This window comes from Peromyscus californicus, unplaced genomic scaffold, assembly GCF_007827085.1.
Source record: "Peromyscus californicus insignis strain IS unplaced genomic scaffold, ASM782708v3 Scaffold_3__1_contigs__length_106647218, whole genome shotgun sequence".
Classification (NCBI taxonomy): Eukaryota; Metazoa; Chordata; class Mammalia; order Rodentia; family Cricetidae; genus Peromyscus; species Peromyscus californicus.
In genome coordinates this window covers 60041460-60185638 of record NW_026294551.1, presented here as the reverse complement: position 1 = coordinate 60185638, position 144179 = coordinate 60041460, and the positions used below count along the sequence as shown (strand labels likewise).

General features: G+C 44.9%; 3 protein-coding genes across 9 annotated transcripts; all 3 read left to right on the top strand.

Annotated features, from left to right (window-relative positions):
- The first annotated feature begins 45887 nt into the window (after positions 1 to 45887).
- Positions 45888 to 67725, top strand: Trim16 (tripartite motif containing 16). The gene is made up of 6 exons (XM_052757976.1): positions 45888 to 46665; positions 54168 to 54263; positions 59849 to 60082; positions 62303 to 62468; positions 62847 to 62942; positions 66093 to 67725. The coding sequence occupies exons 1-6, from the start codon at positions 46162 to 46164 to the stop codon at positions 66674 to 66676; spliced, it is 1680 nt and encodes a 559-aa protein (XP_052613936.1). The 5' UTR covers positions 45888 to 46161; the 3' UTR covers positions 66677 to 67725.
- A 7089-nt stretch (positions 67726 to 74814) lies between these two features.
- Fbxw10b (F-box and WD repeat domain containing 10B) lies at positions 74815 to 105801 on the top strand. 4 transcript variants are annotated; one of them, XM_052757054.1, is made up of 13 exons: positions 74815 to 75503; positions 78323 to 78484; positions 80204 to 80404; positions 80498 to 80625; positions 82506 to 82628; positions 85224 to 85333; positions 87399 to 87599; positions 90007 to 90128; positions 92780 to 92928; positions 94081 to 94223; positions 100258 to 100416; positions 101494 to 101765; positions 104951 to 105801. In XM_052757054.1, exons 1-13 carry the CDS (start codon positions 74993 to 74995, stop codon positions 105748 to 105750), a joined length of 3081 nt encoding a protein of 1026 aa, XP_052613014.1. In that variant the 5' UTR covers positions 74815 to 74992; the 3' UTR covers positions 105751 to 105801. The 4 variants fall into 4 exon arrangements, with proteins under 4 accessions (XP_052613014.1, XP_052613018.1, XP_052613017.1 ...); XM_052757058.1 differs by lacking the exon at positions 104951 to 105801 and having other exon boundaries at positions 100258 to 100357; positions 101494 to 101660; XM_052757057.1 differs by lacking the exon at positions 104951 to 105801 and having other exon boundaries at positions 100258 to 100379; positions 101494 to 101660.
- A 1827-nt stretch (positions 105802 to 107628) lies between these two features.
- Tvp23c (trans-golgi network vesicle protein 23 homolog C) lies at positions 107629 to 124093 on the top strand. Of its 4 annotated transcripts, none has more exons than XM_052757059.1 (7): positions 107629 to 107749; positions 110128 to 110210; positions 111967 to 112111; positions 114280 to 114369; positions 115338 to 115469; positions 120401 to 120529; positions 122985 to 124093. In XM_052757059.1, exons 1-7 carry the CDS (start codon positions 107651 to 107653, stop codon positions 123009 to 123011), a joined length of 705 nt encoding a protein of 234 aa, XP_052613019.1. In that variant the 5' UTR covers positions 107629 to 107650; the 3' UTR covers positions 123012 to 124093. The 4 variants fall into 4 exon arrangements, with proteins under 4 accessions (XP_052613019.1, XP_052613021.1, XP_052613020.1 ...); XM_052757060.1 differs by lacking the exon at positions 107629 to 107749 and adding an exon at positions 107760 to 107886; XM_052757063.1 differs by lacking the exon at positions 107629 to 107749 and adding an exon at positions 110326 to 110404.
- The last annotated feature ends 20086 nt before the right edge of the window (positions 124094 to 144179 follow it).

The following is a 144179-nucleotide window of genomic DNA, read 5'->3' as shown; positions in this document are numbered from 1 at the left end:
GTCTCCAGAAGGAAGATGGGGCCCCAACAACAACTCTACCCAATCCAGAATGATGCCATGGTAATCATCATCATACTACACTTCTTACCAGAATTTCAGACAATCTTACCCATTACTCTAAGACTTGCTGCAGAACCTACAGTTAGTCTAACTGAGATTTAACTATCTGAGCTTTCTCACAGTACCCAACAGAGATAACATCACCCCCTAAACAGCAGGAAGCAATTCTAAGAAAACGACGCCCCTTCTCCCTTAGGTTTCATAATTCTCAGGGTTATGGATGATGGTTATAGGGTGGGGGTGGAAGGAAATATTAAACTCAGTATTCTAAAAAAAAATGAAAAGAAGAAATGGAATGGATAGGTATAAGATATTATGGTAGATTATTATGTATACTAGTAAACAAATTTAGTAAAATAGCAGCCTTAAGTAATTTGCACTGTAAATTGCACTGTTATGGATTCTTATATGTTGATACAAATGTAAACTATTTTTATATTCCTGTTTAAGATAATTTGTATATTGATACAAATACAGAACTACATTTGTTATAATGTACACATATTTCTACTCTTATTTGAAATATTTGTCTATTGATACAAATGTAAATTTATATGTCATACTTTATGTAGGTTCTACTTCTGTTTAGGATATTCGGTATATTGATATATATTTAAGATTATTGTCATATTGCATATCGCACTATATACTCCTACCTCTGTTATAACATCTTGTGTATTGTCACAATTTTGAAGTCATCGTTCTTTACCATACACTTGCTTATAGACTGTTTACCTTGTTTACGTGAAGCCTTAGTCCTTAGGTTATTTCGGTAGATAAGACTTATAGATTTATAGTCACCTATGCTTGTCATCTCTATAGTTACGTTAGTTAGGTTATCCAGATTTACAGATACATAGGTCAGATGGACAGGTAATCTTCAAACACTTCATAGACCTAGAGAATATGGCATTTAAATAACTTAGAATTCTGTTGATGTGAGACACAATTGCTCATGGCTGCACCAATTTGATCCCGAGAGAATGTTGGGCTTCTAAGACATTTCCATTTGGAAGTTTGTCTTCTTGGCACGAAATGGCCTACTGGGCAAAGAACTGCCCTTGCCTCGACGGCTGACAGTACAAATGCAATGCTATCCTTTCTGGACAAGCGGGACACAAGGAAAGTGACCACTGTACTCTGCCAAGACAGGGTGAGATGGTCTTTCAGAATTCCTGCTTCTGAAAATGGTCTGTCAGATACTTTAGGCCTGTAGCCAATTTGAATGCACCAACAATGCTGAGAAACATTAGGTGACTGTCCAGGCTGCCAGCTGTCTCGGTCTACTCTCGCAAGATTCCCAAAAGTTGCTTGCATCCATCTACCATTTCTCAGGTACCATTATATTCCTTCTCAGGTCTTTGATGGGATTGAAGACTAGCAGTTATAGTTACAACTTAGTAGATAGAACATATTAAGTATTAGATTCAGGTTCTTTAGGATAGGACACCTTTTGGAATGATCTTTGTAACATGCCATTTACCCATGCTCTATACTTCTCTGGATTATAGTATGTGTTTCTTGCTTGATATTGTTTGCATTGGTTGTAGTTCCATCTTATCTAGGTCATTATCCCTCATTATTCCTGGACAATATTTGATAACCATTCCTTTGTATATAGTCTTGTATTAGGTTAGAACTTTCTTATTTAGACAAAAAGGGGGAGATGTAGTGGGTAGCCATTCCAGCTTTGATCTGGAAGTTCCAACCCCCATTGAGACTTCGGCAACTGTCACGCCTAAAAGGCGGGGCGAAGGGAGGCGCCTGGGGACCTGAGATCTGGATCGGTGGGCGCTCTCTCTGTTGCGGGACCCTGGACTGGAGAGGTGGACCAAGCAGAGCTCCAGAGAACACCGCTGAACTGCGATACACCTTCCCCAGACCCCGCGACCTACCTATCCCTTAATTTGTAAGTTACGCCATTAAATAAATCTCCCTTTAACTACGTGGAGTGGCCTTAATAATTTCACCAATACTGTACATGTGATGTCACCGACTGTCTGTAATTGTGATGTCAACTGCTGTCTGCATTTATGACGTCACCTACTGTCTGTATTGTGACGTCACCTACTGTCTGTACTTGTGATGTCACCCCACTGTCTGTACTTGTGATGTCACCCTACTGTCTGTACTTGTGATGTCACCTACTGTCTGTATTGTGATGTCACTAACAGTCTGTACTTTTGCTGACAATTACTGACTGTAATTGTGATGTCACCTACTGTCTGTACTTGTGATGTCACCTATTTGCTGTACTTGTGACATCATCCTACTATATGTACTTGTGATGTCAACCTACTTTTGCACTTGTGATGTCACGTACAGTTTGTACTTGTGATGTCACCCTACTGTCTGTACTTGTGATGTCACCTACTGTCTGTATTTGTGACATCACATAATGTCTGCACTTGTGATGTCACCTACTCTCTGTACTTGTGTTGTCACCTCCAGTTTGTACTTGTGATGTCACCTACTGTCTATACATGTGGTGTCACCTCCTGTCTGTACTTGTTATGTCACCATACTATCTGTACTTGTGACGTCACACTACTGCCTGGAATTGTGACGTCACCAATAGACTGTACTTGTGATTTCACCTACTGTCTGTAATTGTGATGTCAAACTACTCTCTGTACTTGTGTCATCACCCTACTACCTGTACATGTGATGTCACCTTACTGATTGCACTTGTGATTTCACCTACTGTCTGTGCTTGTGATATCACACTAGTGTCTGTACTTGTGATATCATCTACTGTCTGTACTTGTGATGTCACCTACTGTCTGTACTTGTGATGTCACCCTACTCTCTGTACTTGTGATGTTACCTAATGTCTGTACTTGTGATGTCACCTACGGTCTGTACCTGTGACATGATCCTACTGTTTGTACTTGTGATGTCACCTACCGTCTGTACTTGTGACATCACCCTACTGTTTGTACTTGTGATGTCACCTACTGTCTGTACTTGTGATGTCACCTACTCACTGTATTTTTGATATTACCCTACGGTCTGTACTTGTGATGTCACGTACTGTCTGTACTTGTGACGTCACTTACTGTCTGTACTTGTGATGTCACCTACTGTCTGTACATGTGACATCACCTTACTATCTGTACTTCTTGTGATGTCACCTACTGTGTGTATTGTGATGTCACCTACTGTCTGTACTTGTGATGTCACCTCCTGTCTGTACTTGGGATGTCACGCTAGTGTCTGGAATTGTGACGTCACCCTACTGTCTGTACTTGTGACATCACCCTAATGTCTGTAATTGTGACGTCACCTACTGTGTGCATATGTGATGTCACCTTACTGATTACACTTGTGATGTCACCTACTGTCTGTACATTTGACATCACCCTACTGTCTGGAATTGTAATGTCACCCTTCTGTCAGTACTTGTGATGTCACCTACTGTCTGTACTTGTGATGTCACCTACTGTCTGTACTTGTGACATCACCTTACTGTCTGTATTGTGACGTCACCCTAATGTCTGTACTTGTGATGTCACCTACTGTCTGTATTTGTGATGTCACCTACTGTCTTTATTTGTGATGTCAAACTACTCTCTGTACTTGTGTCGTCACCCTACTATCTGTACTTGTGATGTCACCTTACTGATTGCACTTGTGATGTCACCTACTGTATGTACTTGTGACATAACCCTACTGTCTGTAATTGTGATGTCACCTACTGTCTGTACTTGTGATGTCATCCTACTGTCTGTGCTTGTGATGTCACCTACAGTCTGCACTTGTGATGTCACCTATTGTCTGTACTTGTGACATCACCCTACTGTTTGTACTTGTGACGTAACCTACTGTCTGTAATTGTTATGTCACACTACTGTATGTACTTGTGATGTCACCTACTGTCTGTACATGTGATGTCACCTCCTGTCTGTACTTGTGATGTCACCCTACTGTCTGTACTTGTGACGTCACCTACTGTCTGTACTTGTGATGTCACCTACTGTCTGTCCTTTTGACGTCAACCTAGTGTCTGGAATTGTGATATTACCTTATTGTCTGTACTTGTGGTGTCACATACTCTCTGTACTTGTGATGGCACCCTACTTTCTGTATTTGTGACTTCACCTACTCAGGGTACTTGTGATGTCACCATACTGTCTGTACTTTTGGTGTAACATCATGTCTGTACTTGTGACATCACGCTACTGTCTGTATTTGTGATGTCACATACTGTCTGTATTTGTGATGTTACCTATTGTCCACTTGTGACGTCACCCTGCTGTGTGTACTTGTGACATCACGCTATTGTATGAAATTGGGATGTCACCCTACTGTCTGTACTTGTGAAGTTAACTACTCTCTGTACTTGTGATGTCGCCCTACTGTCTGTACTTGTGATGTCATCTACTGTCTGTACTTGTGACGTCATCCTGTCTGTAATTGTAATGTCACCTACAGTCAGTGCTTGTGATGACACTTACTGACTGTAATTGTGACGTCACGCTACTGCCTATACTTGAGAGGACACCTATTCTCTGTACATGTGTCATCAACCTACTCTCTGTACTTGTGATGTCGCCTACTATCTGTATTTGTGATGTCACCTATTGTCCACTTGTGACGTCACCCTGCTGTCTGTACTTGTGACATCACCTTACTGTTTTATGTGTGATGTCACCCCATTGTCTGTACTTGTGATGTCAACTACTGTCTGTACTTGTGATGTCAAACTACTGTCTGTACTTGTGATGTCACCTACTGTCTTTACTTGTGACATGAGCTACTGTCTGTACTTGTGATGTCACCTACTGTCTGTAATTGTGATGTCACCCTACTGTCTGTCCTTGTGATGTCACCTACTGTCTGTATTTGTGACGTCACCCTGCTGTTGGTACTTGTCACATCACCCTACTGTCTTTACTTGTGATGTCACCCCATTGTCTGTACTTGTGACGTCACCTAATGTCTATACTTGGGATGTCTTCCTACTGTCTGTACTTGTGATGACACTTACTGACTGTAATTGTGATGTCACCTACTATCTGTACTTGTGATGTCACCCTATTGTCTGTATTTGTGATGTCACCTTACTGTCTGCACTCGTGATGTCAGCCTACTCTCTGTGCTTGTGATGTCACCTACTGTCTGTACTTGTGATGTCACCCTATTGTCTGTATTTGTGATGTCACCTACTGTCTTTACTTGTGATGACACCCCATTGTCTGTACTTGTGATGTCACTGAATGTAATTGTGATGTCACCTACTGTCTGTACTTGTGATGACACTGAATGTAATTGTGATGTCACCTACTGTCTGTACATGTGATGTCCTACCACTGTCTGTATGTGCAATGTCACCCTACTGTATGTACTTGTGATGTGACCTCTGTCTGTACTTTTGATGTCACCCTAGTGTCTGAAATTGTGATATCACCTTACTGTCTGTACTTGTGATGTCACCAACTGTCTGTATTTGTGATGTCACCAACTGTCTGTATTTGTGATGTCACCTACTGTCTGTACTTGTGATGTCACTGAATGTAATTGTGATGTCACCTACTGTCTGTATTTGTGATGTCACCCCATTGTCTGTACTTGTGATGTCACCTACAGTGTATTTGTGATGTCATCCTACTGTCTCCATTTGTGATGTCACCCTACCGTCTGTAATTTTGATGTCACCCTAGTGTCTGGACTTTTGATGTCACCTACTGTCTGCACTCGTGATGTCAGCCTACTCTCTGTGCTTGTGATTTCACCTACTGTCTGGAACTGTGACGTCACATACTGTCTGTATTTGTGACATCATATACAGTCTGTACTTGTGATGTCACTCTACTGTCAGTATTTGTGATGTCACCCTACTGTCTGTACTTGTGATGTCACCTACTGTCTGTACTTGTGATGTCACCTACTGTCTGTACTTTTGACGTCACCCTAGTGTCTGGAATTGTGATATCACCCTTTTGTCTGTACTTGTGAGGTCACGCTACACTCTGTACTCGTGATGGCACCCTACTTTCTGTATTTGTGACTTCACCTACTCTCTGTACTTTTGGTGTAACATACTGTCTGTACTTGTGATGTCACGCTTCTGTCTGTATATGTGATGTCACCCTATTGTCTGTAATTGTGATGTCACATACTCTCTGTTCTGGTGATGTCACCCTACTGTGTGTACTTTTGGTGTAACATACTGTCTGTGCTTGTGATGTCACCTACTGTCTGTTCTTGTGATGTCACCTACAGTCTGTGCTTGTGATGTCAAACTAATGTCTGTACTTGTATCGTCAACCTACTATCTGTACTTGTGAAGTCAACTACAGTCTGTTCTTGAGATGTCACCTACTGTCTGCACTCATGATGTCAGCCTACTCTCTGTGCTTCTGATGTCATCTACTGTCTGTACTTGTGATGTCACCCACTGTCTGTATTTGTGATGTCACCTCTTGTCCTCTTTGACGTCACCCTGCTGTCTGTACTTGTGACATCACCCTACTATCTTTACTTGTGATGTCACCCTATTGTCTGTAATTGTGACGTCACCTACTGTCTGTACATGAGAGAACACCTTCTGTCTGTACTTGTGATGTCACATACCCTCAGTACTTGTGATACCACCTACTGTCTGTTCTTGTGATGTCACCTACTGTCTGTACTAGTGACATCATCCTGTCAGTAATTGTAATGTCACTTACAGTCTGTGCTTGTGATGACACTTACTGATTGTAATTGCAACATCACGCTACTGTCTGTAATTGTGATGTCAACTACTGTCTGTTCTTGAGATGTCACCTACTGTGTGCACCCGTGATGTCAGCCTACTCTCTGTACTTGTGATGTCGCCTACTGTCTGTATTTGTGATGTCACCTATTGTCCTCTTGTGACGTCATCCTGCTGTCTGTACTTGTGACATCACCCTACTGTCTTTACTTGTGATGTCACCCTATTGTCTGTAATTGTGACGTCACCTACTGTCTGTAGTTGTGATGACACTTACTGACTTTAATTGTGATGTCACCTACTATCTGTACTTGTGATGTCACCCTACTGCCTGTATTTGTAATGTCACCCTAATGTATGTACTTGTGATGTCACCCTATTGTCTATACTTGTGACATCACCCTACTGTCCTTACTTGGGATGTCACCCCATTGTCTGTACTTGTGATGTCACCTACAGTCTGTATTTGTGATGTCACCTACTGTGTGTACTTGTGACATCACCTACTGACTGTAATTGTGACATCACCTACTGTCTGGACTTGTGATGTCACCTACTGTGTGTACTTGTGATGTCACCTACTGTCTGTGCTTGTGATGTCACCTACTGTCTGTATTGTGATGTCTCCCTACGGTCTGTACTTGTGATGTTACCTACTGTCTGGAATTGTGATGTCACCCTACTGTCTGTACTTGTGATGTCACCTACTGTCTGTATTTGTGAAGTCACCTACTTTCTGGAATTGTGACGTCACCTACTCTCTGTACTTGTGATGTCACCTACTGTCTGTACCCGTGACGTCACCCTAATGTCTGTAATAGTGACGTAACCCTACTGTCTGTACTTGTGATGTTACCTTACTGATTGCCCTTGTGATGTCACCTACTGTCTGTACTTGTGACGTCACGCTATTGTATGAAATTGTGATGTCACCCTACTGTCTGTACTTGTGATGTCATTCTACTGTCTGTATTTGTGATGTCACCTACTGTCTGTTCTTGTGATGTCACCTACAGTCTGTGCTTGTGATGTCAAACTAATGTCTGTACTTGTATCGTCAACCTACTATCTGTACTTGTGAAGTCAACTACAGTCTGTTCTTGAGATGTCACCTACTGTCTGCACTCATGATGTCAGCCTACTCTCTGTGCTTGTGATGTCATCTACTGTCTGTACTTGTGATGTCACCCACTGTCTGTATTTGTGATGTCACCTCTTGTCCTCTTTGACGTCACCCTGCTGTCTGTACTTGTGACATCACCCTACTATCTTTACTTGTGATGTCACCCTATTGTCTGTAATTGTGACGTCACCTACTGTCTGTACTTGAGAGAACACCTTCTGTCTGTACTTGTGATGTCACATACCCTCAGTACTTGTGATACCACCTACTGTCTGTTCTTGTGATGTCACCTACAGTCTGTGCTTGTGATGTCAAACTAATGTCTGTACTTGTATCGTCAACCTACTATCTGTACTTGTGAAGTCAACTACAGTCTGTTCTTGAGATGTCACCTACTGTCTGCACTCATGATGTCAGCCTACTGCCTGTATTTGTAATGTCACCCTACTGTATGTACTTGTGATGTCACCCTACTGTCTATACTTGTGACATCACCCTACTGTCCTTACTTGGGATGTCACCCCATTGTCTGTACTTGTGATGTCACCTACAGTCTGTATTTGTGATGTCACCTACTGTGTGTACTTGTGACATCACCTACTGACTGTAATTGTGACATCACCTACTGTCTGGACTTGTGATGTCACCTACTGTCTGTAATTGTGATGTAATCTACTGTCTGTGCTTGTGATAAAACCTACTGTCTGTACTTGTGACATCATCTACTGTCTGTACTTGTGATGTTACCTACTGTCTCTACTTTTGATGACACTTACTGACTGTAATTTTGATGTCACCCTACTGTCTGTACTTGTGACATCAACGACTGTCTGGACTTGTGATGTCACCTACTGTCTGTAATTGTGATGTCACCTACTGTGTGTACTTGTGATGTCACCTACTGTCTGTACTTGTGATGTCACCTACTGTCTGTATTGTGACTCACCCTAATGTCTGTACTTGTGACATCACCCTAATGTCGGTAATTTTGACGTCACCCTACTGTCTGTACTTGTCATGTCACCTACTCTCTGTACTTGTGATGTCACCCTACTGTCTGTACTTGTGACATCATCTACTGTCTGTACTTGTGACGTTACCTACTGTCTCTACTTGTGATGACACTTACTGACTGTAATTGTGATGTCACCTACTGTCTGTACTTGTGACGTCACCCTACTGTCTGTATTGTGACTCATCCTAATGTCTGTACTTGTGATATCACCCTAATGTCTGGAATTGTGATGTCACCGTACTGTCTGTACTTGTGATGTCAAACTACTCTCTGTACTTGTGATGTGTCCTTACTTAGTGCACTTGTGATGTCACCTACTGTCTGTACTTGTGACATCACCCTAATGTCGGTAATTGTGATGTCACACTACTGTCTGTAGTTGTCCTGTCACCTACTCTCTGTACTTGTGATGTCACCCCATTGTCTGTACTTGTGACATCACCTACAGTCTGTACTTGTGATGACACTTAATGACTGTAATTTTAATGTCACCTACTCACTGTACTTGTGATGTCACCCTTTTGTCTGTATTTGTGATGTCACCTACTGTCTGTACTTGTGATGTCACCTACTGTCTGTACTTGTGATGTCACCTACTCTTTTTACTTGTGATGGCACCCTACTTTCTGTATTTGTGAGTTCACATACTGTTTGTACTTGTGATGTCATCTACTGTCTGTACTTGTGATGTCACCTCATGCCTGTACTTGTGATATCACCTTACTGATGGCACATGTGATGTCACCTCCTGTCTGTACTTGTTATGTCACCCTACTGTCTGTAGTTGTGACGTCACCCTACTGTCTGGAATTGTGACATCACCCAAATGTCTGTAATTGTGACGTCACCCTACTCTCTGTACTTGTGATGTGACCTACTGTCTGTACTTGTGAAGTCACACTACTCTCTGGACGTGTGTCATCACCTACTGTCTTTACTTGTGACATGAGCTACTGTCTGTACTTGTGATGTCACCTACTGTCTGTCCTTGTGATGTCACCTACTGTCTGTATTTGTGACGTCACCCTGCTGTTGGTACTTGTCACATCACCCTACTGTCTTTACTTGTGATGTCACCCCATTGTCTGTACTTGTGACGTCACCTAATGTCTATACTTGGGATGTCTTCCTACTGTCTGTACTTGTGATGACACTTACTGACTGTAATTGCAACATCACGCTACTGTCTGTAATTGTGATGTCAACTACTGTCTGTTCTTGAGATGTCACCTACTGTGTGCACACGTGATGTCAGCCTACTCTCTGTACTTGTGATGTCGCCTACTGTCTGTATTTGTGATGTCACCTATTGTCCTCTTGTGACGTCATCCTGCTGTCTGTACTTGTGACATCACCCTACTGTCTTTACTTGTGATGTCACCCTATTGTCTGTAATTGTGACGTCACCTACTGTCTGTAGTTGTGATGACACTTACTGACTGTAATTGTGATGTCACCTACTATCTGTACTTGTGATGTCACCCTACTGCCTGTATTTGTAATGTCATCCTACTGTATGTACTTGTGATGTCACCCTACTGTCTATACTTGTGACATCACCCTACTGTCCTTACTTGGGATGTCACCCCATTGTCTGTACTTGTGATGTCACCTACAGTCTGTATTTGTGATGTCACCTACTGTGTGTACTTGTGACATCACCTACTGACTGTAATTGTGACATCACCTACTGTCTGGACTTGTGATGTCACCTACTGTCTGTAATTGTGATGTAATCTACTGTCTGTGCTTGTGATAAAACCTACTGTCTGTACTTGTGATGTCTCCCTACTGTCTGTACTTGTGATGTTACCTACTGTCTGGAATTGTGATGTCACCCTACTGTCTGTGCTTGTGACATCACCGACTGTCTGGACTTGTGATGTCACCTACTGACTGTAATTGTGACATCACCTACTGTCTGTACTTGTGACATCATCTACTGTCTATACTTGTGACGTCACCTACTGTCTCTACTTGTGATGACACTTACTGACTGTAATTGTGATGTCACCTACTGTCTGTACTTGTGACGTCACCCTACTGTCTGTATTGTGACTCACCCTAATGTCTGTACTTGTGATATCACCCTATTGTCTGAAATTGTGATGTCACCGTACTGTCTGTACTTGTGATGTCAAACTACTCCCTGTACTTGTGATGTGTCCTTACTTAGTGCACTTGTGATGTCACCTACTGTCTGTACTTGTGACATCACCCTAATGTTGGTAATTGTGACGTCACACTACTGTCTGTACTTGTCATGTCACCTACTCTCTGTACTTGTGATGTCACTCCATTGTCTGTACTTGTGACATCACCTACAGTCTGTACTTGTGATGACACTTAATGACTGTAATTGTAATGTCACCTACTCTCTGTACTTGTGATGTCACCCTTTTGTCTGTATTTGTGATGTCACCTACTGTCTGTACTTGTGATGTCACCTACTCTTTTTACTTGTGATGGCACCCTACTTTCTGTATTTGTGAGTTCACATACTGTTTGTACTTGTGATGTCATCTACTGTCTGTACTTGTGATGTCACCTCATGCCTGTACTTGTGATATCACCTTACTGATGGCACATGTGATGTCACCTCCTGTCTGTACTTGTTATGTCACCCTACTGTCTGTAGTTGTGACGTCACCCTACTGTCTGGAATTGTGACATCACCCAAATGTCTGTAATTGTGACGTCACCCTACTCTCTGTACTTGTGATGTGACCTACTGTCTGTACTTGTGAAGTCACACTACTCTCTGGACGTGTGTCATCACCTACTGTCTTTACTTGTGACATGAGCTACTGTCTGTACTTGTGATGTCACCTACTGTCTGTCCTTGTGATGTCACCTACTGTCTGTATTTGTGACGTCACCCTGCTGTTGGTACTTGTCACATCACCCTACTGTCTTTACTTGTGATGTCACCCCATTGTCTGTACTTGTGACGTCACCTAATGTCTATACTTGGGATGTCATCCTACTGTCTGTACTTGTGATGACACTTACTGACTGTAATTGTGATGTCACCTACTATCTGTACTTGTGATGTCACCCTATTGTCTGTATTTGTGATGTCACCCTACTGTCTGCACTCGTGATGTCAGCCTACTCTCTGTGCTTGTGATGTCACCTACTGTCTGTACTTGTGATGTCACCATATTGTCTGTATTTGTGATGTCACCTATTGTCTTTACTTGTGATGACACCCCATTGTCTGTACTTGTGATGTCACTGAATGTAATTGTGATGTCACCTACTGTCTGTACTTGTGATGACACTGAATGTAATTGTGATGTCACCTACTGTCTGTACATGTGACGTCCTACCACTGTCTGTATGTGCAATGTCACCCTACTGTATGTACTTGTGATGTGACCTCTGTCTGTACTTTTGATGTCACCCTAGTGTCTGAAATTGTGATATCACCTTATTGTCTGTACTTGTGATGTCACCAACTGTCTGTATTTGTGATGTCACCTACTGTCTGTACTTGTGATGTCACCTACTGTCTGTACTTGTGATGTCACCTACAGTCTGTACTTGTGATGATACTTACTGAATGTAATTGTGATGTCACCTCTGATTGTACTTGTGATGTCAACTACTGTCTGTACTTGTGAAGTCAAACTCGTCTGTACTTGTGATATCACCTTACTGATTGCAATTTTGACATCCCCCTACTGTCTGCACTTGTGAAGTCACCTACTGTCTGTATTTGTGATATTAACCAACTGTCTGTACTTGTGATGTCACCGACAGTCTGTACTTGTGATGACACTTAATGACTGTAATTGTGATGTCACCGACTCTCTGTACTTGTGATGTCACCCTATTGTCTGTATTTGTGATGTCACCTACTGTCTGTACTTGTGACATCATCCTACTATCTGGACTTGTGACGTCACCTACTGTCTGTACTTGTGATGTCACCTACTACTGTACTTGTGATGTCACCTACAGTCTGTACTTGTGATGTCACCTACTGTCTGTACTTGTGATGTCACCTACAGTCTGTACTTGTGATGACACTTACTGAATGTAATTGTGATGTCACCTCTGATTGTACTTGTGATGTCAACTACTGTCTGTACTTGTGAAGTCAAACTCGTCTGTACTTGTGATATCACCTTACTGATTGCAATTTTGACATCCCTCTACTGTCTGCACTTGTGAAGTCACCTACTGTCTGTATTTGTGATATTAACCAACTGTCTGTACTTGTGATGTCACCTACTGTCTGTACTTGTGATGACACATATACTGTAATTGTGAAGTCACCTACTGTCTGTATTTGTGATATTAACCAACTGTCTGTACTTGTGATGTCACCTACTGTCTGTACTGGTGATGTCACCCTATTGTCTGTATTTGTGATGTCACCTACTGTCTGTACTTGTGACATCATCCTACTATTTGGACTTGTGACGTCACCTACTGTCTGTACTTGTGACATCACCCTACTATCTGTATTTGTGACGTCACCTGCTGTCTGTACTTGTGATGTCACCTACTGTCTTTACATGTGTTGCTCTTACTGTCTGTACTTGTGATGTCACCGACTGTCTGTATTTGTGATGTCACCCTACCTTCTGTAATTGTGACATCACCCTACTAAATGTACTTGTGATGTCACCCTACTTTTCCACTTGAGATGTCACGTACTGTCTGAACTTGTGACAACACACTACTGTCTGTATTTGTGACATATCCTACTGTCTGTACTTGTGATGTCCCCTGACTGTCTGTACTTCTGATGTCACCTACTGTCTGTACATGTTATGACACCCTACTGTCTGTATTTGTGATGTCACCCTACTGTATGTACTTGTGATGTCACCCTACTGTCTGTATTTGTGATGTCACCCTACTGTATGTACTTGTGATGTCACCCTACTGTCTGTACTTGTGACATCACCTACTGTCTGTATTTTGACGTTACCTACTGTCTGTATTTGTGATATCAAACTACTCTCTGTATTGTGATGTCAACCCATTGTCTGTACTTGTGATGTCACCTACAGTCTGTACTGGTGATGTCACCCTACTGTCTGTACTTGTGATGTCACCTACTACTGTACTTGTGATGTCACCTACAGTCTGTACTTGTGACATCACCCTACTGTCTGTACTTCTGACGTCACCTACTGTCTTTACTTGTGATGTCACCCCATTGTCTGTACTTGTGATGTCACCTACAGTCTGTACTTGTGATGACAGTTAATGACTGTACTTGTGATGTCACCTACTATCTGTACTTGTGATGTCACACTACTGTCTGTATTTGTGATGTCACCCTACTGTCTGTACTTGTGATGTCACCCTACTGTCTATACCTGTGACATCACCCTACGGTCTGTAGTTGTGATGACACTCACTGTATGTAATTGTGATGTCACCTACTGTCTGTACTTGTTATGTTACCCTAATGTCTGTACTGGTGATGTCACACTATTGTATGAAATTGTGATGTCACCTACTCTCTGTACTTGTGATGTCACCTACTGTCTGTACTTGTGACATCATCCTATAAGTAAATGTAATGTCACCTACAGTCTGTGCTTGTGATGACACTTATTGACTGTAATTGCGACGTCACGCTACTGTCTGTACTTGTGATGTCACCTACTGTCTGCACACGTGATGTCAGCCTACTCTCTGTACTTGTGATGTTGCCTACTGTCTGTATTTGTGATGTCACCTATTGTCCTCTTGTGACGTCACCCTGTTGTCTGTACTTGTGACATCACAATACTGTCTTTACTTGTGATGTCACCCTATTGTCTGTAATTGTGACGTACCTACTGTCTGTACTTGTGATGACACTTTCTGAGTGTAATTGTAATGTCACGCTACTGTCTGTACTTGTGATGTCACCTACTGTCTGTTCTTGAGATGTCACCTACTGTGTGCACACGTGATGTCAGCCTACTCTCTGTACTTGTGATGTTGCCTACTGTCTGTATTTGTGATGTCACCTATTGTCCTCTTGTGACGTCACCCTGTTGTCTGTACTTGTGACATCACCCTACTGTCTTTACTTGTGATGTCACCCTATTGTCTGTAATTGTGACGTACCTACTGTCTGTACTTGTGATGACACTTACTGAATGTAATTGTGATGTCACCTACTATCTGTACTTGTGATGTCACCCTATTGTCTGTATTTGTGATGTCACCCTACTGTATGTACTTGTGACATCACCCTACTGTCCTTACTTGGGATGTCACCCCATTGTCTGTACTTGTGATGTCACCTACAGTCTGTATTTGTGATGTCATCCTACTGTCTCCATTTGTGATGTCACCTATTGTTCACTTGTGACGTCACCCTGCTGTCTGTACTTTCACATCACCCTTCTGTCTTTACTTGTGATGACACCCCATTGTCTGTACTTGTGATGTTACCTACAGACTGTACTTGTGATGACACTCACTGAATGTAATTGTGATGTCTCCCTACTGTCTGTAATGTGACGTCACCCTAAAGTCTGTACTTGTGATATCACCCTAATGTCTGTAATTGTGACGTCACCCTACTGACTGTACTTGAGATGTCACCTACTGTCTGTATTTGTGAAGTCACCTACTTTTTGGAATTGTGACGTCACCTACTCTCTGTACTTGTGAAGTCACCTACTGTCTGTACCCGTGATGTCACCCTAATGTCTGTTATAGTGACGTAACCCTACTGTCTGTACTTGTGATGTTACCTTACTGATTGCCCTTGTGATGTCACCTACTGTCTGTACATGTGACGTCACGGTATTGTATGAATTTGTGATGTCACCCTACTGTCTGTACTTGTGATGTCATTCTACTGTCTGTATTTGTGATGTCACCTACTGTCTGTTCTTGTGATGTCACCTACAGTCTGTGCTTGTGATGTCAAACTAATGTCTGTACTTGTATCGTCAACCTACTATCTGTACTTGTGAAGTCAACTACAGTCTGTTCTTGAGATGTCACCTACTGTCTGCACTCGTGATGTCAGCCTACTCTCTGTGCTTGTGATGTCATCTACTGTCTGTACTTGTGATGTCACCCACTGTCTGTATTTGTGATGTCACCTATTGTCCTCTTGTGACGTCACCCTGCTGTCTGTACTTGTGACATCACCCTACTATCTTGACTTGTGATGTCACCCTATTGTCTGTAATTGTGACGTCACCGACTGTCTGTACTTGAGAGAACACCTTCTGTCTGTACTTGTGATGTCACATACCCTCTGTACTTGTGATGCCACCTACTGTCTGTTCTTGTGATGTCACCTACTGTCTGTACTAGTGACATCATCCTGTCAGTAATTGTAATGTCACTTACAGTCTGTGCTTGTGATGACACTTACTGATTGTAATTGCAACATCACGCTACTGTCTGTAATTGTGATGTCAACTACTGTCTGTTCTTGAGATGTCACCTACTGTGTGCACACGTGATGTCAGCCTACTCTCTGTACTTGTGATGTCGCCTACTGTTTGTATTTGTGATGTCACCTATTGTCCTCTTGTGACGTTATCCTGCTGTCTGTACTTGTGACATCACCCTACTGTCTTTACTTGTGATATCACCCTATTGTCTGTAATTGTGACGTCATCTACTGTCTGTACTTGTGATGACATTTACTGACTGTAATTGTGATGTCACCTACTATCTGTACTTGTGATGTCACCCTACTGTCTGTATTTGTGATGTCACCCTACTGTATGTACTTGTGATGTCACCCTACTGTCTATACTTGTGACATCACCCTACTGTCCTTACTTGGGATGTCACCCCATTGTCTGTACTTGTGATGTCACCTACAGTCTGTATTTGTGATGTCACCTACTGTGTGTACTTGTGACATCACCTACTGACTGTAATTGTGACATCACCTACTGTCTGGACTTGTGATGTCACCTACTGTCTGTAATTGTGATGTAATCTACTGTCTGTGCTTGTGATAAAACCTACTGTCTGTACTTGTGATGTCTCCCTACTGTCTGCACTTGTGATGTTACCTACTGTCTGGAATTGTGATGTCACCCTACTGTCTGTACTTGTGACATCACCGACTGTCTGGACTTGTGATGTCACCTACTGACTGTAATTGTGACCTCACCTACTGTCTGTACTTGTGACATCATCTACTGTCTGTACTTGTGACGTCACCTACTGTCTCTACTTGTGATGACACTTACTGACTGTAATTGTGATGTCACCTACTGTCTGTACTTGTGACGTCACCCTACTGTCTGTATTGTGACTCACCCTAATGTCTGTACTTGTGATATCACCCTAATGTCTGGAATTGTGATGTCACCGTACTGTCTGTACTTGTGATGTCAAACTACTCTCTGTACTTGTGATGTGTCCTTACTTAGTGCACTTGTGATGTCACCTACTGTCTGTACTTGTGACATCACCCTAATGTCGGTAATTGTGACGTCACACTACTGTCTGTACTTGTCATGTCACCTACTCTCTGTACTTGTGATGTCACCCCATTGTCTGTACTTGTGACATCACCTACAGTCTGTACTTGTGATGACACTTAATGACTGTAATTTTAATGTCACCTACTCTCTGTACTTGTGATGTCACCCTTTTGTCTGTATTTGTGATGTCACCTACTGTCTGTACTTGTGATGTCACCTACTCTTTTTACTTGTGATGGCACCCTACTTTCTGTATTTGTGAGTTCACATACTGTTTGTACTTGTGATGTCATCTACTGTCTGTACTTGTGATGTCACCTCATGCCTGTACTTGTGATATCACCTTACTGATGGCACATGTGATGTCACCTCCTGTCTGTACTTGTTATGTCACCCTACTGTCTGTAGTTGTGACGTCACCCTACTGTCTGGAATTGTGACATCACCCAAATGTCTGTAATTGTGACGTCACCCTACTCTCTGTACTTGTGATGTGACCTACTGTCTGTACTTGTGAAGTCACACTACTCTCTGGACGTGTGTCATCACCTACTGTCTTTACTTGTGACATGAGCTACTGTCTGTACTTGTTATGTCACCTACTGTCTGTCCTTGTGATGTCACCTACTGTCTGTATTTGTGACGTCACCCTGCTGTTGGTACTTGTCACATCACCCTACTGTCTTTACTTGTGATGTCACCCCATTGTCTGTACTTGTGACGTCACCTAATGTCTATACTTGGGATGTCTTCCTACTGTCTGTACTTGTGATGACACTTACTGACTGTAATTGTGATGTCACCTACTATCTGTACTTGTGATGTCACCCTATTGTCTGTATTTGTGATGTCACCCTACTGTCTGCACTCGTGATGTCAGCCTACTCTCTGTGCTTGTGATGTCACCTACTGTCTGTACTTGTGATGTCACCATATTGTCTGTATTTGTGATGTCACCTATTGTCTTTATTTGTGATGACACCCCATTGTCTGTACTTGTGATGTCACTGAATGTATTTGTGATGTCACCGACTGTCTTTACTTGTGATGACACTGAATGTAATTGTGATGTCACCTACTGTCTGTACATGTGACGTCCTACCACTGTCTGTATGTGCAATGTCACCCTACTGTATGTACTTGTGATGTGACCTCTGTCTGTACTTTTGATGTCACCCTAGTGTCTGAAATTGTGATATCACCTTATTGTCTGTACTTGTGATGTCACCAACTGTCTGTATTTGTGATGTCACCTACTGTCTGTACTTGTGATGTCACCTACTGTCTGTACTTGTGATGTCACCTACAGTCTGTACTTGTGATGACACTTACTGAATGTAATTGTGATGTCACCTCTGATTGTACTTGTGATGTCAACTACTGTCTGTACTTGTGAAGTCAAACTCGTCTGTACTTGTGATATCACCTTACTGATTGCAATTTTGACATCCCCCTACTGTCTGCACTTGTGAAGTCACCTACTGTCTGTATTTGTGATATTAACCAACTGTCTGTATTTGTGATGTCACCTACTGTCTGTACTGGTGATGTCACCCTATTGTCTGTATTTTGATGTCACCTACTGTCTGTACTTGTGACATCATCCTACTATCTGGACTTGTGACGTCACCTACTGTCTGTACTTGTGACATCATCCTACTGTCTTTACATGTGTTGCTCTTACTGTCTGTACTTGTGATGTCACCGACTGTCTGTATTTGTGATGTCACCCTACCTTCTGTAATTGTGACATCACCCTACTAAATGTACTTGTGATGTCACCCTACTTTTGCACTTGTGATGTCACGTACTGTCTGAACTTGTGACAACACACTACTGTCTGTATTTGTGACATAACCTACTGTCTGTACTTGTGATGTCCCCCGACTGTCTGTACTTCTGATGTCACCTACTGTCTGTACTTGTTATGACACCCTACTGTCTGTATTTGTGATGTCACCCTACTGTATGTACTTGTGATGTCACACTACTGTCTGTATTTGTGATGTCACCCTACTGTCTGTACTTGTGATGTCATCCTACTGTCTATACTTATGACATGACCCTACGTTCTGTAGTTGTGATGACACTCACTGTATGTAATTGTGATGTCACCTACTGTCTGTACTTGTTATGTTACCCTAATGTCTGTACTGGTGACGTCACACTTTTGTATGAAATTGTGATGTCACCTACTCTCTGTACTTGTGATGTCACCTACAGTCTGTACTTGTGACATCATCCTGTAAGTAAATGTAATGTCACCTACAGTCTGTGCTTGTGATGACACTTACTGACTGTAATTGCGACGTCACGCTACTGTCTGTACTTGTGATGTCACCTACTGTCTGCACACGTGATGTCAGCCTACTCTCTGTACTTGTGATGTTGCCTACTGTCTGTATTTGTGATGTCACCTATTGTCCTCTTGTGACGTCACCCTGTTGTCTGTACTTGTGACATCACCCTACTGTCTTTACTTGTGATGTCACCCTATTGTCTGTAATTGTGACGTACCTACTGTCTGTACTTGTGATGACACTTACTGAGTGTAATTGTGATGTCACCTACTATCTGTACTTGTGATGTCACCCTACTGTCTGTATTTGTGATGTCACCCTACTGTATGTACTTGTGATGTCACCCTACTGTCTATACTTGTGACATCACCCTACTGTCCTTACTTGGGATGTCACCCCATTGTCTGTACTTGTGATGTCACCTACAGTCTGTATTTGTGATGTCATCCTACTGTCTCCATTTGTGATGTCACCCTACCGTCTGTAATTTTGATGTCACCCTAGTGTCTGGACTTTTGATGTCACCTACTGTCTGCACTCGTGATGTCAGCCTACTCTCTGTGCTTGTGATTTCACCTACTGTCTGGAACTGTGACGTCACATACTGTCTGTATTTGTGACGTCATATACAGTCTGTACTTGTGATGTCACTCTACTGTCAGTATTTGTGATGTCACCCTACTGTCTGTACTTGTGATGTCACACTACTCTCTGGACGTGTGTCATCACCTTACTATCTGTACTTGTGATGTCACCTTACTGATTGCACTTGTGATGTCACCTACTCTCTGTACTTGTAATGTCAGCTACTGTCTGTAGTTGTGAAGTCACCTAGTGTCTGTACTTGTGATTTCACCTAGTGTCTGTACTTGTGATGTCACCTACTGTCTGTACTTGTTTCGTCACCCTACTGGCTATACTTGTGACATCACCTACTGTCTGTACTTGTTATGTCACCTACTGTCTGTACTTGTGACATCACCTACTGTCTGAACTTGTGACATCTACTGTCTGTACTTGTGCCATCACTTACTGTCTGTACTTGTGACATCACTTACTGTCTGTACTTGTGATGTCACCTACTGTCTGCACTCGTGATGTCAGCCTACTGTCTGTATTTGTGATGTCCCATACTGTCAGTACTTGTGATGTCACCAATTGTCTGTATTTGTAATGTCACCTATTGTCCATTCGTGACATCACCCAGCTGTCGGTACTTGTGACATCAACCTACTGCCTTTACTTGTGATGTCACCCCATTGTCTGTACTTGTGACGTCACCTACTATCTGTACTGGTGATGTCACCGTAATGTCTGTACTTGTGATGTCACCTACTGTCTGTACTTGTGACATCACCCTACTGTCTGTAATTCTGACGTCACCTACTGTCTTTACTTGTGATGTCACCCCATTGTCTATACTTGTGATGACATTTAATGACTGTAATTGTGATGTCACCTACTATCTGTACTTGTGATGTCACTCTACTGTCTGTATTTGTGATGTCACCCTACTGTCTGTACTTGTGATGTCACCTACTCTCTGTACTTGTGAAGTCAACTACAGTCTGTTATTGATATGTCACCTACTGTCTGCACTCGTGATGTCAGCCTACTCTCTGTGCTTGTGATGTCATCTACTGTCTGTACTTGTGATGTCGCCCACTGTCTGTATTTGTGATGTCACCTATTGTCCTCTTGTGACGTTACCCTGCTGTCTGTACTTGTGACATCACCGTACTGTCTTTACTTGTGATGTCACCCCATTGTCTGTACTTGTGACGTCACCTACTGTCTGAACTTGTGATGACATTTACTGACTGTAATTGTGATGTCACCTACTATCTGTACTTGTGATGTCACCCTATTGTCTGTATTTGTGATGTCACCCTACTGTATGTATTTGTGATGTCACCCTACTCTCTGTACTTGTGACGTCACCTACTGTCTGTACTTGTGATGTCACCTACTGTCTGTAGTTGTGATGTCAAACTACTGTCTGTCCTTTTGACGTCACCCTAGTGTCTGGAATTGTGATATCACCCTATTGTCTGTACTTGTGGTGTCACATACTCTCTGTACTTGTGATGTCACCTAATGTCTGTACTTGTGATGTCACCCCACTGTCTGTACTTGTGATGTCACCTACTGTCTGTACTTGTGATGTCACATAGAGTCTGTACTTGTGATGTCACCTACTGTCTGTATATGTGATGTCACCTATTGTCCACTTGTGACATCACCCTGCTGTCTGTACTTGTGACATCACCCTACTGTATTTACTTGTGATGACACCCCATTGTCTGTACTTGTTATGTCACCTACAGTCTGTACTTGTGATGACACTTACTGAATGTAATTGTGATGTCACCTACTGTCTGTACTTGTGACGTCCTACTACTGTCTGTATGTGCAATGTCACCCTACTGTCTGTACTTTTTATGTCACACTACTGTATGTACTTGTGATGTCACCTCTGTCTGTACTTGTGATGTCATCTACTGTCTGTATTTGTGTTGTCACCCTACTGTCAGTATTTGTGATGTCACCTACTGACTGTACTTGTGATGTCACCTACCGTCTGTACTTGTGACATCACCCTACTGTCTGTACTTGTGATGTCACCTACTGTCTGTATTTGTAATGTCAAACTACTGTCTGTCCTGTTGATGGCACCCTAGTGTCTGGAATTGTGATATCACCCTATTGTCTGTACTTGTGATGTCACATACTCTCTGTACTTGTGAAGGCACACTACTTTCTGTACTTTTGGTGTAACATACTGTCTGTAATTGTGACGACACACTACTGTCTGTATTTGTGATGTCATTCTAATGTCTGTTCTTGTGTCATCAACCTACTATCTGTACTTTGATGTCACTTTCTGTCTCTTCTTGTGATGTCACCTACTGTCTGCACTCGTGATGTCACCTACTGTCTGTATTTGTGATGTCACCTATTGTCCAATTGTGACGTCACCCTGCTGTCTGTACTTTCACATCACCCTACTGTCTTTACTTGTGATGACACCCCATTGTCTGTACTTGTGATGTTACCTACAGTCTGTACTTGTGATGACATTTACTGAATGTAATTGTGATGTCAACTACTGTCTGTACTTGTGACGTCCTACTACTGTCTGTTGTGCAATGTCACCCTACTGTCTGTACTTTTTATGTCACACTACTGTATGTACTTGTGATGTCACCTCTGTCTGTACTTGTGATGTCAAACTACTGTCTGTACTTTTGATGTCACCCTAGTGTCTGAAATTGTGATATCACCCTATTGTCTGTACTTGTGATGTCACATACTCTCTGTACTTGTGATGGCACCCTACATTCTGTATTTGTTTCTTCACCTACTGTCGGTACTTTTTATGTCACCTACTGTCTGTACTTGTGACATCACCTACTGTCTGTACTTGTGATGTCACCCTAATGTCTGTACTTATGTCACCTACTATCTGGTTCTGTGACGTCATCTACTGTGTGTACTTGTGACATCATCTACTGTCTCTACTTGTGATGTCACCAACTGTCTGTATTTGTGATGTCACCTACTGTCTGTACTTGTGATGTCACCTCTTGTTTGTACTTGTGATGTCACCTACTGTCTATATTTGTGTTGTCACCTATTGTATGTATTTGTGATGTCAAACTAACGTCTGTACTTGTGTCGTCATCCTACTGTCTGTTCTTGTGATGTCACCTACTGTCTGTACTTGTGATGTCACCTACTGTCTGTATTTGTGATGTCACATACTGTCTGTACTTGTGATATCACCTACTGTCTGTATTTGTGATGTCACCTACTGTCTGTAATTGTGATGTCACCTATTGTCCACTTGTGACGTCACCCTGCTGTCTGTACTTGTGACATCACCCTACTGTTTTTACTTGTGATGTCACCCCTTTGTCTGTACTTGTGATGTCACCTACTTTCTGTCCTTTTGATGTCTCCCTACTGTCTGTACTTGTGATGTCACCCTTTTGTCTGTATTTGTGATGTCACCTACTGTCTGTGCTTGTGATGTCACCTACTCTTTTTACTTGTGATGGCACCCTACTTTCTGTATTTGTGAGTTCACATACCGTTTGTACTTGTGATGTCATCTACTGTCTGTACTTGTGATGTCACCTCATGCCTGTACTTGTGATATCACCTTACTGATGGCACATGTGAGGTCACCTACTGTCTGTACTTGTTATGTCACCCTACTGTCTGTAGTTGTGATGTCACCCTACTGTCTGGAATTGTGACATCACCCAAATGTCTGTAATTGTGATGTCACCCTACTCTCTGTACTTGTGATGTGACCTACTGTCTGTACTTGTGAAGTCACACTACTCTCTGGACGTGTGTCGTCACCTTACTATCTGTACTTGTGATGTCACCTTACTGATTGCACTTGTGATGTCACCTACTCTCTGTACTTGTAATGTCAGCTACTGTCTGTAGTTGTGAAGTCACCTAGTGTCTGTACTTGTGATTTCACCTAGTGTCTGTACTTGTGATGTCACCTACTGTCTGTACTTGTTTCGTCACCCTACTGGCTGTACTTGTGACATCACCTACTGTCTGTACTTGTGACATCATCTACTGTCTGTACTTGTGACATCACTTACTGTCTGTACTTGTGATGTCACCTACTGTCTGCACTCGTGATGTCAGCCTACTGTCTGTATTTGTGATGTCCCATACTGTCAGTACTTGTGATGTCACCAATTGTCTGTATTTGTAATGTCACCTATTGTCCATTCGTGACATCACCCAGCTGTCTGTACTTGTGACATCAACCTACTGCCTTTACTTGTGATGTCACCCCATTGTCTGTACTTGTGATGTCACCTACTGTCTGTACTTGTGACATCACCCTACTGGCTGTACTTGTGACATAACCTACTGTCTTTACTTGTGATGTCACCCCATTGTCTGTACTTGTGATGACATTTAATGACTGTAATTGTGATGTCACCTAATATCTGTACTTGTGATGTCACCCTACTGTCTGTATTTGTGATGTCACCCTACTGTCTGTACTTGTGATGTCACCTACTCTCTGTACTTGTGAAGTCAGCTACAGTCTGTTCTTGAGATGTCACCTACTGTCTGCACTCGTGATGTCAGCCTACTCTCTGTGCTTGTGATGTCATCTACTGTCTGTACTTGTGATGTCGCCCACTGTCTGTATTTGTGATGTCACCTATTGTCCTCTTGTGACGTTACCCTGCTGTCTGTACTTGTGACATCACCGTACTGTCTTTACTTGTGATGTCACCCCATTGTCTGTACTTGTGACGTCACCTACTGTCTGAACTTGTGATGACATGTACTGACTGTAATTGTGATGTCACCTACTATCTGTACTTGTGATGTCACCCTATTGTCTGTACTTGTGATGTCACCCTACTGTATGTATTTGTGATTTCACCCTACTGTCTGTACTTGTGACATCACCTACTGTCTGTACTTGTGATGTCACCTACTGTCTGTAGTTGTGATGTCAAACTACTGTCTGTCCTTTTGACGTCACCCTAGTGTCTGGAATTGTGATATCACCCTATTGTCTGTACTTGTGGTGTCACATACTGTCTGTAATTGTGACGACACACTACTCTCTGTATTTGTGATGTCATTCTAATATCTGTTCTTGTGTCATCAACCTACTATCTGTACTTTGATGTCACTTTCTGTCTCTTCTTGTGATGTCACCTACTGTCTGCACTCGTGATGTCACCTACTGTCTGTATTTGTGATGTCACCTATTGTCCAATTGTGACGTCATCCTGCTGTCTGTACTTTCACATCACCCTACTGTCTTTACTTGTGATGACACCCCATTGTCTGTACTTGTGATGACATTTACTGAATGTAATTGTGATGTCAACTACTGTCTGTACTTGTGACGTCCTACTACTGTGTGTATGTGCAATGTCACCCTACTGTCTGTACTTTTTATGTCACACTACTGTATGTACTTGTGATGTCACCTCTGTCTGTACTTGTGATGTCAAACTACTGTCTGTACTTTTGATGTCACCCTAGTGTCTGAAATTGTGATATCACCCTATTGTCTGTACTTGTGATGTCACATACTCTCTGTACTTGTGATGGCACCCTACATTCTGTATTTGTGACTTCACCTACTGTCGGTACTTTTTATGTCACCTACTGTCTGTACTTGTGACCTCACCTACTGTCTGTACTTGTGATGTCACCCTAATGTCTGTACTTATGTCACCTACTATCTGGTTCTGTGACGTCATCTACTGTGTGTACTTGTGACATCATCTACTGTCTCTACTTGTGATGTCACCAACTGTCTGTATTTGTGATGTCACCTACTGTCTGTACTTGTGATGTCACCTCTTGTTTGTACTTGTGATGTCACCTACTGTCTATATTTGTGTTGTCACCTATTGTATGTATTTGTGATGTCAAACTAACGTCTGTACTTGTGTCGTCACCCTACTGTCTGTTCTTGTGATGTCACCTACTGTCTGTACTTGTGATGTCACCTACTGTCTGTATTTGTGATGTCACATACTGTCTGTACTTGTGATATCACCTACTGTCTGTATTTGTGATGTCACCTATTGTCCACTTGTGACGTCATCCTGCTGTCTGCACTTGTGACATCACCCTACTGTCGTTACTTGTGATGACACTCACTGTATGTAATTGTGATGTCACCTACTCTCTGTACTTGTGATGTCACCTACTCTCTGTACTTGTGATGTCATCTACTCTCTGTAATTGTGATGTCACCTACAGTCTGTACTTGTGATCTTACCCTACTGTCTGTACTTGTGATGTCACCTACAGTCTGTACTTTTGATGTCACTTACTCTCTCTATTTGTGATGTCCCCTATTGTCCATTTGTGACCTCACCCTGCTGTCTGTACTTGTGATGTCACCCCTTTGTCTGTACTTTTGACGTCACCTACTTTCTGTCCTTTTGATGTCTCCCTACTGTCTGTACTTGTGATGGCACCCCATTGTCTGTACTTGTGATGTCACCTACAGACTGTACTTGTGATGACACTTACTGAATGTAAATGTGATATCACCTACTGTCTGTACTTGTGACGTCATACTACTGTCTGTATGTGCAATGTCACCCTACTGTATGTACTTGTGATGTCACCTCTGTCTGTACTTGTGATGTCATCTACTGTCTGTACTTGTGATGTCACCTACTGTCTGTACTTGTGACGTCACCTACTGTCTGTACTTGTTATGTCACAATACTGTATGTACTTGTGATGTCACCTACTGGCTGTACTTGTGATGTCAAACTACTGTCTGTACTTTTGAATACACCTGAGTGTCTGGAATTGTGATAGCCCCCTATTGTCTGTACTTGTGATATCACATACTCTTTGTACTTGTGATGGCACCTAATATCTGTCCTTGTGTTGTCACCCTACTGTCCTTACTGGTGACATCACGTACTGTCTGTATATGTGATGTCACCTACTGTCTGTACTTACGATGTCACCTACTATCTGGAATTGTGACGTCACCTACTGTCTGTACTTGTGATGTCACAATCTGTAGTTGTGATGTCACCCTACTCTCTGTATTTTTGATGTCACATACTGTCTGTACTTGTGTCGTCACCCTACTATCTGCTACTTGTGATGTCACCTTACTGATTGCACTTTTGATGTCGCCTATTGTCTGTACTTGTGATGTCACGTTATTTTGTGAAATTGTGATGTCACCCTACTGTCCATACTTGTGATGTCACCTACTGTCTGTACTTGTGATGTCACCTACTGTCTTTATTTTGATGTCACCTACTGTCTGTATTTGTGATGTCACCTACTGTCTGTGCTTTTGATGTACCTACTGTCTGTATTTGTGACGTCACCTCCTGTCTGTATTTGTGATGTCACCTACAGTGTACTTGTGATGACACTTACTGAATGTATTTGTGATGTCACCTACTGTCTGTACTTGTGATGTCACACTACTGTTTGTATTTGTGATGTCTCCCTACTGTCCGTATTTGTGACGTCACCCTACTGTCTATATTGTGACCTCACCTACTGTCTGTACTTTTGATGTCACCTACTGTCTGTACTTGTGATGCTATCTACAGGTTGTAATTGTGATGTCACCCTACTACCTGTACTTGTGATGTCACCCTACTGTCCGTACTTGTGATGTCACCTACTGTCTGTAATTGTGATGTCATCTACTGTCTGTACTTGTGATGTCACCCTACTGTCTGTGCTTGTGATATCACCTACAGTCTGTACTTGTGAGGACAGCTACTGTCTGTACTTGTGATGTCACCTACTTTCTGGACTTGTGATGTCACCTACTGTCTCTGCCTGTGATGTCACCTACTTTCTATACTTGTGATATCACCCTATTTTCTATAGTTGTGATGTTACCTACAGTCTGCACTTGTGATGTCACCCTCTGTACTTGTGGTGTCACCCTTATGTCTTTACTTGTGACGTCACCTACTCTCGTACTTGTGATGTCACCTACTGTCTGTACTTGTGATGTCACCTACTGTCTGTACTTGTGATGTCATTCTACTGTCTGTACTTGTGATGTCACCGTGCTGTCTGTACTTGTGACATCAACTACTGTCTCTACTTGTGACATCACCCTACTCTCTGTACGTTTGATGTCACCTACTGTCTGTACTTGTGACATCACCTTCTGTACTTGTGGTGTCACCTCAATGTCTGTACTTGTGATGTCACCTACTGTGTGTACTTTTGGTGTCACCTACTATCTGTACTTGTGACGTCACCCTCTGTGTGTACTTGTGTTGTCACCCTACTGTCTCCACTTGTGGTGTCACCTACTGTCTGTACTTGTTACGTCACCCTACTGTCTGTACTTGTGATGTCACCCTGCTGTCTGTACTTGTGATGTCACCTACTGTCTGTACTTGTGATGTCACCCTGCTGTCTGTACTTGTGACATCAACTACTGTCTGTACTTGTGATATCAAACTACTGTCTGTACGTTTGACGTCAACTACTGTCTCTACTTGTGATGTCATCTACTGGCTGTAATTGTGATGTCACCATCTTTAATTGTGATGTCACCTACTCCCTGTACTTGTGGTGTCACCCTACTGTCTGTACTTGTGATGTCACCTACTTTCTCTACTTGTGATGTCATCTACTGTCTGTACTTGTGATGTCACCTTCCCAGGCATCATAGTGTGGGCTCAAGGGAACCAAAGCTGTATTTCCTTTGAGCATCCTAAGGGGAAAGACAAGGGCTCAGGGCCTCTGCAATGGGAAGCCATCCTCTCACACATGCGCAGAGTTCCCAAGACGACCTCGACAAGCATTCTGGGTGAACGTGAGCAAATCCTGCAAGGCAGAAACACTGGTTTGAGCAACCAGTCCTTCCAGGCTCACCAAACTTCAGCTAAAACTTGAACCAGTCCCTTGTTTCTTCTGTGACTGAATCTCACAACACCAATATTGCCCCCTGCTATGTGCATCTCTGAAGTAATTTCTTCTACCCCAGGAAAGTAAGGTCCTTCTCCTAAGAGGTTCTAAAAGGGCCTGGGTCACTGGTTTCAGAGAAGAGCTTCCCTACTCAAATGGCCCTGGCTGTCCCCAGACTGCCATCCAAGTTAAACTGCAGAAGATCTGCTCCTCTGCCCAGAAGAATGTCTTACTACCTGTTGAGGCTAAACCCATATCTTCAGGGATAGGACTGTCTACAGAGAAGGAGCAGGAAGGATACGGAAACAGTCAGGACGTTAGCAATCAGAGGGAAATAGTGTAGTCACACATGCTGGCAGCCAGGAAATGTGGAGCAGAATCAGCTATGAATGCCTGGAGGGGCAAACCCCCATTGCCAAACCCCCATTTCCTAGTGCAGAGCCCAGGTGCCCATCAGGCTGCTCCACTGCCTAGGTCCTTCTTCTAGGCCCCTAGGCTCATGGAGACAGGGATCCTCAGACTCTGAGTCCCAGTCTCCACCGGAGGTTGGCCCCAACAGGTGAGGGTGAGTCTTGGGGCCCTTGGCAGGAGCAACACATAAAACTACCAGACATGGGGACTCACAGACAACAGTCAGCCTTCACTATCTTGGTGCATCTTTTCCTGTGGCAGATGCAGCCTCCCCTACTACCAGGAGCCTATGGTGGGATAGCAATGAGTCTCTGAGAATCACCTTGTGTACCAGCTTACTGCCATCCCTGTCCCTGTACCCTAGCCAGCCGTTCTGGTGGGCCCCAAGAAAGATGAGAGGAAGGAAGGAAGTGGATGTGGGTGAGTGAGTGTTGGCAGCTGAGAAAGTCTGGGCAAGAGGTGGTGCTTGTCTACCCCGGTGCCTCTGCTTGGGTGATGCCATCTTTGGCTCATGCAATTGCCACACTGGGATGTTCTGGGTTGCTACTAGGGGAAAGAGAGAGAAAGAGTTGGGTGTAACAATATGTATATCCTCCCATAGTTACAGCAGCGTTGAGGTGAGGGTCCTAGAATCCTCCATTCCAACTCCTTGCCACTCTGTGTGACCAGTAAGCCACACAGTGAGGAGGAAGGAACGGGACCTAACACCCTGAGTCATTGTCACCACTGACACTGTACAAGTCTGCTCGTTAAAGAAGGAAAAAAAAAAGGAAAACATTTCAGGCTCTGTAAGCCCCTCTGGAATTAGTTTAAAGTTTTAAGAAATTAGAAACATAAATTTTATCTCTTGGCTGGCTTGTCAGCCATTCCAGGCAAGTATAGGGGTCTGGTAGGCACAAACTGGAATTTCCAGGTCCCTGTGTCTGGGTATAAGAAAGGGACATATAGACAAGTGATGTAAAAGGCAGTTTATTAGGAAAGAAAATATTCCTGGGGTGGTGGGGTGGGGAGGCACAGCTAGGAAAAAGGTCAGAAGCTCAATGGCTAATGCTGTGTAAAGGATTGTGATTTTTATATCTCAGCCTGCATGAGCTTTAGGATCATTTGTATAACACACATTTTTTGGTACACGCTCTATCTTGTTACGTGTAGCTCATGGGTGTGTGTGTGTGTGTGTGTGTGTGTGTGTGTGTGTGTGTGTGTGTTCTAGTCTTTCTTTGCCGCTGGTTTCTTCATATACTAATTTCAACCTCACCCTCTCCCCTACTCTCTTGCCACACAGTGAGTAAGTACAAGATTTCTAGCCTGGAGGATGCTGTCATAATTCAGGCAAGAGACAGTGATGACTTAGGCCGTGACAATGGCTGAGAAAGTATAACGGGTGAAGGTTTGGGATGGAAAATGGTGATGGGTGGAATCAGGAGGGAAAGGGAATGATGAGTGTCTTAGTTACTTTTCTGTTGCTGTGACAAAATACCATGACCAAGAAACTTACAAAATAAAGCATTTAAGCCGGGCGGTGGTGGCGCACGCCTTTAATCCCAGCACTCGGGAGGCAGAGCCAGGCGGATCTCTGTGAGTTCGAGGCCAGCCTGGGCTACCAAGTGAGTCCCAGGAAAGGCGCAAAGCTACACAGAGAAACCCTGTCTTGAAAAACCAAAAAAAAAAAAAAAAAAAAAAAAAAATAAAGCATTTAATGGGCTTATGTTTTCAGGGGGATAGAGCCCATGATGGGGGAGCAAAGGCCTGGAGGAGAATTCGCATCTTGATCCACAGCCACAAGGCAAGGAGAAGAGAACACTGGGAATGCAAGGCAAGTCTTTGAGAAACCTCAAACCCCACCCCCAGTGGCACACCTCCTCCAATAAGGCCACACCTCTTGATCCTTCCCAAACAGTTTCACCAACTGGGGATCAAGTATGAGCCTGTGGGGGCCCTCCTCATTCTAACTATGGTTAGGAATGCTCCAGGTTTTCTTGTATATCTGGTGAGGTACTGTCAGCAAAGTCTGAGAAACGTGAGTGGGTCCCATTGTGGAAGGATCAGGGAAGGTCTCCAGTTTCATTTGGGGAATGTGATTCAAGTTCACTGCTTACTTACACTTAGTCCTTGCATGTACAGATCTGAAAGTGTGAGCTTTGGACATCCATTTGTGAGTCATGTACAGGTGGGCACTGAAGCTTCAGAAATCTGTGAGCTCATCTAGGGAGGGAGAATGGGTTGAGGAGGAGAAATGGTCTTGGGTTGAACTTCAAAGATTTTCTTTAAGAGTCAGATGGATGGACCAGGAAAATGTGCTGAAAGCAATGACCGTGTATGTGAGAACAGCCAGTGCGGTAGCATTTGGAGATTATCCATCATCTAGTACCCCAAAACATTCAAATTTAAAAACTTTCATTAGAAAACCCTGGGAATTAGACAAAGATAGTGCTTTAACTTTACAAGTGGAAAAAAAAGTGTCTGAGAAAGCAAGTGACATCTGGGTGGTTTTTAAATGGCCGAGCTGGACTGCAAACCCAAGTCTCCTGACTCCCAGATCATCCAGGTTCTGTTTGTAAAAACCATTTCTGAGCCACCATAGGACACCTGTCAACAGAAGGTTGGATTTGTTTTTTCAGGACAAATCTCTGTGTAGCTTTGGAGCGTGTCCTGGAACTCGCTCTGTAGGCCAGGCTGGCCTTGAACTCACAGAGATCCGCCTGCCTCTGCCTCCCAAATGCTGGAACTAAAGGTGTGTGCCACCACCATCTGGCAGGATTTTTGTTTTTTGTTTTCATGGTGCATACCACTTGGGAGGCTGAGGTAGGTATGTGACCCATGGAACCCTTTTGGACTCACAACTCGGTACTGTCAGGATACAGTTTGGGCCTGGACGTCAGCATGCTTCCAGCTGGAGGAATGGGGACATTTCTTAGGCTTTCAAGCCTGAAGACAAACAAGCAGTGTTTAGAATTAGTTCACCAGCTGAGCAATTTCACTGATGTCCTTTCCACATTTTTGCCCCATGACTCTCAGCTTACTGTTGTTAGAATCTTAGATGGTCTTTTAATAAAAAAAACCCAGAGCCAAATATCAGGGTGAAAGCTGAAAGATCAGAGAAGCAGAGCAACCAGCCACTAGTTCTTACCTCTATGAAATCCTCAGCCTAAAGAGAGTGAGTTCCTATTTCCTCATACTTTATATACCTTTCTCTGCCCTGCCATATGACTTCCTGGGATTAAAGGCGTGTGCCAACACTACCTGGCTCTGTTTCTTTCCTAGACTTGATTAATCTCATGTAGCCCAGTGTGGACTTGAACTGACAGAGATCCAGATGAATCTCTGTCTCCTAAGTGCTAGGATTAAAGGTGTGTGCCACCACTGCCTGACCTCTATGTCTAATCTAGTGGCTGGCTCCTCTGATCCTCAGGCAAGTTTATTAGGACACACAATCTATCACCACAGCTTACTGACTTGGTCCTCATGACTGCACGAGGCTGCTGCAGCCTGACAGAAGAAAGAGGGTGGCGATGGCCCAGGCAAGATGGGAAGTGTGCAGGGACCGTGTCAGGTCTGGCATTGACTTCTGTGCCTCCACCTCACCTAGCACTGAGCACCACACAGATGCAGAGTAATTAATGGGATGGTCTGGGTAGAGAGGAGACGGGCACCTGGAAATATGGGCCAATATTATCTATCTGGCCAGACCTGCCTCAGGGACAAATGCACACTCTTGCAGGGAAGATGTTCCAAGAGTAAGAGAAGGTACTAGTTCAGGGGTAGTATTATTCATGTTTCCTCCATAAAGTCTTTTTTGAGACAGGGTTTCTCTGTGTATCTTTGCACCTTTCCTGGAACTCACTCAGTAGCCTAGGCTGGCCTCGAACTCACAGAGATCCACCTGCCTCTGCCTCCCGAGTGCTGGGATTAAAGGCGTGCGACACCAGCGCCAAGCCCTCCATAAAGTCTTAAAGGCTTTAGACAGCCTGACAGGGTCACCTAGTGGGCAAGATGGCAGTTACAACCAATATGGCCATAATAATGCCAAGCTCTACCCCTGCAAGGTTACAGGGAGACAGAATGGAGTGGGATACATTTCCAGTGCTGGAACCTGTTCAGATGGTTGCATCCGAGAGCAGGCAGCCTGAACCATCTTTTCTAACTTGAATAACAGGAATTAAGTCTGGTAAGGAAGCAGAAAACTTTGAAAGCCACTCAGAGAGGAGAGGTAAGAGGACAGTTGAATGTGAGTGAGTAGCAGAAACCATGTCTGGAAGTGGAGAGGGCTGCGTACCGAGGAGATATCCAGTGCAGACTCAGTGGTGTTTGTACATGCTTTATGATCCAGACGTCCTGGAAGATGTCATTTCCTCCTGAATAAGACAAATGACAGGGTGGGGGTACAGCTTGGGGTGAAGAGTTCATGGCAAAATAATTTGGTTACTCGGAATGTGAACTTGGTGCAATATTCCTCCTTAGGATATTTCAGGCTATCTGCAGCTCTAACGCAAACACTTAAAATAAAGTCAATTTAAGTATCAGTCAAAAGAATTATCCAAGATAATGAATGATATTTATTTGGGAACAACAGCATTTGATGGGAATGCTTATGCCATAGTAAACTATGGGCACATTCAATGAAGTTCAGGCGAAGGGAAGTTTTACAGGTGAAAAGGGAGCCGGCTCTTGTGTTACTGAGACGCACAGGACCCTGGTCTTGTAGATAAGGCTGAGTTCCCACGGCTCGTTGGTGGTGCCATTCTTTCAGGGAGAGAGCATGTGTGTGAACTGTTGCCATCTAGACAGAATGTTACAGATAAACTTTGTTACAGAAACCTGTGCTAAGAAGGCAAGCAAAGCTCGCTGCTCTTCCAACCAGAAGTCTCTTGTGGGCTTTTTAAAAGTCCCTGAAGCAAATTTTGTCTCAGACAGGCAGACTGACTCTAATTTCGACTGGGGGAGGGAGTTAATGTTAAACCTGAGAATCAGGAGGAGAAATGACCAAGTCCATGACTGTCCTTAACGGGGGCTGTATTTTGGGGTACACCTGGGACTGGCACCCAGTTGCCTCACCCTAAGTTGGGATTTGAGAGAGCAGTCCCCGCTGGCCTCTTGGAGTCCCTTTTATAGGGGAGAGAAGGTGTTCAAAGGGTCGAGAGAGTTCTGTATTGTTAGAAAAACACAATGGAAGGAAAGGGACAAACAAGCATATTATATATCATGTGAATGGGGTTGCAAGCGGTTTACATCTCAGAAACAGGAACTTATTCTTAATCACAAATAGAAACCTTAACTTGCAAGCACTTAACATAGGGCTAACAGGAACTTTCTTTCTTTCTTTCTTTTTGGTTTTTTGAGACAGAGTTTCTCTGGCTGTCCTGAAACTCGATCTGTAGATCAATCTGGCCTTAAACTCATAGAGATCCACCTGCCTCTGCCTCCCAAGTGCTGGGATTAAAGGGGTGCGCTACCACCCAGCCCAGGAACTTATTCTTAACTGTTTTAACTGCAAACAGAACCTTTAGTCTGCAAGGCATATTTTTTTCTTTTTTTCTGTCTTGCTCTCCCATTAACTTGCAAGGTATACTCTTCTTGTTTTGGTCTCACATTAACAGGAGGTAAGCTTGGCTAAGTGCCAGGACTAGCTTGTTAGGGCCACTGGGGTTCAGATTTTAACCCGAATAATTCACATAATACTTCTACCCTTCCTCTGTCTGGGGCTGTTGCCCTAGTATGTGGAGAAGCCATGAAGTGTGAGTGTTTATGGCATGTGTGTTCTTGATTATATTCACAGGCTTTTGTGACCTGGAGAATTAGGGTATCCTTAAGTCTTACGGGCAAGTGACCAGTCTTTGGTCAATTTCTTCTTTCCCCTCTGAAGAGAACTCATTTGAAGAAGGCTTCAGCTCACCAAACTTTGCTGGGTTTGTGACTGTAATATTATTAACATCTGCACTCACTAAGCATTTTTATGTCTTCATTATTGTTTTCTCACAAACTACAGTGTAAGGAAGTTACAGTGAATACTGTGTTCCCATTTGGCAGATGAGCAAAATGACACACACACACACACACACACACACACACACACACACACACACACACACCAAAGATGAACGGACCAAGGTCACACAGCCAGTAGGTGCTGGAATAATGACTCTGATCACTTTACTAACTCCAGATTTTCTTTCTCACTGTTTCTGTAATGTGATCATAACATATAGTCAGATTCCCCGATTGCAAGCCTGCCTGTTCCCTACCAAAATGTTCTCTGTGAGACAGTGGTTATTTACTCTCTTTCAAGGGATAGCTCCTGTGCTTGCTGCTCAGTAAAAGCCCAGTGCTGGTGTTTAAGAACCGTCCTTCAAAGGCATGAGGAGCTGAGTGATAGAGAAAAGAAGTTGTGACAGGGCAAGGCAGAGCAGAAGTTGCTCCGTCTTGCCTTCTTGCTGACGAGTTTGTTGGGAACTTGTTTCCAGGTTTAATTAGAATTTGATCTCCTTGACAGAGAATCCCATGGAAAACTACCCGACTCTATTCTAGGAACCAAAGGTAGGATGTCCTAGCTAACTTATCTTAGCCTTTGTTAACACTGCCTGTTTGTGAGGAACCCCCTGCAGCTAACCGCTCCTCTTAGCTTCTGTTAAAACTGCTTCCTTCAAATAGCTTACATCTGCAAAGCCCACCTGCAGCTGCCGAGCACAATGTCAGGATGTGGTTTCTGCCTTTAAAAATACCATGTTCTGGACACTCAGGGTCACACCTAGGTCCTCGAACACTTGGGTCCCAGCCATCTGGAATAAAGACTTTTGATTGGCTATACACTGTGTCTGAGTGGTCACCTCTGGTGAGCTCCCTGTAACAACTGGGATTGCACAAAGAACAATGTACCAGACCTCCAGGTAAAAGCGCCTTGGGTAGCAGAAGGTCCAGGAGGAAGGAAGAAAGAGTTTTATGTTAAGTAGGCAAAAGTAAAGGACAGGCAATGTATTCCACGGCAGTTAAGAAACAGTCTATCAGTGAGCTGCACCACACACATGGCTGAGTATCTTATGATAGATCTGTAGGGCTTGGGGTCTATAGCAGGGCCACTGGCTGGGCCAAGCGGTGGTCACAAGTAGGATGGCTGTAGTCTTGTCAAATTGGATCCCCACTGTTTCTTTTGAGCATCTTGGTGTTGTGTGTACTCCCTAAGTCTGTTCACCACGCTGTTCTCCACCCCAGGAAACCTCTGTGTGTAATTCCTCCCCCAGACAAGCAGAGAAACAGAAATACAGAAACAGTTCTGACCACCTGGCTTTCAACAATGAAGCAAGAATAGAAACTATTTGAGCAACTGTGTGTCCCAGGGGATGTGGAGGTAAGAATGGAGCTGCTATGGTTCCTGAGACATAAGCCACCCTTTTGGGGACTTTGGCACTGTCAGGTCCAAAGGAAACTTCAATAACCCAAACTCCAAAAAGGTAGTCCAAATATCCAGAAAGGAGCTTAACCTGAACTATGGGATTTCTGGTGGTTAGATAAAATCCAGCATTCCTCAGGAACTTGTGAAGTGATTCCCCTCTTGTTAATCCCACCAATTGAGAATAAGACCACTACCACAGTTTGAAGCCACTGGCCAAGTGGATGGGCTCTGACCAGGTCTATACCCAGGTTCCTGGGAAGTGGCCCAGAATCAAGTATGGCAAGGACTTAAGAAGGAAAACCCATGATTCATTGCATTTCTCATCAGATCCAACCAGGGCCAAGCATATGTCCTGAAGCAGTACCTACAGCCTACCCCCAATCAGGGGCAAGCATACATCCTGAAGTACCTCCAGCCTACACCCAATCAGGGGCAAGCATACATCCTGAAGTACCTCCAGCCTACACCCAATCAGGGGCAAGCATATATCCTGAAGTACCTCCAGCCTACACCCAATCAGGGGCAAGCATATATCCTGAAATACCTCCAGCCTACACCCAATCAGGGGCAAGCATATATCCTGAAGTACCTCCAGCCTGTGAACCTCCCACCCAACATGTGATCAAGCACATCTGTGCAGATGGGTCAAACAAGCTTGTTTAGGGGAGTGAAAACATGTGGCTTGTAGCCTCCAGCATTTCAGGAACTGTCTCTCCTTGGGCAAGGGCCTTGTAGATCAGAGACATTTTTATTTCATGGATCTCTAAGGCATAGTAACTAAAACTTAAAATGTAACTTTGGCTCTCGCACTCTTCCAAAAAGATTCATTTCCCTTATCTCTGGCAAAAGGGACACATGAGTCTCCAATTACACACCTATAGTACCTACCAGCATATCAAGGTCCATGCCAGCTTCCAGGCTCGCTCAGTTCCTGTTCATGAGTACTTGTTGTACATTTCAACAATGGAGAGAACTGTCCATCTACATGTTACTGTGCTGAGGGTAACAATGGAGAGATGGTAATGGAGGACAGGAAGTGTAGAGTGATTCCCCTACTTGAGTCCTTTGTAATATGGCCAGCGAGGTCCCCAGTAAAAAGTGTTTTTAGGTATTGAGGGCTGACACAAAGGAAAGGGATGGACTAGAAGGGAGTGCTGAGAGGGTCTGCAGGAAGGAGGAAAGCTGGGTCAGCTGCAAGGGTTGCTGGAGTCCTCAAGGAACAAAAGCTGGGTGGGAGGACCAGCCCTCCGAGTGGTTTGCTACAGCGCTGGCGGTAAGACTGGGAAAACTGAAATTTAGGACAGGAAGGAGACTAAAGATGGCCTATCATCTCCCCAGGCTGTCACAGCCACCCAGAAGTCATTTTTCTAGTATTTATCAATCTGAATGACAGCTTGCGAAATAGATTCTTAGCAAATTTTTCTTGTTTTCATGGAAGCCTGAACAATAAGAAAAGCAGGGTTATGGTTATTAGTCATTCTGTTTTTTGCCCCAAGATAACAAACCATTGATAGCATATAAAAGGTAGAGACATGTCCATGCTAACATCCCTTCTCACCTCTTTCTCGATCCTAAACTCCCTCCAGCTCATGGGCTCCCCCCCCCCCCCCCCCCCCCCCCCGCCCAGCTGCCCAACTGGCTGCTCTCTCTGCTCTCTCTGTTTGCTATTCTCACTACTTTCTCCTCTCTCCCCTGCTAGTCTCTCCTCTCTCACAGACAGCCCTGGCCTTGTCCAGTCTGCTGGCCATGTTCACTCTACTCTCTCGGCTCTGGACTCCTCCCGATGCCTCAGGATCCTTTCTCTCTCTTATAGCTACAGTAAAAACTTTAACCACACCACCGAGTGGTCATGCCAGCACTTTCTTTACTGCACCCCCCCCCCCCCACCCGCACCTTACCGAAACCCTTGCATTTAGGCAGGGCAGAGAATTGTTTATCTTGAAAATGATGTGTTGTTTTTCTGACCCTGGTCGCGTACTAAACTTTTAGACCTAGAATGAAAAAGGGGTGTGTGTGTGTGTGTGTGTGTGTGTGTGTGTGTATGTGTGTATCCTTTCTTTGCTCAGGGCTCTGAGTCTGTAGTTCCTACTTAGTGTTAAAGAGGGAAGTCTGAATTTCTCTAATTACAGTTGTTGAGAAAGAGCAGCATGGAGATGATTCTCCGAGACTCCTTATTACTCTGAAGGTCTAGACCTCACTAGTGGAAACAAAACCTGGAACCTGTATCCAGGTCCACCGGTAGGCCCTTGCCTAGCAAGACTGACTTGCCCGGGCTATTAGCTGTCTGAGCTGGTGAGGCGTTGAACATTGACGACCACACCCTGGCTGGTCTGACATAATTCTCCCATGTATGAAGGTGAGCGAAGCTTTCTGGAATGCATGGCACCCCAGCAAACAGTAATGTTAGAGGAAAGCACCATGACTGGGGGCTGGGTGCTGCCCAAGTTCCAGAAGGCTAGCTGTCTCAACAACAGTGACTTGGGACCTCTGTCTGAGCCAATCTCAAAGATTACGCTATGTTCCAGGCAGGAGAGAACATTTCTCACATATTTGAAAGATTTGTTTTGCTCTCTCTGTATAATGTCCTGCCATTCTAGTTACAATCCATGAAGATAACAAGAGTTGAATATGGGCTGTTACTCTGAGACTTATTATTCCATAATTCTTAGCACTGTGTGGAGGGCAATGTGGTTCAAATATTCTAAAGAGGGTGCCTTAAATGCCACATTCTTGTGTCTGGAATGTATAAGTGGGGCTGGAGCTAAACTTTTACTCTTCATTCTAAGGTCATTACAGACCCCCCCTCCCACCCCCAGGAGGATCCAGAATGAAGCTTTTGCAAATCCTGGCCCTGTGAGCCTGGGGAATAACAGGGAACTGAGAGCAGGTCTTACTGAAACCCGCTGCCACTTGGGGAGGAAACTTGCCCTGGCGGTTCCCGAGGCTGGTGGGTGCCGCTGAAGGAGCTGAGAGAGCGCACAAAGCTGACATCAGCCAGGTTTCTTTGCCCGTAGCCAGCATCCTCCAGGCTCTGCTCTATTTTCTGAGCAAGACAGGCAGGCTGTAGCCTTCTTTCTGTGCTATTATCAGGCTGTCCTGTGCACCACAAGAACGTTCTCCTGTGTTTGTGGAGGGAAAAGCAGGTGCAATACCCTGAGGCGACCCCTCCTTCCTGGGAGTATTTGTCACTAGCCCTGAGAGGGATGCTAGAAGTTGGTGATGGGGCAATGAGAAGAACTATGTTTTGAAATTAGAGCAATGATCCCTTAAGCCTTCGAGGCTCTGTTCTTCTCTTCATTTTGTTACCTGGCTTTTCTAGCAATAGATACAGACACAAACCAAGGACCTTCTTGATATAGGGGGAAAGCTGGGCTAGAGGCCTTAGGCCAGGGGCAAGTTCCCCCTCCTTCATCCTCAGGAGAGCCAGAAAATTCAGGGTTGTTTTCCAGAAGGGTGACACAATTTCAAGTTCAGGAGTTCTGAGGTTTCGAGGGTTTACTAGAAAAACTGCAAGGCAAGTTTAGAGTAATGACTCAAATATAATTCTTCCACACAACCTCAGCTGTCAACCTCGACAGCATTCCTCTCTATTCTGTACCACGGCCTTGCTTTTGAATGAAGTTTCCTTAACACTTTGCAATCTGTGCGGGCTTTTATTTCATTCTCTAGTAAAACACCCTGCCCTGATCCTCACCACCGGTGACAGTGATGTTCTGACAGCATATCAGTTGTCAGGAGCTCAGGGGGAAGAGTCATCACTTCCCACCCACCTGCCTGCCAGTCATTGGCTGTGCGTATTGTGTGAGTCACCACAATCCTGGGTAGGGAAACCCCTTTCTATTCTGGAAAAGGATAGGAAATCACTCCTGGTCCTCACATTCCCGGTGACAAGTTTGTCTTTGGAAGTAGGTGGTTTTGATTAGATGAGAGAGGCACTTCATTTTACAAAAGGCAGGATGCCTGGGGTTCCGATGCAGCCAAGGAGACACAATTAACACCTGATGAATGTGAGGAAGCTCCTCCCCCATGAGGCAAGTGAGCTTTAGATGTGGTCAGAGAGAAGGACTATCAGTTCATAAATCCGGAGGGGAAGATTTGCAGTGAGTGTGAAGTGGTGTGAGGAAAGAAATCCGCCACATGCTACAGCATGGATGAACTCTGACAATATCACACCAAGTGGAACTAGCTAGCCGTAAACAGATGAGCATTTCTACAAAGTACTTACAATAGTTCAGCTGACAGGAATAGAAGGGAAAAGGATGGTTTCAGGTCTGAAGGGAGAGGCAACAGGGAATTACTGGTTAATGGCTACAGCCTGTCAGCTGTGCAAGATGAAATGCTCCAGAGAGAGGTGATACATGATGTCGGATACCATTGAAACATGCACTAAAAGTGGTTGAGGTGGACACGTTTTTATTTTTTGTGTCATATGTTATGGGTACTTTTCAATAATGTAAAATGAAAAGAAACCTGGGTGTAACCAAAAGTCGGTGAGAAGCATTCAGAGAATTTCTGAGAATAGTGACATGGTATTAGGGTGGAAAGGGAGGCTGAGATCTGGGAGCTTAAATCTTCCTTCACTTTGGGGAATATCTGAGGAGCTGCCAGGAGACAGGCAGGAAGAGGGGAGAAGGTGGTACTGGGGGCAGTGCTATGGTTTATGTGAGTGTGTCCCCTAAAGATTTGTGTGCCGAACACTTTACTCTATGTATGATATCGGGAGACAGTAGAATCTTTGGGAGGTGGAGCTCACTGGGAAGTGGTTTGGCTTTAGAAGGTGCTGGCCTCAGAAGGACTAATGAAGTTCTCTTGGAATCCTGATTAGTTCGTGTGAAAATGGATTGTTATATAGAGAAACTGTACTATGTGTTTGGCCTTTTCTGTATATGGCTTTGTTATATGGGAATACAGTCAAAATGACTTTGACCAGAAACCAAACAGATGAGATTTCTTGATCTTTGGCTTTCAGCCTCCCAGATGTGAGTTAAACAACCCCCTTTTCTTCATAAAGTTCCAGCCTTGGGTATTTTATCTTTTTTTTTTTTTTGAGGGTTTCTCTGGGTAACCAACAGCCCTAGCTGTCCTGAAACTCACTTCATAGACCAGGCTGGCTTCAAACTCACAGAGATCTGCCTGCCTCTGCCTCCCGAGTGCTTTCGGGATTAAAAGCATGCACCACCACTTCCTGGCTGTGTGTTTTATCTTATCACAACAAAAATAGATGAATAGAAGCAATGTTTTCGAGAGGGCTGGGGAATGGTGTCTTGATGTTGCAGCGGGGAAAGAGGACCCCTACTGTACCTACACTTTGAGAATTATAAGAGATGAGAAAGGGCTAGGTCGAGTTGAGAAGGGGCAGGAGAAAGAGAGCGAGACATTAGGGGACATTCAGGTGTCAGTTACTGTATAAAGAGGCCAAAAAAACTAAGTGACTAAAATTGTCAGAATGTCCCGAGTCTTCATGGAAAGGAAGGGGGTCATTGCAGAACACATGGTTCAGTAGAAAATTAGGAATTAGAGTATAAGAGAACCCATGACTTTATATCTTCAATCTTCCAGTGTTGAGGTGTTGAAGGGCATCGAAGGCTTGGAGAGATGTGTTCCAGACCTTGGTAGTGGGGTCAGAGCTTGGGCCTCGCAGTGACCTCCCGAAGACAGCTTTGTAGGTTAATGATGAAGTGATTCGGACATTTTGATGACTCCTGTGTTCCTAGAGGCTTGAGATGGGCCTCTAGAGAGACCACTGTCTTCCACTCCATGTCTATATCACATCATTCTCATTCCCAGAAACCTCAGGCACAAATTTAGACCTTCTGTGACAGAGTTCTCTAGGAACCAAATCAGAACTGTTTGCCAGCTTTGGCTTAGGTCAGTGTCTCAGTGAAGAGGTTTAGAGAAGGCAGTTGATATGCCGGGTGAAGCTGGGACCCGGATTTAGGTTTCCCATGTTTCCATGGCTGTGGTATCTGTTAACTCGGCACTGACAGAGGGACCAGCACTCCCCATACACTGCATTAAAGTGTTAGTCATAGAAAAGAGAGCTGACGGGAAATAGTTCCTTAATGAAAGGTGAAGGGTGGGAATGAGATAGTAAAGGAATGAGAGATGAGTGGGAACCACATGGAGACCGCAAACTCTGTTCTTTCTGCTCTACCTTAGAGGCTGTGGAAGGGGCAGGGCAACCACTTTGCTTCCTCCTTCTGAGAAAGATCAGAGGCATGTGGGCAAACTAGTTCAGCTTCTGGTAAGTACTAGGTCATTCTGGAAATGTCCGTTGATATTGAGGAAAGGTCTGATAATGAACTGGCTGGTTGGGCAAGTTTTCTTCTCCCGGCTGGAGATATAAAAACTATGAAATTAAGTTCTGGGAAGCGTCTTCTGGGGATCATCCAAAAGTGGGACTCTTAGGAACGAGGACACTTGGGTAACTTTACTTGGCTAAAAAATAGACGCTAGGAAACCATGGCATGGGTGTTCTATGGTGTCTTCAAAATACACAAGGCTGCATCTGGGGTGAGTTTGCAGCCTTTCATGTACTCTGATTCTGAGAAGTCTGTGCATTTCTTGGGATTTTGACATGTTCTGCTCAGAAATATATTTGGGTCTATTTAGTTTAACGCCAAAAAATCAGAAAGGCTTGGGATATACCATAGTAGAACAACCCCAATTCCAGAGTCCAGGGTTCACTGGACCCAAACGCTTCTTCCCCAGCCTGTCTCTCTCTATTCCAAAAGTTCTACAAATCCACCTGAGTCTATATATGGATCTGAACAAACCCTGGCGGAAGCTTAGAACATCTCTTGGACACAGAAGTTGGGGTACGTGTGCCCTAGAAGGATCCTTCTGTTAAACCATGTGTTATGGGCATGCCGTATCCGGGAGAGCTCTTTCCACCAGAAACCACTTGCTTCCCAGCCTGTCCTCTGGCCCCATGCCATGAGCAGAGTTTCTATTCCCCTCCTCAACTTCCAGATTCATACACTGGGTTATAATCTCCATTATATCAGAATGTGACTGCATTTGGAGGTAGGCCTTTGAACAGGTAATTAAGGCAAAATGAGAGAAGGTGGTCTCCTAATTTATCCTCACTGACATCGCTCTAAGACGAGGCAATCAGGACACAGATGAACACAGGGAAGATGGTGTGAAGAACCGGGGACAGCCACAATTCAAGGGGTGAGGCCTCAGACGAAGGCTACAGCCATCTCCAATCACTGATCTCACATTTGCAGAACTGTCAGGAAATTGATGTCTGTCGTCAAAGCCAGCCAGTCTGTGGCACTTCGTTATGACAGCCTGAGAAGACGAGGATGCCCTGTCTAGGAACACTTCCATTAGACGGGTGTAGGGCTAGGTTAGCACTTGTCCATCCCTGGAAATCACAGAGTGGGATATGCGGCCTGGATTGGCTGTGTGGAGCTGTCTGTGGAAGGAGACAGTGTCTTCCCTGGTCTCCCTGACTCTTCCTGGCCACCATCTATTCCCGGTCAGCTCCTGGAATGCACTAGAAGCTGACAATGGGGGGTCAGGATTAGAAACGTGCATCATGTCCTGCAGCTAGGGAACCAGGCTACTGCACAGGTTGGCAAACACGGAGACCAGGAGTTTTGCAAAAGAGAAAAAACATATTTGAAGGCAGCTGAGGTGGGCACAGAAGGGGAGAAGCACAACCAAGTCCAGTTCCTGGAGGATGGAGTCTGGTGACATGTATGGGATAAAGAAACGGGTTGGGGGAAGGGTGGTTGAGGTGAGGCAGTTGGTCTTCATGGCTCTTCATGGGATGCATGTTCAGAACATATCAGCGTTAGAATGTTCTGAAGGTAGAAATTTTGACCCTCTGATGCCAAAAGGTCACCCACTGCTCACCTGCTCAGATCCAGATGAGTCAGTTTCAACAAAAAGGTCTTCAAGTATCAGAGAAGTGACCCAGGCAACCATTATCATCAGAACCCACACGTTAGCGGCGTTCATGGCAGAGCGTGGAAGACCCAGAACCTGCCCAGCTGTGTGGCCTCTCAAACGAGAGATTTTTTTTTTTTTTTTTTTTTTTCGAGACAGGGTTTCTCTGTGTAGCTTTGCACCTTTCCTGGAACTCGCTTTGGAGACCAGGCTGGCCTCGAACTCACAGAGATCCGCCTGGCTCTGCCTCCCGAGTGCTGGGATTAAAGGCGTGCGCCACCACCGCCCGGCCTCAAACGAGAGATTTTTTAAAAGTCAACTAGAATTGGGGTTAGGAAGGTGGTCCAGTGGGTAAAGTGCTTGCTAGGAGTGCATGAGGACCTGAGTTTGATCACCAGGACCCATGCCATGGTGCTCCAGGCCATGGTGCTCCAGGCAATGGTGCTCATCTGTAACCCCAGCACTGGGGCAGCAGAGACAAGAACATCCCTGGGCCTGGCTGGCCAGCTGCTCTAGATGACCTAGCAAGTTCCAGGTTCACTGAGAGAGCCTATCTCAAAAAGTGAGGTGGAGTGCAATTGAGGAAGACACCAGACTTTGAGCTCTGCCTCTGTCTGTCTGTCTGTCTGTCTTTCTTTCTGTCTCTGTCTCTCTGTCTCTCTCTGTCTCTCTCTCTCTCTATCTGTCTCTCTGTCTCTCTCTCTCTCTCTCTCTCTCTCTCTCACACACACACACACACACACACACACACACACACACACGAACCTACACACACACAAACAAAAATAAAATAGAAGTCAGCTAGTCCGCTAAAAGCAAGTTATCAAAAGCAAGTGAAGCTAGATGATATTATTTATTTATTTAGGTCATAGTTTTTGTGGTGGTGGCGGTGGGGGGGGAACAAGCTGGTGGCTCATGCAGGGGAAGCGGCTGCTCTAATGTCAAAGTCCTTGCATTTTGGATCCCTTTAAAACATACGGAGCTAAATATGGCTTGTGGGAACATTCAAAGCCGCAAGGGCTTACAACAGAACTCAGGAATCTCTTGGTGTCTTCCAGAGCCACAGGCACACGTGGTCTCCCGCAGAGCCTATGGGAGCCGGTTCCATAAGAATAGAAGTTTCTGGGCTGGACCAGGAATGGGAAGGAGAAGTCTGAGCCAGTGGAAGACTTCAGAGTCAAAGGGCAGTCCTGAGCCTGAGGATCCAGTCGCCTTGTCACTGCGGCTGGCTGCTAGCCAATCCGGAGGAGCCCAGTCCTGTCTGAGTAACTGAGCTTCCTCCGAGGGAGGAAACAGTTAATCTCTCAGGCAGCTGCAATCAGCTAGGCGTGGCTCTCGGGTCTGACTTGGGCTACACAGATCCTGAGGCAAGGGGCAGAGGAAGGACGTCTTAGTCCCGCAGAGACTCCAGATGGCTGAATTGGATCTGATTGCCCCAGGGCCACTGACCGGGGTCAGCGTTCACCCCTTGGCCCCTCTGGGCCCAGACCCTCGGTCAGCTATCCCAGTAGAAGAAGAAGAGGATGTGGACTCACTGGGGAAGCCAGGAGAGGAAACCCAGGGGCAGGGCTGCGATCCCGCAAAGGTCGGGGCTCCTGGTGACGAGGGGGAGGAGGAGATCCTGTGTGACTTCTGTCTGGGGGCCAGCAGAGTAAGGGCAGTGAAGTCCTGTCTGACCTGCATGGTGAATTACTGTGAGGAGCACCTGCGGCCACACCAGGAGAACAGCAAACTGCACAGCCACCAGCTGACGGAACCCGCGAAGGACCGGGATCTGCGGACCTGCCCTGCCCACCGCAGCCCTCTGGTAGCCTTCTGCCACACACACCAGCAGTGCATCTGCCAGGAATGTGGTGAGGGCGAGCACAGGGGCCACAGCACTGTCTCCCTGGAGGCAGCCCGCAGGAACAAAGAGGTGAGTGATGGGGTCCGTCCACATGGGACGGGGCAGTGGGAGATGGTGTCCCCGGGGAGAGGTCAGACATGCTGCTGCCACTCCTGGCTCTGTGGATGCCCCTTCGGTGTTCTGAGTTTGCAGACAAGGACTTTAGCCGTAGTGCCTGGGTGTTGGTCCCATGTAAGTAAATATCTATAGAGTAAGTAAATACCTATAGTGTAAGTAAATATCTATAGCCGTTGGCTTTGGAAACAAAAGTGGGTCACTGTCCCCACCCCTGTGTCCCTGTTACCATAGTCTCTGTTGCCTCCGTCCCTGTGTGGGAATTTCCTCCTGTTTCTTGTTAGTGTTTGGTAAGGTGTGTTTGGGTGTGGGCTGTACAAGTTTTGCCTCAGGAAGATGGTATTCCCCTCTGGCAGGATCTGTGAGGCAGATTCACTACTAAGCCTCAAAATACAAACCTTGGCAAAAGTCCAAGAGGAAAGAATAAACCTCAAACTTCATTTCTCTTTCTCTTTTTACCGAAAAAGAAGCCAATATAACAGGCCGCATTAGAGTTAAAAAAATGCCAAGATAACAGAATTTGAAACACACACTGAGATTAACGCCAAGGACGACTTAACTCACTGGAAAATAAAATTTCCTTACCAGATAGGGCTATCAGGAGTGGCTGAGCACTACCGTGCTCAAAGTCTGAAATTTTACTTCCGTCAGATAAAGACACCATTTCTGGAACACTGCTTACCTTTGTCCTAAAGCCAAAAAGCCAGATGAGACCTTGGGGATGGACTCAGCTTCACAGGCTTGGTTTCTCCCACTTTGAGTTTTCCCATAGGAAGTGAGGTTGACTCTTGTCCCACAGGTCTGGTTCACCCTCAAGGCACTTGCCTCTTTGTACCGCCCACAGCTGACAGGGCCACAATCGTTTTGCGGCATGAGTTCCCGGGCAGTAAAGGAAAGAGGTGTCTGGGTAAAGGGCTTTCCTGACCAGGGTATTTCCTCTGGGCCTATACCAGAGGTGGATTCTCTCTAGTCTCAGTGGGTGTTTTTCTGGAAAGTTCTGCACTCCAGATGCTAATGAGTCACCATTTCCGGCCTGGAAAGCTACTTGTCAACTGTTTCCAGTGTTTCCTTTATCAAGGAATGTCCTGTAAGGAAAGTATGGAAATCAACAAATACATAAAATGAAAGGGCCCCACCCAACTGAGGGAAACGGCCCTTGCTGGGTATTGCCACTTCAAAACACGTTTTGTGGCTCTTCCCACCCGAAATTTCAGTAATTATTATGAGGGCTCTGATTGTCTCCAGTATTTGTCCAAGTTCACACAGCTGATGGGTGAGGCATGGAAGCTTCTGGAGTGCCATCTTATTGGAGAAAAATGAAGGAAAACTGAGATCACAGCACTGTAATCTTAGTATTTGTTTATTTTATATGTGGGTGTGTGGACATGTGTGTGCATGTATGTGCGTATGGATGTGGCGGCAGAGGCTAACCTCAGGTATTGTGCTGTAGGTGTGCAATGAAAAATGACTGTATATGCCTCCCACTTCCCCTCCAACTCTTCCATATCTGCCCAATATGTCCGCTCCCAACTTAACATCTTTTTTTTTTTTTTTTTTAAATAACCCACTAAGTCCAGTTAGCGCTGCCTCTTTGAGCATAGGTGAGGGGCCATCCATGGGAGCGTGGGAACCCTCCCAAGCCACATCCTCAAAAAAGAGTGATTCTCCCTCCCCCAGCAAGTGTCAGCTGCCAGTGGCTCCTTGTGTTTTGAGACAGGGCTTTTTCTCATCTGGACTTAAGTTAACCAAACAGTCTAGGCCAGCGAGACCCGGGCATCCACCTGTCTCTGCCTCCACAGCACTGGGTGATAAGCACATAACACTACGCCTAAATGTTTTTTAATCTGAAAAGTTTTTAGGTTTATTTTATGTGTATATTTTACCTGCATACATGTATGGGTACCACCTATGTGCCTGGTACTTGTGGAGGTCAGAAGAGGGCGTCAGTGCCCCTAGAACTGGAGTGCTGAGCAGTTGTGAGCTGCCATGTGGGTGCTGGGAAGCACATTCAGGTCCTCTGAAAGAGCAGCAAGAGCTCTTCACCACTGAGCCATCTTCTCCAGCCCCAACTTTAAAGATGCTTGTTTATTTTTGTTTGATGTGTATGGATGTTTTGTCTGCATGTTTATGCACCACTTACATGCCAGGTGCCAGAAGTACAGACAGCTGTGAGCCACCCTGTGGGTGCTGGGAATTGAACCTGGGTTCTCTGGAGCATAGCCAGAGCTCTTAACGGCTGAGCTATCCCTTCAGCACCCTCAGCTTTTTTAAGCGTAAGTTCTGGGTATTAAATTCAGGTCCTGATGCTTGCGCAGCAAGCATGTTACAGACTGAGCTGTCTCCCCGGACCTAACCTTGCTTTAAAAGAACAACAAAACAACCATGAAAATGAACAAACAAACAAAAACCAACCACTACACACAGTAGAGGCATTTGGTCACGGCGTGTTGCTATTCTCTTTGGAAACAGTGTCTGAACTTTACGAATTTTTAACTGGAAAACCTATGCACGAGGATGTTAAAAAACAATCTCCACCAAACAATGCAGCAGATTTGAGTAGGGAGAAGTTAGTTCTCCACCCCAACTCCAGATCCCGCATCCTGTGCTCAGAACACCTATGTTTGGTTCCCTCAGAAATGCCCTGAGCCTGTTCCAACCCAGATGCAATACAAACTGAAGGCTAACCACCCTGTACCACAGAGACTTGGGTGAGCACTTTGGGCAGGAGGAGCCGTGTGGAGCATACACGGAGCCCCAGATGCAGACATCTTGGGAGAGAGCTGTGCAACACAAAATGCTGGCTGAGAGGCTGGGGGGTCCAGGGCTACAGCCCTGTCATGGACCCCTCTTTCCAGTCTGCTTTAGAGAGAGAGCTGCGCCCTTTCCATCCTACGTCCTTATTGTCAGCCCAGAAAGCAGGCGTACTCTGTAGGCACGGCCACACTCTGAGTGGCTCCACCAAGCCTTAGCGGCCGAAAGATTTATTCCAAGGAGCCCAAGAGCCCAGCTCAGGAGACAGTTTCTTGAAGAGACAAGCACCATTAGGACTGTTTTGAAAGACTTACTAGACATAGCGAAGGTTCCAGAGGCCCAGTGTTCTTTTCAGCTAGCCCACACCTCCTGCAAGTAAACTTGCTTTCTGAAGGTCACCCTGGAGCCAGCCAAGGGCTCATAACTCATGCAGGCACGTTGTGTACAGGAAACGGCAAAGTCAGGTCAGCTGGGAGGGCACAGAGTGATGTTTCTGTCAGCCACGTGAGTCCTTTCTGAAGTGCCCATGGCCACCACCAGTTAGACTGATGGACGAAAACTAGGCGTCGAGACCTGGATGCACCTGACCACTGGCTCCATCCTGACGAACTTCCAGAGCTCAGCTGCTCCTAACAGAGACCTCAGTGCTCCCCTCCGCTCTAGCTCAGTGTCCTGAGGCTCCTTTTACCTTGTCAAAAATCTCAGGCCTGCCAGTATGGAAAATGAGATCCCCATCTCCCCTGTCCTCCCTCTCCCCCCCCCCCCCCCCCCGTGTGTGTGTGTGTGTGTGTGTGTGTGTGTGTGTGTGTGAAATTTGGGTTCCTGGGGCTGCTTTTGTTAGTTTCTCTGCCCCATAAGTGTGTGTGGTTCCCTCCTGCTCTTCAGAGTGCATTTGATGGGTTGAGAGGGATGCTGGCTGTACTGTGTACCCTCAGGGAATTTGGACTCAGGAAGGTATGACACATACTTTAATTTCATGGCGTGCTAAAGGGTTGGTGCGACACAACTGTTGTGTGTTTGAAGTGGGGAGCCAGCCTGAAAGTGACATCAGCACCATGCTCCTGGAGGAGGGACGGCCTGAGCTAAGGCCTTTGAAGGCCACTAATGCCAGGCCACTAGCTCAAGCTCAGGATTGATGCCAGAAGGTCAAGATGGATCTTGATCGCACACAGTCTCCTTGAAGAGAAGGTACCAACCATCCGAGAACTGGAAGGATTTGTGCTTGTCTGGAGAGCTGTCACCCAGCATCACCCATTCTGTTCGCTGGCAGTCAATATGGTACGGGGCCACTCAGGGCAATATTCTCACAGAAACCCAAGTGAGTGCCTTGGGGTCAGTATTATATAACTTGTTTACTCACAAGCACCAGACTATCCCACTACGCTTTCCAAGAGCCAGAAGTGCGTGGCTTAGTCGACCTTATTGGCATGCAGTAGGTCCTGGTCCAGCCACGGAGGAATGGAGTCAGTGTCCAGGTCTAACTCTTGTGATACTACAGGCAAAGCCAATCTTACAGCAGAGTAGAAACTAAATGACTCGACAAGATCCTACAGCCAGGAACAAGGTCTTCATGCTCCAATACCATCCTTTCTCAACGCTCTCTGCTAGAAGACGTGGCTGTCTGCGCTCCCAGGCAGCACCATCCTGCTCTCAGACTGGGCACACCATGACTCTCTTAGGGGACTCTGAGGTCAGAGTCTAAGGCAGCCCATCATTTTCTAGGAACAGGAATAACTAGAGAGACAAGACTCAGCCCCACCTTTTGTGGTAATTGGGAGTGTTTTCCTTGTGGTGACTCAGAGGGGTCCTCCTTTGATGCGTAGGCATCCCTTTCTCCTTTTATGGAAGTCTGAGGGCAGAGGCGAGAAGCCCCTTGCTGGACACCCTGGCTGTCTCTCAAAGGCTTGGCTGGGATAACAGCTTTAAAACACACTTTTGGCACTGCTGCTCAGATGAACCAGGTTGCTAGGGCGTGCTCTGTGGTGTCTTCCAGTTCTTTCAAACCAGCAATTCACCTTTCCCTCCTTGACCCTGGGGCTGGGTTACTGCAAAAGATTCCAAGATTGCCCTCCAAAGGGCCAGACACCCCTCCTCTCCTTTCTCCACTCCACACTCCCAGGCATCAGGTCTCAAGTGTGTGATCCCCGAGGCACCCTCAGAGCTGGAGCAAAGTTTGCCTGCCAGCTCTTCATGATGCTCTGGTGCTCTGCCTACAGCTGTTTCTTCACTGTATGTGTGGTGTGTGTGTGTGTGTGTGTGTGTGTGTGTGTGTGTGTGTGTGTGTGAAGGGAGGTGTGAAACTCCCCCAGGCTTCATGGGAAAACAGCCAGATGCTCAATTTATGACTTCTGAGGTCTATTGGGCATAATGACTTGGTTTGGAACACAGACAGAAGCTATTAAAAGCACCAAGCTGTTTGTTTATTAGGTGTGTGAGTGTGCGTGCATGCGTGTGTGTGTGTGTGTGTGTGTGTGTGTGTGTGTGTGTGTGTTTTGTGCTATCTCATGCCCTTGTGGACACAGGAAAGTGGCAGTACCTCTGAGGTTTGCCAAGGCTTAGGTTCTCTATGCTGACAGGCTGTCTTTTTGGCAGATGATGGTGTCCTCTGAGCCCAAGAGACATGCGTGAAGAGTCCAGGCAGGCAAACCTAAGATTCTCAGGCAGGCAATTGCTTCGGCTTGGGCAGGGGTGGGGCAGGGAGGGCAGAACTTGCCTCCAGGTAAAAGCACGGAGCATGAATAGAAAGCAGCCATGGTAGCAAGCCTGGTGGTGACTGAACAGTAAGGGGGACATTATTGACACGGTTCACTTAGTGTGTACCTGGCTCTATCGAGTTCTTATTAATTTCATTTAGTTCGTTATCTCATCACCTGGGAAGTAGGCATTTTATCCCCATCTCCCAGGTAAAGAAATGGATATTTAGAGACATTATGTTGTGAAATAGTAAGAAATGCGTAGATGTCAATTGCTTTTCTTGGTGTCCTGGCCAGATACCTGACAAAGACCAGCTTAAGGAAGGCAGAGTTTTGTCTTATATGGTTTAGGAGGGATGCAGTCTGTCATGGTGGGAAGGTAAGGTGACAGGGGCTTGGGCAGCTGGTCACATTGCATCTGCCGTCACAGAGAGCAAAGGCTAGAGCGATGACTCAGCAGTTCAGAACACTTGCTGGTCTTTCAGAGGACCCAGGTTCGAGTCCACCCGCGTCAAGTATTCAAACCCATGAGACTCTGGGAGACATCTCACATCCAAACCACAACATTCTGCCTATCCCTGGCCCCTGTAGGTACTTGTCTGTATCATAATGAAAAATACAGTTGTTCTAACTGCAACAGTGCCGTAGTCTTCAATAGTCCCAGTACTGTTCAAAAGTCCAAGGTCGCTCCCGAGACTAAAGTCAATCTCTTACCTGTGGGCCTCTGTCCAATCAAACACAGTTTACACAGTTCTGATATATAAGGCACAGAGTAAATATTTTCCCTCCAAAGGGAGGAATGGGATGTAACAGGGAAGAATGAAGCCAAAGCAAGGTAATAAACATACCCTATAGCTTCATGCCCAGTTCTGAGGCTTGGCATGGGATCCTCTGGCTTCAAACGACTCTGCTAACTGCAGCACACGTAGCCTTTTCCCTGAGCAGGCTGTACTCCATACCTGCAGCTTTCATCAGCAAATATCCCGTGGCTCTGGAATAGCCCAAATTTCAACTCACCTTCACCTTCACACGGTGCCCTCTCAGGGTCTCCATGTAGAGTCAGACTGCCACACACCGCCTGGACTCACTAGCTTCCTGGACTCCTGGCGCAAGCCTGCACACCCTCTTACTCTTGCATCCGTCATGCTTGCAAACCCAGGACCATGTGGGTGAGACTGCCAGGCTCTCCAGGCAGCTCAAGATGTAGCTCGGCCTCTTGAACGACAGCTGTAGCGGCCCCTGGATGTATTGTTGGCTGGATCTTCTAAAACACACATCACCAGGCAGTTGTTTTTGAGCAGGGGACCCCTTCTGTGACAGTCTCGGTTCAGGGTCTCTCCTTTGAAATATATTTGCATCTTCAAAAATTGGACCTTTTGATGGGAAGTCTTGCTCTCAAAGCACTTTCCCTAGGTCCCATGCAGAGCACGAGGCTTCTTTTCAATAGGGCTAATTGATCAATCCCTGTATCTATTACAGATGATTTATAATCCATCCTTGTCTGCATCTTTAATTTCTCATGCTAATTTCCTTGGCAAGTTGCCTATTTTTTTCCTACCCACTTGGTGCTCCCTCTCACCGCAGACCTGGATGAGAGCAGTGAACAGTAACCACGACTCAGCCTGAATGTTAGTCTGTCTTGAGATGTCCTCCGCCGAACAAATTGGTCTATTACTTTTAAATTCACCCTGAATTAACTTCTCAAGACCCAGGCAGAATTCTTTGCCAGGGTGGGACATAAATGACCCGTATCCCAGCACAACATTCATGCTCAGGACGTGGCAGCTGCTTCACGCTGAGTTCAGTCCCAGGAGGCCACTGATCCCTGTCTGACCCTTTGTGCCTCTAGGCTGGCTTTGAGCTCAGTTTTAAAGGTCATGCTCTCCTTTCAGGGGAGAAAGGCAGGGATATGAAGGACGGAAAGTGCCGTTGTCCTTGGGGACTACCTGTATACACCAGACCCTTTTTTTTTTTTTTTTTTGGCTCCTTAGTTCTCTCCTTCTTCCTCCTTAGGCTGACCTTCGGTGCATGCAGCTGGACCTGGAGCAGAAGCTCAAGTTGAATGACAATGCCATTGCCAGGCTCCAAGCCAACCATAAGTCTGTTTTGGTAAGACTGGGTCGGGTTACCTGTCTGGCTTCAGCGTACTCGGCACCACTGCAGGGTTGGTGAGACCCATTTGGGGCTGTCGGACGTGGGTTGGGCTCTAGCGGGGGTGTCGGCAAGTGAAAGCAGTAGGCACAGTTGGCCACATTACGAGGTGCCTTCGCCTTGTCGGGATTTCTTACAAAATGGGCGTAAGCAGGCTGGAGAGATGGCTCGGTGCTTAAGAGTGCCAGCTGCTCTTTCGGAGGACCCTAGTTCAATCACCAGCACCCATGTGGCAGCTCACAACTGTCTTTACCTCTAGTTCAGGGGATCTAATGACCTCTTCTGGCCTCCATGAGCATCAGACATGTGGTACACAAACATAAATGCAGGCAAAGACCCATACACATAAAGTAATAATAAGGATATTTAAAAAATTGACTTAAGTTTTAAAACTGGTTAAGTGAGTCACCTTTTAATAATATGAAATAGATCCAGGTTAGTCTTAGACTAACAGCTTTCCTAATTTCATATGTGTATATTCTCTCTCTCTCTCTCTCTCTCTCTCTCTCTCTCTCTCTCTCTCTCCCCGCCCTCCTGGGGGGTGGGGACACATTGTCTCTTTATCTTTCTTTTGACAGAGTTTCACTTTGCAGCTCATACTAGTCTAGAACTCACTATATAGAACAGGTAGCACCAAACTCTTAGCAATCCTCCTGCACCAGCCTCTCAAGTGTTGCTGGGATCACAGACACACACCACCACACCAAGATTATATATGTTTTCTTGATTAAGGGAAATGTGCATGTATGTGTATGCTCTGATTGGAGGTCTTTAGTCAGAGCTCCAGGAATTATGTGGCCTCTGGCTTCTTCTATCCCAGGAGGGTGGTCTGCAGGAATCTGGAAAAAAGAATCAAGGACTCCTGGATTAGTCAGTGGTATTTGGTAAGGCCAATGCTATGACAGGCAGCTTAGCTTTAGTCTTTTCTGGTTTGATTTTAATTTCCCAATAATAAGTTCCATAAACACCTGTCATTGGTGACAAGCCAAGAGCCACCACTCAGAAGAGAAAGCAGGATATCTCCCCTGTGGCAGTGAATTGGAAGTATCATCTTGCAAACTGAGAATGAATGACTCTATCCATCTGACTGTCCACCATTTATCCATACTTTATCCACTTACTCACCTATCTATTCACCTATTCATCTACTTATCTACATGCCCATCCATCTATCCATCCATCCATCCATCCATCCATCCATCTATCCATCCATCCACTCATCCATCCCATCTACATACCCATCCATCCATCTACCCCATCCATCTATTCATCCATCCATCCATCCATCCATCCATCCATCCATCCATCCATCTATCCATCCATCCACTCCCCCATCCATCTACCCATCCATTCATCCATCCATCCACTCACCCACTCATACATTTATTCTAATCTAGTATCCAACTTAGTTTCTGTCTCCTGAGTGTTTATAACTAACTAGTCACTGAAGGATAAAAACCTTCCTTACCCATAGCCGTTAGGTCACCGGCCTTCTAACTGTGGTGCTTTTTGTGTCTCCCAGCAATCAGGCCACACCCCTGCAGTCTCTCCCTCTTAAGACACAGAGTTGACAAGCCCTGCCTCTCCCTTGCAGCTGCAGGATAGGTTTATGGCCCTACGTTGTGCTTCCCTTTATGCCCCTTGGCATGTAGGCTAAGTCAGGCTAGGTCACAGTGTAGCACCTACCCCTGGAATCTGTAGGTCCCCATGAAAATCTATAGGATGGAGGGACCACCTTTGTTCTAGGGATGGGAAGGGAATTGATATACTTAGAGACTCCTGTCTCTCACTTCAAGCCCCTCATGGTTGCTGATGATCATGAGATGCTTGCTCCGAACAAAGCTAAGTAATCTCTCGTGTTGGATGTCAACATCCTCAGTACAGACCTCATTTTCTTTGTTATAGGCACAATATCTTTCTAAAGAAAGAAAAACAGTTGTCCCTGTAAAGTCTCAGAGACTTGATTTGCAAGTTCTGGATGATTTGGAGGGTTACACAAGACAGTTCTGGCTCTGTAATCTGATTCCTACTTAGTTCTTTTCTTTTAAGATGTATTTATTTATTATGTATACAGTGTTCTGTCTGCATTTGTCCCTGCAAACCAGAAGAGGGCACCAGATCTCATTACAGATGGTTATGAGCCCCCATGTGGTTGCTGGGAATTGAACTCAGGACCTCTGGAAGAACAGCTAGTGCTCTTAACCGCTGAGCCATCTCTCCAGAGCCATCTCTCCAGCCCTACTTAGTTCTCATAATGACATGGTAGCCAGAGAGATACTGCAATGGCCCTCATATACCAGGAATGTGGAGACACACAGAGAGATATTAAGACTGTCTTGGACTCTTCATATTGACTAGATGGGAGAATCTGGGATCGTTGTTTTCTTGCCCCAAGAATGATTCAGTACATTGCTGGGTATGTGTGCCATCCTCAGATTTTTAAACCATTAACTACTAACTACTTTGATATGTTCATGGCTCTCTCTTTGCATGCCTTACTTGTCATGGTTTGGGAAGTAATTAACATCCTTCACGTATTCCATTCATACGAAAATCAACATTCCTCAATGGGAAGGTTTAGGAAGAAAATGACCGGCAGGAGTCTCATCCACCAACATCATCCATCATCAGATGCCTGCTTTAGGCTTGCCTTCATCAGGATGATCTCTGATGGGATGGAGAGGGACATGACCTTGAATTGTGTCTTCAGACTAATGCCCTTTAGCCCATTTAGCCTCATATAATTGTTCTTTTATGGGGAACCTACATAACGTAATTGTGGAGGTTAAATGGACTATGTTCTTTTCCCATGACACCCTCATATTGATTTCTATGTCTTTTTCTGTTCCTGGATTTTAGAGTCTATTTAAAAAGTGGCCATAAGCCAGAGAAGCCAAAGCAAGCAGTGTGGCACTGCATTGGTCATATCAACACCACTTACTAGTCTAGGAGTTCTTGACTCTTTTCTCCAGCCTTCAGCGCTTTAAGACTAGTGATCTGCTCAGACAGACCATCCTCCTCCATGGCAGAAGAAGCCAGGGCATGTATAATTAATTCCTGGAGCTCTGAGTGCAAAGCTCCACACACCCTACCAGGCAAACACACCCTGGTTCAGAAAGCACACACAAGCTTGTTATAGTGACCCACACCTGTGACCTCAGCACTTGGGAGGCTAAGACAGGGAGGGGGATTGCCCAGAGTTTAAAGCCAGTCTGGATAGGGAGTGAGCAGGGTAGGGAGTCCCTACTTGCTTCTATGACTCATGAAACATGTACATCTACTGCTTGATGGGTGGGAAGGATGAGTGAGCCAGAGAGCTGGAATGAGTTAGTTAATGTGGAGCTTGGATGAAACACAAACAGCTCTATAACCCCCAACCTCAACCCCTTAGAGCAAAGGCTATAAGCAAAACTGCCCTGTCTTCCAAGGTAGATTCCTCCATCTTTTCTTTCATATTCTATTTTCAGTATTGAAATATAATTTAACATTGAGATCAAAATCTGGCCAGATGCTGAGATAGTGTACAATGATGAGTCCCTGTCCATTGCTATAACAAAGTGCTTGAGCTGAGTTCTTTGTCAATGAAGTTAAGTTTGTTTGGCTCACAGTTTCAGAGGTTCATGATCATATGTGTACAAGCTGGGTTCTGTTGAGGGCCTCATGGTGGCTAGCACCACTGTGGCAAGAATGTGTGCAGAAGAGAGACAAAGAGAGACCAGGAGAGCAAGGCTCACTCTTTTATAACAATCCTCTCACGGGAGCTAGTGAGGGTTGGGGCCCAGGAAAACTACCTCATTTCCTTCTGAGGGTATGGGCAGAGCCCTCTACGACTCTTCCATATCCTTCTACTTCAATGTCTGACATGCTGCGAACTAAGTGATCCAGTACACGGACAAACCCCATCAGAACCACAGCCATGATCAAACACATGGGTGCTGATCATAGCCCTGTGAGTTTGGCAAACCATTGAATTTGCCCGTGTCTCAATTTCTTCATCTCAGTGATAGGGAGCATCATGGTGCCTTCTTGTTAGGGTGGATGAGAGGAGATGGGATGTTTGCCCCAGTACCGGCAATAGGGTAACATTTACTCAACCTGGTTGCTGTGCTTATAATTTCCTATCATTGTACAAGTAACCAGATAGGCAGCAAGGACCCAAGACTGCCTCACGCTGCCCTGGTGGGTGCACACTACCACCCATCCCAGGGTTTTTCTGGGTCTGGGCTGGGGGAATTTGGAGAAAATCTGCTCTCTGCTCTCTTTCTTAATGGGACCATAGGGTATTTGCTTCCTGCTCTTTCCAGCTGCCCTAGGCCAAGGAAAGCAGCAGATAATGGAAAAGCTGACAGGCAGTGAGTGTGTGGGCATTCCATCCACTCTTCAGGACCCTCTCCAGGAGGGATGCCACTTGCTCTCTTTCCTTCTGCCATCGGCCGTAGATCAAAGGCTGATTGGTGACTATTTGTTCTCCCAATATTGCACTCCAAGGCCCAGCCGGAACCAGGCAGTGGTCCTCCTATCTGCTGCCATCATTCCTTCTTGCCGTCTCTCTCCAAAGCTGCTGGCTCCCACAGGTGCCAGGACAGCCTGTTCCTTACCAGGTTCCCCAATTTGAGTTGCTGCCTCCTTGGAGAGAGGGTGCTTGTGTGCCTCACTGAGGACATCATCAGCTGCTTTCACTTCCCTCAGAAGCCTGATGTAGGCCTAGCCCTGGCCCTACATTAGGAAGAACTGAAAACAGAACATGGAGAGAGATCTCAGTTATGTGGGTGGTGCGGCTGTGAAAGGTGCTGAAGCAGGCAGAGAATGGTCCTGGGCTATGGGGTGGGGATACGGGGTTAGGATAAAGGAATCTATATGCAGGACGTTCTCAGGAAGTGCACTCAGTGATGTGCCTGGGTGCCACAGTCACCAACCCTCTCTAACACTTCCTGGGGACTGCCTGCTAGAGACACTGTAATATCAGGTGCACTTTTGGCTCAGCCAACGGTCATTTAAACAAGGCACAATGAAATGCGAAGAATACTTACACAAAACAACACAATCATTTATCTCTTGAAATATATTTATCAACTATACTGAATACCGGTACTGCCCTATGACAATCAGTACAGTGGTTCTCATAACTTGTGGGTCATGACCCCTTTGCGGGGAGGAACCAAACCACCCTTTCACAGAGGTTGCCTAAGACCATCGGAAAAACATAGACATTTTTTACATTATGATTCACAACAGTGGCAAAATTACAGTTATGAAGTAGCAACAAAAATAATTTTATAGTTGGGGGTCACCACAGCATGAGGAGCTGTAGTAAAGGGTCACAGCATTAGGAAGGTTGACACCCATTAAATCAGTATATACCTAGAAGAATACATCTATTTTCTCAGGTACCCAGAATCCCCACAAGAACAAATCTGCCTTTTACAGCCTGGTATTCTTTAATCTTTGGGCTTCTCTGCTTCCTGGTCACGTATGTTGAGCTTTGACCCCGTTGGAAGCCTCTGTAATGGAGTCTTGCCTGCTTCCCACTCCATCCCCACCAGGTGTCCGTGTCAGAGGTGAAGGTGGTGGCCGAAGAGAAGTTCGGGGAACTCCTTGCGGCTGTGAGGAAGGCCCAGGCTGACGTCATGCTTTTCTTAGAGGAGAAAGAACAGGCTGCACTGAATCAGGTCAATGGCATCAAGACCCACCTGGAGTACAGGAGCATCGAGATGGAGAAAAGCAGGCAGGAGCTGGAGAAGTTGGCCACCATCAGCAATACTGTGCTCTTCCTGGAGGTACAGAGGCTGAGGGTGGAGTGGGGAGCAGAGGACTCTCCATGCATCTGGCCTGAGACACACCCGTGCACGGGACTGTCTTTTCGTACAGAGAATTGTAAAAGCAGGGGATTCAGGTCTTGATTCATCAGGAAACAGTAATACAGGAGGGACCCCGAGAGGAATGATTAGATCGGGGAAGTTCCTAGAAGGTGGATCAAGTTCTGGGCTCTGCATGTGCCACATAGAGACCACCATGAGCAGACAGGACTAGGAGAGACCACCCTGGCCCAAGAAGTCAAGGCGCTTTGATAAAGAGTGGGTGTGGGGTCTACAGTGGCGGAAGACGAGCCCGGCAGGGCCGGACCAGCATGCAGCCGTGAAGGACTTTAGGTGGGGATGCAAAGAGCACAGAGACACGTTTCATGAAACACTCCGGCAGGTGTGTGGAGGTCTGCACGACAGTGTGAGACTGGGGAGACGTGCTGGTTTTCAGATTGGGCTGTGTCCACTGGGGTAACCGAGCAGGGCTTAGCAAAGGGAATGGAACTTTCCGACTCACATGTATCGTGTGCATGGGAGGCATAAACCAGTTAGGCCTGGGTCTACAGAACAGGCCCTCTTGCAGGATAACACTACCCCTGGTCTTAGATCTGTCACTAGATATCACTGTGTAGTGTTTAAAAAACTCACCCAAACTCTCGAGGGTGTCAAATTCCTCACTCACTAAACTGACAGGCTGGAGTAAAGAATCTGCAACTTTTCTTTCAGTTTTACTATTCAAATGCAAACAATTCCTTGCTTGAAATATGTGAAAGAAAAACAAACAAACAAAAATGCTTGTAACCTCAGTGACCAAACTCAGCCAGTGAAACATACTTAAAAAGTCCATAAAAAGTGGACAGTCTCGCTCTTTCTCTCCATTGTTTTGCTCTGCAGTTCCAAAACACAAACAAAATGTGAACATTTGAGTCCTCATTCCATGAGACTCTACCAGGATCTCTTCTAAAAAGTGAAAGTCATTTCCCTTTCTTCTTCTTTTGTAACTTTATTATTATTATTAGACAAGGTCTCATGTAGCCCAGGTTGGCCGTCTCTAACTCACTATGTACCTGAGGATGACCTTGAACTTCTGACCTTCCTCTTCCCTCCTCCCAAATGCTGAGATTATAGCAGCACCCACCACGCCCACTTTATGCCATACTGGGGGTCAAACGCAGGGTTTCATGCATGTTAGGTAAGCACTCTTACCAACTGAACTACATCTCTAGGCCCTGTAGCTTTATTTTTAAGATAAAAACTTGAATAATCATAAAATATATTTTAGCATAATGTAATTCAGTTGTAAAATTTAGTGAAAGATGGGTTGTTTTTTCCACAAATAATTCAAAGTGACAGCATTTCTTTCTTTCTTTAGACAGGGTCTTCCTATGTATCCCAGGCTGGCCTTAAACTTGGGCTCCTCCTACCTCAGCCTACTGAATGCTGGGATTACAGGCATGGACTGTAATTTATACTGACAGTACCCATGCTTTGCTTCACCTATTTGAATTACTTTTATCTTGCACCGCACCAAACCAATATACAATATGAAAATGCTCATCTACAGAGCTCTGGTTTGGACTCCTCTTCTATAGGTCTGCCTCGGTGTGACCAATTTCATTACTGTTCTATCTGGTCTGCTATCTGAAGCTTCATCTGCACCTGAGTAGTGATGATGCATTGCACATAAAAACAATCTTCCTTGACCCTACATTGGGTTTGGAACTTAAGTAGCTTAATGTGATTTTCTGATGCATGCATAACTTTCAGATTCTAAAGCAAAGTGCAAGAATAGCAAGCGCAGTCATTGGGTTGACAGGACTGAGGTTGGCTTGGGACTCTTCAGACCGCAGCAGCAGCAGCAACAGCCAGGTCTTCCGTTCTCACAACTCGTACTTAAGCCATGGAAAGAGAAAGGATTTAGGGAATGACCCACCTAAGAAGGTTCTTACTCCCTGGTCCCCAATCTGAGCTGTATTATGGGAGCTGTCTGTGGTCATACATCTCTTGACATTAAGAAACCCCCTTTCCCACTTGATTTTAAGAAGGCTCACTTCCTTTGCAGGGTCTCGAAGCATAGAAAAAAAAACACTTTATATGCACTCTCTCTGTGAAGCACGCATTGCCATCAGCCCATTTCACAGATGGAGAAAGAGACATGCTGAGAAGAGCTGCCTGATTCTGTTTCCCTCTCTGCAGGAGTACTGCAAGATTAAGAAGACAGAAGAGACTGCCTTCCCCAGCATTTACATAGGGCTGAAGGATAAACTCTCAGGCATCCGCAAGGTCATCACAGACTCAACTCTGCACTTAATCCAATTGCTAGAGAGCTATAAGGAAAAGCTCCAGGAGTTTTCCAGGGAAGGTGAGGAACTTTCTAGAATGGTGATGAGGAAAGAGGAAACCTGGGAAGGGAGGGAAAAGGACCCATTTCAAAGGCATTCTTTGGCTAGGCCATTAATGATTCTTATCTCGACTTTATTTTATAATTGCAACCCGAAGGAGGTAAATTGGCCATATTGCATCAGCATTTCTGTGACTAGCTTCTCAGGCTGCAGACATTTGGGTTTTAAGTGGATTCTGTGTCAGCCTGGGGCCTTCTCCAGCAGGGTTTGTCTGGTACACGGAGTGTGTCCAGGTTCCCAGGCACCAGACCCTCCAGAAGACCGGGGAAGGGCAGCCTGTTTCTTGGGTACTCCCAGTCAACTGGACAGGTGCTATTCACAGCTCTCTGATTTTCTAGAGGAATATGACATCAGAACTCAAGTGTCTGCGGTTGTCCAGCGCAAGTATAGGACCTCAAAACCTGAGCCCAGAACCCGGGATGAGTTTCTCCAATGTAAGTTGTGAAAGGTAGCCCCTTCTGACATGCTGGCGGCAGTGGGATGCTTTGCCAAAGCAAGAACCACCATATCTGGTGGAGGATTTAGGTTCTTGTAACCTCTCATCTATTCCTAAATGATAGACTTTAAAGTTTTTAACTGAAAACATTTCTTCCTGAAATAAATTGAAAAATGCAACAATTCCTATATACCTACCCAACACTCAGTTTCTCCAAAATGCTGACATCATACATAACTATGATACATCATGCAAGAAATTAGCATTGCTCCAATATTATTAACAATGTTGCAGATTCCCCCCCCCCCCCCCCCCCCCCCCGCTGTTGTCTAAGTTATTTTTCTATTACTGTGACAAAACACCATGACCAAGGCAAATTATAAAAGAAAGCATTTAATTGAGGGCTCACAGTTCCAGAGGGTTAGGGGTTCATGACCATCATGGTGGGGAACATGGCAGGCAGGTATGGTGCTGAAGCAGTAGCTGAGAGTTCACATATTGAGAGATAACCTAGAGGCAGAGAGAAAGAGACACTAGGAATAACATGGGCTTTTGAAAGCCCAAAGCCCATGCCCAGTGACACATCTCCTCCATCAAGCTCACATCTCCTAATCCTTCCCAAACAGTTCTACTAACTGGGGACCAAGTAATCAAGTATATGAGCCTGTGGGGGCCATTCTCATTCAAACCACTACATTGGCCCAAAGTTGAACTCAGAGACACAGATGTGTGTTCTAGTTTCCTTTCTGTTGCTGTGATAAAAACATTCTGAACAAAAGTAACTTAGGGGAGGACAGGGTTTATGTCATCTTACATTTCTGGGACACAGTCTATCATGAAGGAAAGTCAGAGCAGAAATTCAAGGCAGGAACTTGAAGCAGAAATCATGAGGGAATGCTGCTTGATGACTTGTTCAGTCACAGCCTTCTGCTTATTCAGTCTAGGGATGGTGCCACCCACAGGGGGATGAGCCTTCCTGTATCAATTAATGATCAATACCACCTACTTAGACTTGCCTACAGACTAATCTGATTGAGGCTTTTCGCTTAGGTGACTCTAGGCTATGTCAAATTGACAAAGCTAACCAGGATCCCATGTTCCCATGTTTTCTTAATCCTCTCAGATCCACATAAGTCCCTCAGGCTTTCTTTACATTTCATAACCTTGGCATTTTGAAATGTCCTGTCCATTTACCACGTGGTTCGTTTTTAAGTGTGCCTTGACAAGCTCTTACTGTTATTGCATTGATGTGGTCTGGCATCATTTTGGTTTTTGACACAGGGTTTCAGTATGGATGTAGCCCAGGTTGGCTTTAAACTCTTGATCCTCTTGCCTCTGCTTCTCAAGTGCTGTGATTAGAGATGTGTGCCCAAGCCCAACTGTTGCCATTTTCAAAAGCACCGTATTTCTAGCCAGACATGGTAGAATATGCCTATAACCTTAGCAACCTCTAAGCACAGCACTCACGAGGCTAAGGTAGGAGAATGGAGCGTTCAAGGACAGCCTAGGTTACATGGTGAGACTCTACATCAATTGACCAACCAATCAACCAGCTAGTCAGCCAGCCAGCCAACCAACCAACCAACCAACCAACCAAATGAATGAATGAATGAATGAATGAACAAAGCACAAATAAAAGCACTATAGGGCTGCAGAGATAGTTCAGTGGTTAAGGATACTTGCTGCTCTTCCAGAGGACCCAAGTTCAACTCCTAGAACCCATATGGCAGTTCACAATTGTCTGATTCCAGTTCCAGGGGATCTAACAACCTCTTCTGGATTCTGAGGACACCAGGTAGGCATGTGGTGCACAGATATACACACAGGCAAACATTATACCCAACAAATAAAAGTACCACATTACTAAGCAGTGCTTTGTGATATAATAAGTTTAAGAGACCTATCACACAACACATACTGCAGTCTTGAAAAAAGGAAGTATCCCCACCACCCGTCTACAAAAGCAATGTGTAAGATATATGTGAAGTTATACATTAACCAGCCTGATTAAGCCACTCCATGGTGTATACATATTTCAAATATCATGTTGTGTATAATAAACACAAGCAATTTTTATATGTTAAATTCAGAACTTAGAGTGAGAAAGTGCTCCATGATAGTCAAGAATTCATGAGGTTTCACCTCCCAGCAGGAGAAACTTCACTGTAGTCACAGCTCATTTGTACAGCATCCTTCTGGAACATGCAACTGAGACGTGCTCCTGTGTGGTTTGGGGGAGCAACCACGGTCCCATCTTTTCCTCTGGTTATTACGTGGGCCCCAGAAGCCCACAACTATGTCTTGCTCTTGTTGCAGCTCTGAATGTCTTGGCCTCCACCTGCTTTGTTCTCTCCTGTCTCCTGTCAGAAGCACATTTTAGAGACAAACGTTAAAACCATATACTAAATGCCATTTGGTCTTAAAATGAAAGTTAAGACTATCCTAGTATAATTTGTCTTTCTTTACAAGTGTTTTCACATGTGTTAAGCCTTTTTGAGTATTATTTTAGGTAATGATACAACATATCTTTTTGAAATACTACTCTTACTGTGGAGAATAATTAAACAGCTTATTACACTATGCCAGACAAGATTTACCTATGGCTTAGATGGGGGTGAAGCAAGGGTCTTGAAAGGAGTGGCTGGAGTATTGGAGGCTTGGAAGGAGTGGTATCTGCACTGTAGGAGGGACAAGGGCAAAAGAAACATGGGAAGCAATTTGATGTTTGACTTGAGTAGATGTGCACGGAGGTGCTGTTGTTAGTCTTTGCAGTTAGGAAGAAAACGCATTTGACAGTGTGTCTAAGGCTTACCATGTTAAATGCTGGTCAAATGCTTAGCAAATGAATGAGCGGATCAAATGTAGGCATACAAGGATCTGAATCTCTGAACTCACCCCAGACCCATAGAATAGTGCCTGACTTCCTATATACAGTCTATGAATGAATGGACAAGTTAATTGCTCTATTGAGTTCAGATATTACAGCAAGTGCATTCAACTCGAGCTTCAGAAAGGGGTGTGTTCTCTCCACTGGTTTTCACCTGCCCCTGATCCTGGGGAAGCACTGGCTGGGCAGACAGAACCAAAAGACTCTCATGAATGCCTTGGGGGCCAGCTAGGTTCAAAGTTGTCTTCTATGTTTCCTCAGATGCATGTGACATCACATTTGACCCGGACACAGCACATAGGTACCTTCGTCTGCAGGAGGACAACCGCAAGGTCACCAACACCACGCCCTGGGAGCACCCCTACCCGGACCTCCCCAGCAGGTTTTTGCACTGGCGGCAGGTGCTGTCCCAACAGAGTCTGTACCTGCACAGGTATTATTTTGAGGTGGAGATCACTGGAGGAGGCACCTATGTCGGCTTGACCTGCAAAGGCATTGACCGGAAAGGGGAGGAACGAAACGGCTGCATCTCCGGAAACAACTTCTCCTGGAGCATTCATTGGAACGGAAAGGAGTTCACAGCCTGGCACAGTGACACAGAGACCCCACTCAAGGCTAGCCCTTTCCGGAGGCTCGGGATCTACATCAACTTCCCAGGAGGAACCCTTTCTTTCTATGGCATAGAGTATGATACCATGACTCTGATTCATAAGTTCGACTGTAAGTTCTCAGAGCCAGTCTATGCCGCCTTCTGGCTGTCTAAGAAAGAGAACTCTATCCGGATCGCGGATCTGGGAGAGGAGCCCGAGAAGCCTGCTCCGTCCTCAGCGGAGACTGCTCCCTAGACTCTAGGATCTGCCTCCCAGACTTTGCTAACTAACTGTGACAACTGGGCAGCAGCTGGTATTTTAAGGTAGAGAGAAATATCTGCTGCTGGTAGTTGACTCTGGAAACTGTGTGGGTCCCAAATGAACTTTCCTGCTTGCTTCTCATTGCAGTTCTTGCATGAAAGCAGAAACTCTAAGGCACCAAAGCCTCTCCCCAAACTTTCTAGTGACGGGGTCTGCTCGGGTGATTATCAACCTTCACCCAGAATTTATGACTAGGGCTCTTCTGAGCATAACAAGACTACATAGGGTCACAATAAATCACAAACACATCTCTGTGCATTTCTTATGTACTTGATCGTGTCTGGAGTGTTTTCTCGGTGTTAGTTATGTCATCTTCACGGGGTAAACATTTATATTGTCTTCATGCTACACATTAAGAGATGGTGTCAGGGCGGCTAGCTAACTTGTTCACGGTTAGTCTGGTCACTCAGTAAATGAGGGGTAGAGTTGGGATTCAAGACTGGGTAGGCTATTGTTGAACTTGTGACTACCTCATTAGATCATTGTGGTGGTTTGACAGAAAATAGCCCCCAAAGGAAGTGGCACTATTAGGATGTGTGGCCTCGACTACTCCATTCTCCTTTAGACAGATGGCAAACACCCATCATGCCTTTAGGCACACCATCTTCAAACAGATCTCTACGGACATAACCTGATGTCCCTGGTGGGATTTACCAGAAATATTACTTCCCTGTCATTTCCCATGACCCATGTCAAGGCAAAATCTCTCCCTGTTCAACCAGTCTTGTGATCCTGTCTCAACGGTGTTACTTTACCCACTGTGTATGGGGGTGGGTGGGGTGGGGTGGGCTTTGAGCTCTCTTTTTCTCAAGCTTCCCTCAGTGTGACAGTCAGTCTGACCTCCTGTTGCCTGCAAGATGGAGCACTCTCAGCTCCAGCACCACATCTGCCTGCATGCTGCCGTGCTCCCCTTCTATATCATAACGGACTGAACCTCTGAAACTGTAAGGGAGCCCCCTCAATTAAATGTTTCCCTTATAAGAGTTGCCGTGGTCCTGGTGTCTCTTCACAGCAGTCATAAACCTGAACTGAGACAATCATGAGTGTTACGTATAAGGGGTAAACCACATGCTAGACGGCATAGCCAACAAACATCACTTCAGCATCCCTCTCAGGGTTTGCTCATCTTTTTGCATGTGCCAGGCTCAACTTGGTCATCAAGCCTTACACCATCCAAGCCCTCATCCCTCAGACAACAGCAGCACGTTATGGTTTTGAACAGCAAGGTTTAGAATAGATGTTTTAGTGAGGCCCTTTAGGGAGGAGTCTTTGTCCTCTCTTCTAAAGTTACCCAGACTTCATCAACTTGTCTATTTTCTTGTGCAAAGAGATAGTTCTTCAAGAGTTTGGGGACAGTGCTCACCTCTCCTAGGAGCTAGTCCCGTGTTTGTGCTAAGCTGATGCTTTCTGCCATGGTTCTTATGTCTCCCTGACACTCTGTTGACTCCTCTGTTCTCCTTTAGACAGATGGCAAACACCCATCAAGCCTTTAGGCACACCATGTTCAAATAGATCTCTGTGGCCCTCTCACCTGATGTCCCTGGTGGGATTTACCAGAAATATTACTTCCGTGTCTTTTCCCATGACCCGTGTCAAGGCAAAATCTCTTCCTGTTCAACCAGTCTTGTGATCCTGTCTCAACAGTGTTGCTTTAGAATTAGACTCTGCACCTTTGTCTCCAAGGACACGGACAGTGCGGTATTTCAGTGTCTTCACTTCATGTCCTCATATCTGCTGTGCTGAGACACTTTCCTGATCTGCCATCTAGCACATTACCTCTCCTTCTAGAAGAAATAGACTGCTTGCAGAATCCACGATCTTCTCTTGAGTCTGAACCTTGTGGGTAGATATACTGATTATAATGGGGCCAAAGCCAGAATGTTGCAGACCTGCTTAACTTCTGGGTTAAGTGGCACACTACGTACTCAGTGGCAGAACTAGGCAGTGCCATGATTCACTGCTTGCCTCCCTTTCCCACTGAACGCAATGAAACACTTTCTCTTTTCCTTTTATTTGAGATCGGGCCTCGCTAGGTAGCCTAAGCTGGCCTGGGATGCACTATGTATCCTCAGCTGGCCTCAGACTCACAGTTCTCTTCTTAGCTTCCCAAGTGCTGGAGTTATCAGCATGAGTTACCAGTGTGATGCTCAGCTCAATGAAGGACCTTTTCAGTAGCAAAAATCAGTCTGAATTTCTTGGATCCAGCTGTTAAAGAATACTCTTCAAAAGAAAAATCATATCATCTTGGCTTGCTCCTTCATTTTTTTAAAAATTAAATTTCTTTGTTTTTTATTTTGGTTTTAATTGACACACAATAACTATGTATACTTGTGGAATTCACTGTGGTTTTCAATATATGTATATAATGTATAACAACCAAATGAGAGCAATTAACATGTCTATCACCACAAATATTTATTTGTTATAGAACAAATCCTGTCTTCCAAATGTTTTGAAACAAGCCTACCATTATTATTATTTTTTTATTACTATTATTATTACTATTATTATTATTATTATTATTATTACTATTGTTGGTAGCTGCCATTTTAATTACCACAGACTATCTGATAAACCATTTTATGATTCTGCTTTAGATTAATGCTGCATTTGTGAGTCTGTTGTTTTCAGGAAAAATTTTTTTTGAGACAGAGGACTCACAAACGCTGAGATTATAGGTGTGTCCCACCGTGTCTAGTTTACTTGGCGTTAAGGACTGAACCCGAGGTTCCATGCAGTCTATGAACAGCTCCCTACCAACTGAACATTTCCAGGCCTTTATTAAAAAATTTACATTTGTTTATTGACTCTGGGTGTGTGTGTGTGTGTGTGTGTGTGTGAGAGAGAGAGAGAGAGAGAGAGAGAGAGAGAGAGAGAGAGAGAGAGAGAGAGAGAGGTAGGGGGAGAGCCATGGTACACCTGTGAAGTTCAGAAGACAACTTGTGGGCCATTCCATTCCCTTTTTTCTAGTTTTTCTTTTTGAGACAGAGTTTTGTTCTTAGCCCAGGCTGACTTGAACTTATGACTTTCTCAGCTCAGTGTTACCGCAAAGCCAGGGATTAAGCTGTGCACCACCATACCTGATTGTTCTTAAGAAAAAAAAAAAAATCAAAACTGTCCTCATCTCTACCGTTCTCTCCAGTTTTCAAAGATTCAGTGTCCTGAAATGTAATTCGATTAGGCCAAAATAGCCAAGCTCAGACACAAAGAGCCGTTTAGCTGTCTCTTTACCTGGCTTGAACTTTGGTTTTTCTTACAGCTTTTTGCCCATTAGTTTTCAGGTTGAAGATTCCTTTTCATATAATAGATCAAAGCAAAATTAAAGAGTCTTACATTTGCTTGCTTTCTGTCATTGCCTCAAGTGATGGACGTATCACTTTTCATTTTCTTTGAAAACTAAAAATTAGCTATAACACACAAATAAAAACTAAGAAAAGGAGAAAAGAGAGCAAAAGACTACTTTTGTATTTCTCACAAGCTGTGGACTTTTCTCCAAGCTTGTGGAAGTGTGTGCCAACTGTTTGTATTCCACTGTTCTCTGTCATTCCCCTGACCCCACTGTGTGGACTTACCTAAAAAGCAAAGCAAAAAGCAAACTGGACCTCAGAAGGCGCTCACTTTGATGCCGTTAGATGTAATTTTAGGCACTGCCTGATTTTATTATTAAAAACATGCGTGCACGCATGCGTGTGCGTGCGCATGCACATTTGATGGGATATGTTACACATACGCAGAAGTAGGAGGACAGCCTGAGGGAGCTGGTTCTCTCCTTCCACCACGTTGGCTCCAGGCTAGAACTCGGGTCCGTCAGGGTTGTCAGCAAGTGTTTTAATTTACTGAGCCATCGCCAGCCCTAATTTATCCTTAGCCCTTTGAAAGGGAAGTCCATTTGGTGCTATCTTCCAGGATTCTTAGGAACTCCGAGTAAATCTCCCAGGATTGGTGGCCAATGATGAGACATAAACGTTCTTATCTCGTTGTCTCAGTCAGTTCTGTGTGGCTAATATCAGAACACGGATGAGAGAGCAAACAGTAAAGAAAGTAGACGTGTCATTCACATTTCTGCAGGTCCAAAGTCAGGGGCCTTACATCGGCATCTTCTCTGCGTGGAAGCGAAAAGACAAGGAGATCAACCTTGCAGCCTCAACTCTTTGAAAGTGAGCACCACCGGGCGGTGGTGGCGCACGCCTTTAATCCCAGCACTCAGGAGGCAGAGCCAGGCGGATCTCTGTGAGTTCGAGGCCAGCCTGGGCTACAGAGTGAGTTCCAGGAAAGGCACAAAGCTACACAGAGAAACCTTGTCTCGAAAAACCAAAAAAAAAAAAAAAAAAAGTTAGCAAAGTTAGCACTAACGTATCCATGACAGCAGGGTCCTCATGACCCAAACATCAGGCTCCACTACCCCACATCATTGCACTGGGCATCAAGCTTCCAACACCTGCTCTCTAGGGTCACAATCAAGCCACAACACTTTTCAACTTGCTTCAGCGTATTTTGATAATGAATGCCTGCAAATCAAACTGATTCAAAGTGTGGCCTTCATAGTGTACAGTATGAGACTAACCTAGAAGAAAACAAGCTGTGTCTTTTGATCACAAGATACTGATTTAAACAGAAGTGAAAAACCATTCATATGAGAAGAGAGAAAAGGGAATCCATTCTTTAAGATGATAACAGAATAATCATGGCTGCATCTGGATTCACTGCCTCTGATTTAACATCTTTTCTTGGCTTCTTCGGTGACTGGGTTCTGTAACGTGTTGGTCACTCATCTCCCCGGTCGTTTCCCATCTATAGCGGATGGCCTCAGAGCCTCCACTACATTAGCCTGGAGACTGGAGAAAAGAGGTGTGCGAGTTCCTGCTTTAGATAGACCCCTTCTGTTTTAGTACTAATGCCCAACAGCTCCTCCCGCCCCCATCTATACCACTCGTGTATCTGGGTGTCGGGGCAGGTGACCCTTGCAGGGAGGGCCGTTGTGCCATATGACCCCAAAATTCATATGCACAGCACAGTCTATACAGCTCACAGAGAGCTAGCCACTTAGGCTTACGCTTTATCTCTAGTTTTGGTTTGCTTGGAAATTGTATTCAGAAAGTCCCATTGTCTTCCAGAAAGACCAGATACCAGGAAAGATGAGTGAAAGCAGATCATTTATAAAATACTGAGGATCAGTACAGCAACACTTAGTCATGCAATGTTAAAATCCTTTCCCCCCAAATCAATAATTTAAGTAGTGATGTTGGTATCTATCAAAAAAAAAAAAAAAAGCCATGTGTATATAGGCACATACTAACAAGACCAAGATGGGTCTCGAGGCCACACACTAACATTCTTCTCCTCTGAAACCTCTTGAGCCAGCCCCCACAGTTCAGATCACACTCAGCACCACTGCCTCCCACGTTCCTACTAGTACAGCCCCTTAAGCAGTGCTTAAAGCATTCCACTGCTTTCCTAACCCAAAGAAAGTCCAAATTCCTCCCAGCAAAAACATGGTCAGGCCTCTCTCAGCAACACCCTGCTCTTGATACCAACTTCTGTCTTAGTTTGGGTTTCTATTGCTGTGAAGAGACACCATGACCATGGCAACTCTTATAAATAGACACATTTAACTGGGGTGGCTCACTTACAGTCTCAGAGGTTTAGCCCATTATCGTCATGGTGGGACATGGCAGTGTGCAGGCAGACAGGGTGCTGGAGAAGAAGCTGAGAATCCTACAGCTTTGCTCCGCAGGCAACAGGAGGTGAGCTGTGACACTGAGTGTGGCTTGAGAATATGTGAGACCTCAAAGCCCACCTCCACAGTGACACACTTCCTCCACACCTACTCCAACAAGGCCACACCTCCTAATAGTGCCACTCCCTTTGGGGGCCATTTTCTTTCAAACCACCACAAGTGCTATTTTTGAATACTGTTTCTCATTTCTTCTCTCACATAATCCTGGTATGCCTGAGACATAGATACTGCTTCCTCTGTTACATAGACGGAAGATGAAATGTCTCCAAGATCAGAGAGGTTAAGTAATTTGCCCCAGGCCATACCACAAGAAATCACGATAGAATTAAGCAATGCACACTTATGTCTAAACTGGAGTGACTCTGACTGCTTCTGGATGCAGGTCAGTCTCATAGATTAGAATTCTAATTTAGCCAAACCTTGAAAAACAAGGTACTTTTAGCTGTGGCACTTGTGAGGGTAATCCACCTGCTCTTGTATATTTGGACAGTGTGCTTTGGGCTTCCCTTTTCCTATCTGCCTCCTCTGTGGTGAGTTAGATCTCAGTGCCCCCCTGCCTGCTCTCCAGTTCTCTCTCTACAGAAGAGGGTGGGCATTTGTCCCCAACCCTGGCCCCAACATGTGACCACCAGTGCCAGCAACTACAGGAGATCATCTCCACTGCCTTCTTCCAACTGTTCTAGCCTTCGAAAGGGCACTGGAAATCCATCTCATTACATACCTGAGTAGTAAGGAAAATAATAGCATCACCTTAGCCCATAGAGTTTATCTAAATCTACTTGTCGGCTATAACACGACTGCTTTCCTCCCTTCAGTCCTCCTAAGTGGAGAAACTGAGGCCTGCTCAGAGGAGCTGGGTAGCTTGCACAAGACTGCATAGCTAAGACATGAACCTAGTCTTGTATGAAGGAGGAGAATTATCTCAGCGCACCTCAGTGAGTGCGGCTAGGCCTTTTCCAGCGATCTCCACGCTCCATCTTCATTAGTTATCTGAAAAAATTTCCAATCTATGAAAAGCTGAGAGACTAGAACAGTGGACACTTATGTACTCTTCATTCACACCCATTAACTCTCAGAATTTGGTTACGCCTGATGTTGAATATTTTACAAAGCTCAGGGAGAACCTTATTTCCTTCCAGGATGTGAGGGTGAGCAGAAGTCTTCTTGAGGAGCCATATGTACGTGTGTTTGGCCCTAATAATCCATGTCGTTACTTCTGGGGGTGTCATAAGTCAGGGCTGAAGGGAAAATATCCCAGATAGCAGGTAAGACATACATTTCATGCTGCTTTTCTTTTACACACACACACACACACACACACACACACACACACACACACACACACACACACACACTTATTGTACTTTTCTTACTCAACTGATTTATTAATTAAACTTTATCACTGGTATATGTGTAGGAAAACACATTATTTAGGGTTTGATGTTATCTTTTGGCTTTTGTAATCCGAGTCTCAGAATGTATCTCCCATAGATAACACAGATCGTTAAAGGAGACTCCTTTAACGATCACAATGACAGTCTCAGAATATGTCTCCCATGGATAAACACAGACTCTTTCAATGATCACAATGACAGCAGGATGACAGTTAGCATGTAGTCAGGGCGATGTAAGTGTTGTGCAGTCTCTTAATGTAGTCAAGGCGATGTAAGTGTTGTGCAGTCTCTTAATGTAGTCAGGGTGATGTAAGTGTTGTGCAGTCTTTTAAGTGCTGTGTGTACAGTATCTCACTTAATTCTCACATCTCCTATGTGAAGTGGAAACCATCATGGTCTCCACTTTTAGACAAGGAAACTGAAGAAGATTAAACAATCTCCTGGTGTCTACAGCAAGAAGCAGCCATACCCTAGATCTCACAGTCTTCACTACCAAGCCATACTATCTCCCCACTACACGGGTGGTGACTGAGGCTAGAAATCAACTCCCGACATATCCTTGGGACAACTGAAACTTCTGGACCAGACAGTGGTTCCCTGCAGATTTCTGTCTAGCACTGAGAAGTAATTAAATAACTTACATTGATGTTAAACTTGTAGGACACTGGAACAGCCCGTCTAATGGCTACAAATGTAAGAAGATCACATCTAAGTTTATATTCATGAATATTTAAAAGTCCTAAATAACAACAACTGAAAGCTCCAGACATTTTTATTTTTAAAAGGGGCTGTGTATATTTTGCATTTGGTTAACAACATACTTGCTATAGAAATTAGATGACCAGCTCTTCCAGAATATACAGCAACTGTCTCTACTTTTGCAGTGCCAGGCTTAGAAGATTTACGGTAAACTATGTTTCCAAGGAGGTCAGTACAAAAAGCCAGACAGGCAGTTTCTGGGTCAGACCAGTTTTCCATCCATCGAAGTGGCTTCTGTTTTCTCCAGATGCTTATCACTAAGAGGCTCCCAAAAGGCTATTTTTCTGCTTACCCTGCCCCTCTGGTGTTTGGTGGTGTTGCTAACGGACAAGGTTAAAATGAACTGGTCATCTGAGAGTCATGGAAAACATGGAACCAAGACTTAAGCAGGCCCCCTATTTTCGTTGTGAAAAGGGACCCGATTGGGTTCCTGTGTGCCAGAAGTGTGAAACCTGTGTCTTAGCGTGGAAGATCTTTGCTACCAAAGAGTGGTTCAGGAGGGTCAGTGACATATCCCAGAGGAGGTTTCTAGTGAGCATCCTGGGGCAGTTAAATAGCCTGTATTTGTTACACTACTTCCAGAATATCCTACAGACCACCCAGGGGAAGGATTTCATCTATAACAGGTCCCGGATCAAATTCAGCAGGAAGGAAGGGAAGGAGGACGTTGTGAAGTCTTCCTTGAACCAAATGTTGGACAAAACGGTGGAGCAGAAGATGAAGGAGATCCTGTACTGGTTCGGTAACAGCACTCATCGGACTAAGGCAAACTACACGCTCCTGCTGCTGCAGATGTGTGACTCCAAGTTACTGCTCACCGCTGCCGACGTGATCCGAGTCCTGTTCATGAAGGAGTGGAACAGTATCTCAGGTGAGAGCCGAGGGCCCCAGGGACTGGCACACAGGCAGACTTGGGAGGACAGTGACTACCCACAGTGCAGCTTCTGTGAACCTTGTCCCGAGGACACCCAATCGTTTACCAAAGGAGGGACTGCTGAGTGGGACTTCATTCTAGAAAACTATTCACTGACCAACACAGCAGGAAAGGACTATCCTTTCAACCCTGGGGACTGAGCACAGCTTTCTGTCTGCCTCAGGCCCAGGAATGCCTGGCCCCAGGCTCTGACCACTGCAAGCTGTTATCATTTCTTGTACTAGGCTTTGACTGGGTGTAGGAGGGATGTGACGGGAAACTATTTGGCTTCTCAGCTGCAACAGGCAGAAGCCAAGCCAAATAACACAATTTACAGCTTAAAAAAGTTTCGTCTTACCATGTTTCTTGCTTAAGCATGAAACCAAATTTTAATAAGACACTTTAGAGGCCCAAATGTGGCTAATAGTCCGAAATTGCCCAGGGCAATTTCATAAGCAGTGGTTTGCATCTGAGTCTCCAACAGGGCTTGATAAAATACACTATGGGCCTCTGCCAGAGCCTGGCCCAGCAGCTGGTCTGAGGTGATGTCTGGTGGGCCTGAGGGGGTGCAGGTGTCTGTTTCTGGCTGATACAGACATTGCTGGACCTTGCTGAGAACCTTCGTGGTCCTGAGTATTGACAGGAAAGGCTTGGAAGCAAAAGAAACCAGAAGAGAGGACAGCGACTTTGGACTAGGAGGGTCCCTGAGTGGAAAGGCTGAGGGAGATTAGGGAATGGAGAAGAGGTTTAGCCAGGGGTGGGGAGGAGAGGAGGAGGGGTGGCCACACAGAGGAATTTTGGAGTTTGAGCTCTGGAAAGTGGGTAATTCCTGTCCCCAAAGGATATTTGACTTGTGGTCCTTCTGTAGGCTAATGGAAAACCCTCCCCCACTTTAGAGACAGGGTCTGCTTTTCTTGGCTAGCCTAGAGACTCAACAGTATTCCTCCTCAGTCTCCTGAGTGCTGGGATTACTTACAGGCGTGCACCACCATTCATGACTTTCAAAGAAATTTCAAAGCTAGATGACCTAGGATGCAATTAGATCCTCACACATGCCCACTGGCTTTTTTCCCCTTTCTTTTCTTTTTTCTTTTCCTTCCCTCCTCCCTCCCTCCCTCCCCCTCTCCTTTCTTTCTTTCTTTCTTTCTTTCTTTCTTTCTTTCTTTCTTTCTTTCTTTCTTTTCTTTCTTTCTTTCTTTCTTTCTTTCTTTCTTTCTTAACTCTCCCCTTCCTTCCTTCTTTCCTGCCTTCTTTCTTTCCCTTCTTCCTTCCTTTATTTTTAAAGATGTGTTTATTTTTAATTTGTTGTTTTGCCTACAGATATGTATGTGTCCCCTGTGAATGTCTGATGCCTGTGGAGACCAAATGAGGGTGCCAGATCCCCTGGAACTGGAGTTACAGAATGTTGTGCGACGCCATGTGGATGTGATGAACTGAACCTGCCTCCTCTGCAAGAGCAACCAGTGCTCTTAGCAACTGAACCATCTCTCCAGCCCCTCTCTTTGTATCTTTGGTATCAAAGATATAAAGGATGATACAGCTGAGAAAAAAAATGAGAGAATCCAAGTGCATTAAAACTAAGTTAGGTTAGTGTGCTGCTCCCTAAGTTTCTAATAAAGAAACCAAAGTCTAGGGAATCTGAGCCTTGGGGCTTGGTCATCCAGCATAGCAGCAGAAAGCCAGCATCTGCCTGCAACATGTTTCACTGCACCCTGCAATGTGCATGCATATCACTGGTTCTCTTTCACCGGCTCCATCCCATGCTGTAGACTCAGCTATTTACACTGGGGTTGGATAAGCCTAGTTATAGATTAAGGCCGATTACTTTGCCTAGGAGAGCATCTCTCTTAAACAGTTAGAGGTTCTGGGACTGGAGAGATGGTTCAGCAGTTAAGGGAAGGCCCTGCTTTGCAGAGGTCCCACACTGGACAGTTCACAACCTCCAGCTCCAGGGGACCCCACACTCTCCTCTGAACTCCAAGGGCCATCTGTATGGAGTACACATATCTCCATACAGACACACAGTTAAAAATGATAAAAATAGATATTTCTTAAAAGGTAACGTTTCTAATCTGCTGCAAGGGCAGTTACACGTTGAAGGAAATCAGCGAGAGCTTCAGAGAGCCACCCTTCCTGCAGCAGGTCCTTCCACGGCTCCCCCACTCTCTCCTTGAGTACAGAATGCTAGCAACATCTGCAGTGGAGACTGGCCGGCAGAGCCCGGGGGGAGGCTTTCTGAGACTTTTACATGGAAATTCAGATGCCTTGCGTAAAACCAACAAGCCCCTTGTTTGTGCTGCATGTATGATTCTCTCTATATCTATCTGTGTGTGTGTGTGTGTGTGTGTGTGTGCATGTGCGTGCGTGTGTGTGTGTGTGTGTGTGTGTGTGTGTGTGTGTACCTCAATATCCATAGATGCTCAAGTTCTTTTTAATATAAAATAATCTAATATTTGCACAAACCTCCCGGGAATGTTCAATCACCTCCAGTTCCTTTTGAAAACCGACTACAGACCATATGTGTGGTAGATATTATGTTGTACTGTGCATGTCAGGGACTAGTGACCAAAACTATGTGCATATTTGCTACAGACATGGGTTTCTTACTTTTGTTTTATTTTTTAATTTTCAATTAAAGGTTGATTGAATTTGAGAGATTCAGAAAACTGGCTGTATTTAAACCAAATGAGGAAAAAAAACAAGGCCTTTTCTCTCTACTTCATTGCCTTCTCTACACCTACTTCAGGAGCAAACTTGTCTTGGTTTTTGTTCACCAGGCCTCCATCAAGACTCCGATGATATCATGTTTTTCCCCGAGAAAAACTACAACCCCGCATCTGACACTTCATACGTCTCTTGGTCAGCTAGACCCAAACCCACGTCATTCCCGATGTCCAAACCTAAAAGTGGGACTGAAAACGAGAGAGAAGCAACTGCTGGTAAGTCAGGTTCTACCAAGAAATCTAGCATCGCACCAGGTGAGTCAGATGGCTCACCCTACAGGTGTTTTGTTTTTTAACTCTTGGTGGGTCTTTTGTGACTTGATGGCATTCTGTGTCCGAGAACATCTGCCCTTACATCGTTTGACTTAAGATTTCTTTTTTTATTTTTTAATGGTTATGAGGTAGTAAAAACATTTTATCGTGGCTTTCTGAGTCAGTCTTATTATATCTCCTGACTGGTCTTGAACCCATGATCCTCCTTGATCCTCCATGATCCTCCTTGATATTCTCTTATCACAATCATAGGCACGTGGCAGCATGACATTATTTTTACTTATGATGACTTTTCCAGGATGCGACCTCACGTGACGTCAAAGGGCTCCTGTATATGAGGTTGGGAAATCTCAATGGAGTTGGAGGCACTGGCAAGGCCTTAGAAGCTGGGGACGTCAGCTGTGAACACTAACCTTCACTTAGCATTATGTGTTGGAGCCGGGTGGTGGTGGCGGCGGCGCACGCCTTTAATCCCAGCACTCGGGAGGCAGGGCCAGGTGGATCTCTGTGAGTTCGAGGCCAGCCTGGTCTACAGAGCAAGATCCAGGACAGGCACCAAAACTACACAGAGAAACCCTGTCTCAAAACAAACAAACAAACAAACAAACAAAAAAGCCTTATGTGTTGGGCTCTTGGATTTTTTATTTTCTCATTTAATTCTCACAGCTAGTAAGGGCAGAAGGATAAAAACCGGTCAGTATTACAACTGATGCTCATGCTTTCCCTTCCGTGGGCTCTCTAAGACACTCCTGAAAACAGATCAGGAAGGAACTTTCTAGAGCCTCTCTCGATTGTTCCCTCTACTCTAGGCTCCAGTGTACTCTCTGTCTCCTGAGCTCTGGTATGGTCCACGGTGGCCCTCTAACCTGGCAATTTTAACTTATCATTCTTCCCTCTTTTTAAATTGTTTCAATTTTCCTTCACCAGAGCATTGTGTGTGTGTGTATGTGTGTGTGTGTGTGTATGTGTAGATACTGGGTGGGTGCACGCAGAAGCCAGAGGATTTTCTTAATTGTTCTCCATTTTATTTATTTATTTGTTTGATTGGTTGGTTTTTCAAGACAGGGTTTCTCTGTATAGTTTTGGCGCCTTTCCTGGAACTCACTCTGTAGCCCAGGCTGGCCTCAAACTCACAGAGATTTACCTGCCTCTGCCTTCCGCGTGCTGGGATTAAAGGCATGCGCCACTGCTGCCCCATTTCCATTTTATTTTTTGAAGCAGGCTTTCTCACAGAACTGGGAGCTGAGCCCCAGGAGTCTTTCTGTTTCTGCCCTTCCCAGGGCTGGGGTTACAGGCGCAGTGGATCAGTGCACCTGGCTTTTAAGTTGGTGCTTGGAATCAAAACTCAGTTCATTATGTCTGTGCAGCAAGCACTTTATGGACTGATCTCTCTCTCACTGAAGCATTCTTATAGTAAACTCCAGATAAGACGCCATTTCAGTCTTCACTACTATAAACATCTGGGGCTGAAAAGTACTTGTATGTTTGAATCAGGAGGTTCCGTTTTGGTAGGGAAAGACATTGATTAGAAGATTCAGTGGTCCAGGGGTTTTATTATTTATGAAGTCTTATTTGGGAGCAAGCTTTGCAGCGGATTTGTTTGGGGACTAGAGTTACTGCAGATTCAACTCAACCATCTACCCTTCTTTGGCTTTGCTCTAGAGGAAAAAGGGAAGAGTTCGCTCCAGTGTATTTCTGAGATGAATAAACAATTTTCTGGAAAAGCGGGTATATTCAGACTGGGAGACGACCCGTGCCACCTGCTGCTGAGCCTAGATGATGTCCAAGTCCTGTCTTCTGGGTCCAGCAAACATCGGGACTTTATACGTTACCTGCCCCTCCACCTCTCCAAGTACATTCTAAGTATGTTGGGCAGGTGAGGGGACTTGGCAGAGATTCCCCAGGTGGGCCCAGCTCTGGGGATTTCTGGGTCCATCCTCTTTCTTTTTCTCCCAGGAATGCTGGATAAGAACAGTCTGAACAGGTGTTCTTTTGTGAGTCAGCACTGGGCTGCTCTGACCCAGCAGGTCAAGCTGGACCTGTCCATGCACTCCTTCATTCAGAACCAGATTTCTCTCCTGCAGGTACTTTGGGTCTGAAAGGGGTGTGTCTGGGTGTGAAACTTTCTTTCCATAGGAAGGTTGAACATTTGTGTCTCCCTGGTAGACCCCCAAATGGCTTCCTATCCACACGGGCAGCCACTCCCTGGTGCTCCGGCCTCCCTGTGGGTCAACATCTGTCTTTCCGTTGTCAGTGTTGTGCTCAGTAGGGACAAATACAGAAACCTTTCAGGTGGTGGGATGGTTCAGTGGGTGGAGGTACCTGCTACCAAGCCCGATGACTCGAGTTTGATCTCCTAAACCCACGTGTTGAAAGGAGAGAACAAATTCCTCCGAGTTGTACTCCGATCACACATGTGCTTGTGTAGACGTGCCCATTCCCTATATACACATACACACAAAATAAACAAGTGGACAAAAAAAATCCTTTTTAAACAGAAATCTTTCAGGAACACAGGGCCTTCCTGACCCTCCGAGGGCTGGGGCTCCAGCCCAATAGCGAGTCGTGTGCTTGTCTAGCGTGTGCGAAGCTCTGGGAACTTTACTTTGTGAATGTCATTAACTCACGAAGGCATCACCTCACCTAGTGGAGAGAACACAATACTTTGCCTTTTCAAGAGTATAATCTATTGCCATTATCTACTGTGAAATTATCACACAGTAGATCTCTTGAATCACCATCTCTAGAATCGCAAGATCCCAAACCGAACCACACTTGAGAGGCAGAGAGTTCTCCCTCTGCACAAAGACTTATAGTGGTTTCTACAACCAGAAAGCCACCAATGAACTTCTGAATCAGCTTCGAGCTACCCACTTACTCACAAGGCCCAAACGCAGTGGGTTTAGGTGACCAAGAAGTTCTCTCCAACAGTAAGCACCCGAGCATTCCCACCTTCGTTCCTCACCTCAGACCTAGCCCTGAACCCCGGAGTTCAGGCAGTGCCAAAGGGAGAGAGGCAAGCACAGTTAGCGGACCACTGTCAGGACTGCTCCCCCCACCCCTGGGCCTCCCGCCAGGCGTTTGGCATTCGCCATCCTTCTTGATTTGTCCACACGCAATCCTGGTGAAACTGGCCAGTCTTGGGCCTTCAGGGTTCGATCATCTTCAGATTTCATCAAGAACTGGTTTCCCCCCTTTCTCCTGGAGAGTAGAAATGAAGAGGAGTCATTTCGTGTGTGTGTGTGTGTGTGTGTGTGTGTGTGTGTGTGTGTGTGTTTTAAATATGTATATTTAAGGCTGCGGATACAGCTCAGTAGTAGAGTGGTTGGTTCAACCCCCAGCACCACAAAATATTTTTCTTGAGATGATAAATATCATTGTATGTATTTATCATGTAGGATATGATGTTTTGAAGTATGTGTGCATTGTGGGATGGTTAAATGTCACTAATGAGTGAATCACTTCACCCTGGAGAGAGAGCACTCAGCTTTGCATTTTCAAGAATACAATATATCTTCATTAGCTATTGTGAACTTACCATACAATAGATCTCTTGAACTTCCTCCTGTCTAACTGTAATCATGTGCCCTTTGACCACCACCTCTGCCCCCTCCCCACCCAGGAACCACCTTAGTCTCTGGTGATCACTATTCTTTATACTTTTTTTTGAGATCGCCTTTGTTAGGTTCCACACAAATGAGATCATGTATTTGTCTCTATGTGCCTGGCTTATTTCACTCAACATAGTGTCCTCTACTTCCATGCACATTGTTGCAGATGATGGGATTTCCTTCGTATTTATGACTTGTCATGTTCCATTGTGGGCATGCACACATGCACACACAGGGGTTTTTTCTTTATTCTTCTTTAACGGATATTAATTTTATATTTTAGCTATTGTGGATAGTATGATAATAAACACGTGAGTACAGATGTTTTTCTTTCTTTTTTTCAAACCACACAGGGATCCTATACAAGGGGAATAGATCCTAATTATGCCAGCAAAGTCTCTATCCCAGTTCCTAAAATAGTCAATGATGGGAAGCGTTCACGGTCAAAAAATCAGAAGTGGAAGCTGAGAACAAAGGTGGGTTTCATGGCCGGGGTAAGTAGCTGAAAATGTGATGTTCCTGTTGACCACGGAAGGTTAACATCCACAAACAAGGACAGAGGCTCCTGGGAGGTACCACTCTCTGAAGGAGACGAAAGTTCTGTGTTGTTGCCCACATACAAGTCATTCCTTCTACATAAGCCTTGACATCATCCTCCGCTGGATGAGTGGAATTCATTGGGTTGTCCTCTCAGGGGTCTATGTCAATGGCTTTAAGTCATCTATGGCAATTTCAGAGGCTGGGAGCAGGGTCAGCCACGCCTCGGACTCCCCATTGTCCTAGGAGTCCACACACCTCAAGGCTACTTGGGTCGGCTGCTTTGGATTGAGAAGGGCATGTAAAGAGAGCTAATGCTTGTCTAGAATGCCAGATTCCTTGCCTCACTACTGGGTTTGTGCTGCTGTTTCATGGAGGGGAGGATCAGTTACCTATAGCTCTCCTCATCAGCTCTTAGGCATTAATTAATATAGAACAAAGGGAAGAAATTGGAGCATTGTGCATTTACTATCTAGGCATTGTAGGTACCCCCAAGACCATGAGACTTCTAGTCCATCCGCTCTGTTGAGGTTTCATTTATTCTGGAATCTATTCAGTTGGTACTAAAAGGATACTTTAATGAGGGGTGGTTTGACTTGGGTGCCCATAGGGAACCTGTGGAGGCTAATTTAGAGAAGGTTTACCCCATGTGTGTGTAGGGCCAGGCAGAGAACACAGAGAGGGGGTGGCCTGTAAAGGATACTGAGACTGATGAACTGAGAGGCTGCTGCCCTCCCAAAGGCCCGGTAGCTACGCAGCTCCAGTTAATTATGCCATTGAGGACTGTGGAATTTGACTTCCCAGACAATTTGAATTTCCAGGAGAAGGGAAAAATCAGAGTTATGTGAAATCTCTTGTATTGCCAGATGTGGTGGCACACAGCTGAAATCTCAGCTGAGGCAGGAGGATTCCCGAGGCTACATCGTGAGCTCCCAGCCAGCTTGACCTGGCTCAGAAACAAATACAGAAACAAACAGATGGAACCTCTTGTCTTTTTCAAAAATGATAGGTGTTTTCACAAACTTCGTAAGCTAAGAAAAGACATTTGTGCATCTTATTTACCTGCAAGTTTTTATCTCCAAGTTGGTTCATCTATCTGTTTTGTCAATAAAGAAACGGAGGGTCAGGAAGCTCAAGGGACCTCCAGCCAGCTGAGTGACAGAGGCACGTGTTAAACACACACACACACACACACACACACACACACACACACACACACACACACACACACACACACACACCTTTCCTAAGGCTCTTTTATGTCTTACAAGCTCCATGGGCCCTGGAGACCAGGCAGGTTTGCAGATTCTTCTGGAGCAAGACTTTTAGGTGAGCATCTCTGTGTGGTTAAAGCTCAAGAAGCGTGGGCAGTGGGGCGAAGGCATCTGAGCAAGAGTCCAGGACACGGAGGAGGAGGAGGACGCTAGGTCTGAACGAGACTTCCTGTCTGGCGCAAACACGATGCGGCTTCCCTCTCGCGACAGTCTCACTTTCTTTCCTACAAGTTGGGCGCGTCTGCTTCCCAGCCTTCCCTGAGGGCTGGGGAGAGGGACGGAAGTGGAAGTTCAGTTCAGTCTTCTACACCAGAATTTTTCATGCCTGGCAGGTTGGAGCCATTCAGAAATGGTGTGGTGAATGGCTGGAGGGAAGGAAGGTGGGAAGCGGGAAGGAAGGATGGAAAGAAGGGAAGGGAGGAGAAATGAGACACACAGGGCATCACCCCTACTGAGACTGATAAAACTCATTTTCCCTCCCCGAGTCTCAGATATGTCACCTGCAAGGTGATGAGAGTACTGTGCTAGCAAGTGGTCTGCTTTATGAGTCAGCTGCAAGGACAAGGTCGGGCGTCTATGAGCACTGGACTCAAGTGTACCAAGTGCAGCACAGTTTCACCTGTGGTGGATGTTCTGGTGTGTTCTGTGTTATTAGGTACCTGAGCTAGAAATACAACATCCCGATTTTGTGAGATGATTAGTCAAAGGCAGCTGTAATTTGATCTATGACCATGCCTCGGTGAGCATGTCCTTGTGAGCATGTCTGTGTGAGCTTGCCTGTGTGAGCATGTTCATGCAAGCATTTCTGTGTGAACATGCCCATGTGAGCATGTCTGTGTGAGCCTGTCCATATGAGTATGTCTGTGTGAGCATGTCCATGTGATGCAGTCTGTGTTGAGCATGCCTGTGTGAGCATATCCACGTGAGCATGTTCATGTGAGCTTGCTCATGTGAGCTCATTTTCAGTAAAGTTGTACTCCAGGCAGCACTTGGGATTCAGCCATGAAAGTGCATAGAGCTGAACTGTAGAAAATTCAGAGGTGAAAACATGGATTAGTACCCTTATCTTAGTGTTTTCTCTCACAGGTAACGTTAGGGTCTGTTTATGGGCCTCTCCCCATCAACCCCAAACAGCAGCTATATCCTTGAAGGGAAGAGTCCGTGGGAGATTGGGGATGGGGCGGGGGGGGGGGGGGGCAGTGCATCTAGGACTCTGGGTGAAGTGCGTGCCACCTTTGACTCCAACGATCTCTTCTTTAGAATGATTACAACTTGTGGAATGCATACCAGAACCAGGAAACCCAGCTGGTGCAGATGGAGGAGAGGAATGTTTTCTGTGGCACCTACAACATCCGCATTCTCTCTGACACGTAAGCACTGGCGTGAGAAGTTAGATCTCTAGAGACCTTTGAAGTACTCCAACTGGCACTTTAGGCTTTTCTAGACTTGGGAAGGCAGAGCTCCTCCACTTAGGCCCCGGGGTCTGAACTAGCTAGCATAAGATCCTGTGTGAACAACAAATCTACACCATTCTCTGAGGCACAGGACACCCTCATTAATTTTAGATATTCTGACCAAAAACAAAAACAAAAAAAAAACTCTTTTGTATAGATGACTCACGTGAAATCTTTGGTTCTTTGAAATTTCACTATTGTCTTACTCCAACTTGGGAGCTAATACATGGAGAAAGGTCCTATAAATCCCAGCCAGTGTACAGAGAAATAAAGTCCCCTGTAATTGTGCCACCAAGAGCCAGCCACCATTAATATTTGTCTCAGGTAGGGTTCCTGTCGGTGTAAAGAAACACCATGACCAAAAGCCACCTGGGGAGGAAAGGGTTTACTTAGCTTACTTATCCTGAATCATAGTCCATTGAGGGAAACCAAGGCAGGAACTCAAACAGGGCAGGAACCTGGAGGCAGGAGCTGATGCAGAGGCCATGGAGGAGGGTCACTTTACTGGCTTGCTTCTCAAGGCTTGCTCAGCCTGTTTCCTTATAGAACCCAGGACCAGCAGCCCAGGGGTGTCCCCACTTACAGTGAGTTAGGCCTTTTTGAATCAGTCACTAATGAAGAAAATTCCCTGCTGGCTTGCCTCTGGCCCTGTCTTATGGAGGCAATTTCAGGTGAAGTGCCCTCCTCTCAGATGGCTCTAGCTAATTTCAACTTGACATAAACCTAGTAAACACAATATTGGCCTCGAACCTCCAGAATAGTGTCTTTGAACACATAGCACGTACTTGAAGGAAATGGGATTATATTATACATTTCTGTAACATATTACAGCAAAGCATTCTGGTATCTATTTTAAATATGAAAATGTATTTATAATAATTGTACCATGTGACGTCATTTGGATGTGCCACAAGCAGTCTTGCTTATTTATTTATTTTGGTAAGGCTGGGGATGGAACATGGCACCTCACACGTGCTAGGCCTGTGGGCACCTGCCCCTGAGGCATAACCCCCGCCCCAAGAAAGCATTTTAATAGTTTATGTTTTGCCGTACTTTTGGCCTAGGTCCTTTCTCTTTATTCACAAGGTTCTGTAGAGGCTGCCTGTGTTTTATTTTCAGTCTGTGTGGGATAGTTTTACTAACTGTTTGGTGACGGCTCCTCTTCAGATGTGTGTGTGTGTGGGGGGGTGTTGCCCCATAGATATGACACAAGGAATCAGGAGATAAATACCAAGAACTTCTCCTCGTCAAAGTGATTTTTGCCTTCCTGTTTGCTGTAACATTGCCTCCTTACTGTGCGGCCATGGTGTACTTGATGACAGTGTCCTCTTTCACAATTAAGGATGTCTCTACTTGGACAAATTATTTGGTCCTCCTGTTCATAATACCCAATCGTATAATAGTTTTCTGGTTGGGAAATCAATTCCTCTCACCTGGCAGTAGACCGACTGTAAAGCTCACAGTGAGCAAGGGCTACATCACATTCTTGTTTATTGTCGGTGGTACTTATTGGCATGAGCTCCAATCCTAAGACCCGCTCCTTAGATGCTGGCTAAGGGGAAAGACAGGAAGAGAAAATTTAGTGCATATGGGACTTCCCATATTCCTCTGAAGTTGTCTATGAGAAACCGATTTCCATGGTCAATTAAGTTTGGGAACTGTCACTCAGTCTAGTCTACTTTTGGGGCATTTAGCGTGCGTGCACGCACACACACACACACACACACACACACACACACACACACACACACAAACACATTATAAATTTACCCATGTCTTCAGGGTTTTATCCTCCTTGACATAGATTTCTGTGGTATGAGGCAGGGATCATCAGGTCCCATTATCACTTGGCCTTGCCTTCTGAAAGTCCCTACATTTCCTATTATTCCACCAATGCAGGCAAAGTAAGGTGTTGTGGAAGCCCAGGAAGACACTAACTCTTCTTTCCTATAATCCATCCCCTCCGCATCCTGAAACCCAGGAAGGACCAAAACAGAATCATCCACTATAACGGGGGAGATCTGATGGCTGTCTCATCCAATCGGAAGATCCACCTTCTGAACATCATGGAGGCCAAGGAGTTGCCCATCGAGTTCCGAGGCCACGCTGGCAGCGTCAGGGCTCTCTTCCTAGCTGAGGAGGAGAACATTCTCTTCAGTGGGAGTTACGACCTGAGTATCAGGTGAGAGGCACAAGGTCATGACCCTTGTCCTGCTTAGTGCCAGCAAAAACGAGGCTTTTGTGAGAAGCACGCATGGCATGCTTCTTCCATTTTGTATTTATTTACAGGTTATCTTTTATTACATTAGTTTTAGACTGCCTATAAAAGTAAATATTTTTGCAAGATAAAACCCACGATTTTATTTATGGTTTAAACTTTGAAATAGATTTGTAAGTTAGCAGATGTTGGCACTGAAAATCAGAAATTTTCTTTCTTTTTTTTCTTTTCTTTTTTAAAAAAATATTCTTAAAGATGTAATTTATATTGTTAAAAAAGTAAATTCCTTCAAGGGAAATCAGTTTTTTTAATGGGTGTGAAATATAATGTGGAAGCAAAATCATGTTTAAATGGTATATATTCATATATTTTAGTTTTAGAGATTTAAAAAACTTTAATTTTTATTAAATAAATTTAAAAAAATTGTGTGTGTGTGTGTGTGTGTGTGTGTGTGTGTGTGTGTGTGTGTGTGTGTGTGTGTTTGTGCCTATGGATGGGTATATGGACATGAGTACCGTTGCCCTTGGAGGCTAGAACAAGGTGTGGGATGCCCGGGAGCTAGATTTACAGACCATTGTCAGCTGTCTGCTGTGGGTGCAGGGAACTGGACTTGGGCTAATGGCTGGGTCATCCTTTCAGCCATTTTAAAGAATACAATGAACACTCCTGCTCAGACCAGGAAAGAACCCTTCCCTGACCTCTGAGTCATTTGTCTTTCTTTTTCAGACGGGGGTAACGTTGCCGAAAGTTTTATATTGATTATTCTCTTGTATTTCTTCATAGCTTTTTCTTCTTGTTTATATATTTTCAAAAATAGTATCTATTTACTTGTACCCACGTTTCAAGTCAAAACAAATGGAGCTGTACTTTGAAAAACTTGGTTCTTGCCCTGGATTGATTTAAGAGTCCCCATATGATGTGTACAGCAGTCATAGCGTATTTGTGTGGCGGCACAGTGTTTCACTGGGTGCATATTTGTGTTATTTCTGGTGTTTAGCCCTAGAGTGCTGCCGCAGATGACCGTGACTACACCATCTGGTGCCTGTGTGCATGAGCTCTGGGTTAGGTTTTTTCTTAAGTGTCTCGCTATGTAACCAGGCTAGACTCGTACTCAAGGCAACCTTCCTGCCTTAGCCTCCTGAATGCTGGGACTGTAGGCATGCGACATCCTGTCCGGCTTTGTGGTGTTTTCCCTAAAGCCCTATCTTGTTCTACTTTTGCCTTTCACTTTCAGATCTCCAGTCTACCTAAAACTCATTGTTATGACCTCTTATTGTTTTAAGAGACTCTTCATTTGTGTCCCCAGCTGTCCCAGCACCACTTGTGAAAAAGAATGTCCTCTTGTATGGCTGGCTGTGTCCTAAGACTCGCATCTCTATCTTGCCATTTCTGGGCTCGAGGTTCTACTTCAGTTTTCTTTTTGGCTGTCTTTGCTCAACAATGTTTTAATGACTTTGGTTTCTTAAAACTTTGTATCTGGTAGGGCAAGTCCTGATCTCATCCATCCTGTGGCTCTTCTCCGACTTGGGTTTGGTTTGGTTTATTTTTAGTATGTTTTTGGGCATTAGGGAAAGGGAAATGAGCTGCCTGGAACATTCCAGTTCACACCATCCGATCATTATTGGTCTGCACAAGGCTTCATTTCTGGTTTTATTTATCTGTTACTCTATCTCATCTCTACCTCTATCTCCCCTCCCACTCCTCAGGGTGCTATCTAATCTCTGGCCCTAGCCCTAGTGTTAGGGACGGAACCTAGGACTTCCCAGATGCAAGGCACTGAGTAGAGATGCAAACCCCTCCTAATCTTTTTCAATGTGTATCCACCTTTCTCTCTGAGACAGAGTGTATTACTGGCCTAGAACTCACCTAGCAGGCTAGGCTGACTGGTCAGTAAACCCCAGGGATCTGCCACCTCCCCAGCACTCACACTACAAACACAGATCACCATGTCAGGCTTTGTATTATGTGGGCTTTGGGGGTCAGAGTCAGGCCCTTGCCTTTCTTACTGAGTTATCCCCCTAACCCCCTTCTTTGTTCTGTTTAAAACTCCTTATAGCAGTCTTGTGCGCTCTTATTAAACCTCATAATTCTACTTGATTCTGAATGCCATCAGAGCCTTGTGTTTTCAAATTGGTTATTGATAGAGGAATGGTTTTGAGTTTTGTAAGTTGATCTGTGTCCAGCAGACTTGCCCACCTCTGTTACTAGTCCTAAAGTGCACACAGTGCTGATTTGGATTTTCAGTGAGGATGATTTTATCAGTGCTAACAGTGATAAGACTCTGTTGCCCACTAACTATCTAAAGAAACCCTATACAGCAGGATCCTCTGGACCTTCAGAAAATCTCTAAACCGTCCCCCCATTTCTGCAGATACTGGGATGTGAAAACTGGGGCTTGCGTACGAAACTTCTATGGTCACCAGGGGACAATCACTTGCCTGGATTTATATAAGAACAGGCTTGTATCTGGAGCAAAAGATGGACAGGTGAAAGGTGAGAAATCTGACTTAATTTTCTTTCTTCCTCTCCTCCCTTTATTTTTCCCCTCCTCTCCACCTTAGCACAGGGTCTCCTGATATATATAGCCTGGGCTGCTTTGAACTCATGATCCTCCTATGGCAGCCTCCAGGTTTCTGGAATTTCAGGCACATCCACCCCCTCAGCTTGTGCTTCACTCGTTTCTATAACTAGTCCTTATATATTTGTCTAGCCATTTATACATCTGTCAATCTATCCATCCAATAACACTTCAGAATCCCCTGCCTAGGGAATGGCACCACCCACAGTGGGTGGATTATCTCACCTAATTAATGTAATTAAGATAATCCCCAAAAGACATGTTTGGAGGCCCATCACCAAGGTGATTCTAGATTTTATCAAGTTGATAATTAATAATTAACACTACCATCACAACCACTGAGACAGAAAATTAGCTACAATCAGAGCTACAAAGAGAAAAAGTAGGGATTTGAATTGAAGACTGTCTGACTCTCAGTCATGTGCTTCTAACCGCATGCAGTGTTCAAAAGGAACATAGAAATAAGAGTAAATTAGGAAAAACTCCATCAGCAGGACGCCACTTGGGTGTGATCTTAAGGATGAGTGGTTTCATAGGCAGATAGTGGGAGATGTTCCAAGCAGAGTGATCAAGGACAGACAGACGTGTGTGAAGATGAAGAAGACTGTACTGAGTACCTCTCATTGTCTGTTGTGGGTGGACTGCTGTGTGCGGTATTGGATAGTCTTGTTTGGGGACCAGTTATAGAGAGCTTTCTGCATCGCGATGCAAAACTGAACCTTAAAGCCACAGGTGTGTTTTCACCCGTGGACCCGACACGATCTGATATGCACTTTAGACAAGAACTCAGATGAGTTTGGAAGACCTTGGAAGAGGGTGACTATGTGGAGATGGGGGACAAATGAAGACACCTTGCACCCTAGAAAACTGCCAGGGTGCCTTCAAAATACTTGAGGAAACTTAGGTGGATGTAGCTTCATATTCAATGGCCCAGGTGAGAGACTTCCAGAGGGGAAATCGCCAGGACTTTCTCATCAACTGGATCTAAAAAGAAGGCTATAAAAGCAAGTAATAATGCCATTTAAAAAAAAAAACCCAGGCTGCCAGGCATCTAAAAATACAATTCATGGAAATAACAAAGACTTATGGGGGAGAACAAGGTAGGGAGGAAACAGAGAGGAGGTCATGGGTTCCGTTTCAGACATGTCAAGTCTGGCAGGCAGGGCAATGCCCAAGCAAAAAGGTTTACACCCTAATGCTTGGAACTGGTGGGGATCCTATCTTGTGCTAGGCTGTGATCCCCCTAAAAGCTCGTGTGTTGGGAGCTTGGTCACCACTGTGGCAAGTGGAAGTGACACAGGACCTGATTGGGAAGTTTTGGGGCCAACTTGGGGCACTGGCCACAGAAAGGATTATGGAATCCAGTGGCTCTCTGGCATCCAATTCAGCAATGTTCACACACACACACACACACACACACACACACACACACACACACACATGCATTTCCACCATGATGTGATACAGCCAAGAGAGCCCTCCACAGAGCTGAGCTGATGCTAGTTGGCACCATACCCTGGAACCTTCAAGCCTTTGAGCTGAATAAAATCTTCTCTTTGTAAATACATACGTCAGGTATTTTGTTAAAGCAACGGCATACAGACTAAAATGTCTTGGGAAGCAAAAAAAAAAAAAAAAAAGGATTTTTTTTTTCAGATATGATTAAGTGAATGACTTTAGGATGTGGAGATGATTCTAGATTATTGATGGTGGGCCGATGTATTCACGTGGAAAGCACACATACAGTGTGAGGGCTCACCTCACAGAAATGGCCAACGGAACCAGAGGCCCCGAATGCCTGGGTTTTAGTTCTCGGCTCTCTCGCTTGGTCCTTTTCTAACTTGAAGTCCCTGAACTCTAGGCCTCCATTTCTTCAGCTGCACAGGGTGGAGTAGAGACAGTGTTTTGCTCTGTGAGGGTGAGAGCAGACACTTTAGTTCCTTGCTCGTTGTGAACGCTTTGCTGTCTCAGATACGCCACCCCTCTTAAGTGACTTGCTCTTCCACTTCAGGACAAAAGCACCTCTGGGGGCTGGTGAAGTAGGGCTTTCAGCATCTATCCCGGAATTTGTGGTCCCCACCTGAAGCATCTGGTAGCTCTACTTGCTCACATATCCACCCCCTCCCATCTCCACCTAACCGCAGCTCTAACACAGTAGCAGCAAACCCACCCTCATCTGTGAAAACGATGCCCCAGAACCCCAGGGTCCCAGTCAGAAATACCTAGAAAAGATGACAACTCACCTTCTACTGATGGAAGGTGTGGGCCAGGAAGAGAGCTCTTGGCAAGGGTCATGACACTAGGTATGCTTTGGTTTTCATGAACCATGTTCAACAGCAAGCCCAATTCAGGCTTATCGCACATCGGTTGCCCAGCATGGCAATTCCAAGGTAGAGTTCCAGGGTCAGAGTGAAGGCCTTCCGCATTGCTGGTTTTCCCAAGGGTCTGTTGTCAGGGGATTCTGTCATTGCTGGTGAGTCTGGAGGGGTTCCAGCAAGGTGAGGGTTTCTGGGGAAGATTCAGTCAGCTAAGCAGCAGAACGTCACTGTAACCTTCTCCCCTTCAGAATGGGACATAGACACAGCGAAGTGCCTGAAGACATTTAAACACAAAGATCCCATCTTGGCCGCCAAGATCAGTGAGAGCTATATCGTGAGCAGCTGTGAGCGAGGCACAGTCAAGGTGTGGCATATTGCCACAGCTCAGCTGCTAAAGGTGAGTAGGCAGTGAGTAGGAACATTGGTGAAGAGTTACAGCCAGCAACCAGGGAATCCCAGAATCACTCAAGGAAGGGTCTCCAAAGACATTCAAGGTAGGCCAGGATCATAGGTTCCACCCCCACATCATGCTCCACATTATCAAACAGTGGGTGGATGAAGGCTGCATAGATATGAGTCCCAGGGCCTTGTAACAGAGGCAGAGGTAAAGTACCCTTTCCTCTTCTGGAATATCCTGCCATGGCCTGAGGGGTGGTCAGGGGATGAATACATTTTCCCCCCAATAAATTAAAATTATTTTCTCTTTTTCTAAGGAAGCCCCACCACCAATTATATCAGCAAAAAAAAAAAAAAAAAAAAGAAAGAAAAAAAGAAAGAGTGTTGGAAAAGTAGTTTTTGTCTTTACTAATGATAAGAGAACACTCGACATCTTGAAGGCCGTTAGAGGTTGTCTTAGTCCATGTTTTGTTATTCTAACATAGAAGTTTATTTAGCTCCTAGTTCCGGAGGCTGAGAAGTCCAAGAGCGGTGCTGTCATCAGGTAAAGGCCTTTGTGATGGGCCATGCCACGGTGGAGAGACAGAGAGAGCATGGCAAAGACCACTGCTCTTAGAACAAAGTCTCTCCTGGGACAAGCTACAAGTCTGAGGGTTCAACTTCCAACACCTGAATTCTGTGGGGTGCATCCAAACTCCAGCATGTGTCCACCAACATTCTTGCTGGATTTGGACTCCTGGGTTTTAGTGGGTACTGGGCAAGATCTGGCTTGTGCCAGGACCACAGGACCACAGTGAAACGTAGGATGTTTCCACCTCAGTCCTGTCGTTGTGGTTGAGCCTCGGCTGCAGGCACAAGAATGCCCACCTCTGCCCTCTGAGTCGTGGCGAAGAGCTGAGGATGACGGCAGAGAAGAGGGATTTCAGGCCTCTCTGTGCTCCAGGGAGACGGCGCCTGTCCCAGCCACGGACCTACCAGGACAAGAACTTAACGTACTCACATTTCTCCTGAGTGGGGAAGGGCCTGCTGCCAAGAGGGAGGCCCAGGCTTCTCTGGTCTTAGAGGAGAAGTTAAGTCAGCTGAGGATTATCAAATGAGGGGCAGTCACGGAGGCGTGGTGAGGGTCCGAAAGTGGTGGCATCTTTTCTTGCAGACTCTCACTGGGCATGAGGGAGCTGTGAAATGCCTGTTCTTTAACCAATGGCATCTTGTCTCTGGAGGTGCTGATGGCCTGGTCATGGCCTGGAGCATGGTGGGAAAGTATGAGCGGTGCCTGATGGCCTTCAAGCATCCTAGGTAGGTGCTGGGGAGTGGAGTGGTGACTGTGGCCTTCCCTCCTTTTCCTAGTACTATGGAGACAACAGTCTTCAGTGGATGGGTCCCTCTGTGTACTGCTGCTCTCCTGGCCCTTCTTTTCCTCATTTCACTCTGCTTTCTTCCCATCTGCTACCCATTTCTACCACCATCCTTCCTTCTGAACAGTCTTTCCTACCCTAGCTTGTTTCTCCTGAGAAATAATAGCACTAGATACACATTTTGAGAAGTTGTTGGGGAAAATGGGGTGGAGTGAGAGTAGGTCTCCCTATGTAGCCCAGGCTGGCTCTGAATTGGTGAGCTTGCTTTGGCCTACTGACTGCTGAGATTACAGAGAACACGTGACACACGACAGAATCACATCTGTTAGCTATCTGGCGCACTGACGGATTGTTCCAAATAATGCCAACTCTAAACTTAGAATTCCCGAACTTGGCCTTTCTGCCAGGAAATGTGCTCACAAAACCTTAAAATGATCCATGTGTCAAAGTTTTAAAAATAACAAAAGACATTTTAAAAGTTTATACTTCAAAGTCTGGGGACTGAGCTCTTCTCCAGGATTGCAAATGGCTTTGTTTTCCATTCCATTTCAAATTCAATGCTGATGCCTGCTGGGTGCCTATTAAGAAGTTTTCTGAGGTCACAGCTGGGCTCACTTGGAAAGGCTATTGTGGCCAATTAATGATTCCGCTGTGCCTACAGTTTTATAGACTACACAGATAATGCTTTTCACCCTCAATGCATTAAAGTGCCAGGAAACACAATACTGTGTTACTTGATTAAAAGAGCAAGTGGATTCCCTAGAGGGATCTATCTGAGGATAGCTGTTTAATAAGTCAGGCTCTAGATTTCCTGATAGTCATCATACACTGGCCTTGTGAGAGGTGTGCAAGATATGCGTATACACGGGTATGCTCTTTGTGGTACATGATGAGTACGTTATTAGCAGGTGAGTTGCCGGGAAATGCCTATGCTCAGTGAATTGACCTAATCTCCAGAGAACTGTGAGCAAGTCTTTTAGTGTAGCACCTAGACAATCAAATTGCTACTTCAAGGAGAAAGTCAGCTTTATGATGTCTCCTGAAAACGATTAACTATATGTTTTTTACAACCTTCTAAACAGCATCCAGTAAGACTTAATGACTGGAAAATAATGGTTTCAGCAAACCTGACAGTTCGGTTGTCATCTCTTTAACCCATGGGCCTTCTGTCTGCTAGCAGACAACTTCAGATACCGCTGCTCTTGCTGGATATCACCACCAACATACCATTCATATGTGTTATTTAAAAATTTTAAATTAGATTTACTCACTTTATTTTATGTGTGAGTGTTTTGCCTGCATATAAGCATGTGCACCATGTGAACTTGGTACTTGGGGAGGTCAGAAAAGGGTGTTGGATCCCCTAGAACTGGAGTTATAGGTAACCACATGTAAATCATCATGTGTGTGCTGGGAACCAAGCCCAATTCTCTGCAAGGGCAACAAGTCCTCTTCTTCATTGAACCACCTCTCCAGCCTCATATTGGTTCTTGATACCTGGTGTGGACACAGAAAAACCATAGCTACCTGGAGGATGTGACTATAGCTACCTGGAGGATGTGACTATAGCTACCTGGAGGATGTGACTATAGCTACCTGGAGGATGTGACTATAGCTACCTGGAGGATGTGACTAACGCTTTTGTTTTGAGGCCCCTCCAACCCTCTGTAATGGTGTTAGCTAGATACAAGTGCTCAAAAATATTTGATTGGCAGCAAGCATTCATTCAGAGATTGCTTTTCTGGAGAGTTCTAGTGATTGGATTGATACTCATCTTTTGAATATGGTAGACAGTTACTATGTTAGGGTCTGCAGATCACCCCACAAAAGACCACCACTCACCTAGACAAAAGCAAGAGTGTTTATTTCTCAGAGAAGAATTCCTGCATGCCGGGGTCAGCCACACAACACAATGGTGATGACCCCCAGAGAAGCTCACAGGCTCCTTTTACAGACAGCCAGGAGGGGATTAGGTCATCCTAAACAGGACTGGCCAAGCAAGCAGTGGCCACACTAACATGTTTCTGACTGGCTGGGGCTGTAAGTGCTGAATCACGCCTGGTGTGAAATATCTTCCTCACCTGCCTAATCAGAAACAGAAGCTGAGACAGAAACAGAAACTAAAACTTAACTGAAACTCAGGCCTAGCAGGGGCTGGGCCAGGAGACGCCCACCATGGTGCTACCATGGCCTCTCAACTATCTGGGAGAGGAGCTAGAGAGAGGCATCTCCTTTTTGAGTCCCATTATGTTTTCAACTAAAATTATGATTTTTGATTACAGTGTGGGAGAAGAATATGGGAGAAGAAATTTGAGCATGGAGAGTTGGTTTGACAGATGGTGATCTTATTCTCTGTTTTTTTTTAAAAATAATCTTCAATGTTTTTTCCACAACTCATACCATAATTAACTTTTTGCAATTTATAATTGAGACATAGTTTTCATGATGTAAAATTCACTACATTAATATGTAGCAGTTTATAGTATATTCACAATTTGTACATTATCTCCCCATAGAACTTTCCATCTGTCAGCAGGAATGTCCCCTAGTTCCTTCCTGACATTAGTTTCTTGAACCTTCTCTCTTCTTTTATTTCCTTTTCAGTGCTAGGAGTTGAGCAGGGCCTCATAGCCCAGGAGTTGAGCAGGGCCTCATAGCCCAGGCAAGCACCCGGGCCACACCCATAGCCTTTCTTCTCATTTTCTTGTCACTTTTAGTAAAGTCTCATTGTTGACTGTCTATCAAGGTCTGTTGATCTTTTCAAAGGATTAGCTTTTGGTTTCATGATTTGCTCTATGTCTTTAATTCTCAACCTAATTAACTTATGCTATCAGGTTTTACGATTTCTTGCCTTCTGCTTGATTTTGATTTGTTTTTCCTTCTCCTAGTTTTAAGGTAAAGGGGTCGATTACTGATTGGAGAAATGTGCACATTCGTAGTATAAAATTTTCCCCAGCATTATTTTAGCTGTTTTGTTTTTAAACCAGGGTCTTGTTCTGTAGCTCAGGCTGCCCCCAAACTCAAAGTCTACTACTTCAGCCTCCTGAGTGTTGAGATCGCAGGTATGCTTTGACATGCTGTATTTTCATTTTCATTCACCTGCAAAATATTTTCTTATTTCCTTTCTGATCTCTCCTTCGACCTGTCTTAGTACGCTCTCCCACCTGCACAGAACATCAAGGGGAGCTGGGGGCAGGAGCTCAAGGCTCTCTCAGACCTTTCCTGAGCATGAGCTGGACAGTGTGGATGTTAGATTTTGGGGGATATGCTGGAGATTTTTGAGGCCCCTGGACCTCTCATTCCCTGGCGTTTCCTGACTTCTTAGTTAGTGTATCATTTGCCCCAGTGACTTTCTAGTTCCTCAGGTAGCAAGAGCCCAGTTATCCACATGAGACTTTCCAGCAAATGCCCCTCGGGTAGCAGATCCAGCACTGAAAGAATTCTTGGTAACGAAGACAAAGCTTTTGAGGGAGTCTTCCAAGAACCCTTAGACAGTCCAGATAACTCACCATTAACACAACCTGTCTGCTTCTTTCTTGTGCCAAGAATGTGGCTATTTTTTCCCCTCACTACCACTCAAGTGAAGAATGGACTAGAGTCAGTTGACATGGCACAAAACACGCCATCCTTACCTACTCTAAGACCATTTTTCGTGTTGAAATGCTCCTTAGGCTGCCACAAACTTTCTGCAATTTTCCCATGACCCTGAAAGAGTGGATTCTGACAGTTTTTTTCAGTTTGTGTTGCTGTTCCAGAAGGGTGGAATTTTGTAGTTTCCATCTCCACCATCTTCACTGATGTTACTCTCTGAGTAAAGGTCAGAAAGAGCAAAGCAGAAGACATCTTCTGGGCAGATAAAACCCGAAAGGAGTCTGAGCTAGTCTAAGACCCATAACCATCACTGAGTCAGGTACTGGGCAAACTTTAAAAAAAAATCAGCTAATTAAATTGTCGCAGAAATTATATGAGGTAGAAATGACGATTCCTTTCAATGGGGTGTGAGGTGTGTATAGGGGGGGATGTGAAGGAAGACTGAGGCTGAGGTGCTTCCTCAGTGATGTGCAGCAAGTATGTGGTAGCATCAGGTTTCATGATAGATGTCTGACTCTGAAGCCTGTGTGTAACCATAGGCTATACTGGCACAGGTTAAACTACCAAATGTCACTGGAACCTGGGGGAAGTGTAGGTCCAGCTCAACAAAGTCAAGAAAGACAGTGAGGCAGACCCTTTTGCATAGGACATCTCTGTCCCAGTGCTGGATAACTGCAGGGGCAGACTAAGAGGTGCCTAAGCTATCGAAGCACCGGGACTTCATTGGATGTTTAACTATTTGAATAAAAGCCTAGTTTGATATCTTCCACCTCCACCTAAGGAGGAATCCAAGCCACACTGGCCTCATGGCTGTTTTTAGATATCCCGAGCATGCATCTGCTTTTTGAGATCTTTGCTGTTTCTCTTTTGATAGTTGTTAGGTCGCTGAAGAATCTTCACCTGGCCCGGAGATCAACCAAGGTTAAAGTCCAATAGGGTAGACTTCGTTCTTTTAACATTTCTGTAGCAATGACCACACTCTGAAGATATAAGTCACCTTTAGAATAACTATATATTTAAGACCTACTACAGGCTAGGTACTGTGCTTTGTGTTGAGCATTCGGCGATAAGTATGACATGAGTTGTTCCCAAGAGAATCTGTCAGTGTATGTGAAGTGTGTATACATATGTAGTGGGGAGGAAATGGAGAGAACTCTGTTTTGTTTTGTTTTGTTTTTCTTCTTGTTGTTGTTGAACAAAGTGGCAGATGAATTAGGCCTTGGCTGGCGATTTCTCATGAATTGCTCAAATGAACCACCCAAAGCTGGATGGATTGTAAAGGAAAGTGTCTTATTTAACTCACAGTTTTGGATGCTCAAAGACCAGGCAGCCCTGTCTGTCCAGCCTGTGGTGAGGGCCATGTTGGTGGCATCTCAACATAGTGGCGACCCAGGAAGGACTGAGTGTGTGAAGTGGCCTTGCTTTCTAACAATGCCTTCCTCAGTTACTAACTGGAGATGTGTACAAACTGCCAGCTGCATCCTCCTGCTGAGAGTGGGGCCTCCAGTGATTTAACTAGGTCCTGCCTCTTCAAAATTTCTCTTAACATGGCTACCCCAGAGACCAATATTCCAGCACATGAACCATGTGGGGATACACATGACCCATACATACGCCATAGCAGATCTGGGTGGGTAGATCATAACCAACAGGTTTGCTTTGCATGCAAGATCTAGCAAGTTGATGTGATTACATTCAACTAATCAACGCCATCAATAAAAAAGGCATTGTATTTGTCAGAACTGAATAAACCAACTTGAACCCTGTAGTTGGGGAAAGGCTGTTTTGGAGGCCTCTCTCTGGGTTTTCCCCTGGTTCCCTCCTTGCCTATTGGCCATCACAAAAACACAAATCTCATCCCAACGAATGTATAATTTTCTTTAAGGATGTTCTTTGTTGGAAGGAATGAAAGTCACTCATTAAAGACCGAAAAAGAGAGTCTATACATTTAAGACATCTGTTCATATAAAACTAATCCTTAGCCTTATACTGTTCTTTCTTACATAACAACACTGTTCTAAACTGGATCAAAAACCAACTCTCAGTATAAAAAAGTAGCTAAGACTCAAATTGCATGAAAAAAATAAATGGCCATCTGAAGTATCAACCCTCTCTCCCCAACTTCCCCCTTACAAGCCTGAAGCAGCGTCCTTTCTCCTTGGCTGACTGGAGGCCTGGGACTAAATTGCAAACAGCTGCAGGGCAGGGATGGGATGGCTGATGGTTAAGGATTAAAATCTAGAATTATAAAAGATGGAAACAGTATCTCAAAGATAGACAAGGCTCCTATCTCCCAACTGCACACAAACACTACAGACCACGAGCAAATCCCAGAGTCTTCCAGACGGTGGGCACTGCCTGTTTGTTGCTCTGTTCCCTTCCAGGGAGGTGCTGCAGGTGTCTCTTCTGTACCTCCGTGTCATCAGTGCCTGTGGAGATGGCAAGATCCGCATCTACAACTTCCTCAATGGGAACTGTCTGAAGGTGATAAAAGTCGATGCCAGAGGTGACCCTGTGCTATCCTTCTTTTATCAGGGCAACAGGTGGGTGGTAGGTAGGTGTGGAGGGCGGAACCATGAACAATTCTGTGTGGTTTGCTTTTTCCTCCCCTGGGACTCTGGATTCACTGGCAGAGCATAATAGGCCATGCTTCCCTCCAGCTTGGCTAACTGGCCTTTGCCCCAGACTTAGTGATCAGGGCACAATTAGAGCTGTGTTTACTCTTAAGGGTGTCATGATGCCCAGCTTGGATGATCTCCTTTGGGTTTGAGTAAATAGAAACCTGGCAGAGATTTCTTAACAGAATCTGACTCCTCAGACTCCATTTCAACATTTCCAGGCCAAACAAGATGCTTTTCTAGAGTTTACACTACAAGTTCAAGTCTTAAAATTACAGTATTTAAGGAGGGAACACACACACCCCCGCACACATGCACACATGCAAACTTCAGTTTCTTCGTATAGTTTCAAGAAATCTAGACACACAAAGAGGAGAGCAGCTTACTTTGTGCAAATGAAAAAAAAAGTGAAAGAAATGAGTGGGAGATGGGAAGTGTGCTGGGGGTGGAAAAAGTGAGTTCCAGACCTTTGTCCCCTGGGGAGTGACAGAGAGAATTAGAGGCAACAGAAATCATCATGCTTTATAAAATGTCTCCATTATGTCCAGAGGTCCTAGAGGGTGCTGTGCAGCCGGTGGGACTTTGTGTGGGAGCTCAGCAGAGGAGAGGAGACTTCCCCATTGACAGTTTTTATTCCAAGGATAAAAACAGAAACACTGAGTCTAGACACTAAGCTTAAAAAGAAGAGTGAATTTCCAGACATCTCCCTGCATAGTACCTAAGCTTTTGTCTTGGGCATCCTAGGTATTTGGCACTCCAGAATTAGCAATTCACTGAAAAGGTATTCCACCCTGAGCAGTGAAGCCATCAGAACACATGTGTCCCTTTCATGATTAATTCACAAAGAAAAGAGTCACAAAACTACCACCCTGAACCAGCCCATTCCTGCGGTCCTGGGCTGGCCCCAGCTCCCCGAGCCTAGGGATCCGGTAGAACACAACTGCAATGTATGCTTTGGTGGCCTCCATGCTCCTTTTGTGGACACTCTCATTTTGGTTCCAGGATGGTGGTCCAGACGGACAGCAATATCCTCATGTTCCAGTTTGAAAACGTAAAGTGGCAGTACAGCATGGACAAAAACAAAGCAAAGAAGAGTAAGGATAAGGAGGAGGAGAGGGAAGAAACCAGCATTGGGGATGGGCATTCCAAGTCCAGCACTCAGGTTCAGAGCCTGAGAGATTCTGTGTCCAGTAAACAGACTATGGGCCAGGAATTCTTATCAAATAAACAGAAGTCTCAAGTTCATCTGAAGCCAAACAAGAAGGTCTCTTCAGGTAAAACATCAAGATCATTGTGATTTCAGTGACAATCAGTGGGGATGTGCTCTCTCTCTCTCTCTCTCTCTCTCTCTCTCTCTCTCTCTCTCTGTGTGTGTGTGTGTGTGTGTGTGTGTGTGTTAATAGAGTCAGGGAGGGGGGAACTATTATGGATATTATGGACATTTAATTAAACTATTACTTATTATGCCCTCAGGGGAGACACAAAGTTACTATACACAGGAAATTGTTCTATACAGAATGTGTTATCATTAGACTCCTAAGAGAGAATCTGTGCACCTGAAAATGTTAATTATAAGGCAGGTGTGTGTGTGTGTGTGTGTGTGTGTGTGTGTGTGTGTGTGTGTGTGTAGTTATGTAAGTGGGGGTATGTACATGGTACGATGCTATTTATGACATCTAAAGAGCAAATCATATGTGGGTTAGACTAGCAAGACTCCTTCATGCATGAAGCTGGACCCAGGACCTACAGAGAACAACAACAGGTCGCCTTCAAGAACATCACACTGCAAATGACCAGTTAATTCTGGAGAAACTGGGAGTTTCAGATGCTTAAAGCTTGATATTCTGTAGGAAGGGGAGCCATGATGGAATCCAGATCTTGGAGCCAGGCTGCTTAGTGCCAGCGACAAGGATCATACAGTGGTATCTTGAGTAAAAACCAGTTGAATTATTGCTGTATTCCCCACTACTCAGGTCTAATCAAATTACCTACTGACTGTGGTTTCTTTTTCAGTCTTAACCTAATCATGTTAATAGAGATTTATGACCAAGGAAAGCCAAAGACAGCCCAGAGGGAAGGCAGGAAGAGAGCTGGTGATGTTGGGGAAGATGGGCTAGAGAATCTGGAAGCAAAATCTGCAGTGAAGAGAAGATGAATAGTGATATTTTACTTTGAAGAAGAGCTAAGGTCCCTCCTGCACCCAATCTCTCTCCTTGTTTTTCATCCTAAACTTCTGCTTCTTTGGGAGTGGTGCAGTTATGCTTTCTGCAAAGAAGAACTGGCTTCCCACTGGTTCCTACTGAGAGGGATCGGTTTCTTGTCTCTTTACTAACTCAAGGCTATGGAGTGGAAGGCTTTCTAAGCGCCTCACCTGTTTCTTGTCTCTGCCTCCCAAATGGCCTCCTCTTTCATTGTCATTTGGATTAATGGGCACATCAGAAGAAGGAAGAGGGGGTCAGGCTGGTTGGAGGGGATTCTTGAGAGAGGAGAGAGATTGGAGTGTGTGTGGAGAGGTGTGTGTGTGTGGGGGGGGGATGAGTGTGTATGGGTGATGTGTGTGAGACAAGCAGATGAGGGAGAGATAGGAATGAGATTTTAAGAAGTACTTTTAGATATCATGGCTGGGATGCCTCTGATGGTTTTGAAAGGCATTGGCAAACTTTTCAAATGTTTTTTTTCTAATTTTTTGATAGTAGTAATGTTCCTTTGAAAAAAATCCCCACACAGACTGGTTTCAAAGTGAGTCAAACGATTAAGATTTAATGGTCTACCCTAAACATGGGCATCTTACATTTGTGCATACATACAGTTGTACCTACAGAGTGGAGTCCTAGGAATAAAACTGCTGAGCTAAAGGGCAAATGCACTTAAAAACTGGAGAGTTATTGTCTGGTTGAACTTAAAAAAAAAAAACCCTGCAGAATCAATTTATACTCCCATTAACACTGTAAGTGCCCTCACCACATGTAAGCCAGCTCTGGGCATTGCCTATCTCCTCATTCCTGTTTATGTGATGAATAAAAATGGTATTTGCATTTCCTTAAGGTTCATTATTAACAAATAAAATGTCCATCAGAGTAGACAATGGTAAATAGTAAACCCAACCTATCACTATTGATATTATATAACAGCCAAGATTCATACCATGAAGATCTGTATGTGTATCAAATTGCAGATCTAAAGATATATTACCATACCAAAACAACAATCAGAAAACCCTACCACAACAAAATCCCCAGAATAATGAAAAAGAAAAAAAAATTCCATGTTTCCTGAATTTGGAAGGAGAAGGGAAGATTCTGACAACCGAATTATCCCAGTGTTTTATGTTTTTATAAAACACTGTTTAATTAGCAAAGCAAATATCAGGAACACTTGGAGTTTCACACTACCCTCATCTGTCCCTTTTGGGACACCACCCAATGGCCAAAGGAAATTATATGCATAATACCTGGTTGCTGTTCCTTTCATGGCAGAACTTTGGATTGTTGATAAGCTTCAGACAGGTAACTGATTTCTCCTTTTCTTGACTCAGTTATTTTTGAAAACAAGGACCTTGTTTTTCTGAAGGGACTGAAAAAAGGCAAAATGAGAATGATATAAGAGATCTAGGGGCTGGAGAGATGACTCATTAGTTAAGAGCACTGGCTGCTCTTCCAGAGGTCCGGAGTTCAATTCCCAGCAACCACATAATGGCTCACTATCATCTCTAGTGCAATCTGATGCCCTCTTTTAGCATAAAGTCATAGGGCACTCATATACATAAAATTAATAAATACATCTTTAAAAACAAAAAAAAAAACCCCAAATGTTTAAGAAAAAAAAAAAAGACAGAGATCTAAATCGATCCAAGAGGACATCTTTGTTAACTGGATGGTCTTAGATACCTCAACTATAAAGTGGTTTGTAGAAAGGATTCTGTCGTTCTGGTGAACATTTCCAATTCATAACTATTGGTCAGAACATTTTGGCGACTCCTCTTTAGAAATCTAGTTTTAGCCATGCTATGATACATTGCATTAGGTAGGAGTGACATTCTTAGAATCTAGGCCTGATTCTGGGAAACATAACTGAAGCTGGTTAATTAAATGAGAATTGATCTTTGCAGTATGATTATTGATGACAATGGAGGTATGCTATAAATCTGCAAGACCTATTTTATGGGAGTCATGAATGAGATGCGAGAGTCATTCTCACAGGAATTTTTGAACATGTGTGGAACATTAGAATTACATAGGCTGTCTTCAAAATATGACACCCTACACAAATATTAGTATAGTCATTAGAAACAAGCCCTTTCTGCTGCCGTCATTTCTGATGTCACCTGGCATGTTTGTTGGCATGCCTTTTGGGCAACAAAACCTCAGTGTGCCTAGCAGTTAGAACGGCTTCGGCTTTTCTGTATAGATAGTCTCTATTTTCCATGGAATGCTGATGTGCCTTTGTTTTCTTTTTGAAGAAGCAGATGATGGGTCAAGTCCTGGAGATCAAATCAGTCATCCAAAGAAAAAGTTCTGGAAAGTCCCTATGACACCTGACCGATTCCTTCTGACTGTCAATTCTCTGCAACAAGCCCACAATTCTGAAGAGTTTGCTTATCCTCACAGGCCCCGAACTCCAGTCATTGATGCCTGGGGGCCTTCCATTCCATATCCAAGGAAAGTCCTAAGTTTCAAAGGAAAATCAGCTCAACATGCAGTTGATCAGCTGCGATCCAGCAACCTTTCCACTGATGTGAAACAAACCAATATTCCCCTTGAAATTCAGAAACTGCAGCCCAACTTGAAAAAATCCTTACATAGTCCCAGAGTCCAGTCCACCATACCCGAGCCCAGACTTATCCATTCCAGAGTCTCTGATAGCCCAAGGGGCGAGGAGCACTTGACCAGTTCAATTGATGGGGCAAAACGCCGTGTTGGCCCCCTGACCAGCATGCAGGTCATTAAACCAAACCGAATGCTCGCTCCTCGGGGTGGCACAGCCACCCTGTCTCTCAAGAAAGAACGGCCACGTTTCTACACAACCCTGGATCCTCTTAGAATGAACACCGGGTTCATGCTGTTGACTGTGAAGGAGGAGAAAGAATATGGAGAAGCCAAGATGAAGGAATATCAAGCTAGTGAATCCACTAAAGCAGTCGACCCAGGTAAAGCCAGCAAAGCTGCGTGGATTCGTAAGATCAAAGGCCTGCCTATTGATAATTTCATGAAGCAAGGGAAAACAGCGGTTCCCGAACTTGGACAAAATGTGTTTATCTAACCAGGCTTGGGAAATTATAGCACCATTACAACAAACAGAAAACCAAGTGAGCGTTGGTGTCTGGACCTTTCTTTTCTTTTGTCTTTTTTTTTTTTTTTTAGATTTCTTTGGCAATTCACACGAACCTTTCTAGGAATCAAAGAGAACATAGATTGCACTAAGACAAGAGGAGATAGGGAGAGAGTGCCATCTACCTTCCACTTAGTGAGATGAAGGCAAGCTCACTGGTGGGTGTCTGTGTGAGGAGGTCATCATTGGCAGGTAGATGCCATTCATCACTACCGATTTAGGATCATCATCGCTTCCAGAAACTTTTAAGTGAATATCAGGATAATATAAAGAAATTCCCTGGTATTTTTGCATAGAATGAAGCTCAGTTCTGGTAAAGAGGGTGGGGAGCGCAAAAGGTTGACTTGTATTTAGAACACTGTATTTGATTTTACTGGTCAGAACAAACTTCATCCGATGAAAATGAAGCATATTCATATTTGATACAAAAAGAGCCACTACTATCAAGTATATTGAGGCTCCTATTTAAATACTTAGGGGGTGGTGTCAGGTACAAAATAGGTAATTTTGAAGAGTAGCTCACCAGCAGGGATATAGCTCACTGGCAGCCTCAGGACCTATATAAAGAGTGTAGTCCCTACACAGAGCCAGTCAGACTTTCTCCTTCATTAAGACCCAGCTCTTGGGGGGCTAAGGCAGGAGGTCTGAGCACCTAAGTCAGTTGGTACTATGAGGCAACACGCTGTTTCAAAAGCAAGTAAACACCTCCCCACCCCATCCTCCAAAAAGGAAAAAAAAAGTCCCCCCCCCCCAAACAGGTCAGAAATTCACTTTCCTGTCAAATGTTCTAAATTTAAAAAATACGGGGTAACGAATTCAAATTGCATTCATATAAAAAGTGAAAACGACCAAAAGATAAAACTCCACACAACCCCACAATACAGGGTGGACCACCCAAAACATGCTCCAAGAGGTTTAGAACATAGGTCATCTGTCCAGCAAGCTTTCTCTGCTTGGGGAATTATGTTGCTGTTTCCTCACTATTCTGACGGTAGGTTTGAAATGGTGCTGGCAAAGAGCCAGATAAAATCTGGGTTTCAGTGAATATCTTCCAACCGTCTGACAAATAGAATACTGCTATCTTTACAGTTTCAAAGATGGCTTTAAATTCTCTGAATTTTAGATCTAGGCAGGATCACCCCATCACCAGGTGACTTAAAACAGTAATAAAAACAACACCTGCCACTTTATTAACTGCTCTGGAAAGCCATCACTATCCTTCCCATTTTACAACTGAGGAAAGATGTACACAGAGATTGGTTATATAATCGACACATGGGGGCAGACGCGGAAACCCAAGCGCCTGAGTCCTAGGGCGCACGGGACCAGCCTCTGCCTTTACAGCACTACACTCACTGCTTAGTTAGTCCTCTGGCCTTTTACTTACTCTTTTTTTTTTTTTAACTCCTTCCCAGGGACACATTTATTTCTTAAGTATTCCTAAAATGTAAAACGCAAAAGTAAGACCATACAGAAACACATTTCCAAAGTTAAGTTGTAGAATAAAGCCCCGCCTTTTTCAGAGCATCCACGCTGTTGCTGATGACTCACAGTTTGTACTTTACAAGTGGCAAAGGCCATTTTTTCCTTCATAACTCAAGAAGCCTCCCTTCAGAACCTACTGAGTTAGACAACTCATTCCCAGGCGTTTTGCTTCTTAGAGGTGCCGCCCTTGCCCTGCCCACGCTTGCCCCGCCCACCTCTGCCCGGCTCCCGACAGAGCCTCTGCGGTATGGCTCCGCCCACACGCCCCGCCTCCTCCTGCCCACGTCCGCACTTTGACCCCGCTTTCCCCGCCCCTCCCAGGACGTGGCCCTGCCCTCTGTGTGGCATGGACCCGCCTACCGCTCTTCCGGTCCAGGGAGACGCTCCCTCCCACGAGCCTCACCGAAAAGGAAGTGTTGCCGGCAAGTGGCTTCCGGTTGGCCCTGTAGGTTGCTTCTCGGCCTGTGGCGACCAACCCGCGTCAGTTTGACACCGGACCGGGTAGCAGCTGTGTTGACGTGGCTCCCGGAAGTGGGGTTGGGGGGGGGGAGGATTTGGCGCAAGGCCGTCATGTTGTCGCAGGTGAGGGAGGGCGGCCGGGTTCCGGGAGCGGGTGCGATCGCTTGAATTGGGGCCGGGGGTCTCGCCCAGTCCCCGAAGCTGTTGTGTCCGGTGTCTGCCCACTGCCTGAGCTGGAGGAAGGGCAGGCTGGGTGGGCAGAAGTGCAGCGGCCCGGGCCAGTGGTCGCTCGAGGGTCGGGTGGACCAGGGACCCAGGAGGCGCAGAGCTGGGGATGCTGTGTAGAGGCGGGTCACCAGCGGCCGTGGAGCCCTGGCTGCAGGAAGCTCTGGGTGTGTGATGTCAGGGTAACCCTGCTCGCCGCAGCCCACCCGGAGGAGGGGAGCGGCCTGCAGGCGTCGTCAGCTCTCTTGCCTGGACACCCAAGTGCAGGGCGGTCCTGTAGGGAGAGGAGAGTACCAGAGCCCTGGTTTCCAGTAGATGTTAGCACGCTGTTACACTGATAGTCACGATGGCTATCACGTTTGTGCCTGTAGGGATCGCTTGTAGCCAGTTGGCTTTCGGCTAGAGATTAGTAAACGTAATATATAGCATTTCCTTCCTTTAAAAATTTACTGTGAGCTCCCATTTAGATTATGTATTTCTCTTTTTGTTTTTACAAGTAATTTCCTGCGGGATTACCATGGCTCAGGCAAATGCTCCAGGTCCAGAATAAGAGTGAATAACATAGACAGGTTTCTTGCCCCTCATTGTGAGGTTGGGGTTGTGGTGTTGGGGTCCACAACGGGCGTGGGAAGGGGAGAGGTTCGGTTGGGGAACAACATATTTTTGGAACGTAATAGCAAAGACATGGTAGTGACATGCCAAGTGTCTCAGGATGAGACAACTAGAATTTGTGATCAGAAAAGTCTGCTGTGGGGAAATGTGGAGAAAACCCGTTGGTGGTTTCAACTCAGCTCTCTGAAGGTGCCCCCGGATTGAAGGGAGCTGGGGAAAGACAACCATGTCCTTGTAAGTCTGTGACCATGAACCTTGGATCCACTCTTCCACCTGCTAGGCGTTTGACATTTTGGTAGTCCCTGCCTTCCCTTCCCCAGGCAACCTTTGCATTAAAACTTTTCTGCAGCTTTAAACGTTTATTCCCTTGTCTTTTTTCTTTTTTGGTCTGGCAGTCTTGCCGCCCGTTTCACTGAGATGCAGCCCACCCAAGGGGTTTTCCTACGACTCCTCTTCCTGTCTGCATCTTCGCTCATGGTCACCCACGCGCTCTTTCGGGGATTCTCTGGTACTCCACTATTGAGTTGCAGCCAAGGCACTGGCTTCACCTTTGCTTCCTGGGCAGTGTTCAGCAGTTGTCGCACTACTGATGGCCTTCCCCCCTCCCACCTTTTTTTTCTTTTGGAAAAGCTTGTTCGTGTTAGCACAAAGACATGCTTTAGTTTCTCCTATTTTTTTTTTTCCTTCACCCTTCTCCAACTGATGATAGTCATCTTGATTCAGCCTTCCAAGTGCTGGGATTACAGGCACAACGGGCCACACTTGTAATTTCTATTATCTGAAAAGAGTGAAGACTCCCCACATGACACCTCTGGTGTCTCCCCATTCACTGTTCCTGAAACATTGTGCACACTTGTGTTTTAGTTCTGTTTCATCAGTTCTGGTTGGTAGTTCTCCCCACTTCCCCGCTGTTGTGTGTCTCAGGAGTTCACAGAAGAACCCAGTGGTCGTTAGTTTTCATCTTATGAGCAGCATTCTTCAGTTGTTGAGGTGTGCTTTATTCATCTTCCAGGATCATCACTCTGGTGTGAAGGATTTTATATATTGATTAGAAAGACTGAATTGAAGGAAAGAATAGGAAGAAAATAATGGAACAAGTCCTAGAGGCGTGATAGTTTAGCCTCAGATAAGAAGAGAAAGCATTGTGAGGAGTCAAGGAAACAGGCTGCAGTCATGTGGTTTTCTGAGTTTCTCCCCCAATAACTTCCGTTTTCTCGGTGACTTGAGAGAGTAGCTTATGATAGACATCAGCTTTTAGGAGCTTCATCTGCTCCCTGGTGTTTGTCAGGGCTCGGGCTGATGTTGGCTGATCTTGGCTGATCATCAGATTGTCATGGAGAGTTGATTGTTTTCAGGTGATTGGAGTTTTGGGGCGGATCTGCAGGTGCCTCTTTTCCTAAGCTGTGAATCCCTGGTAGTTGTAACTCATGATTTCACCTTCCATTTTGAGGATTGTGTAGCTTTGTATGTAGTAGGCATATAAGGACTGAATTTCATTTTTATCATAGATATTTAATTTCCTAACAGGACAGTAATGACGACACTGAAGATGTCTCACTGTTTGATGCAGAAGAGGAGACAACCAATAGACCAAAGAAATCCAAAATCAGGTACAAGGTTGAATTAGAGTTGTGTTTCTGTCTATCTGTTCTCTGCACTATTGGTGTCAGCCAATGGGATTTGTGTTGACTTTTTTGTTTGTTTTGGTTGTTTTTTTTGACACAGACTCACCATGTAGTCTTGGCTGTGCTTACCTGGGCTCAGAGATGTGCCTGCCTCTTCCTTCCTAGTGTGAGGATTAAAGGTGTGTGCTACCACACCCAGCTCTGTGTCCCACTTTTTGATGTGAGAAAACATCTGACAAAACCGAAGAGGAAAAAAAAACCTTTATGTTAAGTGTATTTGGAGGTTTCAGTGTATAGGCACTGTTTTTGTTTGGCTCTGCTTCTGGGCCCATGGTGATGCAGGACATTTTAACTCAAGGGAGTAGTGGAGAAACACTGCTCACCTCATGGCAGACTGGAAACAGAACCATAACCTGCGCTAAGTGACCCACTCCATGTAGATAGGCCCACTTCCTAAGGTTTCCAGCACCTCCACACCAGTATGCCATCTTGGGAGTTGGTCTTCAAAAGGAGCCATGGGGGTATCCAAGGGTTAGGTGTGCTTGTGAGTTAAATGTTGTTGCTTTGATGTAGTATGAGACAGAGGTAACTTGAAACTTTGTTAGGAGTAGTTGGTATGTAGAATTTTGTTCATCACTGAGCTTTCAAATTAGCCAACTTGAAAAATGAGTTATTTGAGCACTGATGGTTTAAAGTCTGTGCTGACTGCTGTTTTATGAGAATGCACCTTTTCTATAGGGGTGGGGTTTAGCTCAATGGTAGAACTTAAAGCCCTGGGTTCAGTTCTCAGTTAAAAAAAAAAAAAAGACAAAAATCACAAAAACCAAGGAAACTATAATTTCTGTAGATATATTTTGATTTCGTTTGTAAATTTCAGAATTATATCTTATATAAGTAATAAAATTAAATGTACTTTTCAATATATTCTCTAAAGAAATTCACTTAATAAAGTAAAATTCTACTTGAACCGTGAAAACACTGTGCTAAGTGAAAGGTGCTGTCCACAGGAGACAAAGTATTGTGTGATTTTACTTACACAGAATGTCCATAACGAGTAAATCTACAGAGACAGAAAGATGATTGTTTGCTTGGGGCTGAAAGGGTTGGGAACAAAAGAGGGGTGATTGCCAGTGGGTATAGACTTGCTTTTTGAAGTAATAAAATGTTGTAAAATTGATTGTGGTGATGGTCACTATATTAAAAAATGTTAATTTGTAGAAAAATTATGTGATATTTGAATCACATGTCAATAAAGCTGTTTTACGAAAAGCATACGTACATATATGATATGCATGCATGTAATCTCAGAGGTGAGGACTGGAAGATTATGAATTTGAGGGCAGCCTGAGCTACCTAGTGAGACCCTATCTTAAAAAAGGAGGAGGGAAAAAGGAAGGAGGAGGAGGAGGAGGAGGAGGAAAGGAAGAGACAAAACTCCCTATGGTGACTTTGACTTAATGCTGGAAGCGATTTCTCAGTCTGGGGCTCTTGTGATATGATTAGATAATCTAAGCTGGTATGGCTCTGGTTAGGTGCTTTGAAAGTTTATGCTCAATGAGGTATCAGAGTCAGCTCATGTAATATATTTTCTTGTGACAATAGAACCTAGCTAAATGGTGGGAACTTAAGAAAGAGGTAAGCTGTTTGCTTTCTCCTTCCCGGACACTCCTTGTTTCATGGTTCTGGGTCTGCTGGCTCTCGCGGTAAAATGTGATGCTCTTCACGGTGTCTTGATTTTCAGACACCCCGTGGCATCCTTCTTCCATCTGTTCTTCCGAGTCAGTGCGGTTGTTGTCTACCTCCTCTGTGAGCTGCTCAGCACCAGCTTCATTGCCTGTATGGTGACGATTATCTTGTTGCTGTCATGTGACTTTTGGGCAGTGAAGGTAGGCTCTATTGTTTTTATTTTAAAATTGTATTTAATATGAATTCAAGTAATGAATAAATTGAAAGAACCAGGACAGCATTTTGGAATGGTGTTAATTTATCTGTCACTTTGGGCCTGCCCTGTGTTAAAGTGCGGTGTATTTGATCACATGAACACTGCTCAGTAGTGGTGCCATGTGCCAAGCTGCAAAATATCACTGGAAGCCATAAAATCTACATATTTTATTCCAGTGTCATTTATGAATAGTCTGGGTGTAATTTCTATGTAAAGTTCCAATATAGTTCGTTTACAAATGTTCAGGAAGTGTCTTTTTTTTTTTTTTTTTTTTTTTCAAAAACCACAGGGTATTTGGGATTAATCTTTCTCAACCAGGGGCAAGTTTGTTTTTCTGGTGTTTTTGTTGTTGTTTGTTTGTTTTGTTTTTTTTTTCCTCTGCGCTCTGGCTGTCCTGGATCTCACTCTGTAGACCAGTCTGGTCTGAACTCAAGAGATCTACCTGCCTCTGCCTCCCGAGCTCTGGAATTAAAGGTGTGCACCATCCTCACCCAAAAAGTTGTTTTTTTGTTTGTTTGTGTTTATTAGTTGTGGACATTTTTCAATATCTGAAGCATTTTTGATGCTTCCAGGTGGGATTGGAAGTAAGGGCACATTTATTTCAGTAGTAAATATTGTACTTTTAAGGAAATAAATATTAGTTAAAATCCCATTCTAAAGATACGAATTCTGAGATTGGGTCAAAAGAAATTTTGACCGAAAAGGTGAAACTGAAACAGTGACATTAGATAAAATAAAAGTAGCAGAGATAGCATCAGACCAATTTAAACACAAAGAATTGTAGCAGGCTCCCAAATCATGACATGGAGACATATTATTAGTTATGAATGCTCAGCCTTAGCTTAGGCTTGTTTCTGGCTAGCTTTTTAAACTTATATTAACCCTTTTCTCTTCATCTACGTTTTGCCTCAGGGCCTTTTACTTTTCTTTCCTTCTGTATGTTCTACCTCCCTGCTTACTCCGTGTCTGGCTGGTGGTGTCTTTCTCTCTTTCTCCCTCGTTCTCTCTCCTCCTACTTATTCTCTCTGCCCACCAGCCCCACCGATCCCTCTACTGTCTAGCTTTTGGCCAGTCAGCTTTTTATTAGACCAGTCAGGTGCCTTAGGCAGGCAAGACTACACATCTTTACATCATTAAACAAATGCAGCATAAACAATGTAACACATCTTTACATAGTTAAACAAATGCAACACACCTTTACATAGTTAAAATAATAGTCCACAACAAAGAAACTTGGCAGTGTAAGATTAGAAGCAATCGGGTCTTGGGATGAGTGTGGTATTAAATACCTGTAATCTTAGCACTTGGGAGGCAGGAGCAGAAGGATCACAAACTCAAGGCCAGACTGATCTACATAGTAAGTTCTAGGTCATCGAGAGCTATGATATGATACCCTGTACTGGCTAGTTTTATGTCAACTTGACACAAGATAAAGTCGTCAGAGAGGAGGAAGCCTCAGTTGGGAAAATACTTCTAAAATATTGGTCTGTAGGCAAGCCTATGGACATTTTCTTAATTAGTAGTTTATCAGTGAGGGCCCAGCCCATTATGTGTGATGCCTTCCCTGGTCTAGTGGTCCTGGGTTCTCTAAGAAAGCAGGCTGAGCAAGTCATGAGGAGCAAGCCAGTAAGCAGTACCCATCTGCGTCAGCTCCTGCCTCCAGGTTCCTGCCCTGACTTCCTTAGATGATGAACTGTGATGTGGAAGTGTAAGCTGAATAAACCCTTTCCTCCTCAAGTTGCTTTGGTCATGGTGTTTCATCACAACAATAGTAACCCTAACTAAGACCGACCCCATCTTAAAAATTAAAAATAGGAAGAAGGAAGGGAAGACCTAGGAAGGAGTTAGAGATTGAGAGGAAGGACAGGTGCTCCATCTTGGGGAGAAGAAAGGATAGGGCTTCTGGGTGTGCCTGGTGCTTATCCTGTAAGCGCCATGCATCCCGGCCTTGGCATGGCCACTTTGTTTAGTCTTTAGCTGGGACTGGTACATAGGGGTTAACTGGCTGTCCTAGGGGAAAGCTGGAGAATTTTGTGAAATAGTACACTAAGATGGGATTTATAATGCTTTAAATAATGCTTAAAAATGTGTGTTCATGTTAATCTTTCCCAGAATGTCACTGGTAGACTAATGGTTGGCCTACGTTGGTGGAATCATATTGATGAGGATGGGAAGAGCCACTGGGTGTTTGAGTCCAGAAAGGTAAACTGATAAAGACTGTGCAGGTTCTTTTGAGTACTGAAGGAGGAGTCAAGGTTGACAGCACTACTGCAGATCTCTTGCCCTGTTAGTACTAAGTCAGACAGCTTCCAAAGCATAATGCTTCTACTGCTTCTGCCTAGCAGCAGACATGCACAGGCCAGAAACCTAGGAGCAGGGCAAGCTAAGCTGCCGGGTGCCTGCTGATGAGAGCCTTCCGGGTGATCTCCGACTTTGTTGCCTTGCTGGCCGTCATCTTGGATCCTTCTGTGTTCAGCAGACACCTCCGTACCTTTGTCTGTCTTTGTTCCCATTGTCATTTCCTATTTGTCGGGAAGATGGCAGCTGGGTACAGGGTCCGAATGATCGGTCTGTTCTTTAAGCGGGTGACCTCAGGAACCGTGGAGAGAGCCTGTTTGTTTTGGATCACCCTTCTTCCTAATAGTGAACATTCCATTTCCTTGTGGAAATTTTTTGGAAGACAGAGGATAAAATCTTGGCAGCACTACGAGTTAAATTACTTGCCCTCTGCTGGAAGAGCCTTTCTGAGTAATACTTATCAGAAAGCAGCACTGTGCCCAGTGAGCTTGTGTTCTGACATCAAATCTGCCATGGAAACAACTCAACACCGTTGTCAATTCCTGGGTTTTGCTGAGACGTGAAATCTCCTAGATGACTCTTTGATTTCCTTAACTCTTACCTAGAAAGGTTCACGCGAAGCTTTCTCATGAGTAAACAGGCCTTGTCTTCCTGTTCTGCTGCAAACATGCAGCAAAGTACAATAATTCATTTATTAAGGTTGTTGTGGTGGTAGAGCCCCTAGTTTGTGGTTTTGGCTCCAACTTGGGATGTGGATCATTTCTATTAATCTTTGAATTTGAGCACAATGTGTTTTCTGTTTAAAAAGAACCTTTTATTAATAAACCTGATATTAGTCATTGAATTGGCTTTTGTACTATTTGTTTCTGTAGTCAACTCCTGAAGACAACAAAACTGTTTCTGAGGCTGAGTCAAGAATCTTCTGGTTAGGCCTCATCGCCTGTCCCATCCTGTGGGTGATCTTTGCCTTCAGTGCGCTCTTCTCCTTCAAAGTGAAGTGGCTGGTGAGTATCCAAGTCCGAGGGTGACTGCCGTTGTTCAGCATCTGACCTGTGCATTAGACCTGTCCTGACTGGGCCGCCTCATCTTGTGTTTCTGAGTTCCAGTCCCCAACTCTGTTTTCCCTTGAGTACCTGGGCACAGCCATTTGCCAGTTTCCGTGGTATCAGTGGTTGTTGTGGTCTTTTAAGGAAACTGTGGTTGGTAATCTCTTCTGCTTACTCATTGCTGGACTAGTAAATCACCCCAGACCTCAGGAGCTTAGAACAACTGTCAACTGTGTGTTGGCCTCACAGTGATTGGCTCATGGCATCCTTGGGGTGGTCCAGCTCACGGCTGAATCACTGGTTGAACTCACTGTCACTGTTGCTGTCCCTCACCATGCTCAAGGGAATGGAAGTTGGGATCTCTTTTCTGGGAAGTAGGAGGTTGTGGAAGAGCATATGAAGCAGAAATATAGTTGCTGCTGTGTTTGAAAGATACAATCTGTCACCGAGCCAAACTGTGAGTCTTGTCGCTGTAACCATTGAGTTTATTGCACGTGATGCACACTGGCTTCATGTATGGTGACCTTAATTAGATCCCTGTTTCTCAGGCTTTCTATCTCCTGCCCCTGTTTTGCTGTGAAAACTTGGTTTTGTGTGCACACTAATATTTTCCTGTTAGGATGTGGGAGTGCTGTTTGTTTTTCTTTAGTAGTCATCTTCGTATATTTGTGTCATAATCACCTTTCACAAGGAGATGTATTCAGTGTTTACGGATTTGCTGCTGTGGCAGAGGAGACAGCATTTATGGATCTCATTTGTGGATCTTGGTTGGTTGCCTTAATTTAGGTGTAGTGCTTTTCTTTATTACTCTGAATGCTGTACTTAGATGTCTTTACTGACTTAAAGACTTGATGTGGATGAAAAGAAACATTCCCGTGTCCCTGTAGTTTTTCCGTTTTTGTTTGTTCTTGTGTTATTTTGTTTGATAGGATTGATAATAATTACCCTTGGAAATACTTTCTGATTCTTTGGTCTTGATCTGCTTGTGAGTATGCATGTGTTTGTGTGAAGGTAGCACATGGGTGTGTGTACATGTGCGTGTGGAAGATAGAGCACAACCTCGGGTGGCCGTTTTGTTTTTTACCTGGGGTTGCATCTTGGAGCTCACTGAGTAGGCCCGGCAGGCCAGTGAGTCCTAGGCTCTACCAGGCTCAGCTCTCAGCACCGGACTGCAGGTGTGTGCCACCGCATGGGGTTTGAACTCAGCTCCTTATGTGTGCTTGGCGAGCGCTTTCCTGACTGTTTTTACGTGCATCAATTCACACATCATTTTATTTCAGCTTCTTGTGTTGCTTGGTTGGCTGCATTATACTGTGGGGTGAAATTTTAAAAAATAATTTGTGTGTTTATTCTCCTTTAACTTTTTATGCCAAAGAATATGTCTCTGACTTCTCTTGAAGGATGACTTGATTATGTTACTCCAGCTTGTTTTTAGCTAATGAGTCTTCAAGAGGAAAAAAACCTAACCTCCATGTGAATAATGAGTCATTTTTTTCTCTTTGATGCTCTCTCTCTCCCTCTCCTCCCTCCCTCCTCCTCTCCTCCGTCTCCCCCAGTGTTAAAGCATTACAGGCAGGATGCGTCTGCATTGATTGTCTATCAGCCTTTCTGGTACCCTGTGCCCATTCACTGGGCAAGATTATGTTTGCTTTAACAGGAAAATTAGCTTTTGTTAAACCTTTAAATTTAAATTTATTATTCTGTTGTTGCGATTGTCTAATTCTGAGACACTGCTTGTCTGTGTCTCGGGTCATTTATATGTGTTTTCATCACTGTCTTCTGCTTGTTCTACTCTCCCATTTTTTCCTGTTTACTTGATCAGCAAATGTTTTAAGAGTTCTCAGTCTGTCAGCTGCTTGGGGAGCTGAACAGAACAATTAGATGAGCCAGGTAACTGTCCTGCAGAGCTCTGTTCTAGTGGAGTGATTGACAGGCACTAAAAAGTGGAGTTGGGGGTGCTCCATGATGATGTCAGGAGTGGTGGAAGGGCAGCTTGGTGGACTAGGGCTGCAGAGACGTGTGTGCCTCCTGACTGTCAGCCTCATCTCCTGCTCTTAGCTCACTGCATGGGCCTTGACTCTCAGCCTCAGGTCTTCCGGCGTGGCTTCTGCCCTGTCTTTGGCAGTGTGCTGCTTTGTTGTCTTCTGCTGTGGTTTTGTGGAGTGGCTTTCCTTTTTCCCTGTCCATGCTACTGCTGCTTCCACAGGCAGCTCTTGTTAGACCATCTTGTCTGTGCTGCTGTCCCATAAGGAATTGTTCTTGATACCTTCCCTGCATTTACTGAGGCTCACTGCCACCAGGCTGAGTTGGAGTGCTGTGATTGGTGGTCTGCACACCCAGGTGTGAGGAGGAGCGCAGCCAGGCCCCAGTGCCTTGACTAGCTTATGTGGGTCTTGCCTTCTCCCAGGGAGTGGTATTTCTGTCTTCTGGTTGGCTGTGGACACTTGTCTGAGCCTCTGGTCCTGCCATGGTCTCAGCTCTGGGAGAGTCAGTCCAGTCTTGCGTTTCTGCATTTTTCCTTACAGCTATGCATGTCTTTGGCCTTGGGTTCTCTGTGGGTTGTGAGGTGGCAGTTTTTCGTTTAGTTCCCTTGGAGCTTCTTGCAGAGTGGCACTAGACTGGCCCTTTCCCTGACCAGCAGCTCTCCTCTGTGTTTGCTGGCTTATCTGCTCAGGTGGGAAAGTGCTTGCTGCTCAAGCCTGAGGACCTGAGTCAGGCCTCGAGCTTCCTCATAAAAGGCTGGGGCAGCAGTGCACCTGTAATCCCAGTACTGGGGCCAGAGACCGGAGGATCCCTGGGGCCTATTGCCCAGCCAGTCTAGACAACTTAGCAAATTCTGGATTCAGTGAGAGACTCTGTTTAGAATAAGGTGTAGAATGAGTGAGAAAATACCCAGCGTTGACATACATAAGTCTTTACATGCATGTGTGCACACACACATACACACAGACACGTGAACATGTACGTACATGTACTACACACACACACACATACACACACACACACACACACACACACACACACACACACACACACACAGACCGAATTATAATAATTTTAAAACCCTACCTGTTGCTTCTCAAGGGGAGGGAGATTGTGATATGTGACTTCACTGCCCATCCTCAACTTAGTAATACGTTTTAAATTTTGTTTTCATTTATTTAATATTTAATACTTGAAGTTGATGCTTCAGCAGGATCCATGCTCCATCTGCAAGTGGACTTGCCCCATGGCATGCTGGTATGCATGCTTAATGCCCAGGAACATCCCAGTGTGTGCTTTGGGAAGTTGCTGGAGGCCGCCGAAGTAGACATGAGGTTTTATGTTTACTTAGGCATCTGGCAGTTATCTCTAATGGTCAGTGCATTTCCATGGAACATAGAGTAAAGCAGAAAGTCTAAACTCTGCATTTTTTCCATTTTAATAAAGATATTTCAAAACTTCGTTAAAATATTTGAGGTAATAAGGTCATTGTACAATGTTTCCCAACTTGGTTGATTATTTTCAGGTTTACATACTGTTTTTGTTTTCTTTTTCTAATTTAAGTTACAGCTTGTGTTCATTGTATAGTGATGAGTTTCATAAAGATAGTTTACTTGGAATACGTCTTGTCCTTTAATAGAGTCTCCCACATGCCTCCCTCTTGGTGCCTCCTCCTTCCTTTGCTCCTTTTGCGAGAGTTTGAGCCAGTCCTTTAGTTAAACATTTCAATCTTACTTAAAAGCAGTCAATCAGCTTGTCACGGGTTAAGGAGAGTGTGATTCGGAGATCAGCACCCTGTCTAGCTGTTGTGTTTTTCACAGAGGTAAGTGTTTCCTGCATGTGCTTGTTGAGAGTAGGATTGTAGAGCAGAGCTGGCCCGCTGGATTTCAGGCCCGCCCAGCCAAGTCTGTTCTTGTACACTGCTCTTGAAGCACAGCTTGGTCTGTTGGTTTGCGTGCTGCCTGTGACTGCTCTGAGACTGAAAGTGGTAGACTTGAGAAACGGACCTTGATTTATGACCCATGGGATCTAAACTATCATGTTGTTTCCACAATTGTTGGTTGATTTTTATAGAGTATTTAGTTGTAGGACCTCCTCTTGTTAGTTAATTCTTTTGTAATCATGTTTAAAGAGTGGTCACGAGTCTCCTCTCTCAGTTCTAGGTGTCTGGGGTGTCCCGAGGGCCAAGCAGCTTTGCACAGTGTGTTCCTGCTGCCATGGGAGAGCAGCTTGTCTCCTTTCCATAAACCAGTGACAGGTGCTCATCAGTGTGCTGCATAGACACCCCTGATCTGCTCAGTGTGCTCGACTTGAGAGAGACGGAATATGAGAATGGATATGGATAGTATAGTGGTTTGAATGAGATGTGTCCCTACAGTTTCAGGCATTTGAATGCTTGGTGTCCAGTCGGTGTTTGCCGTTTGCCAGGGCTTCAGAGTTGTGACCTTGCTGGAGGAAGTGTGTCCCTGGGCAGGCTTGGAGCACTTAAAGGCCTCACTCCCGCTTTGCTGTCTGCCATGTGCTTGTGGTTTAAGATGTGAGTACTCAGTGTATGTTACAGCTGCCATGCCTGCCTGAGCCTCTGCCCTGCCGTTATGCACTCTAACCCTCTGGAACCATAGCGGAAATAAACTATGGTCATGGTTTTCTTGGTCATGGTGTTTTATCACAGCAACAGAAAAGTAACTAAAACAAATATGAATGAAAATGACGATGCTTGGTGAATGATCTGGTGCCTTCTACAGAGTAGTGTCAGTGAGGTCCCTTCTGCAGGCTAAGGAGTCTCGTTGGTTCAACCCCTGACTTTTAGCACTTCCTTTTCTCACCACAGTCTACCTGGTCTCATTTAATGGCATAGAGAAAAGTCAGTTTTGGGCTGGTAACTTGATTGTTTCTCCCTCTCCCAGGCTGTGGTGATCATGGGTGTGGTGCTGCAAGGTGCCAACCTATACGGTTATATCCGCTGTAAAGTAGGCAATAAGAAGAACTTAACCAGCATGGCTACCTCATACCTTGGAAAGCAGTTTCTAAGACAAGTAAGCATGTTTTAGATATGATCTCTGACTGACACAATACTGTCTGACTCCTGGAGACTTTGCTTTCTAACCAGTGCTTGTTTTTAAATTACTTTTGATTTTTTGCTTCTATGTCTGTATACCACATGTCCACATGTGTGCAGTGCCCCAGAGAGTTCAGAAGAGGGTATTGATCAGACCCCCTGAAGCCGGTGTTAGAGATGGTTGTGAGCAGCCATGTGGGTGCTGGGAACTGAACACCGTGTCCTCTGGAAGAGCGGCTAGTACTTTTAACCACTGGGCCATCTCTGCAGCCCACCAAATGCCTTGTAACTCATTTTAAGTTACATGATTATTTAGGCATGAGATAATGACAGGGATGTCTTATTTGCTCTTTGGAGGCTTTTAGGACATTTCAAAAATGTATCATTTGTTTTTAAAATTATTTTAAAACTAAGAGAAATAAACTATCACTGACAGTCACTCATATCTCATAGATTATCTCAAATTCAGTTACTTTTAATTAATTACAGTTGCTTTAAATGAAAGTTCTTGAAGAGTGTACATTGCATGGTTTCAGGATTTGTAAGCACAAACAAGTTGAAAAGGCTTTATCATTAGTGTTGCTTTAAAAGACTTTGATTTCCCCCCGACTCATACTCAGAACACAGGGTTTTTTTTATTTATTTTTGGAATTGTCTTTATTTTATTTTGTATGTGTATGAGTGTTTTGCCTGCATGTGTGTCTATGCACCACATTTGTGCCTGGTGCCTGCAGAAGCTAGCTGAGGGCATTGGATGGTTGTGAGCCACCATGTGGGTGCTGGGAATCAAACCGTGGCTCACCGAGTCATCTTTCCAGCCCCCTTATAGCTCTCCAAATGATGGTTGAAATTGAGGTTTACAGTGGGATAATGAAGTAGTTATGGTTACAGGTTTGGTTAAATGTCTTGGGAAAGTCCGCCAGGTCTCAGTGAATCCCCTCAGTGAAGTTTAGATTAGTAGCAATGTTAGAGAGGACAGTGGATCTCAAACTCCAGCATGTCACGGCAGACAGCTCAGGATGGTTGGGTTTCTCCTGGGAGGCTTCTTATTCAGCAGATGTGGGCATGGTGTCATGCTTTGCATTTCTGACAAATTGGTGTCCGAGAATCACACCGAGTCACTGAATTGAAAGGCGAAGTGACTTGCTCAAGAATGGAGAGCCTGATGGCTGCCTCTGTTCCAGAAATTCACTCTTTCCTTCATTTTACTTCACGCTTTCCCGTTATAGGAGATAGGAAGTAGGAGAAAGAAATAGTCTTTTTAAATTACATTTGTTTATTGGTGTGTGTACACATACACAAATACACGGTGGCGGAGCATGTGTGTGCAAGGGCACGATATGGAGGTCAGAGGACAACTTTGGTTCTCTCCTTCCCCTATGTGGGTCATGGGGATCAAACTGAGATCATCCAGCACCTTTACATGCCGAACCATCTTATAGGGACATGTTTTTCACGGTTGGATTTTTGCATGGTTCTGCTGTGGGATGGTCTATATGTCAAATGTGTTGCTGATTAGTCAATAAATAAAACACTGATTGGCCATTGGCTAGGCAGGAAGTGTAGGCGGGACAAGGAGGAGAATAAAGCTGGGAAGTGGAAGGCTGAGTCAGAGAGACACTGCCAGCCGCCACGATGACAAACAGCATGTGAAGATGCCAGTAAGCCACGAGCCATGTGGCAAGGTATAGATTAATGGAAATGGATTAATTTAAGCTGTAAGAACAGTTAGCAAGAAGCCTGCCACGACCATACAGTTTGTAAGCAATATAAGTCTCTGTGTTTACTTGGTCGGGTCTGAGCGGCTGTGGGACTGGCAGGTGAGGGAGATTTGTCCTGACTGTGGGCCAGGCAGGAAAACTCTAGCTACATGGATCTATGCTATGGTCCATTTGTTGTGTATGCTTTTAGTATTGTAGGATTTTGTTTTTGGTTTTTTTTTTTTTTGACAGTGTCTCACTATGTACCCTTGGCTGGCCTGGAACTTGCTAGGGAGACCAGGCTGGCCTTGAACTCATAGAGATCTGCCTGCTTATACCTCCTGAGAGTTGGGATTAGCGGTGTGTGTCACTACACCTGTCTGTGATGGCTTTTAGTTTTAATGTATTAGTCTTTCCCCTTATGGTTTTCAGTTGGGAGGGACTTTGCTATTGAACCTTGGGCCTGGTATGATATTAATGTTATATCTCATGAAATCTGGCGACACTTTGCTTAATATGATGAGCTGAACATCTGAGTGGATGATGGTTTTCTTCTATAGTGTGTCCAAGTTTTAAGCATGAAAATAATAACAATAAGGTGTTGAAAATCATGTCATATAGAAACTAGCACTGCTACAAATGCAGTATTTTCCTAGGTCTGGTACTGTGAGTTCCATGGTTATGTGAAGTGAAATAATGTTGATATTAAGAAGTTTTTTTTCTCTGTTGCAGAACGCTGGGGATGGTCAGACTTCATGAGTAAAGATGGAGCCTATGTGCCATGGACTCTGGGGACAACGGACAAGATTCTTAATGTTCAGAGCTCAGTCTGTGTTGCAGAGTGGGGTGTTGTGTTAATTTTGTCACTTAAAAGCTTAATTTAAAAGAAGGAAACCTGGCTTCATCTTAAACCATATGAGGTTAGAAAGTATGGCGTTAACTGGAGGCAGAGGCAGAGTTTGTTGATGGTGTATGTGTGTATGGACAGTCCTGTGACAGCAACATGTCCTAAGTTTGTGTGTTGTTCACGTGATGGATCTTTGCATTTTGATTCATAGAATGTAGGAAGAGGCCGCAGTCTGTCTTGCCTTTGTGTTTGCAGAATTTTTCTGTACGTTGTTCTTAGAGGTAAATTTTGATTCAGTGTAGGGTGAACATGTTAGTTTATGTATGAATTAGAAACAGTTACTAATTTTAAATTGTTCTGTATGGTAAGATTCCTTATCTTAGACTTATGCAAGCAAGTAAAAGCCAAATTAGGACAGTTGTGTTAACTGATTTCTAAAATTGTTTTTACTTGGTAATAAGTCATTTATTCAAGGTCCATTTGACATAAGTGGATATTTGTAGCTATGTGGTGGACACCCAGGGGCTGCTGCTGCTGTGTTTCTTTTGTGGCCATAAGTCACTCTGGAACCATCTAAAATCTCTTAGTGGTTGTTAGGTTAATGAAATATTACCTTTTAATAAGAATATTATTCTTATGTAATAATGGGAGTAATTGTTTAACCACTTGGCATAATAAATGCCTATGAAACATTGTATGAATCTATTTTTTTCTTATTATAATGGGGATATTGTAAATCACACATTTGTATTAAGAATATTTCCTAAGACAAAGCAATATTCTATAGACTAAACCAAATGTAAACTATTGTAGGCAGCTGAATTCTTTTGTAGCTACTGTAAATTTTGTTGGAATCTTTAGATTATGTTGTGAATACATTTGTCCATTGTTGACATTTTTAAAATGTCTTGTTTATTGAATAAGGGTCTTTATTAGACTGTAGCTTGGCAGGTGCATAACTTTATATTTATATAAAACTGCAGTTTACAAAGCATTAGATGTGTGGTCCTGTTTAATCACGGCATTTGTGACATCTTTGAGGAAAATGACCTTCGGCTGTTGACTTGCTTAGGAAGACCTTACCACAGGAGCGTCTGTAGACTCTAGAGCAGGACAAGGCTGTTTGGGGAAGAAATGCTTACTTCAAAGGCTGCTGCTTCCTTTGGATGCGTTCATTGAGTGCTTGTTGGCCATTCGGCTTCCCTCCATCTGTTACGCCACCTGATGAGGCAGCTGGTACTTACTAAAGATAGATTTGTACTTGATCAGGGGATTGGGAGGCTGACTGGATCTGTTAGGGTAACATGCTGTTGTTGAGCCTGGAATTCTAAACAAGTATGGATTTACTTTTGGACAATGCACATGGCAGGCTCTACCACTTGCCCGTCTTTAATTTTCTCCCTTCCCAGCTGGAGCATGGCAAACGATTCCTAAGTTTCATCAGTGAGACTTGGTGCGGCCATGGGACCAGGTTAGGTCCAGTGAACACAGGACAAAGGGTGAAAAAGGAAAGGGTGTGAACACCTTCATCCTCTCCTCATTTTCATCCGTCTGTCTGATGTTTTGAGAATTTCGGAAGATGGAAGCAGATGTCTGCCTCCTCCTTAGAAGACCCCAATGACAAACTAAAGGGTGATTCCACCAGAATCCAGTGTGGTGAGCCAGTGAGTTTATTGGGCTTATGTACACAGCATGCTTAACAAACTGCTGTCCTTAATCGCATCACAGTTGAGAAATGGCCTGGGAGAGACTGCGGGTAAGGGTGTTTTCTTTGTATCTTACCCATCAGCTAGGTCCCGCTGAATGGAGTAGACGGTGCAGGAGGAATGAAATCATTGCGTGTCCCTCAGCCCCCGTGTCTGCTCTTTGACTCACACGTGAATAAAGGGATGGGTGTGTGCGTCGACGTGAAGGCACATTGACTGCACCACAGTGTACGTCCTGCAGTCATTTGAACCTTGCACTCTCAAGTGTTTAGTGATGTTCTTCATGAATTCTTTCACTTGTTTTTCCCACCACCCCAAGAGGGAGGACAGACCATTATGTGCCATGTAACTTAAAAATTCACAGCCAAGGGTAAGCAGAGTAAAATAATCCCCTGGAGGTTGCTTGTAGAGACACAGTACTCACCCAGTTCTCCATGTGTTGTTTCCTGGGCCCCTTAATTAGTGAGGTCATGTCATTGTGGCTAATGAAATTGGGGTGAGAGTGAGTGCGGGATGTGACTGAGTTTCCTGTCTTTTGTTCCTTATTGTGGCACCTAGTAGTAGTCAAGGTGGTGGGGCCTCAGGCAGCTCTGGAGATGTGGGCAACACAGTCCCTCTGCCTGGTCCAGTTGGGCCAGATTGCAAGTGAGAAATAAAACTGTGGAGAATGAACCCATGGGCTTCCTGGTTAATTGGCAAATACTGCATGGCAGAGCAGCCTGCTTCACCAGCACAGTGGCACAACTAAGAAGCTGTAGCCAGGAGACCTTAAAAATGCTCATTATTCTGTTATTTGGTGTTGGCGTGCACACCTGTGGAGTTGGTTCTCTCCTTCCTCCCTGTGTGTCCTGTGGATCAAATTCAGGCCTTTCAGATTTGCAGTAAGCACCTCTACCCACTCAACCGACTTCCTGGCCCCAGAAAACATTTTCTAGAAAGTCTCAGCTCAGTAACCTTTTCATTGCTTGATGTTATTTCCTATCAAAAAAGAAAAAAAAAAAAAGTTGAACTCTTTGTCCCTTAGTGCAAGGCCACTGTTCAGGTGGAGCCACAAAGTTTTTCATGGCTGAGACCGACCAGGTCCCATCTAAGGGGATAAGAAGCTTTGCATCTCCAGCCGTTGGTTGTTATTCACAGGGGTGGGGCCATGCTGCCAGGCCTTTCAGGTTTTTAAAAGAAATGGGGAATTTCTATGAAATCTGACCTTTAAATACATATACATTAAATTTAAAAGGGAGAAAACCACATATGAAACCAAATTGCATATACTTGCAGGTCAGATACAGCTGAGCTAACTTTGGCATAGTGTAATGATTTCAGAGCCTCACACTCATGGGACTCTCCCTGTATCGAAGCCTGGTGGCATTAATAAAGCAGAGTGGCTCCCGTGAAAGCTGGGCTGGAGGGTCTCAGGCCACCTGTCAGCCCTCTCCGCAGTTTTCAAACGGCTTCCAGGGTTGTTTGGAAGGGAGAGAAAGCAGAGTTTATCCTGAGCTTCGAGGAGGACACTGATGATGGTCTGTTAAAGTGGTCATTTCAGAGTAAAGCCCAGATTTTAATATTTTCTTGTGAGAAATGAGAAACACTCCTTAAAAATCATTATTATGTCCTTAGTAAGAAAGGAAGAAGACACATCTCCCCAGTGCTTTTTAGAGGAGGGCATCACATGTAATTTCTTCCCTCCTAGGGGCACCGTCCCCATGCTTTGCTGACAGCCATAAGGCCACTGTTACTGCTGAAAAATGACACTTGTTTTTAAGTTTGGAAAGAGGATTCCAGTCCTATTGAAAAGAGGGCTCAGAAATCACTGCTGACTTGGCTTCTACTTGATAAACATGGTGTCTGTCAGCCAGTTGCAAGGCAGTCTGGGAAAACAGTCATTTCATAGGCGTACCAGCGCCCTTAATGAGAGATCTGTTAATAAGGAGCCAGGGTAGCAGCGGCGACATGTGGCCATATTCCTCCTGTGGATCTTTATGTAGAAGATGTCTGATAATTCGTGGCCCTTAGCGTTGTTCCTATAACGAAAAGTCCAAATAGCCTTTTATCCTGACCATTTTTTTTTTAAAGGGGCGTAGTTAATTCATTTGAGTCCCAGCTGGTTAGATGGTTCTGTGACGTGAAGGCTGCTTCCCTCTTCGTGTGCAAACCTCTGCTTTGACCTGGTTGAGGAGTTGGATTTGGACCCTGCAGTGGTTCTCAGGAGATGGTGCCCCCTGGACAGGGTAAGCTGCAGATGCTAATTGCCTGTAGGACAGTTTTGTACAACAATGAATTATGCATCCTAACTTCAGAGTATTTATATACATGAACTCCTGTTTATAATGAGAGGAGCTGAAGCTGACCCGGCCCTAACAGCTGAACTGCCGAGTCTCATTTTGACACTACGCCACTTTGTAGACCGTCAGCCCTTGACAAGGCTACCTTGTCACTGATGGAGTAAGATGAGAAGAACAGCCCCTACTCAAAGAGCGTGGAGCCAGGGCGCTATGCAAACCGCCAACGGTGACTGGACAGCCCCGCTCCTAGCTCATGACTGATGCTGGTGTAGCACAGTCACAGCTTTAGAGTGCTCGCTCGGTTCTTCCTGCCTTCTAGGTTAAAATGAACATCTTGGCCCAGAACGGCCCGTGCTCTCTGAGGGCGTCCAACCTGAGCAAAACTGATTCCTGGAGCCCTCCTCGGATCATAGTGGAGTAAAATGGGAGGAAATTCATGGGTGTGGGAATTAAAACACATTCTGCTAAATGACCAGTGAGGGGAAAAGCCGCAGGAGGATTAGACTCGAAGAGAGAGGGCCTTAGCAAACCAAGACGCAGAGAAAGTACTGATAGCAGTGTGCTTCCATGAAGGACAGAAAAACAGTCAAGACAATGGAACCCGGCTCAGTGGATCGATGGAGGTGACAGTCAAGACAATGGAACCCGGCTCAGTGGATCGATGGAGTTGATAGTCAAGACAATGGAACCCGGCTCAGTGGATCAATGGAGTTGATAGTTGATAGACTGGCGAGGGTAAAACGGGAAGGGCAATGATTGGAATCAGCAGCAGAAGAGGCCGGCGGTGTCCCTGCTGACAGCACTGAGCTGCGGTGACTCCGGAGTCCTGTGTTCATCTTGATGGAGTGTGGCGCCTGTGCCTCTGCCATGGGGTTAGCTTGAGACGTAACTAACCTCGTGCTTTCCCTAGCCTGTGTCTCATCAGTTGTTCCCTCCCCTCAGCATTCTTAGCAAGCGGGGGTGTTGTGTTTAGTTAAATGCCATCGCGAAGACTGGATCCACATCTCCATCCTAAGTGAGACTCGGAAAATCATCGATGACTACAGAGAGGCAGGAGGTTGAGTCTTGTGTATTTACGCCTGCTGGGGATCGTTCATGAGGATTAAATGAGAGGAGCCACAGGGACCACTGTTGGTGGTCGTGTAAGCAGAATGGGAAACCATCCCTCAGATGGCTAAAGGCCAGAGCTGGGGAAATCCAGCCCCTAGGTGAGTGGCTCCCCTTGGGTTCCCATCTAACCCGGAACAAGGCACAGAGGCTCCAAATGGAGCGAAGCAGTCAGTTATGGGGAAAGAGGCGAATCCTAGTTTTCAGTTTTCTTAAAACAAGGTAGCAATGGTAAAAAGTGGACAACACACACAGCGTCGTGAGCAAATGGACTGGGCAGCCTTCACGATGAGGTCCAGTGCACTCTGCTGCTAACACAAGCCCGTGGAACACTCGATAGGAGAAAAATGCTGAGGAGAACAGGAAGGAAGGAGATTGGTTGTAAAGCAAATGCCTGCTGCCTGGAGGGATCGCTCAACTCTCTCCGGAGTTCTCAGAGGGTCAGAGCTATGTTTTTGGCTTGGTGGTGTGGCACTTTGACATGAGGCACTCTGATTTGATTTCTTTTCTTTTGAAGTTTAGTGCAGAGCTCAGTCCCAATCAATGAATGGCCCCTGTAAAGATCTTGAGAGTTCCTGAGAGAGGAGCTGGTAGTTTACTGTGTTGTTCTCTTCTAATTAGCTTTGTAGTTGAAACCCATCCTGTTCTCTGTTGTGTTCCCCGCAGCAGTTGGAACTTGGTGATGCTCTGGAGTAGCCTTTGCAGTTTTAAACTGCTCCAGGATACCTCTCTCGGCGGGCGGGTCCCTCCTCGTGTAACTTTCATGTGGTTCACTAGATGGCAGTACACCAACATGTGAATGCTGTTGCCTTCAAAGGAGGCAGGGCTAAATCCATCCCTCCTGTTCTCCAGTTAACTGAAATCATTACTAATGATGGCTAGATGCTGAGGGCCTAAGTGTGGCGCCAAAGTACCTGCTTGGGTAAGCATGGTAACACACCGGCATGTAGTGTCTGAAGCCTCGCGAGGTGCTTCAGACAGGCTCTCCAGACAGGCTCAGGAACCTGCATGACTTGTGTCTTCTTCCTGATTGTGTCAAGCCCTCAGCAGGAAAGGGAGAAGACTGGCTGGAGGGTCCGCAGCTTTCCCAGGGCCGTGTAAGTAGAGACAGGTGAAGCTGGGACTTGCGGGAGGTAAGGGAGAGGTGACTTAGCTGGGAAGTTTAGGAAATGCTGGCTTGGAGGCCGGCGTCACCACCAAGCAGAATGGAACCTTGGGACTGAGCCAAGGCTACAAAGTTAAAAGACATCTCTGTTATCAGAGCAGAAAATGTAACAATGTATAGTGTCTGTAACAAAAGTGTTATCAGAGCAGAAAATGTAACAATGTATAGTGTCTGTAACAAAAGTGTTATCAGAGCAGAAAATGTAACAATGTATAGTGTCTGTAACAAAAGTGTTAGGAAACATGTCCAGTGCTAAGGAGCATGAAGATGCATGGACAGAGCTGAGGTTAAATGCAGGCTTACTGTTTACCAGCTGCGCGTTCATGAACAAAACACTTACCTCTTTGACCCTCTGGCAGTGACTGTAGAAGGGATAGCTGTTTGCATTTTACAGTGGGGGAAATAGGCTTAGAGATGGAGGACATGATCAAAAGCCACAGAGCGGCTAGAATAGATGGATCTAAGATTCGAATGTGAACAAGTCTGCCCTAGGCGTACACTGTTAAGCACTACATACAGGATCTCCTCAATCTATAGCACCCAGGACCTGCCTGTGCAGTCTCCTCACATTAGTCAGAGTTCCCCAGAGAAACACGTGTGTGAACCCGAAGAGGTTTTGATCAAGGGTTTGACTTTAATGATTATAGAAGTTGACAATATCAAAACCTATCGGACGGGTGGTAGGCCGGCCTTGGGAACTTGCCTGTTGTAGCCTCGAGGACAGCTTTCCCTCAGGAAAGTTGCCTTTAAGGCCTTCAGCTGGACAGACCTACCCATACATTGGGTTAAAGACAGGTTTTCATTCTGTAGCCCAGGCTGGCCTTGAGTTTGTGGCAAGCCTGCCTCACCTCCCAAGTTCTAGGATTACAGGTATGAAGTACTGTACCCTGCGGGGGTCCTCTTTCCCTCTCTGCCTGTTAGCCATCAGCCTGGGAGGGGAAAGAGGCAGAAGGGTGACAGAAAGCTTTGTACGCGGCCCATGAGCATGGACAGAGACAGCCTTCTGGGAGACAGATTTCAGTCAATCAGCTCAACTTTATTCCAGAGTATAAGGAATATATAGGATTGGGGATCCTGGGGACAAACAATTTGCATTAAGTGGCACACTTCTACCATAAGGCTTAGTGTGTGGCAGTAAGGTCCTGAAGCAGAGCCCCTAGAACAAGTCTTCTTAGCAGGGATCTGTGCCAAGGGTCAAGCTAAAGATGAATCAGGCATCTGGCTTAGAGACAGCTTTTAGGTAAGGTCAGTCCTCCAGGCCCAGGGACATTCTCCAGATAAGGGCAGGTAGAGAGCAGGCAGCCTTACTGGGGAGGGAGGGAGTTTCCATGTTGCTGAGCTTAGAGAAAGCTGCCAGGCTATGGAAGACTGCAACCTCTAAACAGCCAGCAATATATTCCACCAATACCCAGCAGGGTATAATCTTTTCAAGGATGTTTACTAAACACATAATACCTTCACAGTAATGCCCATTGTCATTTTATTAGCCATACACTATAGCAACATTGACACAGAAAGCCAAACAGCACACCCTTCCAGGTGCCTGTAAGCACTGTAGCAGGGGTCCACCTTGTTATCTGGTATCGGTGCATAGCCCACTGCACCTGTTTTCACTCAGCTAACAGTAGGTGTGTGCCACCTCATACCAACCTTGGTGAAGGCAAACATGTTCTCACCTGGGTGAGGCACAGGGTCTTCAGTGTGTCTAACTCATGCATTACGTTCTCTTGGGCCTCATAGCACATCAGGACTTGTGTAGAAGCAGGTGGGGGAACATCCTTGGACATCCTTGTCTCTTGTGATGAGAGCATGAAAGTTTCAAGCAACAGAACTAACCGAGGTTAGATCAGCATGTGTAATTATGGATCTTAGAGTGCCTGTAGCTGTGGTGTGCATCCTTCCGAGGCCGGGTTGTCTCTACTGAGACAACAGATAGGGTTGTGGACAGCACTCACTTGGTAGAAATATACTTTGGAGAGCCTTCTGTCTTATGGCCAAGGCAACTCTTACAAAAGGAAGCATTTAACTGAGGGCTTGCTTATAGTTTTAGAGGGTTAGTCCATGATCATCATGGCAGGAAGTAGACAGCATGGTGCTGGAGCAGTAGCTGAGAGCTTTATACATCCTGGTTCACAGGCAGAGAGAGAAAGAGAGAGATATCTGCTGGGCCTGTAGGTTTCTGAAACCTCAAACTCTGTTACCAGTGACACACTTCATCCAACAAGGCCTTACCACTTAATCCTTCCCAAACAGTTCCACTAACTTGAGATCAAGTGTTCAAACATATGAGTCTATGTTCTCACTCAAGCTACCATACCTTCTTAGGCACTGTAAGAGCCAAAGTTAACCTGAAAGACCCACATGCCCAAGGATCAGGTAACTTCCTGGAATGTTGGGAGTTGTAGTTCTTGGGAAATAACAAAGCCATATGGGAAATATGATGGCCATGTGGTTTTGTCCTTAAGAAGCTCCTACACACATGTCTCGTTGCCACTTACTGGGATTCTAGGGAGTGGACCTGGCCAAAGTCCATCTACCTGGCCAGTATTTAATACTTAATTAAAGCTTGCCTCAGATTTGGCTCTGAACTGTGGAACTGGGTTTTCTCTTGTGAATCTCAGGATTAAGAGCACCTAATTACATTCCTCCTCCTCTGCATCAAAGGGAAAGACGTCTCCTTGTAGTTGATGAGTTTAAACACTGTGCCCTTTCTCCTCTTTCTGGGACCACATTGTATCATAGCCTCCTAGAATCCATCTTTCACTCCTTTCTTTAGATTGTATCTACATAGATCCTTCGGCAACCAAACACTTACCTGTGTATGGTAGTATAACCCAGGGCAGAGCTCACCCTGTGGCTCCTGCAGATTGCCTAAGAAGGCAGGGAGAGCTCATGTTGAGATACATTCCAGGAGGGCGCTGCTGTTGGTAAGAAGTGCCATCTTGTAAAACATGTCCATGAAATAAGCCAGAGAGCTGGGCGGTGGTGGTGCACGCCTTTAATCCCCACACGGGAGGCAGAGGCAGGCAGATCTCTGAGTTGAAGGCCAGCCTGGTCTTTAGAGTGAGTTCCAGGACAGCCAGGGCTACGCTAACAAAGCAACAACAACATTCATTCCCCCCCCCCAAAAAAAACAACCAAAAAAGAAGCCAGAGATGTATCAAGGAAGGTAATGCACATTTTCAGGGCATTTGGCTATCTCTAGGAGTAAAATGGAGAAAGGACACACTAAGTTACAGGAGCCATGTCTGCAAAGTGTGGGGTTCACAGGTACATGTACTCCTGTGCATAGATGCACACGTCCCCACTCCTCTCGGCTCCAACTAAAGGGAACACCTAGATGCTCTCGGAAAGTACCAGGCTCACTTCTGCACTGCTTTCCTGTGTGTACGGGACACGTCACAAGAATTAAAAATATTTCTTCTGGTCTGTAACTTCACTTTATACTTTGTTCAGGATGTCTTTAAATTTTTTCTATTACAGTTTAATTAACTCTGTGTGTATATGCATGAGAGAGAGAGAAAGAGAGAGAGAGAGAGAGAGAGAGAGAGAGAGAGAGAGAGAGAGAGAGAGAGAGAGAGAGAGGAGAGGTGTGAGAGTGAGTTTACCAATGTGCATGCGTGGCGATCGGAAGACGACTTCCGGGAGTCAGTTCTCTCCTTCCACCATGTGAATTATTCCAGGGGTTGAACTCGGATCGGATCGTTAGACTTGATGGCAGCTGCCTTTGTCCGCTGAGCCTGTACCTGCCCTGGGTGTCTTAAGGAAGTTTTTAGAACGGAGACAAATTGGTGGACCTTTTTTTCTAACTTGGCTTTTCAGTATTAACTTAAAACACTTTCCTAGATAATTATGATGCACTACATTTTCTTCCAAGTTACAAATGTTGCTTTTTCATTTATTCGACTTTTAAAATTGTCTAGGATTTACTTACATACAGAATGAAGCAGGGATCTCATTTTATCTTTCCCCACACACAACTGTCTTCATATGTTGTATGAATAGTGGTCATTACTAATTTGTGAGGCCATTCTGGTAATTTCCCAGTGTGCACGGGTCCATTTTTCTTATTTATTTAGAGGGACATTTTATATATTCTAAATGTTAATTCTTTGCTGTTGATATATGTTGCAAATGTCTTGTCACTTTGAACTACTGATGAACATTGAGATTATCAGGCTCATATATTTATATCTGTCATGTCTGGGAATCTCTTGCCTTAAGAATATATTTCCCGCTGGGCGGTGGTGGCGCAAGCCTTTAATCCCAGCACTCGGGAGGCAGAGGCAGGCGAATCTTTGTGAGTTCGAGGCCAGCCTGGTCTACAGAGCGAGATCCAGGAAAGGCGCAAAGCTGCACAGAGAAACCCTGTCTCGAAAAACCAAAAAAAAAAAAAAAAAAAAAAGAATATATTTCCCTACACCATGCCTGAAACCTTCAAACTTCTGAACTGTTAACCTGCCTGAACTGACTTGCTTTGGTTAACAGGATGTGAACAGATACAATGTGTGGTCCACACTCAAGGACTGTATGGTTTATCCTTAGATTGCTTTCTGCACCATGAGAAGTACTTGCCCCAGGTGGCCACTGCTCCTTCAGTTTAGCTCAGAATATGAGACATGCTGGGCGTGGTGGTGTATACCTTTAATCCCAGCACTAGGGAGGCCAAGACAGGTAGATCTTTGAGAGTTTGAGGCTGGCCTGTTCTAGATAGTGAGCTCCAGGACAGCCAGGACTACCTAGAGAGACCATATCTTAAAAAAAAAATTAATATAAGAGACACATAGAGTGGACCTGGATCTAACTTGAAATATGTCAGTTGACTTTGTTGAGATTTGGGAGATACTTGTTACATAGCATCATGACAGTAACATGGCTGGCTAACACAAGATCTGGTTTCTTTCTATGTTTCATAAGGGCAATCAGTTGTTAAAGTATCGGTTCTTCCCACATTGACTACCTACTTGACTCTGCTGCTTTGTCACACATTTCCTGTTTATACAGGAGTCTGTTTCTGGACTCACTTTTTCATTCTGTTTCTCTATTGGAACATTCAATATCAATGTAAATCAGTGTATATTTCTTCTAATTAAATTTTTTTCATACTTTTTTTTCCCCCCTGAGACAGGGTTTCTCTGTGTAGCTCTGGCTGTCTTGGAACTCACTGTGTAGACCAGGCTGGCCTTGAACTCAGAAATCTGCCTGCCTGCCTCCGGAGTGCTGGGATTAAAGGCCTGTTCCACCACTGCCCAGCTAAATTTTTTTCAGATTTTAAAATTTTATGTATATGAGTGTTTTGCCTGAATGTATGATGTGTTATGTATGTGTGTAATGTGTGTGTCAGGTGCCCATGCAGGAGAGAAAAGGGTGTCAGAGCCCTGGAACTGGAGTTATAGACGGTTGTGAGCTGCCATGTGGGTGCTGGCAACAGAACCCAGGTCCTCTGCACGAGCAGCCAGTGCTCCTAGCCCCTGAGCCATCTCTCCAGCCTCCAGTGAAGGGTTATAATACTCAGTCCATAAGAAACATCCCTGAAGCTGAATCTTTAGGATACCATTATCATTTTGCATTTTCCTATATAAACTTTATAACCAACATTATTATAAGACTAAAGAACCCTGGTGATTTCTCTGATAATTCCATTGAAACTGGGTGAGTTGGTGAAAGGTCCCATTTTTGTAATTCTGATTCTTGAAAACCATGAATCTCTCATTCCTCAATTTCTATTAATAATTAATTTTCTCCACAAAGACCTTTCATCTCTTTGTTAGCCTTATTGTTGGCTTTTTATTTATTTTGTTGTTACGATAAATAGTGTCTTTCACAATCCTATTGTCTATTTTCTTTCTTTTCCCTTTCTGAGTTAGGATCTTGGTAGGTGGTCTAGACTAGCTTCATGTTTGGACTCCTCTTGCCTTAGGTAGTATACCTGCTGCCGTACTCAGCTACAATCACATTCTCTTGTAAATGTATCCTTGGGATTTTTGTTGTTGTTGTTAGTTTGTTTTTGAGACAGGGTTTCTCTGTATAGCCCTGGCTGTCCTGGATCTCACTCTGTAGACTATGCTGGCTGTGAACACAGAGATCCATCTTCCTCTGCCTCCCGAGTGCTGGGATTAAAGGTGTGCACCACCATGCCTTGTAGGATTATTAATATATTTGTTTCTTCATTTCCTATACTATTTATTTATTCTTTGCTATACTAGCTTGGAATTTCAGTATGTAACATTGTAAGAACATGTTGGTATCAAGCACACTTGTTTGTTATCAGTATTCGGAGATTTTAAAAAATAACATCACATTTAATGGTAAAAATTTGAAAACACTGATTTAACAGTGCTGTTCACTTCCCACCATGATGTGGTAAAGGGAGGCCTAAACGGCTGGGAAGCTGGACAAGCTGCATGGCCCTCCATCAAGCATCGGACAAGAGGCCATGCGAGCCTTTGACCAGAGGAAAGGGGGAGTTGACGAAGGGGTGCCAGGGAGGAGATGGAGAATGGTCCAAAGATGGAGATGGGGTAGGTCAGGTGACGGGGAACCTCGTGTTTTAAACTGTCACGCCCAGTTCTGGGACGCAGCTTGGGAATTAAGAAGAAAAGTTTGGCTGAACCCCAGGAAATGCCCTCTAACCACTACGGCTGAAGAGGCTGAGGAGGCCTGCCTGCTTTTTGCTCCCCTGGCTGATGAAGGAAGCGAATGAGCGTGCAGGTTGGTGCTGGTTGGCTGAGCTCACTGTTAGCGGGGGACCCATTCATACTTAATTTTTTTATGACATGATGTTGATAGCTTGGCCTCTGCAACCAAACTCATCATCGTATTGTGAACAGTTTCTGTCAGTCTTGCATACCCTGCGTTTATAGTTGAACACCTAACCCTCAGAACCTCATAATGGGACTATGTTTAGCAGTAAGGCCTTTAAAGAGATGATGAAGGAAAAATGGCCCCACTGGGAGGAGAGGACTCCAGTCCAGTGTGACTGGTGTCTTTGTAAGGAGAGGTTTTGATCCAGGCACACGGAGAGGAGCCATGGGAGCATACAGGGAGAAGATGGACACTGTCGTCCAGTGTGACTGGTGTCTTTGTAAGGAGAGGTTTTGATCCAGGCACACGGAGAGGAGCCATGGGAGCATACAGGGAGAAGATGGACACTGTCGAACCAAGGAGAGCAGCCATCGGGCACCACCCTAATGATCCTCGGGTCTACTCTTCGGCCCAACTCCGTAGACAGCCAGACAGTAGGGGTGTGTGTGTGTGTGTGTGTGTGTGTGTGTGTGTGTGTGTGTGTGTGTGAGTGTGTGTGTGTGTTGGTGAGGAGGTGCATGAAAGCTGGGTTTATTGTAACTAGTCCTAGCTCCTTGACCTGGTGTTCAGAGGTTTGTAATCTGTTTCCTGACTCCATAGCTCTAGTTCTTCACAAGCAAAAACAATGAAAAACACTCTGCTTTTCCCCACTCCTGCCTGAATCCGAACTGCCTTGGTGACATTTCAGCATGAAACGTTTTCCCATTGTGTGTCTCAGCCTTCTACCCAGGCCTCTGCTGTCTGAGGAGATGGTCCTGTTCCTGTGGATGGTAAATTCCCAGTAGCGGCTGGCCTGGTGTCCCACTTCACACAAGTGTTTGTCATGGGTCACCTCCAGGAGCAGACACTGAGGTGAGCGTTCTTGTGCAAGCTGAGGTAAGATTCTGTTAACACTGAAGGGTGCTCACTGCTATATTGATGGTCCACATCAGCTTTAGGGTCTGGCATGTCTGCCCCTAGCCATTAGTTGAAGGTAAATGGCTGTACTTCATTCATAGTGAAAGAAAGTTCTCTTGGTGCAGTGCAGTCTGTCACTTGATGCTGTGGGCTCCTGGATGGTGACAGCCCTGAGTGTTATGGTTTGGATGTGGTGTGTCCTCCTGGTGACAGGCCCTGGGTGTTATGGTTTGGATGTGGTGTGTCCTCCTGGTGAGAGGCCCTGGGTGTTATGGTTTGAATGTGGTGTATCCATGGGATCAGGTATTGAAGGCTTGGTCCCCACTTGATGGTGCTGGAAACTTTGCTAGTTATTTTATCCTTGACCCCACCTAGCTGGAGGAAGTAGGTCACTGGGGAATGAGTGTTTGTGGATATTTTATCCTTGACTCTTGCCTGTCTCTCTGTTCCCTGTCCACCATGAGATTAAATGGCTTTTTCACCTGATCCGCCAACCATGTTGTGTGTCTTACCATAGGGCCAAGGACTATGGCAGAAACCATAAGCCAGAGTAACCCTTCTTCTCTTTAGGCTGTTTGCATCAGGTCTTCTGTTATAGCTACAAGAAGCATTAACTCACCAGTACATGACTGTAATCCCAACACTTGGGAGGCTAAGGCAGGAGGATAGCAAATTTGAGGCCAGCCTGGGCTACATATCAAGATTCTGTGTCAATAAAATTAAGTCAAACCAAACCACTCCCTCCAAAGCTAACAACCACACAGGGTTATGGTCATGGTAGTTAGAGGGACCGGCTTGCCTCCCTCACCACTCACTGCCTTTGGATTCAGGGCTCGCTTGAGAAACCATTGCAGACATCATGTGAATCCAGCTCCTCCCTTACTCTGAGAGTCTGTCTTACTTTGCTATCATGGATGTTTGCCTTCTGTACCTGCAAGGGTACATTAGTGGGGACTAGGGGGAAGTCGCTGTCCTGGCGTCCTTTCTTGTTGCTGTGATACCGTGCCCTGAGAGAGGCAGCTTGGGAAGAAGAGTTCATTTCAGCTCACAGTTCCAGAGTATAACTCTCCACGGTGGGAAAGCAAAGGCAGCAGGGATTTGAAGCAGCTAGCCACATCCACAGTCAAGAGTGGAGAGGAGAAAGAATGCATGCATGCATAGTCTCAGCTCTCTTTCCACAGTCCTAAGCAGCCCAGGACCCAAACCCAGGGAATGACATCACCCACTTTTAGGCTGGGTCTCTCACGACAGCTAAGGTAGACAACACTCCCACAGGCCAACCTGATGTAGCCAGCCCCTCATTAAAACTCTTCCCCAGTGATTGTAGACTGTGTCAAGTTAATGATTAAAAGTAGCCATCGTTGCATAGAATTATGATCATGGTGGTAACACTGGGTTTTCCATTTCACTGGAGTGTTCCCGACCACTGATGAGGCCATGGTTTGTGTCTTGCTATGAGAAGTCAAGCAGTTTCAGACATTAAGTGCTTGGCAGACACGAATTTGGCTCCTGGTTGAAAATGTCTATGCCCTTTATCCTGCCATTTGACAATGAGAAAAGAGAACCTGAAGATTTCCAGATGGGAGAGAATACTGTGCCTCATTCGCTTTGAAAATTGAAGTCATTTAAGAGATTTAAACTTAAAAGTTTCTGTCCCCTGCTATGGGATCTAGGAGGAAAAGCCTTAGGGTCATGGTGTTCACCCCATCTCGGTCTGAAGCAGTGACGATTAAAATGAAGGAAATGGATAATTCTCAAAGAAGAAACACTTGATTGTTTTCACAAAGAACATTTTTTAAAGCATAGTTTAAAATTCAGTTCACTTTTGGGGGTATTTTTAGCCTCTTGAGAATGTTCCAGATTGTTGACTCAGTAAGCCCAGGCTCTTAAAAATGCATGTTTTTAAACTCCACAATGCAACATTGTCTCAGCTGCTTGCCATTCGAGACTGACTGTGTATTCTGAAGTCTGCCTTGGTTGCCTAGGGACTGTTCACAGCCTTTCTGAGCCCCAGACACGCCCTCCTCCCCAAATGTGATGAGAGAGCACGTTCCCAGCATAGTACAGAGAAAAGGGGACCCAAGAGTGGCATGTGAAAGAACAGAAGGCTACTGTGCTTCTGGCTCAGGGCCAAAAGGGCTTCTCATCTAATGAAATTTAGCATCCTATCTTCAGAGAGAAGGAAATAAAGGCCCCAGGAGGAGAGGCACATGTCCATGAGGTCCCACTGATCCCATTTGCTCCCTCTCCTTCAGCCTTCCAGCAGCGAGGGTGCTGTGGAGTGACTGGTGCATTTCCCTTCTGATTTGATGCAGTCCTTACTTGGGTATCTTTCTGTGGTCCACTTAGGTTTGTGCACAGGCAGTAAGCCTGATGCACAGTGGCTGCTTCAGGAGCTGGAAGCTGGAGGTCTGAGCTATGTAACAAATAAAAATGTACTCATTGCCTTCTCCAGCCTGTTTACAATTTACATGACTATAGACATGGAAGTATAAATGGTTTGAGTTCCTGATGATGCAAAAGCCAACCCACATAACCATTCTGCTGTTTGTGTTCAGCACAGTGTTTGTGCTGGCTAGTCTTATGTCAACTTGACGCACAAACTGGAGTTATCCCAAAGGAGGGAACCTCAATTGAGAAAATGCCCCCATAAGAAAGATCCGGCTTAAGGACACATTTTCTTTCTTTTTCTTTTTTGGTTTTCCAAGACAGAGTTTTTCTGTGTAGCTTTGGTGTCTGTCCTGGAGCTCACTTTGTAGATCAGGCTAGCCTCGAACTCACAGAGATCCATCTGCCTCTGCCTCACGAGTGCTGGGATTTAAGGCATGCGCCACTACTGCCTGGCAGGACACATTTTCTTAATTAGTGATTGATGACAGAGGGCCCAGCATATTGTGGGTGGTTCCATCCCTGGGCTGGTTGTCCCGGGTTCTATAAGAAAACAGGCTGAGCAAGCCATGAAGAGCAAGCTAGTAAGCAGTGCCCCTTCATGGCCTTAGCTGCCTCCAGGTTCCTGCCTTGTTTGAGTTCCTGTCCTGATTTCCTTCAATGATGAACAGTGATATGAAAGTGTAAACTGAATAAACACTTTTCTCCCCAACTTGCTTTTTGGTCGCAGCAATAGCAACCTCAGCTAAGACAGTATTCAGTAATAATTGTTTCCAGCTTTGGATACTCTGCAGTGCCCTGGCACACTGCAAGTAGGCAAGGCTCAGCTACAATGTGTAGGAGGTTAGGCATTTTAAATGCAATTTTGATTTAGGGTATTTTAAATTTACTAGGGGTCTATCAGGATAGAAACTGAGGACTACCTGACTTTCTACCTAGATTCTCCCAGCATCATCAGGCACAGCAGACAGGAGGACCCCCAATAGTTTGGGGACCAGGAAACAGATTATTTTCTACTATCTGGCAGGACAACAAAACCCTTCCTGCGAACCCCTAAACATTGCCTGGTTTGGGGGGAGAACTGGTACTTTTGTATTCTCCCAGCAGCCTTTGTCCCATTGAATTCTCTCAGGGGAGGCCCCATGCAATATCAGGGTTATACGGAGACAGAGCCAGGGACCTAGGTGTCATGATTCCTAGGTTAGCAACAGACCCTGCCAGGGTGCATCTGAAGCCTGTTTAAGGACATGTCATGGTGTGAATGAGAAATGTCCCCCACAGGCTTAGATATCTGAGCACTCAGGTCGCAGTTAGTGGTGCTGTTTGGGGAGGGTATGGGACTTTTAGGAGGTGGAGCCTTGCTGGAGGAAGTGTGTCACCGTCGTTGGGGGTGGGCTATGAAGGTTTACAGCCCACTGCACTTTAATTCACTCTCCCTGCTTTCTGCTGGTTGGAGATGTGATCTCAGCTTCTTCCTCTGGCTACCCGACACTATGCCTTCTTTGGCATTATGGACTCTCCCTCTGGAACTGTAAGCCAGAATAAACTCTTCCAAAAGTTGCTTTTGTCATGGTGTGTTTTAACTACAGCAACAAAATGTGTCTAATACAGGAAGGATCCCTGACGAAGGTTTTGCAGATGCACCCAGTCAGCCTGCTCCATCCCCTGAACCCAGTCTCTTCGAAACCCCTTCCTTCAGCCTGTCTCAAGGAGAGGGAAAAAAGGCGAGGGAGCTTCTAGGGTTTGTCTTCGCTGACTCTCCCAATAGCCATTTTAAAGAGTGATTCTCAAGTGGGTTCCCAGGACCAGTAGTTTCAGCATCATCTGGGAAAGTTCCTAGAGATGCAAATGGCACTGTCCCATCCACCTCCCTAGGTCAGCAGCTCTGGGGAGGAGGCACAGTAGACTGCGTTTGAACAGGAAGTCCAAGTGGGCTTCTGAGAACCACTGTTCCAAATAACCACAGATTAAGCCATAATCTACAGCCACGAGTCTTCTTATAATTTAAGTCTGATATTGCTTGTTAAAGATATCAGATTAACTTTTAAAAATTAGACATTAAAGAGTCTGATATGGTACCAATGCTTAATAATATCATACTAGACACTGGAAGCTTCTATCATTTTCCCAGAGAGTTTTATTATGCAGTTTAAAATGGGAAACAAAGAATCTAACAATGGTGTGTTTGCCATCAGAGCAAGTGCGTTAATGTAAACAGGGCCATTCTGATTTGGGGAGGGAGAGAATTGGCAACAATTTTCTGATGAGAGCAGAGAGATGGGGACCGTTTTTTAAAAGCCCTCTCCAGCCCGGCTTATTTACCGTGGGGACACTTACATTGCGGAACTATGGGAGCATATGTGGCTGCTTTGGGTGCCGTTCATGTGCTCCAGGACCTCAAAGAGTTTGTTTGGGTTTCTGGAAACTTAATGAGTTAGATTCTCAACATTTCCAGAGCTAGAACAACAGCACAGAGTTCGTGTCTTTAGCTCAAGGACACTGTCTTCCTAGACCACACAGTGAAACAGGATGACAAGCCCTGGCAGGTCTGTCCTGCCGCTGCCCACAGTTCTCTGCCTCAGTGGCTTTCTAAGCCCTTGGACATCTGCTCTTCTATTTTGCCATCACAAAAAGGTCTTCAGTGTGGACCACGAGCCTTTGATTAGTTTTCTATGGTCCTGTTTCTTTGGTTACGAGATGCAGAAAGCTGCAGGTCTAAGGTCCCGTGAGCGGTGAGTGTGGCCTCTCCCATCCTTTGAAAATGAAAACATCCAGTGATTCTGTAGTTTCGTTTTTTAGGGAAGATACATAAATCTGTAAACAACAACAACAACAAACCCTAAATTAACGGAATTTTCCCATGGGCCTGCCCTGAGAAAATCTTTTCCAGGGTCCTGGGGAAGACTCTATGTTCCATGTGGGATTATCTGAGGGAAAAGAATGTATGCACACCATGCTTTTTTTGTCTGTTTACTTTATTTCTCTAAGACAAAATTCTGTCTATACAGCTTCAGTTCCGTCCTCACGTTCAGCTCCTCTCTGTACCTCCTAGCCCTGTCATAGTCCTAACTAAGCCCCTATGCTTTCAATCTCCATCTTCAGTTCCTTCGTCCCCCATCTTTCCTCCCTCTTCTCCTCTTCTGACCTGATTCACCTACAGTCTACAAGAAACTTTTCCTTGCTCCTCGCTCCTCGGCCTGAGCCACACTCTACAAGAGATCTGCCTTGTTCCTCTTCTCCTGCTGTATGACTCTGCCTGGGCCAGGAGTTCTGCTCCAGCCTTTACTGCACCTGGTTATGCAAAAGGCCCTGTTGTCCTGAGTCACTTACTCTGCAATGATACTGGGCCTGAAGGAAGGGCATGGTCTGAGCTTCATTTGCACAGGAAACAAAGCTATGCATCTGCAGTCCACCTGTCTCTCCTAGGCTCTGTAGGGGTGTTACCTAGTAGATCAGCAGTAGGTCTGAGCTGTTTATGTTGTTTGCCATATGGCCTAGTAGTATATGAGCACACAAGAATTTCATAGCAGAAGACAGCTGATACATATATATATATATTAAAAGCTAGATAACACCAAATATTCCATGGTAATGGCTTCCCTCTAGAAAAATTCCTTGACTTTTCTAGGTATAGCTTTAATATACAGCTGAATCTCTATAATATATTCTTTTTTTTTTTTTTTTTTTTTTTGGTTTTTCGAGACAGGGTTTCTCTGTGTAGCTTTGCGCCTTTCCTGGGACTCACTTGGTAGCCCAGGCTGGCCTCGAACTCACAGAGATCCGCCTGGCTCTGCCTCCCGAGTGCTGGGATTAAAGGCGTGCGCCACCACCGCCCGGCTATAATATATTCTTGCGGTCCACTGCTCCAAATGTTGCTCGAAGTTGGTGAATGGAAGTGAGCATTATCTCATCATTTCATTTGGGAATTCTCAGAGAAGGGACTCAACTTTTGGTGGCACACAGGCCATTTGGAGTTGGAATGGTAACTTTCTAGCTTCAGACTTCTTTCCCCAAATCCTAAGGAAGTAGAGGGCAGCACATCTGACCTCACCTTAAACTCCTGCCCTGGTCTTTGGTCCCTGGCCTTATCATCACCCTCTCTACCTCCTTCTCTAGACCTCTGCACTAGAATCTTTCCTAAAGCAAGGTGCATAGGAAGGCTAAGAGAGCACCACATGTCACTCATTCTGAAGAGCATTTTTTGCCTTTTAAGTTGGCTGTGGTAGCACAGGCCTCTATTCTCAGCACCCAGGAAGCTGAGGCAGTAGGATTGTGAGTTTAAAGACACTAAGCTAGCCACATAGTGAGACCTTGTCTCAAAATGAAATAAATAATGTAAAAAATAATATAATAAAACAATTTCAACATTCTGAATTGAGGAATGTCTTACTGTCTTGTAGATTGACAAGTGTACTAGTGATTTTATTGGTGTGGGAAAACACCATGACCAAAAGTGATCTATGGAAGACTTTATTTTGGCTTTTAGTGAGAGAGAGAGAGAGAGAGAGAGAGAGAGAGAGAGAGAGAGAGAGAGAGATATCCCATAATGGTGAGGGAGGCATGACAGCTAGTGGTCAGAGCAGGAAGCCAAGAGCTCCCCTCCCAACAACACAAAGGAAGCAGAGAGGGTGCACCGGAAGTGGGGCGGGGCTATAAACCCTCCAAGCCCACCCTAGCAGTGCACTTCCTCCAGGAAGGCCACACCTGTGAAAGGCCCTGTGACCTCTTCAAACA

Bases quoted from the DNA above. Each gene is read 5' to 3' on its own strand.
- Tvp23c (XM_052757059.1), top strand. From the start codon at position 107,651: ATGGACCCGCCTACCGCTCTTCCGGTCCAGGGAGACGCTCCCTCCCAC. The intron at 114,370-115,337 runs GTAAACTGATAA...TTGTTTCTGTAG, and splicing joins GGGTGTTTGAGTCCAGAAAG to TCAACTCCTGAAGACAACAA. The intron at 120,530-122,984 runs GTAAGCATGTTT...TCTCTGTTGCAG, and splicing joins GAAAGCAGTTTCTAAGACAA to AACGCTGGGGATGGTCAGAC.
- Fbxw10b (XM_052757054.1), top strand. From the start codon at position 74,993: ATGGAAAACATGGAACCAAGACTTAAGCAGGCCCCCTATTTTCGTTGT. The intron at 82,629-85,223 runs GTGGGTTTCATG...TCTCTTCTTTAG, and splicing joins AGTGGAAGCTGAGAACAAAG to AATGATTACAACTTGTGGAA. The intron at 85,334-87,398 runs GTAAGCACTGGC...CCTGAAACCCAG, and splicing joins ATCCGCATTCTCTCTGACAC to GAAGGACCAAAACAGAATCA.
- Trim16 (XM_052757976.1), top strand. From the start codon at position 46,162: ATGGCTGAATTGGATCTGATTGCCCCAGGGCCACTGACCGGGGTCAGC. The intron at 54,264-59,848 runs GTAAGACTGGGT...CATCCCCACCAG, and splicing joins CCAACCATAAGTCTGTTTTG to GTGTCCGTGTCAGAGGTGAA. The intron at 62,943-66,092 runs GTAAGTTGTGAA...ATGTTTCCTCAG, and splicing joins CCGGGATGAGTTTCTCCAAT to ATGCATGTGACATCACATTT.